The sequence below is a fragment of the Nothobranchius furzeri genome, chromosome 18 (assembly GCF_043380555.1).
Source record: "Nothobranchius furzeri strain GRZ-AD chromosome 18, NfurGRZ-RIMD1, whole genome shotgun sequence".
Lineage (NCBI taxonomy): Eukaryota > Metazoa > Chordata > Actinopteri > Cyprinodontiformes > Nothobranchiidae > Nothobranchius > Nothobranchius furzeri.
Window position 1 is genome coordinate 17,064,606 of NC_091758.1, and position 136,009 is coordinate 17,200,614.

The 136,009-nt window shown below is 43.0% G+C and overlaps 7 protein-coding genes across 19 annotated transcripts; 4 read left to right on the top strand and 3 right to left on the bottom strand.

Moving 5' to 3' along the window:
- The first annotated feature begins 2,319 nt into the window (after nucleotides 1–2,319).
- Nucleotides 2,320–24,184, top strand: capn3a (calpain 3a, (p94)). 2 transcript variants are annotated; one of them, XM_015969345.3, is made up of 21 exons: nucleotides 2,320–2,704; nucleotides 2,954–3,023; nucleotides 3,540–3,658; nucleotides 5,829–5,962; nucleotides 10,619–10,787; nucleotides 10,962–11,045; nucleotides 11,212–11,306; nucleotides 11,406–11,483; nucleotides 11,740–11,900; nucleotides 12,038–12,207; nucleotides 14,226–14,237; nucleotides 14,380–14,588; nucleotides 17,996–18,032; nucleotides 19,794–19,871; nucleotides 19,961–20,018; nucleotides 20,211–20,275; nucleotides 20,520–20,588; nucleotides 20,675–20,753; nucleotides 21,728–21,844; nucleotides 23,762–23,820; nucleotides 24,011–24,184. In XM_015969345.3, exons 1-21 carry the CDS (start codon nucleotides 2,453–2,455, stop codon nucleotides 24,035–24,037), a joined length of 2,142 nt encoding a protein of 713 aa, XP_015824831.1. In that variant the 5' UTR covers nucleotides 2,320–2,452; the 3' UTR covers nucleotides 24,038–24,184. The 2 variants fall into 2 exon arrangements, with proteins under 2 accessions (XP_015824831.1, XP_070403116.1); XM_070547015.1 differs by lacking the exons at nucleotides 2,320–2,704; nucleotides 2,954–3,023; nucleotides 3,540–3,658; ... (6 more) ...; nucleotides 12,038–12,207; nucleotides 14,226–14,237 and adding an exon at nucleotides 14,246–14,270.
- Nucleotides 24,185–25,313: 1,129 nt separating this feature from the next.
- znf106a (zinc finger protein 106a) lies at nucleotides 25,314–55,508 on the bottom strand. Of its 2 annotated transcripts, XM_015969342.3 has the most exons (22): nucleotides 55,413–55,507; nucleotides 53,800–53,882; nucleotides 53,453–53,514; nucleotides 49,474–49,668; nucleotides 46,967–48,694; nucleotides 46,230–46,656; nucleotides 46,065–46,134; nucleotides 45,826–45,980; nucleotides 45,655–45,715; nucleotides 35,175–35,456; nucleotides 33,080–33,824; nucleotides 32,626–32,666; nucleotides 32,341–32,486; nucleotides 32,126–32,260; nucleotides 31,940–32,056; nucleotides 30,539–30,730; nucleotides 30,125–30,187; nucleotides 29,896–30,015; nucleotides 29,699–29,770; nucleotides 29,527–29,598; nucleotides 29,145–29,285; nucleotides 25,314–26,191 (listed from the first exon to the last, which is right to left on the bottom strand). In XM_015969342.3, the coding sequence occupies exons 2-22, from the start codon at nucleotides 53,851–53,853 to the stop codon at nucleotides 26,141–26,143; spliced, it is 4,929 nt and encodes a 1,642-aa protein (XP_015824828.3). In that variant the 5' UTR covers nucleotides 53,854–53,882; nucleotides 55,413–55,507; the 3' UTR covers nucleotides 25,314–26,140. The 2 variants fall into 2 exon arrangements, 1 of the variants encoding a protein (XP_015824828.3); XR_008563483.2 differs by lacking the exons at nucleotides 25,314–26,191; nucleotides 29,145–29,285; nucleotides 29,527–29,598; ... (2 more) ...; nucleotides 30,125–30,187; nucleotides 30,539–30,730 and having other exon boundaries at nucleotides 32,126–32,277; nucleotides 55,413–55,508.
- A 2,020-nt stretch (nucleotides 55,509–57,528) lies between these two features.
- On the bottom strand, nucleotides 57,529–64,923 carry pacc1 (proton activated chloride channel 1). The gene is made up of 8 exons (XM_015969346.3): nucleotides 64,687–64,923; nucleotides 61,265–61,376; nucleotides 60,976–61,182; nucleotides 60,698–60,852; nucleotides 60,473–60,615; nucleotides 58,524–58,665; nucleotides 58,338–58,445; nucleotides 57,529–58,259 (listed from the first exon to the last, which is right to left on the bottom strand). Exons 1-8 carry the CDS (start codon nucleotides 64,720–64,722, stop codon nucleotides 58,098–58,100), a joined length of 1,065 nt encoding a protein of 354 aa, XP_015824832.3. The 5' UTR covers nucleotides 64,723–64,923; the 3' UTR covers nucleotides 57,529–58,097.
- Nucleotides 64,924–67,223: 2,300 nt separating this feature from the next.
- On the top strand, nucleotides 67,224–69,054 carry nenf (neudesin neurotrophic factor). The gene is made up of 4 exons (XM_015969348.3): nucleotides 67,224–67,404; nucleotides 67,480–67,540; nucleotides 67,615–67,718; nucleotides 68,700–69,054. Exons 1-4 carry the CDS (start codon nucleotides 67,225–67,227, stop codon nucleotides 68,874–68,876), a joined length of 522 nt encoding a protein of 173 aa, XP_015824834.3. The 5' UTR covers nucleotide 67,224; the 3' UTR covers nucleotides 68,877–69,054.
- Nucleotides 69,055–71,261: 2,207 nt separating this feature from the next.
- On the top strand, nucleotides 71,262–102,633 carry ezra (ezrin a). The gene is made up of 13 exons (XM_015969347.3): nucleotides 71,262–71,470; nucleotides 73,688–73,771; nucleotides 73,935–74,030; nucleotides 74,538–74,812; nucleotides 88,648–88,731; nucleotides 88,953–89,099; nucleotides 90,893–90,989; nucleotides 91,105–91,268; nucleotides 91,579–91,709; nucleotides 95,365–95,525; nucleotides 98,506–98,598; nucleotides 98,737–98,985; nucleotides 102,236–102,633. Exons 1-13 carry the CDS (start codon nucleotides 71,459–71,461, stop codon nucleotides 102,398–102,400), a joined length of 1,758 nt encoding a protein of 585 aa, XP_015824833.3. The 5' UTR covers nucleotides 71,262–71,458; the 3' UTR covers nucleotides 102,401–102,633.
- On the bottom strand, nucleotides 76,532–85,989 carry LOC129159196 (uncharacterized). 11 transcript variants are annotated; one of them, XR_011517239.1, is made up of 21 exons: nucleotides 85,851–85,989; nucleotides 84,373–84,541; nucleotides 82,200–84,113; nucleotides 81,880–82,019; nucleotides 81,601–81,805; nucleotides 81,424–81,528; nucleotides 80,961–81,154; nucleotides 80,729–80,870; nucleotides 79,841–80,485; nucleotides 79,704–79,745; nucleotides 79,397–79,506; nucleotides 79,167–79,286; nucleotides 79,042–79,089; nucleotides 78,788–78,871; nucleotides 78,637–78,702; nucleotides 77,678–77,738; nucleotides 77,526–77,576; nucleotides 77,388–77,432; nucleotides 77,236–77,300; nucleotides 77,030–77,132; nucleotides 76,532–76,909 (listed from the first exon to the last, which is right to left on the bottom strand). XR_011517239.1 is itself a non-coding variant. In XM_070547017.1 (20 exons), the coding sequence occupies exons 1-20, from the start codon at nucleotides 85,854–85,856 to the stop codon at nucleotides 76,613–76,615; spliced, it is 4,752 nt and encodes a 1,583-aa protein (XP_070403118.1). In that variant the 5' UTR covers nucleotides 85,857–85,989; the 3' UTR covers nucleotides 76,532–76,612. The 11 variants fall into 11 exon arrangements, 4 of the variants coding, with proteins under 4 accessions (XP_070403118.1, XP_070403117.1, XP_070403119.1 ...); XR_011517241.1 differs by lacking the exon at nucleotides 78,637–78,702; XR_011517237.1 differs by having other exon boundaries at nucleotides 78,616–78,871.
- Nucleotides 102,634–105,160: 2,527 nt separating the features above from the next.
- On the top strand, nucleotides 105,161–115,992 carry kcnk3b (potassium channel, subfamily K, member 3b). The gene is given in 3 exon segments (XM_015969349.3): nucleotides 105,161–105,389; nucleotides 105,391–105,677; nucleotides 114,878–115,992. Coding segments are annotated over 3 exon segments (1,275 nt in total). The 5' UTR covers nucleotides 105,161–105,294; the 3' UTR covers nucleotides 115,771–115,992.
- Nucleotides 115,993–136,009: the final 20,017 nt, after the last annotated feature.

Below are 136,009 nucleotides of genomic sequence, written 5' to 3' on the forward strand. Positions count from 1 at the left end.
TATAACCCCTTAAACCTGATGGAAATCGAGACTGTCACGTTGAGAGCAGGAGGATCGGACCCAAAATGCCGAACACCAGAGTAACTCAAGGCAGGAGCGGTTGAATAAATGAAAATTCCTTTTATTAAGATGATGAGTGAATATCCAAACGGCAGGAAGCTGACTGACAAAAACAAAAGCTCATTTATGAGCAAGAACCTAGAATTTCTCGAGGGGGACAGAACAACACTGACAAAGACAATGGACCAACACACACCGACAAGACAGGGTTTTACACACACAGGGAAGCAATCAGGGAAACTGGTAGCAGGTGTGTGGGGTGTGTGAGCTGAAGGGATCAGGAGAGACTCAGGCCCTGTCCACACGTACCCGGATTAATACGTTGTTAAGGACATGCCAGACCTGTAGGCGGCAGTACTTCCCCCGTTCTTAACCTCGTCTTTCGACTGTGGTCTTCCGCAAGGAGCAGTAATTCCGCTTGCAAAAACAAACAAGCAAAAAGCGCTTGGACAATTGATAAAGCGAGCGCAGCTCTGAGGGCATCCATGCTGTCGGCTAGTGTAAACACAGGTCGCACACGTGATGTCAGCATTTTTTTGTCGCGGAAAGTGACGTTGCGGACCTTAAAACTCCGGTTTTGTCCGTCCACACGCAGACACCCAAAACGGAGAAAACGCAGATCTTCACTTTGGCCGGAGTTTTTAAAAAGATCCGTTTTCGTGTGAAAAAACTCCGTTTTCATGTGGATGACAGGCCAAAACGTAGAAAAATATCTACGTTTTGGCAGATCCCCGGCTACGTGTGGACAGGGCCTAACTAGGTGGGGAAGGAACACATTGTATTAAAGGGAGAAACTGACTGGATAATATAACTATACAGAGAATTAACAAACCTGAAACTAGACACCAGAACAAACATTAAATCTTCAGCTTGGGGAACTAAAGAGACAGGAACCAAAGGAGGGGGAATCAATGGGGAGACTAAAACTACTGGGATGGGATAACTAAGTATGAAGTGACTAGGGGGGAACCTGGAGGGCGAACTGGAGGGGGCTGGGGACCAAAAGGACACAGAACATGACAAAGACAGAAAAAAAACAAGAAAAAGTAGATTTTAGATGTAAAAAAAGTCAGATGACCCACTCAGTTAAAACTAGGATGTTGTTAATGATGGAGCTTTAGATCAGTGGTTCCCAAACTTTCCAGCTTCAGACCCACAAAATAGCTATGAAGACATGTGACCCCAGATTCATCTGATTAGACAAGAGAAACATGCTTAAAAAGCTAAATAATTCAGGAAGTAAGCAAAACCACTCTAGCTCTTGTTCACTTATATCAATTTATGACACTTTAGTTGAGTTCTTGTAACAATTATGCCAGAAATATAGCTTCAGCGATTTCTGGACATCATCTCAAGACCTCCTGAGTTGATTTTGGTGACCTAAAATGGGGTCCCACCCCTAACTTTGGGAACCACTGCTCTTGATGTTTTGGTCAGATGTTGAAAAGCAGGTGATGTAGCGTCTCACCTGGCTGTGGAGGGAGGACTCACCCAGACTTTTATTCCTCTGTTAAACTGGATGGATTTTAATGAAACTCACACAGGCTCTTAACCAGATGGTCGTCTACAGCTGATTAATGTTTGGAACCAGTCAGAATCAAGATGGCCACCCCAGCTAAGCAACATTAGCAAACATAAAAAGCTGTTGCTTTTGTGGATCTGATGTGTGATTTTGAGTGAGATCGTGTTACCTCGACCACAACAACTGAACCTCCATTGTTTTTCTACCTGAGACATGAAAGGTAGTTCTCTGCGTGGACTGCTGGGAATTTATTTGTTGGTGCTTTTAACCGGTGTTGTTTTTTTAATGATGGAAAAAAGAACTGAAGTGTGTTTTATTCCAATAAAAATCATTCAAAGCTTTCATTTCTCTGGTAGTCCATTCTCAGACAGGTAGTGATCACCTGTCTTACACTTGCCCGGATTTGTAGTTAAAAGGAACGTTCCTCCTCCCGTAGCGTCAGCCTGCTCCCGTTATGCTGAGACTGCTCGACGCTGAGCTCCATTGAGAACAGGTTTAAAGGGCTTGAATGCCTTCTGCTGAGGCAGGACTTCCTCTGACCTCTCTTTACACGCCCTCTGGTGTAGCCCGCTGGCCTTTGTGTCACCCAACAATGATGGCACCAGAGCACAGGCAGGGACACACCTTTGTTCCATCAGCCAATGGGAATGCTCTAAACGCACACCGTGATCTGTGAGCTTTTATGCATCTGTACATGCGTTTGCGTGCGTGTGACATTTACTCTGTGACGAAGGGGAGGGGGATGTCACCTGAAGAAGGAACCAATCAGATATTAGCTGTTTGGATTTATGCCAGAGTCTTTTGGCTTGTAAGACTTTCACACAGGTGGTCAACGCCAGACTTTCCCCCCCAAAAAATCCTCGAGAAAAGATGCCATACACACCGTCTGGCTTTTTCTGTGACCGGCTGATCCGGGAACGAGAAAGGAGAGACGGGGAAGGTTCTGTGAGCAAACCCGTCCGCTTTAACGGTCAGGACTACAACGCGCTGAGGCAGGAGTGCCTGCAGAGGAAGGGTCTGTTTGAGGATGACTCCTTCCCAGCCACCGTGGAATCTCTGGGCTTCAAGGAGCTGGGACACAAGTCCAACAAGGTCAAGAACATCGTCTGGAAGAGACCCAAGGTAGGGGGGTAATGAAGGGATATGTTGATCACGGAGTTAACTAAAGAGAGAATGAATGACTAGTGTTGATGCACAGCTTCAAAACCGGCATTTGTGATAAAAGAAGCTGGAGCTGGAATACTTGTTCATCCTGCACTGGATGATTGGAAGGGAAAGCCAGGAATCGTTCTAGTTGACTATATTTTGACTAAAGTTTACCTTAAAGCCTCATGAGCAGTCTGGATTCATGCTTGTTTACGTCTCCTACAGGAAATCTGTGAGAATCCTCAGTTCATTGTAGGAGGAGCCAGTAGGACGGACATCTGTCAGGGAGATCTGGGTAAGTTTGTTTTAATCAGACATCAGATCTTCAGATTGATTTCTACAGAAAACCATTTTTTTTCATTAACTGTGACAATCAGGTAGGATTGTTTTAGGTGATAAAGGGAGGTGAAGTGAGGGATGAGGTGGCCAACTAAAGTAGGTTGGCACCGGCGTCCGTCCCCTGCACTCGGCCTCCTGATATTGTGCTAACTCTTTTAGACGGGATTCCAACCAGCAGCACTTCTCTTTGTTGTTTGGCTCAAAGGGACTGACAGGACAAAGGTCCTGGACAACACTGTTAACCGTACTCTGTTGAAAGACTTACATTGCTCAGAGCAGCCTGTCACACACCTGGACACATGCAGCGTCAGCAGCAGCTTTTATCTTCTACACCACTAAATAGTCCCAAGATTTCCCTCGTTATTAGAAAAGGACCAAGGAACACATCTGAGTCCTTACAGCCACATTAAGAGGACCAGTTGGAGATTTTCAGACTGAAAGCACTGAAATGGTTGAATTCTTTCCCGTTTAGGTGACTGTTGGCTGCTGGCTGCTATCGCCTGCCTGACGCTCAATGAGAAGCTTCTGTTTCGAGTTGTTCCTCAGGAGCAGAGCTTCTCAGAGAACTACGCTGGACTCTTCCACTTCCAGGTGCAAAGTGCTCATCTCTTACTGTTGTCCCTGATCATTTTCATAAATAGTTTCCTAAAACCCATGGAGGTAAAAAGCGTTCAGCTAAGGATCAGTGTAAATAAAGATGTCCTGGCCCCTGCTGCTCGGCGCTGCTCAAGATTTTCCTTTCTCAAAATATTTAAAGTCAACAAATGCACGTTCCTCTTGTAATGTGCCTGGTCCAGATGGCTATGGGAATAAATTGATCAAAATAGCTTTTGATGTTCTAGCTTCACCCCCTCTCAGTTATTTATAACGTATCCAATAATAACTGTAAAAATGAGACATTTACAATCTGGATTCAGAACGCTTTTTTCCACTACTGCTTTGGTAAATGGTAAATGGCCTGTATTTGTATAGCACCTTCTTTGGGTTCTACAACCCCCCAAGGTGCTTCACAACACAGTCAGGCATTCACCCATTCACACACACATTCACACGCTGGTGGGGACGAGCTACGATGTAGCTACAGTTGCTCTGGGGCGCACTGACAGAGGCAAGGCCGCCGAGCACAGGCGCCACCAGTCCCTCCGACCACCACCAGCAGGCTAAGCGGGTTAAATGTCTTGCCCAAGGACACAACAGCAGAATTATCTGGTCAGAGCTGGGGTTGAACCTGCAACCTTCCGATGACTGAACAACCCGCTCTACCTCCTGAGCTACTGCTGTGTGCTGCTTTGTTGAAACTCACAAATATTCTCTGGTTTTGAAAGCAGCCGGGCTACGGGTGCTATTTTTCTAGATCTTACCAAAGCATTTGCACTGGTTGATTACTACTTTCGCCTGGACAAACTCTCTTTTCCTGGGTTATCCAGGGCCTCTGTACTTTGCTATAAAATGGTTTAACTCAGTTTTTCCACAATCGCCATCAGTTTGTTTTCTCAGGGGTGTTCCGCAAGGATCAATTCTGGGGCCTTTTTTAAAATTGTTATTAATAATTTGCTTACATGTTGTACTATGTGCTCGGTTCAACAATATGCTGATGACACTAACTTATGTTGCTCAACGCCTAGTGTATTGGAAGTTCTAGTCTAACTTTAACAAAGTGCAGTATTGGTTGCGATATTATAAACCACCTTTAAACAAAGCGAGATCTTACTTTATGATCTTTCAGAGAATTAATTCCACCGCACCTGTGCATTGCGAGCTTAACTCATATTTCCTAGATTTGTCACAGTTGATCCATACGGACAAAGAAGTAGGCGTTTGATTTGAACCTGATCTGTCTCTTACGACCCACTAATAGGGTCGACTTCTGTTTTAAAACTATTTATCTGTCTCTTAACTGCTGGGACTTGAGGGTGAGGATGTGTATTGTTATTCAGATTTTATTTCTGGTAGATTGTGCAGATATATTTTACCAGAATTCAACCACTTCCTGTCTCCACTTTCTTGATGTCATATATAATAGCTCATGTCTTTTCATCTTGTGCTGTTCGTTCAGACCTCCAGTTTTACAAATGAACGTTTGTCCTGGCTCTCGCCACAAGCTAGGCAACAATTCCATTGGTTGTTGTTCATTTACCATCTTATTTACGAACATTTTTGTAAAGTTCAGGTCTCTTGTCAAAGCTCAGCTGGACTGGAACGATTCACCTGCTTATATAAGGGAAATTACATCTTTTCGTCCGTTGAAAATCTCTGTTCATCTTGTGCTTCCCATTTGCAACTCTCCTGACTGGCTGTTGTATGTATGGGATCACTAATTCTTAATATTTCATTGTGACATTTAAATTAATTGTGTGCAGTGAGTAAATTTATTTGTGCGCTGCAACTTTAGGTTATTTTATTGTCTATGTGCTGTCTGTGTTTCTGTTTGTTGACCTTGCTTTAGCACAGACCATGTTGTTATTATGAATATGACTGTACGCAATGTATTTGATTTTTAAAGGTGTGTTTTTGTTGTTCTGCGTAAATTAATTAATTAAATAAAAAATATGTATATAAATAAATGTATTATATTTCACATGTGGGGTATAGGCCAGTAGACCTTTGATACTTAAGGATTAGTTGAATTGTGAAGAGAGAAAGGATTCTGCAGTAAGTAATGTAACTGTCAGCTGCAGCCTTCTAAATTCCAACCTGAAACTTTTGATGTGTGAATGTTTTAACATCCTGTTGCCTGACTCTTCTTCCTGGCATCCTTCAGTTCTGGCGTTACGGCGATTGGGTGGATGTCGTCATCGACGACCGCATCCCAACCTTTAACAACCAGCTGGTCTTCACCAAGTCTGCTGAAAGGAACGAGTTCTGGAGTGCACTGCTGGAGAAGGCCTACGCCAAGTGAGTAGGATCTCTGTGGGGGTGGGGGTGTTCAGCATTCGATCATCAGATTAATTACTTAGATTTTTGATCATATTTCATAATATCTTCTACCATGTTAAGTCAGTGTTTTGGGCGCAAGACGGTCATTTGTTATAATCTGGAGTGCCTCATGGTTCAGTGTTTGGTCCTAGACACTTTGGTTTATATGACACAACAAATAAAACACAATTTTTAAGTGAGTAGAATCCCACTGTTTCTTTCTTATGATGATTTCACTTTTATGAACTTAGGACGTAGCCTGGCAAGCCAGACTAAATAAATGTAAGAATTTGGTCTAGTTCACTAGGCTACTTAGGACGTGGTATAAAATTAATTACTTATAAGCTGGAATAAAACTGAAGTTATGACCTTGATTCTCACTTGAAAGGGTTTGGGAATTTATTTTTAGATTTTGTTTTAGTCCTTATTCACATAAAAACTATCTTTCTGTCTATCTGTCATTTTTTGTTTAATTGTTTCTTTCTTCTCAGTTTTAGGACAACATCTATGAGACAATTCCATGCTGTCGTTCTTTTTTTAAAACACAGAAACAGTTTCGGTACCTGTTTTCCCGCGCTACGTTTCGTCTGCGGCTGCAGACTTCCTCAGGCTGACGGTGATGGTGGCGTCACTTCCTTCTCCGTTTATCTGCGGGCAGCAGAGGACGTTGTCGCCCTCTGCTGCCCGCTCTCCCCTCTCCGACGATGCAGTCCCATGCGTGGTCCAACGTGTAAACTCCGTCGTCCCTGTTCATGGTCCCACATCCACGTCTCCTTATCTCGATTGCTTCTTTTATCCATCTTTTGTATTTCTGTTGTTCGGTGTTTATGATCCTTGTGTTGTCCCAGTCCATTATATGGTTTTCTCTTGTGCAGTGATCTGTTACGGCTGACTTCTTTATTGTACTTTCTGCTTCTTGTTTTGCTGCTCTTGTGTGTCTTCGACTCGTTTCTTTCTCGCACTCCTTTCTATGTTCTATTGTTCGTGTGTTGAGATGGTGTCCGGTTTCTCCTATGTATGTTTTATTGCAAAGTTTGCATGGGATTTCGTAAATGACTCCACATTTACGTCCAGCTGGTATTTTGTCTTTTGAGTGTACTAGTCTGTTTCTAACTGTTGTGTATGGTTTTGTTGGTGTGTTTATGTTGTGTTTTTTCAATGCTGCTCTTATTTTTTCTGTTATGCCTTTAATGTATGGTAGGGTTATCACTGGTTTTGGTTCTTGTCTTTCTGGGTTTCTGGTTCTTTGCTTTGGTTGTTTTTTCTTTCTGTTGTTGTTTGCCATTTTCCTTTGTTTATTGCCCATGTCGGGTATCCGCAGGTCTTTAAAGCATGCTGTATGTGTTTGTCCTCTTGTTTTTGGTCTCTTTCTTCTGTTACCATGTTTGTTCAGTGATATAATGTTCTGATTACTGACATTTTGAGTATGGTGGGGTGTTCTGATGTCCATAATAGATATTGGTCTGTGTGTGTTGGTTTCCTGTATGTGTTTATGTTTAGGGTCCCATCGGTCTGCCTGCGTATTTTCATGTCCATAAATGCAATGCTGCCTTCTGTTTCTGTCTCATAAGTGAATTTTATGTTGCCTGTGTCGTCAATGTTATTCAAGTGTTGTGTTAGTGTTTCTGTTTGTCCTTTTGGTATGATTTCCAGTACGTCGTCTACGTAGCATTTCCATAGTTTTATTTTGCATGGGGGGGGGGGGGGCAGTGGCTATGGCTTTTTGCTCTAGGTCTTCCATGAAGAACTCGCACAGGGTGGCTGATAACGGGTTACCCATGGCGAAGCCTTCCAGTTGTTTGTATACTGTGTCATCATATGTGAAGTAAGTGGAGTTAGCTACCAGTCCTATCAGTTGTGCTATGTCATCTGCTGTGAGGTTTGTTCTTTTGTGTAAAGTCTTGTCCTGTCTGATTCTGTTAACTACTATGTCTATGGTTTTTTGGGTTGGTGTTTTTGTGAACAGGGATGTGACGTCATGTGAGATGAGTATGTCGTTGTCTTCTATTGTGATTTCCTTTAGTTCTTTTGCCAGTTCTATGCTGTTTTTGCGGTGTTGATCTGTGTTTCCTAATAACGGGCTGATGATTCTGCTGATATCTTTTGCCATTTTGTATGTTGGTGTACCTATGCTGTCAACTATTGGTCTAAGTGGTGTTTTGTTTATGTATTTTTGGCATTCCATATATTCTTGGTGTTGTGTTTGCCGTAGGAATCCAGTGTTTGTACATTTCGATAGGACTGGTAGCTAACTCCACTTACTTCACATATGACAACACAATATACAAACAACTGGAAGGCTTTGCCATGGGTAACCCGTTATCAGCCACCCTGTGCGAGTTTTTCATGGAAGACCTGGAACAAAAAGCCATAGCCACTGCCCCCCCCCCCCCCCCCCCATGCTAAATAAAACTATGGAAATGCTACGTAGACGACATACTGGAAATCATACCAAAAGGACAAACAGAAACACTAACACAACACTTAAATAACATTGACGACACAGGCAGCATAAAATTAACTTATGAGTCAGAAACAGAAGGCAGCATAGCATTTATGGATATGAAAATAACCAGGCAGACTGATGGGACCCTAAAAACACATACAGGAAACCAACACCCACAGACCAATATCTATTATGGACATCAGAACACCCCACCATCAGAACATTATATCACCGAACAAACATAATAACAGAAGAAAGGGACCGTAAACAAGAGGACAAACACATACAACATGCTTTAAAGACCTGCGGATACCCGACATGGGCAATAAACAAAGGAAAACAGCAAACAAAAACAGAAAGAAAAGAACAACCTAAGCAAAGAACCAGAAATCCAGAAAGACAAGAACCAAAACCAGTGATAACCCTACCATACATCAGAGGCATAACAGAAAAAATAAGAGCAACAATGAAAAAACAACATAAACACACCAACAAAACCATACACAACAGTTAGAAACAGACTAGTACACCCAAAAGACAAAATATCAGCTGGACTTAAATGTGGAGTCATTTACGAAATCCCATGCAAACTCTGCAATAAAACATAGATAGGAGAAACCGGACGCCAACTCAACACACGAACAATAGAACATAGAAAGGAGTGCGAGAAAGAAACAAATCGAAGACACACAAGAGCAGCAAAAGAAGAAGCAGAAAGCACAATAAAGAAGTCAGCCGTAACAGATCACTGCACAAGAGAAAACCATATAATGGACTGGGACAACACAAGGATCATAAACACCGAACAACAGAAATACAAAAGATGGATAAAAGAAGCAATCGAGATAAGGAGATGTGGATGTGGGACCATGAACAGAATCAACGGAGTTTACACGTTGGACCGTGCATGGGACTGCATCATCGGAGAGGGGAGAGCGGGCAGCAGAGGGCGACAATGTCCTCTGCTGCCCGCGGATAAACGAAGTAGGAAGTGATGCCACCGTCAGCCTGAGGAAGTCTGCAGCCGCAGACGAAACGTAGCGCGGGAAAACAGGTACCGAAACTTTTTCTGTGTTTTAAAAAAAGAACGACAGCATGGAATTAGAACCACAACACAGCAAGAACACCCCTAAGATGATCTATGAGACAAGCACAAGAGATTTGTTTGTATCACATAAAAACCATAGAGGTGAATGTTAGACAATAAACAGTTTTATTATTTGGGTCAAAATGAAAGATTTATTTATTTTAAATCCCCATTATGTAAATACAAAACTATAGAGAAATCAGAATGAAACGATGAGAAGAACCACAATAAAGACATTAACTGAAGTAGAAATACTAATGAATTTGAGAAAAAAAGTGTGATTTTTACAAATCCATCCATCCATTTTCTGAACCCGCTTGTCCACGTAGGGTCGCTGGTGCCTATCTCCAGTGGTCAATGAGCAATCAGGCGGGGTACACCCCGGACAGAGAGCCGGTCCATCGCAGGGCAACGCAGAGACACACAGGACAAACAATCATACACACACACACTCACACCTAAGGACAATCTAGACAGACCAGTTAACCTAACAGTCATGTTTTTGGACTGTGGGAGGAAGCCGGAGTACCCGGAGAGAACCCACGTACGCACAGGGAGAACATGCAAACTCCATGCAGAAAGATCCCAGGCCGGGAAGTGAACCCAGGACCTTCTCGCTGCAAGGCAACAGCTCTAACCACTGCTCCACTGTGAAGCCGATTTTTTACAAATTCATGGAATAATAATAGGATTTATATTATTTAAAAGTTGAGTTTAGTTACGGAGCTTAGGGACAGCTGGATATGTTTAGCTGTTTTATTATTGGTGAAGGGGCAGGTTTTATATTTCTGCTTTTTGTTTCCCTTTAAGTGTATTAATTTTGCTGCCCTTTAAAGATCGGATTTTATAAAACCAGTTGAGTGAAATGTTGTTTGTTTCAAAAAGGGGAAAAAATTAAATAAAAACAACAGAATGAATGAATGAAATCTGAAAAGAATAGCCACAGGAAACTTCCAAAATCCTGTTGCCCCCTTTGCTCCAGGTAAACATTGTAATGTAGTGTAATCGAAGGCTTTATCAGATGTTCCCTTTAGTGAGCTTTCCCTCCAGATTCGTGGTAAAGTCTATTCCTGGTTGAGAGTTAATCTGTGTCTGTGTGCAGGCTGCACGGCTCCTACGAGGCCCTGAAGGGAGGAAACACCACGGAGGCCATGGAGGATTTCACAGGTGGCGTCACTGAGTTTTACGAGATGAAGGAAGCTCCAAAAGAGCTCTACAAGATCATGAAGAAGGCTCTGGAGAGAGGCTCGCTCATGGGCTGCTCCATCGATGTGAGACTCTTTAACCTCTCTCAGATAAAACGCAGCCTCGTAGCGAGGAAGGAGGGGCTTCTGAAACATTTGGCTGGTGAAGGCAAAGATCAGCACACCTGAATCAGACAGAATTCTCACACAAACTCTACCTGACGGCTTTAGTTTTAGTTTCTGTTGTATGTTTGGTTTCAGTCTTTGGTCCCTGCTCGCTTTGAAACTCGGACAGTGACGGGACTGGTGAAGGGTCACGCCTACTCGGTGACGGCGGTGGACGAGGTGAATGAAAACGTTTCTGATCAAGAAACAAATTTAAACTCACACAAAGAAAACCCGAGTAGATATTTCATGTATCAGGAGAAGGAGCCTACCCAGTACGGTCTGACTTTTGCTGCGTTATATATGCAGAACAAGTTTAGATTTCTGGATCTGTGTTGTTTTACAGTGCAAGCCCTCTCAGCACAAGGACAGCAAGGTTCGACTGGTCCGGCTCAGGAACCCGTGGGGTCAGGTGGAGTGGAACGGCCCTTGGAGTGACAAGTCTGTGATTTTGTTTTTCTTCTTGGATGCTTTTTTTAAAACTGGCTAGAGAATTTACATAAATCTATTCTGACTTTTATATTTATTATCATTCTCCAGCTCTAAGGAGTGGACTACTCTGTCCAAGGATGAAAAAGACAAACTGCAACACCAGAGTGCTGAAGATGGAGAGTTCTGGTAAGTAGCTTTTTGGATCTTGTCCTGGACCTTAATTTACAAAGTACCAGATTGAAAGAATTCTCACAGACGCCTAACATCACTCAGAATAGTCAGAATCAATAAAAGAACCACCGAAACTCCATTCTAGAAGTCTAGACCTTCTGTTGCCGAAGCAAAACGATTCACACCTATTGGACGGCTTGCAGGCTACGGAAACTCTTGATTCTTCAGACATTTGTTTCACTGATAAATTATGATCTCTGGTCTGATGCAGGATGTCATTTGAAGACTTTAAGAAGAACTACACAAAGATCGAGATCTGTAACCTCACGCCTGATGCCCTGGAGGATGATAAGATCCACAAGTGGACGGTTTCTGTGAACGAGGGCCGCTGGGTGAGAGGCTGCTCGGCCGGAGGCTGCAGGAACTATCCAGGTACTGAACAAAGTAAAGCAACAAGAAAATGAGCCGATCACATCATGAACTGCACTGGAGGATTGACTGAATAAGGCTTCAAAAGCCTTAAAGCTTGATTACAGGTGAGTGTGTGAGCCACTGTAAATGTTCTGCAGACACTTTCTGGACCAACCCTCAGTACCGCCTTCGCCTGCTGGAGGAGGATGATGATCCAGACGATAATGAGGTGGGCTGCACCTTCGTGGTAGCGCTGATGCAGAAGAACAGAAGAAAGGAACGCAAGATGGGAGCCAACCTGTTCACCATCGGATTTGCTATTTATGAGGTGTCCAGTTAGGTTCTTACATCATGGTCAGACCCCTGCCAATTTCTCACTGTTTGTTATATTGCAGCCATTTGCTAAAATCAATTATTTTTTTTCCTCTTTAATGTACACACGGCACCCCATGTTGACAGAAAAACACAGAATTTTAGACATTTCTACAGGTTTATTAAAAAGGACAAACTAAAACATCACATGGTCCTAAGTATTCAGACCTTTTGTTCAGTATTTAGTAGAAACACCCTTTTGAGCTGATACAGCCATGAGACTTCTTGGTAAAGATGCAACAAGTTTCTTATGCCTGGATTTGGGGATCCTCCTCCATTCCTCCTTGCAGATCCTCTCCAGCTCTGTCAGGTTGGATGGTGAACGTTGGTGGACAGCCATCTTTAGGTCTCTCCAGAGATGCTCAACTGAGTTTAAGTCAGGGCTCTGGCTGGGTCATTCAAGAACAGTCACAGTTGTCGTGAAGCCTCCTCATTATTTCAGCTGTGTGCTTAGGGTCATTGTCATGTTGGAAGGTAAACCTTCAGCCCAGTCTGAGTTCCTGAACACTCTGGAGAAGGTTCTTGTCCAGGATATCCCTGTACTTGGCTGCATTCATCGTTCCCTGGAGTGCAAGCAGTCGTCCTGGCCCTGCAGCTGAAAAACACCCCCACGCCATGATGCTGCCATCGCCATGCTTCACTGTGGGACTGTACTGGACAAGTGATGACTAGTGCCTGGTTTTCTCCACACATACCGCTTAGAATTGAGGCCAAAAAGTTCTATCTTGGTCTCATCAGACCAGAGAATCTTATTTCTCACCATCTCAGGGTCCTTCAGGTGTCTTTTAGCAAACTCCACGCAGGCTTTTGTGTGTCTAGCACTGAGGAGAGGCTTCCAACGGGCCACTCTGCCATAAAGCCCTGACTGGTGGAGCGCTGCAGTGATGGCTGACCTTCTACAACTTTCTCCATCTCCTGACTGCATCTCTGGAGCTCAGCCACAGTGATCTTTGGGTTCTTCTTTACCTCTGTCTCTCACCAAGGCTCATTTCCCCTGGTAGCTCAGTTTGGCCAGACGGTCTGCTCTAGGAAGGGTTTTGGTCGTCCCAAACATCTTCCATTTAAGGATCATGGAGGCCACTGTGGTCTACCTTAAGTGCAGCAGAGATGTTTTTGTAACCTTGGCCAGATCTGTGCCTTGCCACAATTCTGTCTCTGAGCTCCACGGGGAGTTCATTTGACCTCATGGTTCTCCTTTGCTCTGACGTGCATTGTGAGCTGTAAGGTCTTATATAGACAGGTGTGTGGCTTTCCTGATCAAGTCCAGTCAGTAAGGACGCACCCACACCACTTTTTTCCAAACCGATACGATACTGATACTTCTACCACACAAAAAATGCATTGAATTGGAGCACAGCTTTTATCTTCTTCTCTGCTTTCAAAATTCAATTCAATTCAATACAAAAATACTTTATTAATCCCAGAGGGAAATTGATTGAACTGGAAATATATGAATATAAATGATCACAAAACTAAAATATTAGGTGAACAGAAATGAAGTTACAGTGAAGCCACTTTCAGGCAACTGTATTGGTAACGGTTCCTGGTATCGGTATCGGCCTGATACCAATACCAGTATCGGTATTGGTGCATCCCTAGCAATCAGTATAATCAAACACAGCTGGACTCCAATGAAGTTGTAGGACCATCTCAAGGATGATCAGAAGAAATGGAAAGCACCTGAGTTAAATATATGAGTGTGACGGCAAAGGGTCTGAATTCTTAGGACCATGTGATATTTCAGTTTGTCTTTTTTGATAAATCTGCAGACATTTCTAAAACTTTGTGTTTTTCTGTCTATTTTAGTTTATTTCTGTGTGTACATTAATGAGGAAAAATGAATTTATTTGATTTTAGCAAATTGCTGCAGTATAACGATCTGGATACTTTCCATTCTCCCACTTTATCAGATGTGATTTAAGCATCTTCACTGAACAAAAAACCCTGTTTGATGTACTTTTTGTTTCTGTGCAGGTGCCAAAGGAGGTGAGGAAGGCGTGACCTAACCACACCGAGGAAGTGATTTTGACCCTGTGTTGTGTTTTTTAAATCAACTCCATAAATGTTATTTTTGTGTCTGAGTGTCACAACTACTGTGTGTCCTCGCCACTGTGATTGTCTTCTCCAGATGCACGGAAACAAGCAGCACATGCAGAAGGATTTCTTCCTGTTCAACTCCTCCAAGGCCCGCTCCAAGTCCTACATCAACCTGAGAGAGGTGACGCAGCGTTTCCGCCTGAGCTCCGGCGAGTACGTTATCATTCCCTCCACCTACGAGCCACATCAGGAGGGAGACTTCATCCTGCGGGTCTTCTCTGAAAAGAGGAACACCTCAGAGTGAGTGGGTGGGGTTGGGGGTCAGGGTGGTGGGAGGAGCACAAGTCTTTAGATTTAATACTTCTTTTGCTGCAGAGGAGTTCTGTTTGCTACCAGTGGGGCTGGGTATTGGTGAAAATAATCATTCCATTCAATAATTATCAGGCTTACAAATCATACTACTCATAACATTACCTCCACTTCCTCCTCTGATGGGGATTACATGTAGATCCTTCTTTATGGAGAGGTAACTTAGCTAAAATGATCCTCCCAGGAAGACATGAATCTGGTGCATCCATACCAATCCCAGCCCTGCTGTGGTCAGCTCTGAGGAGAACATGATGATTTCTCTAGCTCTCTGTGTCTTTTCAGTGCTGCTTTGTGTGTTTGCTAATAGTGTGTGTGTGTGTGTGTGTGTGTGTGTGTGGGGGGGGGGGGGGGGGGGGGGGGCAAAAAGCACTAAGAACAAACCATTTTAATGGAAATTTGATTTGTAGAGCTGGAAGAAATCGGCCCCAGACCGAAGCTGTTATGGAATCTTTTTTAGGACAAGACACTTCCGATTTGGGAATATTCCGGTAAATTTGGCAATGTGCTGCAAACTCAAGCTTCAACAGAGCTCCACCCAGAGGACAGAAAGGCTCACAGGGCCATCAGGCTCTCTGATGGACGGGGACCCCACGTGAAACATCTGCGCAGAAACATCTGTGAACTCATCAACACAGCTTTAGGTCAAAGGTCGTGTGGGATCATATTCAGACAGATGTAGGTTTTATTAAAGGTGTCCTTCACTCATATTTTAAATACATTTGCAGTGGTCTCTAGTAGGAATGAATACCTTGTAAGTCGTACTCTGGGGAAAAAGAGCTCCACTGTAGCGTTGCTAATGCTAACAGTTAGTTTCTACTAGTCGAGACGTTAGCCTCTTTTAGAAAACAATGCTGCCAATTTTCCGCAACGCCGAGCCAGCATCTGAGAACCTTAGGTTGTTTAGAAGTGGTCAGAGCGTGGCGGTAATGTGGCTCAATCATGTCCTTTTTACAAAAGATATCGGGATGGCGGTACAAAGGGGGTGGTGGAGCGGTCTCTGCATTGCCACGGACTTCCTGTTAACTTGGACATGACTTGCTTTTTATTGTGATTGAAACCACGCTAGTTAAGTTTTTCCAACAAGCTGCTCTTAAAGGTGTCTGTCCTCCACAGTCCCCGTGAATGGTCAGGTGATCTGACCGGAGAGAAGCTCCTAGAGCTCTGAATCCCTCCACTTTATCATCTCAGCTGGTTCTGTTTACAAAAGTGAAACTTTCTGCCCGTGTTTACTTTCATTTTCAATATAGTTTCCTGCCAGAGCTCTGCAGTAACTCCCCGTGTGATCATGACACCTCCTTCTGTTGCGCCAAGCCATAATATGCGTTCTAATATGGAGTCTAATGTTGTGGTAATATTACTACCGAGTGTGGCAAAATGTCTGCAACGCCATGCGGCCACGGCGCGTTCATAAGACACACCGTGGTGTGGTGGCAGTATTACGCTAATTTGCCAGGATGGTGTGTATTCTAAAAAGGGCTGGGCTCATCTGTCCCCTTGACATAGATCTGTCAGGCTTTTCTAATCCTGGAGGTTCACCGTCTACTTTCCATCAGAAGCTCATGCATGAGATGGGTGTAGGAGACTATTTTCATGTTCAGCCTGCATGAAAAACTCAGAGAGTCCGATTCTAATCAGAAATAATCATTAAAAATGCTTTTTTTAGTGAAGGACGCCTTTAAACAGAAACCAAGAAGAGTTGTGAAGACAACAGGAAAGAAATGAGCCAACACTCATGTGGAGGAACCATCTGGTGGTTTTAGACTAACACTTGACTCACAGATTCAGGAGGTTTGTTAAATGTGAGAAACAAGAAGACAAAATGTACTAATCTAAGATTATTAGATTGTATAAATAATACCAGATTACAAACTTGTGGTCTCAGAAGATGAAAATGGAAAAGAAGAAGATGAAGGTGATAATGATGATGATGGTGATGCTGGTGATGAGGATGATGATGATGATGACGACGATGGGTGATGGATGATGATGATGAGAATGTAGATGATGATGATGATTCTGATGAAGATGCTGATGATGGGTGATGGATGAAGATGTTGGTGATGATGGTGGATGATTCTGATGATGATGATGAGTGATGGATGATGACGATGGGTGACAGATGATGAAAAGGATGATGATGATGAATGATGATGATGTATTATGATGATGGATTATAATGTGTCATGATGATGATGATGATTGGTGACAGATGATGAAGATGATGATGACTGATGATGATGAATGATGATGATGATGTATGATGATCGTAATGATGATGATGATGATGATGATGAATGATGGGTAATGGATGATGATGATGATGATGTTGGATAATGATGATGATGATGATGTTCCTGGTGATGACGATGATGATGGGTGATTGATGATGATAACGATGATGATGGGTGATTGATGATGATGACGATGATGATGGGTGATTGATGATGATGATGATGATAGGTGATGGATGATGATGATTCTGATAATGAAGACGGTGTTGATGGGTGATTGATGAAGATGATGATGATGACGATGAGAATGAAGATGATCTTGTTGATGATGATGGATGATGATGATGATGATGTTGGATAAAGATGATGATGATGATGTTCCTGGTGATGACGATGATGATGGGTGATTGATGATGACGATGATGATGGGTGATTGATGATGATGATGATGATGATAGGTGATGGATGATGAAGATGATGATGAATGATGATGATGATTTATGATGATGGTAATGATGAGGATGATGATGATGATGACGATGATGGGTAATGGATGATGATGATGATGATGTTGGATAATGATGATGATGATGATGTTGGATAATGATGATGATGATGATGTTCCTGGTGATGACGATGATGATGGGTGATTGATGATGACGATGATGATGGGTGATGGATGTAGATGATGATGATGATGACGATGAGAATGAAGATGATCTTGTTGATGATGATGGATGATGATGATGATGATGTTGGATAAAGATGATGATGATGATGTTCCTGGTGATGACGATGATGATGGGTGATTGATGATGATGACGATGATGATGGGTGATTGATGATGATGATGATGATGAATGATGATGATGATGAATGATGATGATGATGAATGATGATGATGTATTATGATGATGGATTATAATGTGTCATGATGATGATGATGATTGGTGACAGATGATGAAGATGATGATGAATGATGATGATGATGGGTAATGAATGATGAGGATGATGAATGATGAGGATGATGATGATGGGTAATGAATGATGATGATGAATGATGATGATGATGATGATGATGACTGCTATTTGTCCATATCCATCCAGGGAGATAGAGAACAGGATCGAGGCTGATCATCCTGTGGTGAGTCCTGAAGCCACGTCTAGAAGCATAAGTTGTTTTTGTCCAATGACAGCTGTAATCCAGTTTCATCCATTCATCATGAGCGTTAATCTCATGTTATGTAATTATTCACCCAAACTTTTCTGTTTCCAGGGTGGAATAATTAATTAACAGACAATTTCAGTGGTTTTAGAAAATATCTGGATGCAAAGGCTTTACTCTGGCTACTCCAGTCAGCCTGTTTTATCCAATCATAAACCCGTTTTGATGTGTGTTTGGGGTTATTGTCTTGTTAGACCACCCACCTGGGTCCAGCCATGATGCTGTCACCACCATGCTGGACAGTTGTCTTCTTAGGTCTTGACTCCTCCAAACAGACTTCTTGTCTTTGTGTCCAAACATCTCAATTGTTGTTTCACCTGATGGTATCTTTTGGAGCAGGAAGGTCTTTCATCATTCTCTTAGTCTATGTGGATGTAAAACTGTCTTCACTGTGGTCAGAGACCTTGGTGCTCCAGCAGGATCAGGATGGTAGACCTGAGTCTTTGTGGTTCCTGGGTTGTTTCACAACATCAGAACCAATTTCCTTCCATCTCAATCCATCGCCCCACCCATACACACTATGCAAAATGCATAGGCCACTAAGTGGCCAGGGGGTCACCAACTAAAAAACTTCTGTGAGGCGCTCCTTGCACTGAACACCATCAGCGACAGCCAGCCCGAGCAGGAGGGGAAATAAGTCATACATAGATATGTTTATTTATTTATATAGTACTTTGACCTGTTTTCTATTGTTAATTGTTCCTGGCTGCCCATATTTCCACACCTGCTGTTTATCGATGGTGGAAAAGGCTATTTTCATTTGAGGGAAGTCGTCATGGAGCTGAGATAAATCTCTTTAGATTTGAGAAGCCAGTTCTACCGGGGAAACAAGACCCAGATACTTTCCTCTAGCATGGGCAACCAGAACATCTGGTGGACCGTGTGTGGGGACTGCTGAGTAGAACCAGGGAAGGACACCACCCCAGCACATGCCTCGTTTGCCAAACCATCAGGCAGTAACTTTGAGTCTAAAGTTTGTCCCAAACTGCTGCTGAGCAGCCTCTTCACCCCGTCTGATGTAACTGGACCCAATTATCCAGATACTTGTAGTGGTAGGCTGATCAGGATGCAGCATTGGTGATGTGCATCTACTGCAAACCTACATCTATTGATCAGAAGATGCAGGACTGTTGAGTTTGGAGGCATGAATCCGTCCCTTTCTTTGACCTTTGAGTAGAATCACGATGGGACATTTCTGCTGAGGTGTGTCTTCAGACATCCTTGGCTTCTGACTAACAGTGATGTTCAGCGTGTTCTGCTTTTTCAGGCCTTTTAGCTTAGTCTTACGTTCACTTCAATTCTTAAGCATCTTCAGCATTCATCATTTTCACCAATCAGCATTCAAACAGCATTGCTCCCAAAAACAACAGCCAGTCAGTAAAAATCCTCATGATGAGTGAATGAAACCTTTTATTACAGCTGTGTTCACACGGGCTCCATTCATTTAGTTTTTTGATGACCTCTCACTCTCTGTTATAAAGAGAAGCTTCTCATCTCAGCAACTTTAATTTAAATATTGTTTTAAGAATATTGAGCTGAAATGGCATCAGAATAGTTGCAGCTGTGCTTGGTTGTTTCTGTTTAATCTTGTTGACAAGTGGAAGCAAAAGGGTCGACCTGAACTTTTTGCCTTCCTGTGTGATCACATCTCCCTGCTCTGCGGCTCCACTGCCAACACAGCCAGCTCCAGCCTTGGCGGGGGAAGAGAGCGAGGAAGATCAACAGTTTCGGACAATTTTTCAGGAGATAGCCGGCGAAGTGAGTTTGAATGGCCAATCCAAAGAGAACAGATGAGAATAAGGGTTTGGTACTTTGTCCTTTACAGAGTGTTCCTCTTTTATATGTAGGAGATGGAAATCACAGCCAACGAACTGAGAAACGTTCTCAACAGAGTCATCAGCACACGTGAGTCAGGCCAGAACAGTTGCACCAAATCTACATCATTTAAATTTAACAGCTAATGGCTTCATTTGCATCAAATTGAATGATTTGATTTATTTGTTTAGTTAAAAGTGCCTCTAAAGACTAGATTGTGCCTAACAGGAGTGATGGTGGTAGAGGCTGAAGGCTAGTTATCATCCCTTCTGATGTGTTTAGATAAGGACCTGAACACGGAGGGCTTCAGCCTGGAGAGCTGCAGAAGCATGATCGCTCTGATGGACGTATCCTTTGTATCAAGTGCATTGGGCTGGCTGTGCTGTCGGTTACAGGCCCAACCCGTCCAGACCTGTGGTCGGGTCTGTGATGGATGCTCATGGGGCCAAAGGGTCCAAGCAACATGGTCCCAGTCTGCTGAAGTCTTGATTAAACAAACATGGAAGTGTTCAGATTTTAAAGTAAATTCCCTGTTTTACCCGTTAAAAGTGAGACCGTGAGTGTGTTTGGAGATTGACTGTGTGTGTTCAGATGGACGGGACGGGTCGACTCAACCTACAGGAGTTTAGACATCTATGGAACAAGATCAAACAGTGGCAGGTGAATGCCTCTCTGCTGTGAAACCTTGTTCTGTTGTACCTGATGAGCAGCTGCTCTAACTCGATGATGATCTATTTTCTCTCCAGGGAATCTTTAAACATTATAACGCTGACCAGTCTGGCAGCATCAACAGTTACGAGATGAGGAATGCCGTCAATGATGCAGGTAGCAATAAGCAGACCAAACTGTACTCGCTTTGGTTCAAACATGACTTTTCTGCCATTTGTGGTATTTACTCTCTTATCCACCATGAATGGGAGTTTATTACAACATACAATGGTTTACTTATAGGGTTACAGGATAATCCAAGTTTCAATGTTAGTTCCTTTTCAGCTCAAGCACACACACACACACACAAACAGTTTGGGTCTCCTCAAAAGCAGTTTATTTTCTAAGTTTCTCAGATTCAGTTAAGTAAGTAAATAAAAAAAAACTAATATATTTGTTTTAATGTAACTGAAACTGTAAATCTTTACGGTTTGGATCAGAACTTTTCAAGCTCAACTTTCATGTTTGATGAATCCATTGTACAAGTGATCCCTCGTTTATCGCGGTAGATGCGTTCCAGACCTGGCCGCGACAGGTGAAAATCCGCGAAGTGGGGACACCATATTTACAGTACAGTACTATATTGAATTATCGTATGATCACATTCTCTTTTTGTGGGTAAAACTCAAGAAAAAAATTTTTTTACTTGGTTTTTTATAGTTTTATTACAAAAAGTGCATTTTATGATGAAATTGATGAAAAAAACAGGAATTCCTTGATATTTCGCATAGAAAAATACCGCGAATCGACGAATTTCCCTTGAATAAGGCTCCAAAGAAAAAATCCACGAAGTCGTGAATCCGCGATAAACGAACCGCGAAGTAGCGAGGGATCTCTGTAATAAGGATTTTTTAAGTGTGTGTATTTATAAATTTTAGTTTAAACATTCTACTTTTTGTATATTAGGCCTATCAGGATCTAAACTGAAGGTCATGACAGGATGAACAGGAAAATGTTAAGATTCACTCATATCATATTTTTACTGATGATGATGAATGAAAAACCGATGTGATGTTTAGTCATTTCAAATGTGAACTCATCTTCTGATTGTTTTTGTCACTGTACAGTCATGTGTCTTATGCCCTGCCCAGGCTTCCGTCTCAACAACCAGCTGTATGACATCATCACCATGCGCTATGCAAACGAGAACATGAACATAGACTTCGACAGCTTTGTCAGCTGTCTGGTTCGTCTCGAAGCCATGTTCAGTAAGTCCACGCACTAAACATCACAGCAGCATCAGAAACCATCATACTACCACCGCCGTGCTCTACTAGTAGATGTGTTGTATTTACTTCAAACATTACCATACCATGCCTTTTTTTCTAAAGCAAATTTTTAAATCCAACATGACAGTTGACCTAAGTGCTGTACAAGTACAAGGATTAAAACAGATAGCACAATCAGCAATAAAACAGAATAACAAAAGAGAGAGTTAATAATGAGAAAATGCCAGGTCCTAAAAGCAGGTCTTTAGTGATGGCTTAAAATGGGGGAGATAAGGTGCCTATCTAACAGAGAGGGGGTGCATTCCAGAGAGTGGGAGCAAACACGAAAGCCCGCTCCCCCCGTGATCTATATTTCATAGGCAGAACACAAAGCAACAGAGGATCAGCGGACCTAAGTGCCCGATTCGGCACGTAGGGGTAATCAATCAGCCAGATACACTGGGGCAAGGCCATTCAGAGCTTTAAAAACAAAGGTCAGAATCTTGAACTTGACTCAGAGATTTACAGGTAGCCAATGGAGACGCACCAGGACAGAAGTAACATATTGGTATTAGTCAGGAACCTGGCAGCAGCTTTCTGGACCCTTTGCAGCCTGTTTAAGGTTGAGGTAAGGATACCAAATAGGGTTTAATTAGCATAGTCCAAACAGGAGGTAATTAAAGCGTAAATGATGGAATTCAAGTTCAATCGCTTTAGACGAATTAGTCGGCACAGTTAGAAGAAGAGTGATTTGACCACTGCATTAATCTGGGGAACCATCAAGAAGCCTGCATCCAGTTTGATCCCAAGGCTGGTCACACACTGTTTAAGGTTGAAAGTGAGAGCATTAGGAACGGAAAGAGAGTGAGGGGATTTGTGAGGGTCCATGAGAATTGCTTCAGTCTTGGACTTGTTTAGGTTCAGGAAGTTGTCAGCAAACCAGTCCCTCACCTCTACGAGGCATTGGTCAAGGGGTGAGAGTATTTGAATTATTCATGGCCAGGTAGATCTGCCAATCATTTGCATAAAAATGGTAGCTTAGACCATATTTTTCCTGGATTTTGCCCAAGGGGAGGATGTAGATAAAAAAAAGAGGAGAGGCTCAATGACAGAACCCTGTGGCACTCCCCAAGGGACGGGGAGACAAGGAGATGAGCAATCATTAATCTGAACCTTGAAAATTCTGTCAGATAAGTAAGAGCAGAACAACTCAAGGGGGGGTCCCCTGAGCCCCACCCAAGTCTAGAGTCTGTCCAACAGGCTGTGGTGGTCAACTGTGTCAAAGGCAGTGGAAAAGTCTAGTAGAAGAAACAGAACAGAGGGCCCAGAATCAAAAGCCACCAAACTATCATTCATCATCGCATGTACTAGAGCAGATTCAGCGCTATGGAGTGGCCTAAAGCCAGATTGAAGCACATCAAGTAGAGAATTACTCTGAGCTGAGATTTGAGTGTGAGCAATCATCTAGAGAACCTTGGATAAGAAAGACACTTTAGAGATGGGACGAAAATTAACAAAATTCGAATTATCCAGACTTTTTAAAAATCAATTGCACAACATCTTTTTTGATGGACGTAGTAAACAGTAGTGGTTACGCTAAAGTAAAAAAGGTTCAAAGTGGCGAGGTACACAGATGATGTCACACAGCATCATCTGTGGGTCGGGGAGGCCTCGAGAGAACCTGCTGGTTTCATAGATCAGATTCTCCAGGTCCTTAGGTGACACAGGAGGAAAGATTAAAAAAAAGTCAGATAAATCAACAGGATGGGCCGATGTGACCTTTAATTTGTTAAATCAGGTATAATAATGATCATATTTTCATTACTCATTTGATCTGATTCAAACCAAAACAGATAGCAGAGATTTCTCATTTATACCATTATTGTTCTCTGTCTCACGTGATGTTTCTCCTCTCAGGGGCCTTCCAGGCCTTCGATCAGGATGGAGATGGAACCATTAGACTCAGTGTCCTGGAGGTATGAAGCAGCGAGGCCATCAAAACCAGACAAGCATGATTCTGAACTCCCTCCCCTCAAACACATACACACCATATTGCTTCGTCTTAGAACTTAAACCACCTTTCATTCTTAAATCAGGTATAATAATGTTCATATTTTCTGAATCTAATGAGACATTTTGTTGTTTTTGTTTTGTGTCCATCTGAAGTGGCTCCAGTTGACCATGTATGCCTAGAGAAGACCATCTTCATCCACAAGGACCAGATCTGCCAGCCTTTACCTCAATTGTCAGTGTGCCCGACAGCCGTTATCTTTCAGCCACCCCCCCTCCCCCAGCTGATTACTTCTCTGCACCAACATGTACTTCCTTTTCATCTTTTCCATCATCTGCAGATGGTCTCGGGCCTCTGGCACTTCCTTCTCTGCTTTTGTCCTCCCATCATCAAAATATCAGTCTCTCTTCAGTCAAAAGCTTTGTTTTTATTTCTAAGAGGTCTCAGCGTGGTAACAAACATTTCTCAGGCAGCAAACACACACAACCTCCTTCCTGGCACAATACCTCAAAAAGCATCAAACATACAGTAACTCCTCCTGTTCCGGTTTGCTAACGATTCATCATTTGTTTTTATCTAACTAAGCAACATTCATCCCAGACCAGCAGGCCTTCCTGTGGACAGCTGTCATCATAAACATAACAAATTCACTCAGTCTTTTATTCACTGGGTTTTGCTTTTAATTCATTCCTCCTGGACTAGACTCAGTCCAGTGACAGGGAACAGCGCCCCCGGTGGACCAGCTCATGCTCCCCCTGTTGACCTGAGCTCCAGCCAGGACACCGGTCTGGTCTGCTCCAGCTCCGACACACCAGGCTCAGATATGACGAATGGGTTGGGCTGCAGCTTCTTGTGATTTTCTCATGACGGCATTGGTCAAATGACTGTACAACATTTTTAAACATTTTATTAACACATGAATAAATAAATAGTCACATTTAGCTGTTGGTTTGCATGTGTTACCAGTAGTTATGACGTGAAACTGTGGGTTTTTTTCTTCAAATGTGCCAGTTTTATTTATCAGCATCAAAATAAATAACACACACTGTTTTCCTGCGTGGAACACAACTTTTATTTTTAATTTATTTTAACCCTTCCACTTTCCTATCAGGTGACCCCGCCAGGACAGGGGGTGGTTAAACAGGGTTCAAAGTTTACGCCTTGGCAGGGGTGAAGTGATGCATCCCTTAAAAAATATTCAAATAAAAAAATTAAAATACACCAGAGGTCCATCTGACCCCATTAACAATGCGGGAGGGTTAAAAAATATTCCTTCACAGCAGTGAAAACAAATGAAAGTGTTGAAGAAACTCAGGATGCCAGGTGAGCTGCTGAAATGTCTGCTTTATTTAGCGTGTCGACCCAGGGAGCTGCAATTTCCAAACCAGAGTTGCAGAACAGAACATCGGCTGGGTCGAGCAGGCGAGGTTTGGCACGAGAGATGACACCGATCTTCTATCAAACACCTTCAATTAACATCCTTTAACTCCACATGTCAAAAAACTCACCACAGCAGAACAAACCTCTTCTGCTCCAACTCTAGACTAAAACAAACCCTGAACACCACTTCACACCGAGTCAAAAAAACTGGTTTCCAATTAAAACTTTTCAATGCACACAGAAGAGAACGGCGTAGGAAACACCTGATGGCGCTGCACATGTATATAAAAAAACATCTGCACACCTGAGTCTGCATCTAGTGAATAAAACAGAATCTGAGTAAACAGAAAAATAGAGATCAAACAGAAACTAAATCTTCGGATTAGTTAATTCAAAACAAGTCACCACAGTTAAACTTCCAATAACTCCCCCCATCATAAACAGGACTTCACTTTGAGTAAATAAACGTCACTTTGTTAAAGACAAGGAAAACTACAGGTTACCTAACATGACATCACAGCTGCACACAACCCAAACCCCGCCATATCACCACCAGACTAAAAGGTTGGTTAAAGTGAAATGTGCAGCAGATCCCAGCAAACCTGGAATTTCTTCAACAAATGAGTCGTGTGTTTAGCTTTGGTCAGTAAAGAGGAAATGCTGCAGTCAGGCAGGAGGACAGGAAGTGAGTCCGAATGGTTTAAAAGCAGCACATCTCTCCTGTGACCATCTTACTGTTGGATTCCAACACCAAACATAAAAGATTCTGACATAAAACACAAGTTAGCAGGCTTGGTGGAGGGAGGGGGCTACAAGGCTCCCCAGAACATGCTCTGCCCAATATGGGAGGTCAGCAGGTGTGGGGAAGGTTGCAGGAAAAGGCGGAGGAGTCCCACCAATGGCCCCTACAGCTTGCTATGCTCTTCAGCATGTTTCTGGAGGTGTAACAGCATCACCTGCAAAAGAGGAGGCATCTCGTTAGCTTAGCTTCCCAACAGGAAGTAGGTTACTAGATGCAGGTGAGGGGTAGAAAGATGCAGTGACAATCATTCTGTAATCACAGCCCAACCCTCTGAGTCCTGATCAGATCAAACCAACAGGAGCCTAAAGATCCCCACCCCTACAGTTGCATGGACATGTTTTTATACATAGTGAATGTGTTTGGACAGAGTATAGATCCCTGAGGAACACCTATAGGTAGAGCCAAACTGGTGACCCACAGCTGATACTGACTCTGTTGCCACAAACCACAGCTCAGTACATTTATGACCCAGATCCTGAGAGAACTGAAGATTTTTTATAAGAGGGCTGAAACAAATCATCGAAAGATTCGATTCATTAAATTCCTTGATTCATTTTTTTCGAAGCTTCGTTAGATGTATGCTCCACAGTCTGAACATGTTACTGGTGCACTATGTGGTGATCTAGGTGCTGTGGAGGAAAATAGAGAAACTAGCAAACACACAAACCATTGTAACAGGCAGAAACGGAAAGTTTGGGATCAAGAGTTAAACTACGAGTAGAATTGCTAATGCCAAGTCAACGGGTAGCACTCTCACGAGCGAGTGTGGTTTCGAAAAACGTGATGATTGTGAACAACTAAACTCTAAAAGCTGATTGTGAACGACAAAACTCTACAAGCGGAAGAAAAATCCCCAGCATCCTGTTCATGTGTGGATGTCTGCAGTGATGTGGAGCAGAGCTGCTGCAGCTAGTCTGGTTGTTGCTATGAGTCTGCACCATACACTGCAGTAGGTCTACGGAAAGCCGTTGTGGCACATAATTCAAAAATGCTTTTATAAATGGAGCCCAAGTCACACCCATCTACTTCCGGACCATGGATCGTCAGAAGAACAAAAAAATGAATGAAAGTCAACGGGACTAAAAACAGTATTTTCTAATTCCGTTTGTTTTGTGCCTTGGAAATCACATATAACATCTGTGAATTTTAAAGAAGCTTTTTGATACCAAGAACTCGCTTATTTTCGAACAGGGGTGAAACGCTATTTTAGGTTTTGTGTGAAATTGAGTCCAGAACTACAAATGCGCTTCATGAAAGCGACATCGTCGAGCCAGACACAGAGAAAAACTGAGGGAAAAGTTCAGCAAACTTCAAATCCTTCCTTCCTTCAGGAGGAAAGAACCACCATAAATCTGGCCGTGTGGTAAGTAGCAGCTATGCTAGCGGAGAGGAGATTATGTCATGACGTCATACATGCGACGTGTCGATGTCCGATTTGTAGTCATGCTAATTATGAACTTTTAAAAGCTCCCTATTTGAATACAATTTAGACTAGATTATGTTGCCAACCTGTACATAATAAAACCTGCATACATCACACGTCACATGATCAGAAGGCAGAACATCCATGTGTTAGATCGTTTTGGGCCGTTCCTGTAAAAAAAAAAGTGAGGTGCGAACCGGAAAGCTTCTGCCGATCACAATTCGACAATGGATTATGAAAAAAAAGGATAACGCTCTGAGTCTTCATGATGTAAGAGGTGAGTCGCTTTGTTTTGGCGTCGACATCATCCTAGCGCGCAACGTTCTGTGACTCTTAAAAAAACAGTACAAACACTGAGAAACGCTGGCAGCGAAGGGCTTTACTGATCAGGAAACGGCTGGCAGTGAATGAGTTAAATATAAAATAATATGTATTAAATATAAAAATGTTTTTTCCTATTTTTAGCAGCAGATTCGTTTCACTTGAAATGTCGTCAAATTGAATACTCGATTAATCGATGGAAGATTCGATAGAATATTTGAATACTTAACACACCCACATCACCCCGCTTCTCCTCCAGCTTCACTGGCTGCCAGTCAACTTCAGGGTTCATTTCAAGATCCTGGTTCTGGTCTATAGGGCCTTACATGGACAAGCACCATCTTACATTAGTGATCTTCTCAGTCCCTATACCCCCAGCAGGTCCCTGAGGTCCAGTGATCAAAGCCTACCGTGGGCGACGGTGGCACAGGAGTTAAGTGCTCGCCCCGTAATCGGAAGGTTGCAGGTTCGAGCCCCGCTCAGTCTGTCGCTGTCGTTGTGTCCTTGGGCAAGACACTTAACCCACGTTGCCTGCTGGTGGTGGTCGGAGAGACCGGTGGCGCCAGTGCTCGGCAGCCTCGCCTCTGTCAGTGCGCCCCAGGGCAGCTGTGGCTACATCGTAGCTCATCACCATCAGTGTGAATGTGGGTGTGAATGGGTGAATGACTGATTGTGTTGTAAAGCGCCTTGGGGGGTTCCAGGACTCTAGAAGGCGCTATATCAAATACAGGCCATTTACCATTTTACTGGTTGTGCGGCAAAGACCAAAGGTGACAGATCATTTGCTGCTGTGGCCCCCAGACTCTGGAACTCTCTCCCCCTGAGCCTGAGATCAGTGGACTCAGTGGTCTCCTTCAAACAGCAGCTGAAAACTCACTTGTTCAAGCTGGTTTTGGTGTGACCTTCATCACCCTCTCCTTGTTCTGCTCTCCCTAGCTATTCCACCTTCCTCAGGATCCACTGATTTACCTCTTTCCTACTCACTCTCTCCATTTCTTTACACTTTTGAATCACAATTGTCTATTTTGACTCATTTTAAAAATATTTTTAATCATTTTCTAAATTATTTTTCTATTTTACATTTTTTGTTTTTGTGAAGCGCCTCGTGATTTTTATCTTGAGAGGCGCCATAGAAAAGATCTTTTCTTCTTCTTCCAAAATATTCAATAGGTGCAGCCCTGAGTGAAAACACTAAGATGATTTGTGGGCTTTAAAGGCAGCTGAACGGTAAAGAGAATCCACTCAGGTCACCTTACTCCCAGTAAAATGTTGTCCAGATTAAGGTGATGTTTATGACTGAAGCACCACAAACAAAATAAACCCCGTTCTTCAGTGGTGTAAGAGCTGCTAAAGGTTTGTCTACCTGCTTGTTGCGTCGACAGAAAAGCTCCTCACAGTTCTTCCAGCGACACTTCATCGTCTGGAAGTTGGCACCGATGTGGTCGCTGATCAGGTGCTGCAGCAGATGATCCCTCACTCCGAAGACCAGCCAGCAGCCGTGCCACTGCCAACACAACACTTTACTTATTAAAATACACACATGCACGCTCCTACACACACACACACACATGCACGCACGTGCAGTTGGGTCTCCCAGATAAATCAGGTGGCTCAAAATAAGCTATATATTTATATAAATAAAGTGTTTATATTTTCTTTTTTGTGCATTCAAAACTAAATCACATCACAGTGAAAGAGCCAGCGGGTGCATTTTAAACCCGAGTCAGCCCAGGTCCCGGTCTTACCCAGCAGCGGTGGTTCTGCATCAGGTTCAACTTGATGGCCTGAACGGTGCCATCGTAACAGCCAGAGTAGATCTGAAACAAACCACATTTGGTTCCTTTAATCTGACAAGCTGAGAGCCACAAGCTAATTCCACGGAGGTGCTACTAGAGGAGGGTCCAGGTGTTTCCTCACCATGTTTTTGTGGACGGCCATACACAGCACCATGTCTTCGTGTCCAGCATAGACCTGCAGCAGCTCCTGAGACTGTGGACAGAAGCAGCTGATTGGTTAATGAGCAATTCAACAGCCTCTGCTTTCAGCACCAGTAACTGAACTGGTGAGAGAAGTGGTTCATCTGCCACAAAGGAACGTTATACTGGAAAGCAGACCTGCAGGTCGTAGACCCGGACCAGTTTGTCTAGGCAGGCGGTGACCATCACTTTACCCAGGACAGTCACCACGGTAACAGCATGGCTGTGCCCCTTATAGACTCGGACAAGCTCCCCCGTCTGATACGGAGACAAGAAACAAAGTAAACAAAAGCCATAAAAAACAAACACACCAGTGTGTGTGTGTGTGTGTGTGTGTGTGTGTGTGTGTGTGTGTGTGTGAACTCACGTGGATGTTGTGAGCGTACACAGAATGATCGCTGGATCCACTAAAGACCAGATCGTTAACCACCTGAAAGGAAACAGAAACGAGAATTTTAAATAACAAATAAAAATATTTATCATAAATTGTTTATTTGCTAAAAGGGCAGCAGCTGTTCCTGCAGCAGCAGCAGAGCCTTAAGGGAACATCAAACACACGTCTGACCAGGGACAGACTTTACCTCCTAAACCATTTTGCATCAGCGGACAGATGTTCTTCTGTTCACCCCACCAGCGTCTGAGACGGTTCTGTTCTTTCACAGACTCTCCCTCCAGAAGCTGTGAACTATCTGATCTATTAAACCAGCTTCCACCTGCTTATTTAAATCTATTTGGTCATCTTTAAAGTATTTTCAATGACAAGGATTCAGCTGAGGCCCACCGTCATACAGAGGACACTCTTGGTGTGGCCCTTCAGCGTGCGCAGCAGCAGTCCGTGCTTGGCCGCTCTCACGCTGATGGTGCTGTCTGAGGAGCCAACCAGCAGGATCCTCTGGGCTCCCTCCTGAGACGAGGCCAGGCAGCTCACGCCACGCGGTCCGTGGCACTCGAACACATCCATCTGCTTGTTTGTCTAAACAATCAGAAACAACAAATAGATGTTAAAAAACACTAGCAGAGATCGGGAGGATTTTAGACGGACTTCTAAAAAACCTCTAACAGGTTAAACGCTGTTGCTCTTTTGTCAGCTGGTGTGTGTGGGTGTGTAGGGTGTAACTCCTGGTGAATGTGGTGTTAAACCATCACAGGTGAATAAAGAGCATTCACAACCAACGACTGTTGTTTAAAACGGAGCTTATAAATAAAGCTTGCTGCCCTGTGGTCTGCAGAGATAAACTGTCTCCCAGACTGTGATCTTCTACAGAAACTCACAGTAACAGGTTTTTAAATGGTTAATGTTCTGAAGGTCTGTGGTCTGCAGGTCTGGGCTGGACTGAGCCTTGGTTTAAGCCAGGGGTGGGGAACCCCGGTCCATCGAGGGCCGCTATCCAGCATATTTTAGTTTCAACCCTGCATCATCACACCTGATTTCAATCAGCAGGTGATAAATAATAATAATAATAATAATACATTTTATTTCAACAGCGCCTTTCTGAACACTCAAGGACACTTTACAGAGATAAAATACACAACAATAAAAGATAAAACAACATAAAACAAACAGATAGATTGGAGCAAAGAGAGTAACTATTGGAATGCTAGACGGAACAGGTGAGTTTTGAGTCTGGTTTTAAAGAGAGTGAGGGAATCAATGTTACGGAGGTCAGGAGGGAGTGAGTTCCAGAGCTGGGGAGCAGAGCGACTGAAGGCCCTGCTCCCCATAGTGACCAGACGGAAAGGTGGGACAGAGAGGTGGATGGAGGAGGAGGACCTGAGGGAACGGGTGGAGGTTGAAGGATGAAGGAGGTCTGAGAGGTACGGTGGAGCTAGGTTATGGATGGCTTTGAATGTATATAGCAGAATTTTGAATTGGATTCTGGAAGTGACTGGGAGCCAGATTAACAGGCGTCTGCAGATCTTGATGAGCTGCAGAACAGGTGAATCAACCACTGAATCAGAAGTGTTGGAGTAAAGACTTGCAGGACACCGGCCCTCGAGGACCAGGGTTCCCCACTCCTGGTTTAAGCCTTTATCGATCCTAAACAACTCAGATCAAACTACCCTGATCAAAAGATCTCTAGTGTTTATATCATGTGTTTCCCAATGGAGTTTGACACTACTAATGTGACTGTTTCAAGCCCTAAACACAATGAAAAGTTGCCTCTTCCCTGAGAATTCTCACCCTGAGATTGAACGTCACCACCGTGCCGTTTGCCAGGCCGGCGTATAACGTCTTCCATCGGCTGTGAAGGCAGAGGACTCGGTCCGGCAGAGAGAACTGCTGCTCCAATTCTTGTGTCTGCAGACAACCAGCAACATGAGATCCCACTGGCTGCTCATCCAAACAGGACTTATTTATTTATGATACCTTCAGACTGTAGCAGCGGATGGTCTGGTCACAGGAAGCAGAATAAAGCCGGCGGTAGAGGCTCGGAGCTGTTGATATCAGCAGGCAGGTCACTTTGGAGCTGTGGCCTTCAAACACACCCACACACTCGTGACTCTGCAACGGCACAAAAACTGTTCTTTCAATGAAAACTATGACCCGGAGCAGCAGGGGGGTCCCCTCACCACATCACTCACCACCAGGTCGAAGGCTCTGACGGTGCGATCTCCTGAACATGTGTACAGCAGCCCGTTTTGGATCTGGAGGGCGTTGACCACCTCCCGGTGGCCGTCAAAGACGCCTTCAGTCGGCAGCTCGTCGTCACACTGATCAGAGAACACATCTGGGACAAAAACACACAGGAAATAACCCAGAATGCATCTGCAAAGCAGGAAATCCAACTAACAAGGGACATTTCTAATCATAATAATTGATTAATAATTCTAATGAGACATCTTGAAAGAAACCATAGATAAACACACCTGAGGAGTTTTTGGGCAAAGTCACGGCAAACGGCAAATCACTGCAGGGAGAAAACAGTTTAACATTAGGCTCATTACAAAATCGCATCTGTTATTGTGTACAAGTACTACTATCACCATCTTTATTATTATTAATATTATAGTGTTGGAATATGGCATTTATCCTATTAAACACCTTTAGTTACGTTTTTGCAAAACTGTCATTAATAAATAAAAGTGTTGACTAAACTGTTTAGAGACACCTGCTGCTGACTGAAATTTACTTTATTTTAATACAAACACTGGTCCATCTGTAGAGGATGTCGTTGACTGATTGATTTTTCTTTGCATTAATAATAAAATATTCAGGGAAACACAAAAAAAGTGTAAAACGCTTGTTTCTACTGTGTTTTCTTTCCAGTTGCTTTCCAGCGGCAGAAGGCATTCTGGGAAGCTTTAGCTGTCGAGGACTCACCTCTCGGAGGATTTACACACATCCATGTCACTGGTGGAGGAGAGCTTATTGCAGGCCAGGCTCTGTGGCTCCATGGTTGAGGGGGGGGCTGGGGTTTGGTGCTGCTGACAGGCGGTGGTGACCTCCATACTCTCCTCTTCATCCAGATCCTCCACCGGACCAGCGGCAGCTGCTTGGGGAAGCTCCACCATTTGTTTGGGAGAATGTTGGTCCTTCTCAGGTTTTAGAGCAGGAAAAGGATTCTTCTTGTTTCCATCTTTGCCCGTGTGAACCTCTCGGTCATCGGTAGGCTGACTGGAGGTGCTGACCTGGGAACCTCCACTGGGTCTCCTGCGCTGTCTCCACCTGGGCCTCAGGGCCTCGTCGTCCATCTCAGTGTCACTGCTCTCAGGCCGCTCCATCCCCAGAGCCTTTTTCAACGCTTTCCTTTTCTTGAGCTTCCTCACCCGGTTTCCAGTCCCCAGCTCAGAGGGAGAAGCTGGAACATGGGGAAGTGAGGTGGACCGCCGAGACTGACGGTCTGCACAGTCAGCAGCGCTCCCGGGCTCAGAGCCTCCTCTGCAGGACGACAGGGGCTTCATGAAGGTTTGGTAGTCAGATGAGATGCTGTAGTTACTCGTGGTTGTCTCCAGCTGTCCAGGTGACCTTTCTTTGCCACCTGCTGGCTGTGCACAGATGGTGTGGTAAGACTCGGGCCGTCTTGCAGGAGAAGACTGGAAGTTACAGGCAGAACCTGCAATCTTCTCTATGAAAATGGACAGAAGTCAAATTTATGAAGTTTTAATCAACTTTTTATTTACCTAAAAACATAACAAAGATTATTAAAGTTCATTTAAATTAGAAATGTTAAAATGTTCAGTAGCAGGTGCAGAACATGGATTCTTGGCAGCAGCAGGAGAGGCTCAAAAGCATTAGTGGGATTTTCAGGTTTCTGTACCGTCTATAAATATTGAGGCACAATAACCGGGGAATGTCTAAACTCTCCATTCACAAGTGTTTCTAATTTCCTAATGAAGGTGCATGAAGGCAAAGCTCTCGATTTACCGGGTGCTCTACGTTCCTACCCTCACCTACGGTCACGAGCTTTGGGTAGTGACCGAAAGAACGAGATCGCAGATACAAGCGGCCAAAATGAATTTTGTCCACAGGGTGGCTGGGCTCTCCCTTAGAGTTAGGGTGAGAAGCTTGGTCATCCGGGAGGGGCTCTGAGAAGACCCGCCGCTCCTCCACATTGAGAGGAGCCAGTTGAAGTGGCTCGGGGTTCTGATTAGGATGCTTTCTGGACGCCTCCCAGGTGAGGTTTTCCGGGCACGCCCAACCGGGAGGAGACCTAAAGGAAGACCCAGGACACGCTGGAGGGACTACGATTCTCAGCTGGGATTCCCCGGAGGAGCAAGTCCAAGTGGCTGGGGAGAGGGAAGTCTGGGCCTCCCTGCCAAGGCAAGGCAGCTTTATTCATAAAGCACATTTCATACACAGAGAAAATTCAACCTGCTTTCCAATGAGCAAGAACAGCAAGAACATTGAAATCAATGTGACAGCACGATTAAAATACACACAAATTTTATTTAGATTTAAAAATTTTAAAGAGAAAGACAAAGGCTGATGCCCCCGTGACCCCACCCCAGATAAGTCAAGGAAAATGGATGGATGGATGAAACGTCAGGAAGAGCCAGCTGTAAATAAAATTAGGCCAAAATCGGAACAAACGGATATTTAAATAAGACGCTTTGTGACTAAATTGGGACAACAGAAGGTGTACGACAGTTACGTGTTGTGTGAGACGGCCAAATTAAAACTCATCTCTGACATGTTCTTCTGTGAGATCATCACCGCCAGGGTGTGAAAGGGTGAAAGACTGATTGTGTTGAAAAGTGTCTTGGGGGGTTTCAGGACTCTAGAAGGTGCTGTTTCAAATACAGACCATTTACCAAGTGAAGAATCTACACTTCCTCACTAGCCCATCCCAGAGCAAGACTTGGGTTTTGCTACACCTCCACCAGAGGGACTAACTGGAAACGTAACACACCAGTTTAACCACAGTGGGTGAGGTCTAGTACCAGCAGAACCACTATCCCTTGACTGATCCGGTTACCTGGGGGTGCCATTGGATGAGCGGCGGGCAGCTCTGGAGTTGGACTGTGCGCATCATGGGTTCTGACGCTCCGAGGGTCCGGCTCTGAGCTGATGTGGACCGGTGACTTGGGCTCCTCTTTGATAACCACCGACAGAGGTAGGCTGGAGGACGGAGGAGAAGGACGTCCCGCAGCAGGGCTGGTACAAGTGTTGTCCAGAACAGAGGAGGGCAGGACAGACGCTTCACACAGATCTACCCTCTCTAGTTTCAGCGTTACCTCGGGGGCTTCCTCTACAGCACCTGAAACAAAACCAGGTTCACTCCACACGTTTTCTAGAATCGTAGCAGTTATAATCAGAACGAAAAGCAAAATCTGTAGTTTATTATAGCAAAGACAGGGAAAAAAATTATAATCAGGAATATTTTGGCCAAGGCTGAAGTCACAATAATTAATTAGTCTTTGTGAGTTGGGGAACATGGATTTATTTCACGTGACTCGTCAAAATAAGAGCATTCGCTCAATCCTAGAGGTCTAGATTGTATAATTTGGCCTGGATTCACGTCACTAAAGAACAGCTGTAGATTTTAAATGATTATCTTCATAAATAAACATCTTTATAACTAATGGGGTTGGTCTTTCCGATGTTGCAAAGTCTGACCCCAAATTCACACCGGAGGCATCAGTGGCGCGTAACGCCACTGCTTTATTAAAGTCCACAGGGTTGATCCAAACCAGCGCATCTCAGAAGCAGCGCGCTGCGCTGTGCCGCTAAAGATAGGATTGGGTTCTAGTTTTGCCACAGGCCACTTCTGGGACGAGTCCATTTCCACAGTTAAGGCAGGGCTAGACAGGAAGTCACACATGGTTTCAGTGTAAACCGTCAAAAGATTTCCCAAATAAAAGACTATTGTGATTTCTTATCTGTGTAGATTACGTCAACGCATGTGCCCTAAGGGCTTATTTACCACCGGCATCTTTAAAGAAGTGCAACGGTGTGTTTTTAATGGCTTTAATCTTGGCAGTGGAGAACAACATCATACTGACCCTTTGCACAAGACGTCACACCACTCATGTGGCCGCCCCCTTTGCCATGATGGACGGCAAAAAGACCGTTTACATCCATAGAAACTCCAGTGAAGGTAGTCAAAACAAGCCAGTTTGTAGCCTTTTGTCGCTTTTATTTAGTTGATTTGACAGTAAAATGGTTTTCGCTTGCTGCGTGGTTGGCTGCACTAAGACACAAGGACGTAAACTCAACTCGTTTTTTCTTTTTAATAACTTTGATGGAGACTGAGGATGGAGATGAACTGCAGCGATCAATCAATCAAGCGTACCAGCAGGCCTCTGATTTGCAGCTCGACACACGGGAGGCGACATCGCCTCTCCTCCATTCATTTTCAACGAGACATGCGAGACAAAGCGATAACCGCGGGTCTCCCTCCTACTAAGCAAAACGAGAAAAACGTGTGTGTGAAATTTTGCGCTCGTGCACGTGTCGTGCACAGGCGACCCAGCAACGCGATCCCAGAAAGTTGAAACATTTTCAACTTTTCATCGCTGTCGCTCGGACGAGGACCAATCAACGGAGGTTTCATTCACTGACCAATGAGCGGACAGGATGCTCCATACACCTCCGAGCAAACATGGAGGAGAAGTTGATTATTATTATGTTTTATAGTAAAATCACAAGTAAGAGGTCACATAACTCTAGCAGCACCTTGTGAAACATCATATCTACCGCTTTATTAACTCTGAACTGCTAAAATAACCTTAATTCCCTCCAACCTGACACAGACAAACAAAACAACGGAAGTTTAGATTTGACGTACTGTGGCCAATTATTGAGCAGGCTTGCAAGGAGAACAAAAAGACCTACTACGTCGGATGTCGAGGTTTTGCGAACGGGACAGAAGTTTTTCCGTCCTCAGAATGAAAATGGAGAATAATGGGTAAATAAGAAAGAAGGTTAAAACTACCATGTAGTACAACTGCTTATGTTTGTTGTTTATTTTAATGCACTTTATTTTTTGGTTATTGAGAAGTTAATGTTATAACACTTTTACCAAATTATTTTCATAAATGCAATGCTCGGTCCCCTTTTGATACGTACTTTTCTATTAAACACTATCTACGTATTAGTTCTATTTAAATTTCTAATTGTTCAGTTTTTGTTTTCTATACTGTCATTCTCCATTGTTTCTCTTAATGCCAGGGGGTTAAAACAAACTTGTAAACATAAAGCTCCATTTTTGTTTGCTAAAAACATCATAGTGATTTCTGTTTTTTCCAAGAAAGCCATTCTGTTTCTATTGACGTGAACTTCTGGAAATCCCAGTGGGGTAACGATATCTGGTGTTCGCATGGCTCAGAGAGGTCAGCTGGGGTCACAACTCTCAAAGGTATTTTCGGTGGTACTGTTCTACAATCAGACTGTGATTCCTTAGGTCATTATATTTGTCTGGTAGTCGAATACAATCACTACATCTTCATAATTCTTAATGTATATGGTTATTGACTCATTAAATACGATAATTACTTTTTGGCTCTCTAGATATCCTAGCTCACTTTTGTTAATAGGCGGAGATTTTAATGTTTCGCTCAATGATACTATAGATAGATGGCCCCCAGCACAATGTTTTAAAAGTAACTTGAGGATGGAAGCATTTATTGATAAATTTAATGTAACTGATATTTGGAGAGAGAAATTTCCTGATGATATATCATTTACATGGAGTAACCACTCTGGTTCAAGGAAATCACGTATTGATTTTTGGTTAATTTCTAAAAATCTGTCCAAAGATAGCATAACGCTCAATATCCTTACAACGCCACTTACTGACCATAGAGCAATATACATCAATTCACAATTTCTTCCTACTGAAAATATTAATAGATCTTCATATTGGAAGTTGAATAGTTCACTTTTGAACCATACATTTGTAAAAGCTGAAGTTACACCATTGTTAAAACACTTTATCAACAAGGGTAATATTAAAAAGTCTTACAGTATAAACTGGGAACTATTTTAATTTGAAACAGGTAAATTTTTGAGACAGTATGGGGCAAAAATAGCTAAGGCAAGATCAGAAGAGGAAGAAAAATTAATTGTTCAAATTTCATCAATTTATCAACTACCACAGATGAAGTCTCAGAGGAGGATAAGTTGCAACTTAGGACCCTTCATTCTAAACTTGACGAGCTTTATCGCCAGAAAGCTGAAGGTGCTATTGTTCATTCAAGAAAAAAAATGGATAGAGGAAGGAGAACAGAACTCTGCTTATTTTTTCCATTTAGAAAAATATAGATCTAAATCCAATGCTATCCATCAGTTGAACATTAATGGTACAATCACTAATGATGCCAAAACCCTCTCTCAATTTTGCTGTAAATTTTACTCAAAGTTGTATGAATCAAAATATAAGGCAAATGTTGCTACTCAGTTCATCGACTCTGTAAATAATATAAGAGTAATAAAAACTGCAGATAGGCTTTATTGTGACTCCTCCTTGAACCGTCACCTTATCGTGGTGGAGGAGTTTGAGTGCCCTAATGATCCTAGGAGCTATGTTGTCTGGGGCACTTAGTGCCCCTGGTAGGGTCTCCCATGACAAATTGGTCTTAGGTGAAGGGTGAGACAAAGAACGGTTCGAAGGATCTTTCATGGCGGTTAAAACGAAGAGTCGGAGTACCCGGCCCGGAGGGTTACCGAGGTCCCACCCTGGAGCCAGGCCTGGGGTTGGGGCCCGTGAGCGAGCGCCTGGTGGCCGGGCTTTCGCCCATGGGGCCCGGCCGGGCCCAGCCCGAACCGGATACATGGGCTCGTCCAACTGTGGACCCACCACCCGCAGGAGGAACATGAAGGGTCCGGTGCAATGCGAATCGGGTGGCAGACCAAGGCGGGAGCCTTGGCGGTCCAATCCCCAGACAAGAAAACTAGTTTTTGGGACATGGAACGTCACCTCGCTGGCGGGGAAGGAGCCGGAGCTTGTGGCAGAGGTTGAGCGGTACCGGCTAGATATAGTCGGACTCACCTCGACACATTGCATTGGCTCTGGAACCCGAGACCTGGAGAGGGGTTGGACACTCTACTTTGCTGGAGTTGCTCCGGGTGAGAGGCGGGGGGCTGGGGTTGGCTTTTTGTTAGCCCCGAGACTCTCTGCCTGTGTGTTGGGGTTTACCCCGGGGGACAAGAGGGTAGCTTCCTTGCGCCTTCGGGTCGGGGAACGGGTCCTGACTGTTGTTTGTGCTTATGGGCCAAATATCAGTTCAGAGTACCCACCCTTTTTGGAGTCCCTGGGACGAGTGCTAGATAGTGCTCCATCAGGGGACTCCATTGTCCTGCTGGGGGACTTCAATGCTCACGTGGGCAATGACAGCTTGACCTGGAGGGGTGTGATTGGGAGGAACGGCCCACCTAATCTGAACTCGAGCGGTGTTTTGTTATTGGACTTCTGTGCAAGCCGCAGTTTGGCCATAACGAACACCATGTTCGAACATAAGGATGCCCACCGGTACACTTGGTACCAGGGCAGCCTAGGTCACAGGTCGATGATAGATTTTGTAGTCGTATCATCTGACCTGCGGCCGTATGTTTTGGACACCTGAGTGAAGAGAGGGGCGGAGCTGTCAACTGATCACCACCTGGTGGTGAGTTGGATCAGATGGCAAGGGAACATGCCGCGTAGACCTGGCAGACCCAAACGCATAGTGAGGGTCTGCTGGGAACGCCTGGCAGAAGAACCTGTCAAGACGGTCTTCAACTCCCACCTCCGGCAGAGCTTTGACCACGTCCCGAGAGCAGTGGGGGACATTGAGTCCGAGTGGGCCTTGTTCCACTCTGCGATTGTCGAGGCGGCTGTTGCTAGCTGTGGTCGTAAGGTGGCCGGTGCCAGTCGTGGTGGCAACCCCCGTACCCGCTGGTGGACACCAGAGGTTCGGGGAGCCGTCAGGCTGAAGAAGGAGGCCTACAGGGCGTGGCTGGTCTGTGGGTCTCCGGAGGCAGCAGACAGGTACCGGATAGCCAAGCGGGGTGCAGCAGTGGCAGTTGCCGAGGCAAAATCTCGGGCGTGGGAGGAGTTTGGTGAGGCCATGGAGAAAGACTATCGATCGGCTCCAAAGAGGTTCTGGCAAACTGTCCGGCGCCTCAGGAGAGGAAGGCAGCAACTCGCTCACACTGTTTACAGTGGGGATGGGGAGCTGCTGACGTCAACTGAGGCTATAGTCGGACGGTGGAAGGAATACTTTGAGGAGCTCCTCAATCCCACCAATGCGCATTCCAAGGAGGAACCAGAGCTGGGAGGCCTGGGGATGGACTGTCCGATCTCGGGGGCAGAAGTTGCTGAGGTAGTCAAACAACTACACAGCGGCGGAGCCCCGGGGGCGGATGAGGTTCGTCCTGGGTATCTAAAGGCTATGGATGTTGTAGGGCTGTCATGGTTGACACGTCTCTACAACATTGCGTGGTCATCGGGGGCAGTTCCTAGGGAGTGGCAGACCGGGGTGGTGGTCCCCATCTTTAAGAAGGGTGACCTGAGGGTGTGTTCCAACTATAGGGGGATCACACTCCTCAGCCTCCCTGGAAAGGTCTACTCCAAGGTACTGGAGAGGAGGGTCCGATCGATAGTTGAATCTCAGATAGAGGAGGAGCAATGTGGTTTTCGTCCTGGCCGTGGAACTGTGGACCAGCTCTATACCCTTGCAAGGGTGATGGAGGGGGCATGGGAGTTTGCCCAACCAATCCACATGTGCTTTGTGGATTTGGAGAAGGCTTATGACCGTGTCCCCAGGGGCACCCTGTGGGGGACGCTCCAGGAGTATGGGGTGGGTGGCTTTCTGTTAAGGGCCATTCAGTCCCTTTACCAGAGGAGCGTGAGTTTGGTCCGCATAGCCGGTAGTAAGTCGGACCTGTTCCCAGTGAGGGTTGGACTCCGCCAGGGCTGCCTTTTGTCACCGGTTCTGTTCATCACTTTTATGGATAGAATTTCTAGACGCAGCCGTGGTGTGGAGTGTGTCGAGTTTGGTGGCAGGAGAATCTCGTCTCTGCTTTTTGCGGATGATGTGGTCCTCCTAGCTTCATCCAGCTCTGACCTTCAGCTCTTGCTGGGTAGGTTCGCGGCCGAATGTGAAGCGGCTGGGATGAGGATCAGCACCTCCAAATCTGAGACCATGGTTCTCGACCGGAAAAGGGTGGCTTGCCACCTCCGGGTCGGGGGAGAGGTCCTACCTCAAGTGGAGGAGTTTAAGTATCTCGGGGTCTTGTTCACGAGTGAGGGTAGGAGGGATCGGGAGATCGACAGGCGGATTGGTTCGGCGTCTGCAGTGATGCGGACGCTGAGCCGATCTGTCGTGGGGAAGAGGGAGCTGAGCCAGAAAGCCAGGCTCTCGATTTACCGGTCGATCTACGTCCCAATCCTCACCTATGGTCATGAGCTTTGGGTAATGACCGAAAGAACGAGATTGCGGATACAAGCGGCCGAAATGAGTTTCCTCCGTAGGGTGGCCGGGCTCAGCCTTAGAGATAGGGTGAGGAGCTCGGACATTCGGGAGGGACTCGGAGTAGAACCGCTGCTCCTCCGGATCGAAAGGAGCCAGTTGAGGTGGTTTGGGCATCTGGTCAGGATGCCTCCTGGACGCCTCCCCGGGGAGGTGTTTCGGGCATGTCCTGCCGGCAGAAGGCCCCCGGGTCGACCCAGGACACGTTGGAGAGGTTACATCTCCAATCTGGTCCGGGAACGCCTTGGGGTCCTGCCGGAGGAGCTGGTGGAGGTGGCCGGGGAGAGGACGATCTGGAGCTCCCTAGTTGGGATGCTGCCCCCGCGACCCGGACCCGGATAAGCGGAGGAAGACGACGACGACGACGAGTTCGTTCACTGAAAAAGAGATACTGGACTCCAATAATCTTCTTAAGAACAATAAGTCTCCAGGCACAGATGGTTTGGTAGCTGAATTTTATAAAATGTTCTCTTCCCCGTTAGCACCATTTCTGTTACAGGTTTATAACGAAAGCATTGAAAAGGGCACTCTTCCACCCACCCTCACACAAGGACTCATTACCCTAATTCCTAAACCTAAGAAGGACTTACTTTCCACAGATAATTGGAGGCCAGTAAGCCTCCTAAATAATGATTATAAAATTCTAGCTCTATTGCTGGCCAGGAGAATTAAAGATGCTTTGGGTGATGTTATAGATGAGACACAATCAAGATTTATGACAAAAAGGCACATCTCCAATAATATTAGACTCGTCTTGGATATCCTGGACTACTCTGACCTAATCCTTGATAATTCATCTATCCTTTTCCTTGACTTCTACAAAGATTTTGACTCGATTTAGCATGAATTTATATTTCTCTCACTCAAGAAATTTGGCTTAGGTGATTTCTTCTGCAATGCCATCAAAACTTTATACTCTGGCACAAATAGCTCTATCAGAATGAAAAATGGCACCACATCTCGTTTTTGCCTGAATCGAGGTGTACGCCAAGGGTGCCCCGTCAGCCCTTATCTTTTTCTACTTTGTACCCAAATCCTCGCCTCTTAATATTGCTAATAGTCCTATGAAAGGTATAAACACAGCAGACAGAGAGGTTGTCATCAGCCAACTGGCAGATGACACCACATTTTTTCTTAAAAATGCTAGTCAGGTGTCAATTGCCCTAAAAATTCTAGATGACTTCTCAAAAGCTTCTGGATTAATTTTAAACTCAAACAAATGTCAGTTGTTACCTATCAAAAATTGTAATGATCAAGGTATTTGTAATATAGCTATTCAACATGAAGTAACATATTTAGGCTTGATTATCTGTAAAGATCAAAAAAACAGAATTACCTCCAATTTTTCTCCAATAATTAAAAAAACTCGATCTAAGTTAAATCAGTGGTTACAAAGAGATTTAAGTTTAAGAGGACGAGTGTTGCTCTCCAAAGCAGAAGGTTAGTCTCGCCTGACTTATGCTGCCATATCTCTGCATGTGGACAACAGAACTTGTGGGGAAATTGACCGAATGCTCTTCAACTTCTTCTCCATTTGGAATTTTATTCCTCACTATATCTTCTCTAAATTTGGTGGTCTAACTTTTATCCTGGGTTGTGACTACAATGTAGGAAAGCTTCCAGAAAAACTTTTAATGTTTCACAAACAAGTTCTGTTAGCCCGGTCACTGATTTATAAACATAATTTTACTCCCTATACATACTTGATCTGGAATAACAGGAACATAGTGTATAAAAATAAATCATTGTTTTTCTCTAATTGGGTTGAGAAACAGATCATTTTTGTGAATCAGTTGTTTAATACTAATGGACAGCTTATGTCTTACACAGAACTCCTAAACACATATAAATTTCCGGCAACTCCCAAAGAATAAGCTATACAGTTTGCTGCAATACCTATGGGTGTTAGAATGCTTTTTAAAGGTGGTCTACCAGTTGTACCGCCTATTTCTCCTCCCGACCCTGTGAACACATACGTAGGAAAAGTTTGTCTCACCGAGCGTGAATAGGAATATTCGTGCTTTATTTCAGAGAGAATCCTTATCTGTTCCATATGTGATGTTTTATTGGAATTCCTTTGTCACTGACATCAGTTGGAAAAGAGTATGGATCATTCCTAATAAGTATTTTGTGACAAATAAGGTCAAAGAAGTTTCATTCAAATTACTTCATAAGTGTTACCCAGCTAATCTCTATATGACAAAGTTTAAGAGGGACATTGATGTGAACTGCTGTTTTTGTGGAAGCCACCCTGAGACCATTCAGCACCTCTTCTGGATCTGTTCACATGCTACAACGTTTTGGAAGACTAGCAAATTTATTATCGGACAGCTCTACAAGGACTTTATTTTAAAATTGGAAAATATTGTATTTTTTTTTTTTTTGCAAGCACAGAAAGGAAGATGTATACTTTGTTATAAATGTGTTAATTATCCTAGCTAAATTCTATCTCCACAAATGCAAATATAGTAACCAAAAACCTAATTTCAAACACTTTTACAGTGACACTCTGTCTTACATAAAATTGATTAGTGGATCACTAAATTAAAAAGCTTTAAAAAACTATAATTATTTGCACTACCTAAATTTATTTGGATGTGTGTAACATTTCTGTAGTGCACCCCCTGGTATATGCTTCATGTTCTTTGTTCAATTTTGTATGCAATTTGTTTGTATACTTATCACCTTGTTCAATAAAGTTTTGGAAAAAAATAAAATAAAAATAAAAAGGTTTGCACGGCTCCGCACGGCAAAATTGCGTAATTTTAACAACCACGCCCCTCCACCTGACCTCCGCACAGCCCAAACATTCTGCACCGCACACCTAGGAAATTTTCTAACCACGCGGACGGTCGAACACGGAAAAACATGGTGGACTCGCAAGAACTAGTATGGCAGAGGTTCGTAAATACAGACATTTGTATGATTCAGCTCTCAAAGATCACTGTGATCAACATGTTGTTAATAATTCTTGGAGAGAAATAGCTCGCACTGTCGGAAAAGACGAGAACGCTGTTAAAAAAATGCTGGAAAAACATGAGGGACCGATATGTGAAGGCAAGGAAGGGGAACAAACGGAAAAGCGGTGATCCTGGTGGAAACAAGAACACTCCACCAATTCTAAAACTTTCATTGACAACTGTTATAAACAACAGTAATTTCTACTTCTACTATGGTGTAGTGTTGGATGCATGCCGTAGAGCTCCATGCTGCCCCCTACAGTTTGGGAGAATATTGGCTCACCGCAGAGAAAGGTCGCATGAACCATAAACGTTGCAAGTTGTGAAACGCGTTCCAAGTTCACAGAGAAACCGTTTATTAAATTTTTTTTTTCAACTCTGCCGTGGCTCAATTCTACCTCCTGAAACAGAAGCATGACAGCTTGTTTCTCTCAGAGATCCAATCAGAAGACATTATTTTATACTAGAGGCCAATCGCCTAGAAATCTAGACAGACCGAAGCAGAAGGACTTGACCCAGCAGGTTGGTCTAGCCATGCTCCACAGGAGTTTCAGCAGGCCTGGCAGCCAATCACAGCGCTCTATCTGTTTGGTGGGTAAGATGGCGTCGGCTCATTTGAAACTGCATCAGCAGTAACGTTGGACTATTTAGACTTGGGCTTTTCTGAGTCAAGAGCACATAATTCAATTTAAAAATACTTTATTAATCCTAGAGGGAAATTAAGGTTAAGATGTATTTGAATCTTCTTCGACGGTGTGACTGACTGCCCTGTTGACTGACATCCATTAGCAGAGAGTACGTCATGTTGTTCGTTATCCGATAGCCTGAGGAGACAGTTTGAAAGACAACCGTAGATTCTGATCTGTTTGTGGATTGTGGCCATCCTATATATCCACATATATAGGATGGCTTGCCAGGCTAAGAGGCCGCTGCAAATGTGTTGAAAGAAGAAGGGAACTTTAATCTTTAATCTTCTACTTAATCAAGCTTTTATGAATGACCTTGTTTTGTGGTCTTTAGGAGCTAAAAGCTACACCGATCTTACCTTGCATCCCCTTCAGTAACTCGATCCGTTTACTTCTCAGTGAGCTCATCTTCACGGAGATCTGAAATCAGACAAAGCTGCATGAATCCCAGATGGGTTAAACTACACAAATTACTCCAATGTGTTTGTGACATCACTTCCTTCAAATACAGATCGCGTCTGCAGACGTACCTGCTGTTTGGCCATCATGAGCCGCTGCACCTCTACGTAGGCAGCATCCAGCGCCGCCCGGGCCTGGATCAAGCTGGCGTCAACGTTCTGCAGAGACCGACTCAGCTCCTCCTCCCTCAGAGACACCGCCAGCAGCTGGTCGATCTGTAGACGCTCTGCACCAGAACGCCATGAACATGAACGACTGAAGCTGAGGGTGTGTGCGCGTGAATGTTTTCATCTTTTATCTGGACACAAACCTTTTTTGGATTTTACTTTTCTTCTTTTGCTGTTGTGCTCCACACAGGACGCCTCAGTGCTGGGAGCCTCCTACAAACGGGACAAAAGCTCATAAAAAATCTGCTCACTCTGCCAGAAAGTTTATAAACACTAGAATAAAACGTGAGCGTGTCTCCCTGACTCACCCCTGCTGCCCTTCGTCTCTTCCCTGTTCCCTGACCATCTAACTGCTCCGCCCCTGAGCTGCTGTCACCGAGCAACGAGTCAGAACGCTGCAGAACTTTCACCATTGCTGATATGGGTTTGTCTGGCTGCTTTGGGACTGTGGCCTGTGATCTTTCTGGAGCAGATATGGAACTGGGAGAACCCGTAGACCTTGGCTGCCCTGAGCTGAGACTGTCTCCATGCGTCGGCTCCTCTGAGGAGAGGGAGGCGAACGGCAGGTGAGCAGGTGCAGAAGCCAGGCTGCTCTCGGACAGGGAACGTTTTCTGGAGCTGGCCTGGAGAGACACATCCATCAGGGATTCCCACTGGAAACCCTCCAGGATGGGAATGTCATCATCCTCCTGACTCTGGGACTCCTGCTCATTGGCCACCATCTCTATCCCAAACCTGAAGGACAAAACACAAAACGTCAGCTGGAAGAAAAACACGCAAGAAAGCACAGGCACACGTTCAACACGGATGCTGTTAAGTACAAGTACTTACAGTTGAGTAATACGTCCCACACGGAGTACTGATATCAAACATTAACAACGGTCACTAAAGGTTTGGAGTTAGAGAGCTTTAATCAAATCTCCTGGCTGCTGATATCTCCTGCTGCAGTCATGCTACATAAAGTAGTATTGGAGTACTTTTACGAGTATGTACTGCAGTAGTCGATCCCTAACATTTAACGTTACATTTAGGATCCAAATCTCACCTTGGCATGCCTTTTCCCTGCTTCTTCCTAACTTCCTGGTACACCTGGTCCCAGTTCACGTTGCGGCGTGACCCCGAGGAGCTGATGAGCTGCATTACAGTTGATTTCAGACCAGAATCCTTTTCTGTGTCACTCCTGCGCGACTCACTCAGGTTACGCACCCGTCTGGCTATGTTCAGGTTCGGCTCGTGGGCTCCCGTTTTGCCCTTGGAGCTTATATGTTTGGTGAGGTCCCATTTTAGGCCCGGAGGGGGGTCGTGTTTGGACAAAGCTGATGCGTTTGGCCCAGAGGGGTCGCCCTCTGTGACCTGGTCCGGAAGCACCGAGCTGCTCTGGCACTCAGGTTTATCTCTGCTCTCTTTGGTGCTCCTGGCTGAGGCTGCAGGCTCCACGTTCTCCACCGCGGAGGTGCATACCTGCAGTGACTGAACATACTTGGTGGTGTCTGAAGATGGTGCGTGTCTTTCAGGTGGAGATGGTTTCACTGCAGCCGGACTACAGCTTTTTTCAGTCGCTTCAGTTCGGTTGCCTCCCTGATCTGTCTGCTGCTCCTCTGTGTGAGGAATCATCTTCACGCTATTGTCAGCTGATCTGCTCAAACACTCCCCCCTCTCAGGAACCATTGGTCTGGCTGACTCTGAGGGAAACTTTTCCCTCCTTGACGGATGGGACTTGATGGATTCCTTGAGTCCACTTTGTTTCCTGGGTGACTTGGACCGTGGCAGCTTTTGACCAGAGGCCTTGCTGTGCTGAGCTCCACCTCGGGCAGCAGGACCAGTGAGATTCTTCTGATCTACATGAAGCAGTGGCTTGTTTGTCGTCTGACTGGAGGAACCAGATCCAGTCCGAGAACTGGTTCCTTTAGCGGCGCTGCTCTGGTCTGCTAGACTGGGCTTTGGCTTTCCTCTCTGTTCCTCCCCATGATGAACGGGTTTAGGCTCAGGCTGGAGCTGCCTGTTACAGCCACTGGCTTCCTGCTTCTGGACTTTGGGAGTTTTGTGGTGATTCTCTGAAGTGTTGGGGTGAGTCTCACCAGGTGGTCCTGAGGTGACTGGATACGGTGACCAGCGACAGCCTTTGTCCAGCTTTGGATTGCTGCCTAATCCCTTAGCGTTCCGACTGCTGTTCTGGGCTGTTTCTGTTGGTGCTCCCTGGTTCTGAAGCCCACCACCTTGCACTGGACTCTGAGACTGGTGACAAGTCTGGCCGTGAACACTGGTGGACGTTTGACCCCGGGGAGGTCTCAGGAAGCTCTGATGCTGGGGCCTCGGAGAGAACGTGGAGACATTGTTATGGCCGTAGAGCCCATATCTACTCCCTTCACTGCTCAGCCAAGGCAGCCGATTTGTCTGGTAGTTAGAAGAGCAGCCATGGCCCCAGGTTTTACTGCTCCGCCCCTCCTGGCTCTCATTTCTTCTACCAGATAAATCTCCAGGAGCGACTCTCTGTAAGTTGGGAGGATACTGAGCGTGCCAGGTGGCGCTCCTCCTCTCCTGCATGCTGCTGTGGTCGCACGCTCCTGTATTCCCTGTGCCTGTGTTACAGTAGCTGCTCCTGTGCCAAGGCTGACTGGAGTCACTGAAGCCCTGCGATGGCGCCTGCCACACACACTCCAGGCGGTACCGCTCTTTAACTTCCTTCAGTCTCTTATCTAAATCCTCTTTTCTCTGCCGTTGCTCTTCTTCTTCTTTTGCCAGCTTTGCAGCTGCAGCTGCTTCCTTCTCTCTCCTACAAAAGAGAAAAGAAAACACTGAACTGTTCATCCACGTAAGCCTGGTGACACCCGAGTGAGCTCTGGCTAATTGTTCAAATCAAATATAAACGGCTGTGATCCTCGTCATCGACCCAGTGGGGTTCTGTCACCAGGGTGTGGCGGCGCTGTTGACAAGAACACATTCGTTAAAAAAAACAACTACGTTTCAACTTTGTGTCAAACCAGCTTTAAAAGCTCTTCTTTAAAAAGAGATTCGACCTGCAGGTCTAAAATAGAACAGATGATTTCAGACGCACGTCAGAAGCTATTTCCTGCCAGCTGACCTGACCTCCTGACTTGTCATTCCATCAACATTACAGAGAAAAACTCCGCTGAGCCCCAGCCTCCACTCCTACAGGCAGTCTGATGTTCACAAATAAACAAGTGGAAAGCCAAACTGGCCCGAGTACAATCTGAAGTCTGGTTTAAACAACAAAACACATGAAAAGGGAAAGTTTCTGTATGTATTTTATACTTCACACACCCTAAACTGATGTTTTCTGTGTTTCTGTTAGGAGACATCGGATCTGTGTGAACTCTGCATCTGCAGCCATGTTTTTTTTAGTCTGCAGGCTGACATCCGACTCCAGACACAGCTCAGCGTGGAGCGGAGTCTAAAAGAGGCCTGTGAGCAGAATGTGACTATACATGGCCCACGGGGACTCAGACTTGAGCGTAGAAACATGTTTACAGGTTAACGGGTTAACGACAGGTGTGTTATTAAGACAAACACTTCCATTAAACAACAACTAACCTTATCTGTTTGTTTCTTTTGTCTATCAGGTCCACCAACTCCTGGTCCAAGAAGTCTTCTTCCTGGTTGCCCACAGAAACCAGTTTGTCGGCAGCCTCCACGTTCTGCTTGTGTGTGGGACTGGAAATGTGGCTGGCGTAGTCAGTCAGGCTCACCATCTTCACCGTGCACACCCGGCACTCATGTCCACAGTCCCTGGGGAGAGATGGTGAGAGGGGACGTCCAATGGTTCCTTCTGGCATGGTTCTGGTCTTGTTTGCTTTCTCTGCCTGCAGAGTCAACACACCCCGGTTCTACTTTCTCTCAACGTAAAGCCTAGATCCGCTCAGGAAAGGAGAATACTCAACAATCCCTACAGCAAATAACAGATCAGGAGGTAGCTAGCTTAGAATTTTCTTTGTTAAAAAAAATAAAATCTCATCATCCTGATCTTGTCTAGTCTTTCTTCAGCAGGGTGAGGGCGGGAGGAGCAGCCCGGCTGGACCCTGGCAGCACGCTACTCCTGCTGTTTAGGTCCAGCGGCGCGGCACAGTGCAGGGAGGAGAGGCCTCGGCTCAGTTGGCCTTCATGATGGTGTCCTCTGCGCTCTGACTCCCTACAGAAAGCAGTTTCTGTATTTGGGCGTTTACTGCAGAGCCAGGGCCCCGCCCCCGACACAACATGTGTTATTAGAACAAGTCGGCCAGCTTTGTGACCCACCCGCCTGTGTAACAGAAACCGAGTGCAGCTGCTCCTCCTCAAACCTCTCTCAAGTATGTAGCCCTCTGGCTCCTTCTCAGTTTCTGTTTCAAACCTTAGCCATGAATGCTACCATTCTCTGACCTCTCGTGCAGCTGGCGGGCGTCATGACGATAGGGCTACAGGGCGGTAAAAACATTTACCGCAGTAGTCATCACAAGCACCAAGAGTGTTTAGGGCCCAGTCCGTTAGACTGGACCAGGGTGGTTCGGAAAACGTTGTTCCCTTAATAAATGAAATCATCTGATAACTACATTTTAACTACATCTGCTGCTTTTGGGTAAATAGCATTCCTTGGTGCAGTCTGCTTTATGGAAGTAAAGATGTAACACATCCAGTTTAGTGTTTTATGAAACACATTCCACCATGTTTGCACATCAGGACCCGAGCAACATTCTTCCATCTCAGCAGCGGATCACACGCCTTCATATCATCTAAGCCAGCCGTTTGCTTTCCAACGGTCATGCCTGCTGTTCCATAGAGATTGTGTCTAAATATATGAGCTGTAGTGGAGACAGCTGACCGCATACCCACTGGCCTGGATTCTGCAGGCACGTGCGCTCATGTGCTTCGGAAAAAACTAGAACCGGACAGTACTCTTCAGACAAACGAAAATGTGTTAAATGAGTTTGAACTTAATGGTATGATGACAAATATCAATGGATACAGTGTTCTGCACCTGGTCGCAGGTCACCAACCCCCCTCTGGAGACAGACCTGGAAGTGGGGCATGTTAGCGGGAGCTTGGTGGCCAGGCTTTCACTCACGGAGTACAGCCAGGCACAGCCCAAAAAGACCCCACCCCCCCCTTCCATGGGCTCATCACTCATGGGAGGGGCCAAAGGGGTCTGGTCCATTGTGTGATGGGCAGGGACCTTGGTGTTCTGATCCTCGGCAACAAAAGCTAGCTCTCGGTACGTGGAATGTCATCTCTTTGGTGGGGAGTTGGTGTGAGAGGTTGAGAGGGTCCGGCTAGATAGTCGGACTCACCTCAACACACAACTTTGGCTCCAGAGAAGGTTTCCTTGAGAGGGATTGGATTTTATACCACTCTGGAGCTTTCCCTATTGAGAGGTGCCAAGCAACGGTGGGCATACTTGTTGCCCCCATCTTGATGTCTGTGTGTTGGGGTTTACCCCGGTGAACGAGATGGGGGCCTCCCTCCGCCTACGTGTGGGGGGACGGGTCCAGACTGTTGTTGATGCTCATGCACTAAACTGCAGGTCAGGCTACCCGCTCTTCTTGGAGTCCTTAGAGGGGGGTGCTGGAGAGTACTCCTTCTGGTGACTCCATCGTTCTTCTGGGGACTTCAATGCTCACGTGGGCAACAACAGTAAGATCTGGAGAGGTGTGGTAGGGAGGAACAGCCCTCCTGATCTGAATCCAAGTGGTGCTTCATTATTGGTCATAAAGCTCCTTGGTGGCAAGGTTGCGGGGGTGGATGAGCTCTGCCCAGAGCTCCTTAAGGCTCTGGTTGTTGTGTGGCTGTGTTGGCTGACGCGGCCCTGCAATATCGCGTGGACATCGGGGGCTGTTCCACTGGACTGGCTGACAGAGGTGGTGATCCCCCTATTTAAAAAGAAGGACCGCAGGTTGTGTTCCAACTACAGAGGGATCACACTCCTGAGCCTCCTTGGTAAGGTCTATTCAGGGGTTCTGGAGAGGAGGGTCCGACGGGTAGTCGAACCTCAGATTCTGGACCAGCTCTATATCCTTAAGGGAGTCCTGGAGAGTGCGTGGGAGTTCGCACAACCAATATAAATATGTTTTGTGGATTCAACAGCATCCCTCAGGGGGCCCTTTGGGGGGGTTCTCCAGGAGTATGGGGTACCAGGCCCTCTGATACAGGCAGCTAGGTCCCCGTATGACCGGTGTCAGAGTTTGGGTCTGCATTACCGGCAGTAAGTCGAGCTCATTTCCTGTGAGAGTTGGACTCTGCCAAGGCTGCCCTTTGTCACAGAATCTGTTCATAACTTTTATGGACAGGATTTCTAGGCACAGCTATGGTGTTGAGGGGAGGCAATGTGGTGGCCTAAGGATTGCGTCTCTGCTTTTTGCAGATGATGTGGTCCTGTTAGCTTCATCAAAACATGAGCTCCAGCTTTTGCTGGAGCGGTTCGCAGTCGAGTGTGAGAGGCAGCTGGGATTAGAATCAGCTCCTCTAACTCCGAGACTATGGTCTTAAGAAAAGGAATGAGGAGCTGCCTCAAGTGGAGAAGTCAAAGTATCTCGGGGTCTTATGCATGTGTGAGGGAAAGATGGAGCGTGAGTTCAATAGGTGCTGTGTCTGCAGTGATGCTGGCGTTGTACTGGTCTGTCATGGTGGAGAGAGAGCTGAGCCAGATTATGAAGCTCTTGATTTACCGGTCGATGTACGTTCCTACCCTCACCTATGGTCACGAGCTTTGGGTAGTGACCAAAAGAACGAGATCACTGATACAAGTGGCCAAAATTCGTTTTCTCTGCAGGGTGTCTAGGCTCTCCCTTTGAGATAGGGTGAGAAGCTCAGCAACCTGGGAAAGGCTTAAGAGTAGATAAATGACCCGCACTATACAAGTGCGGGTCATTTATCATTTATCACTTGTATAGCGCCTCTCAGAGTAAAGACTCCAAAGTGCTTTACACTACAGTGTATCATTCATCCATTCACACACACACATTCACACACTCACACACTGATGGTGATGAGCTATGATGTAGCCACAGCTGCCCTGGGGCGCACTGACAGAGGTGAGGCTGCCGAGCACAAGCGCCACCGGTCCCTCCGACCACCACCAGCAGGCAAGGTGGGTTAACTGTCTTGCCCAAGGACACAACAGCAGAATTCTCTGTCCAGAGCCGGGATCGAATCTGCAACCTTCTGATTACTGGACAACCCGCTCAACCTGTTGAGCTACTGCTGCCCCAGATTTGGTTCAGGCATCTGGTGAGGATGCCTCCTGGACGCCTCCCTGGTAAAGTTTTCCAGGAACGTCCAACCAGAAGGAGAACCAAAGAAAGATCCAGAACATGCTGGAGGGACTATGTTTCTCGGCTGGCCAGGGAACACCTTAGGATTCCCTGGAAAAGCTGGAGAGAGGGAGGTCTGGGCCTCTCTGCTTAGGCTGCTGCTCCTGTGACCTGAACCCAGATAAGCGGACGATAATGGACGGGTGGATGGATGGTAATCTACAAGCATTTCCAGCAGAGCTCTGAGGTGTAGGTGTAATCAAACAATTCATCTCCCAGTTCCAACAACTCACCGGCCTTTGAGCTTCTCCAGCTCACGGTGGTGGAGCATACTTCTCATGTGTTCGTCCATTTCCTGCAAAATACAGAAATGATGTCTAACTTAAAGCAACAGCAGACGTTGTAGTTTAATGCAGCCTCATGCAGCAAAAGAGGTCTTTTGGTGCACACAAACAGGTATGATAAACATATCAAACCACAGGCAGAAGATGATGCAAAGAAATGTCAACACAGAACAAAACTGGCATTTATACTTGGATTTAAAAGCAGTTTAGTTATTTATATCTGGTTTGTCTGATAAGAGCTCCAAACTCTATATATACACTGTTGCTTGGATTTAAAAAACTTCAGGGTTGATTACCTGTTTGGAAATGCAGACAGTTTCACAGAGGAGGCACTTCCTGTTTCTGATCATTTTGAATGGGGGTGGATCTCAGCCCATCACTGGGGAGAGGGAGGGGGAGCGTAAGATCAATCAGGTCAAATTAAGCAACTTCTAAAGTACCACCATGTCTCTGTGGATGTTCCATATTTTAAACAACAACTCAGACTCTTCCAGCCAACACCAGCAAGCCCTGAGCAGCTATTCAGCCCGCACCTTGGTACCGCAGCTCAAATAGGGCCGTAGTTCCACCTGGACACTGATCTGATTACAGTCCGCGGCTCAGCAATTATCGGACCGAGCCGCGACAGTCACAGAGCTGTCTGGGCACGTTCAGGATAGTATACCAGCCCCAATTTAAAGGTTCTCTCATTTTTAAACTAACTTGTGTAACTCCTGCACGTAGATCTAAGGTGATGTAAAGAAAACAGCTTATCTGGCTTACAGAAAGTCGAGGTGATCGCTCCTTCCAGACTGTTGCACCCCGACTTTGGAATGATCTTCCCTTATCCTTATGTAGCACTGACAGTCTGGACACTTTTAAAAACAGCTAAAGATGACCCTTTTATTTAAAGCTGCTTTTACCTAAACATTTTATTTTCTTGTTTTTTACTCAAATTTGTAATCATCTTTCATCTTTTAATAAATTTTTTATTATTTTATGACTTTATTTTTTCTGATGTAAATCTATTTCTATTTTGACATCATTATGGTTTTCTGACTTAGTTTTATTTTGTTTTGATCTATGTGAAGCACTTTGTGATTCTATGTCTGTGATAGGTGCAGCATAAATAAAATTTACTTACATGATTACTTTTCCCTGAAAGGTGATTGCACCGCAAAATATATCACAATATCTGTGTGTGTGTGTGTGTGTGTGTGTGTGTGTGTGTGTGTGAGAGAGAGAGATATCAAGAAGTGTAAACATCTGCTCATGGATTGTTATATTCTCAGTTAGCTCTGTCTCTAATGTCCAGTTTAGACAACAGTTTGTCTGGAATCAAACCCCAACTTGAATGAAAATGGGGGGAAAAAGTCTTATGAGGCGAACTATTATGCAACTACAATTACTGAATAACAAAAACAGTTAAAATTACACTTCATTTAGCTTGCTAACATTCATCCCGGGGCAGAAGTTCCAACACAAGCGGCATTAACATTAAAAATGTAATGTTATAATAATCCCGTTAAGCATCTTTAACCTCTTTGCTGAATGGCAATGATAATAAGTATCGTTTGGCATCTCCCAGCAGCAGTGCAACTAGCATGATATTAGCTTAGCTAAAGCTAGGTTAAACAGGAATAACTGGGACCCTCTAGGAACAACTAGAGGACAGTGATTATACACATCATGACTTTCAACAGAATGTTTGTCCTCTGAAGCAGCTTGTTAAAGAACGTTGGTTAGGAGCAGTGATTGTAGAAAGAGAGGTATGGGTTACAGCTACAGTCAACACGCTAATAATAACTTGGACTTCAGCTGTCCCAGTTAAATGCGATAAATTCCCATATTCTAAAAACATGACAGGGATGTACATAAAATGTGCTATTTCATCCATTGCATATTTGTCAAAAAGACAACTTTCAAGTACCTTTACAACTTCCAAATATGTGCAGGACTGTTTACTGGTCCACTGGGATGCTAAAAAAACAGTAAATAACATGAACCTGTAGTCCCCGCCCCATCAGAAAACTACTTCCGGTGATGCGTTCACAGTCACTGGCAGCGTAGAAAAACTGGAAACCAGCGCCACATGTGCTCCGGTGCAAATGTGATGAACTGATGAAGTTTCTTCTCCTAAAACCTGTGTTTTCATCATGTGTTAATAAACGAACGAGAATTAAGGGCATTTGCATTAACCAGAATATTTTCTGAGGATGTTTTTCTACTGGTTGCACACGAATGAACCACCAGGTGATGCCACACCATGACCACCACTCCAGAGTGGACCAGGGGACAGAATGAGAAGGCAAGCGACATGATCAGGATGCACATTTTTCTGGCTTTTACAAGAAAACTATGGATTGTTTTATATATATTAGCCAAGCTGCAAAGCCAAATGTTATTATAAGATATGTAAATGTGCTATAGGTAGTTAGTTCATTACACCATATCAATAATTCAATAATAATCAGTAATATTTCTGATAATTAAATCTATGTTATTGTAATTCAAAATAAGTGTAAACAAGTCATCCTGACAAATCAAACCTATAATCTATTCTTCAAGGTAATGACCATATTAAGACTGTTCTCTAACATGTTATGTTCTAATCAAAGCTAATGATGAGTTTACTTTGTACTCAGATTCAATTGTTCTCATTCAATGCAAGTTGGAGATAAGGAAGAATAAATGTTGTGCCTCAGGACAGCATGAAGATATAAATAAAATATAATATAATAAATAAGACACGTACATTTGAATGAAAATGCTTTCTGAAACACAATTGTTAAAAGACTGGTAATATTTAATTTTAAAATGTCCATAAACACACGATTTATTTTAACATTCATTCCCTTACTTGGTATTATGAAAACAAGGCCATGTTTAAAACCTAGTTCCCTTTAAAGGCCACATTTTCACAGTTTTACATAAAAATAGTTGTAAAAGTGTTTTGTTTTTCATTATTTTACTTGTGTGCAACATTTTTCCCAGGAATGTTTTAGAAAGTAACTTGAAAGAACATTCTCTTTGTTAAAGGTGCAATATGTAAGAATTCTATAGTGAAATAATCAGAAAACAGTCTAATGTCTATCATGTTGAAAGGAAGGTAACATTGAAACAGATTTCCCTCTCAGCCAGTTGGAGAGGTTGTCAGTTTTTCTCCTTTAAAAAAACAAAAACAAAAGAGGGATGTAGTTGATGTTTACAATCTGTGAGCCCGCAGGGTCGCCAAGTCTGTGCCAACTAACGCTGCAGCGGTGGCATTTGTTATTCGACACCGGCAGGCAAAAGAACCGATGGCAGTAAAAAACAGCGACCCAGAAGTTATTTCTTGTACCCCTTAGAAGCTACGTCATCTTTTTGTTTTATTCTTAATATCTGGTGAAGAAGGCTAGAGGCTAACATTGAGCTAACAATGCTACCAGTGAATCTGAAGCAAGCAGTCTGCTCTAAAAATATCTCAAGCTCCTTTTTCAATTACCAACAACTCAACATTACAATGAAATGTATGTGTGAAGTGAATAATGAGTATATCACAGTGATTCCCTTCTCAGTCCCTACACCCCCAGCAGGTCCCTGAGGTCCAGTGACCAAAGCTGGTTGTGCAGCGCACCGGGCTACAGACCAAAGGTGACAGATCATTTGCTGCTGTAGACCCCAGACTCTGGAACTCCGTCCCCCTATCAGTGGGCTCAGTGGTCTCCTTTAAAAAGCTGCCGAAAACTCACCTGTTCAGGATGGCTTTTGCGTGACCTTCATCACCCTCTCCTTATTCTGTTTTTATTCCGTCTTTCCTGGGATCCATTGATTTCCCTCTTTCCCATTCGTTTTCTCTCTCCGTTTTCTTACATTTTTTTATTCACAATTTTTATTTTTTCTTATTTTAAAAATAGTTTTAATAATTTTAGAAATCTTTCTTATACTTAAATTATTTTTTGTGAAGCGCCTTTTGAGAGATGCTATATAAAAGATCATTTTCTTTCTTTCTTTCTTTCTTTCTTTCTTTCTTTCTTTCTTTCTTTCTTTCTTTCTTTCTTTCTTTCTTTCTTTCTTTCTTTCTTTCTTTCTTTCTTGTGTAAAGTGCTTTGGAGTCCTCTGACTCGGAAAAGCGCTATACAAGTGCGGGTCATTTATCATTCATAACTATAACAGTAATACAGCAAACAAGCGCATTTCGCTGATTCCAGAGGTATGTTACCATAATAAGTGTAGTAAGTGCTCCCCACCTTAAAACACCCAAGAGTTCTAGCAGTAACTGCCACTGCCAGGACTTCGTTTGTCATCAAGAATTTTGTGGCATTGATTTGTAACTGGCAACAGCCATGAAACTCATGGAACGGTGGTGAAAAAGTAACATATTGCTTACAAAAAATGGGCTGCAGTAACCAAATTTGAACACAAGATGTCATTCTTACCTCATTCTTACATATTGTACCTTTAACTGTACCAAACAAAAATGGCTGTTGTTTAAATGAACCAAATGTATTCTCATTACAAACTGTTTCAGTTAGAGTGAAATGTACATAAAAACAAGACGAAATGTATTTGTGTGAACAGAACCAGTCAGCTGGACCTGGTTGGGCTCGGATCCTGCTGCTCTCTGCTTTGTGTTTTAGGTTATTGGTCTCAGTTCTTTTACTTTATTCCTCAGATGTCTCTTACGCATCCTAATAATCCATGTGATGGTGAGCTTTGCAAAATTTGCAGCTTTGAAGAGAGCCATGAACACACCACAGAGTATAGCTAAGGAGCTCCAGGGATTGGCAGTCACCACCTGTTTGGAAAGAAATGGTGTTGTTTTGAACAAGTACAAACAAGTTCTCCTGGGCGCGAATCGTCTGGGACGACTTACCAGTCTGATTTCCTGTATGTAAGCATCCCGCCACTCAAACACAACAAAGAAGAGCTCGTTGGTTTGTTCTGACACGGGCCTTTTGTCATTGAATTTCACCACAGAGGACTAAAATTTAAAAGAATAAAGTTAAGGCATTAAACAACAACTTTATTTTGAAATCAGGAAGTGTTTCGTGGTAAATACCTCTTGGCGAAACTCAACAGCGTCATTGATTTTCCCTGATGTCCTCACTAGAGACATTTTGACCCAGGTTCTGAAACCCCCAGAGAAGGTCCAAATGGAGTAATTCCTCTCACAGGCCCTCATAAACTCTGTCTTATTTGCACTTGAGGGTCAGAAAACATAAATCACATGTGAGACTAGATTATCCAGCTTTGTTCATTAAAACGTGAATAAAGGTTTTCAAAGACTCTGTGGTTCACTTCCATCCAACCACCTATCCATCCATCCATCCATCCATCCATCCATCCATCCATCCATCCATCCACCCTACAAGTTCATCCACCCATCCATCCATCCATCCACCCTACAAGTTCATCCACCCATCCATCCATCCACCCTACAAGTTCATCCACCCATCCATCCATCCATCCTACAAGTTCATCCACCCATCCATCCACCCTACAAGTTCATCCACCCATCCATCCATCCATCCATCCATCCACCCTACAAGTTCATCCACCCATCCATCCATCCACCCTACAAGTTCATCCACCCATCCATCCATCCACCCTACAAGTTCATCCACCCATCCATCCATCCATCCTACAAGTTCATCCACCCATCCATCCACCCTACAAGTTCATCCACCCATCCATCCATCCATCCACCCTACAAGTTCATCCACCCATCCATCCATCCATCCACCCTACAAGTTCATCCACCCATCCATCCATCCATCCACCCTACAAGTTCATCCACCCATCCATCCATCCACCCTACAAGTTCATCCACCCATCCATCCATCCATCCTACAAGTTCATCCACCCTACAAGTTCATCCACCCATCCATCCATCCATCCATCCACCCTAAAAGTTCATCCATCCATCCATCCACCCTACAAGTTCATCCACCCATCCAATCCATCCACCCTACAAGTTCATCCACCCATCCAATCCATCCACCCTACAAGTTCATCCACCTACCCATCCATCCATCCATCTCCCTAGAGCTCTTCCTTCTCTTTTGGAAGAAGCTATGGTGTTCCCAAGTTAGAGAGGACACCAATCCCTCCAGAGGATCAGGATCTACCTTCCAGAAGGAGGTAACCAGGAGGCATCCTAACACCAGGCCTGAACCACTTCTGCAGACTCCTTTCAATGAGGAGCTCCTCACTCCTTCTCTAAGGTTTGTCATGCGACAGGGAAAGCTCATTTCAGCCACTTGGATGGTGAATCATTTTGGTCCCAATCCTAACCCCATGACCATGTAAGAGGGTTGGAACGTGGAAGGACCTGATGCCCTGATCCATCTATCCACCATTCCATCATCTCTCAGGAACAAGACACCAAGATCCTTGAACTCCTCTGCTTGATGAAGAAACTCACTCCCTATCTGGAGGAAAAATTCCACAGTTTAGTGGTTGAGAACCAGCATCTCAGTTTAGGAGGAACAGGACTACAATCCCTGATACTACACAGTCATTTGTGAACCACATCACTGCATGTCGAAGGTCATGTCTTCAAGAAAAACAGAACCACATCATGGACAAAAAGCAGAGATGAGATCCTGAAGTTCACAAACCAGACCCCTCCCCTCCACAATTACAACTTTGTGATCCACCTCATGAAGACCACAAACAGGATCAGAGACTAGAAGCAGCCCCGGTGGCTTCCAATCGTTGTTGGAAATGACTATCACTCAAGAATGTGGATGAAGTTCCTACTCTGGTCGTCCATAAAAGTGGCCTGGGCAGTAACGGCGCTGACGCCTACAAAGTGCCACAATGAACGTCACACAAACCTTCTCCAGACCCAAGTACTGGAGAACCAAACTCACAAATCAAGTTCAAAATGTAAATAAGTCCTCTGTTCCCAAGAGCTTTGAGAACTAGGATGGTAGACAATCTGGGCACATTCACCAGATCATATATCAAACCCGACACCTGATACGTACTGATGTTTGCACAAACCTGTCCGTCAAATCGCTGAACTTAGCAAAAAGCATGTAGGTAATAGCACTGAAGTCCTCCTCTGTTTCATTCTGACTGAACTGCATGAAGATCAGCTCCTTGTTTCTGACATCCCCGGGGCCACGGACCACCAAAGCGTGTTTCTACAGCGCAGAGGGAGAGAACAGATCATGTCAGCTGGTTGTCTACTAAACACATCACACACATCCTTTCATATGAGCTTACTTCTGTTTCATTTGTGAATGGACCAAAGTAAGTGACATGGATGATCTCACAGTCCCCCTCCTGAGGCTTGCCTGGCTGCACTAAAGGTGGGATGTAGTCGTGGTGGTGATGTTTGCAGCTCAGAAGCTGAGCCTTCCCCGGGAACAGAGCAATGCCTGCTCACAAAGACTCCAGCTCAGTCTTATTTTAGCACAACGCAAGGGTCATTTGAATCTAGTGGCTATTTTTATGTGTTTTTGTAGAATGAGACTCAAGGCTCATCCTGGGTCTTTACCAACCTGGGGGTGAAAAGGAGTCAAACTCCTTGTAGGTGACAGACATGACAGGCTGGCTGAGTTTCACCATGAAGTCAGAGATGGTCTGGTAGGCCAGGAAGGCGGCCACGGCGGTCAGCAGCAGGTAGATGAAGATGAGCAGCACAGTGAAGACATTTTTCACACACGTTTTACTGAATCTCCTCTGTGGAGTGCTCCCCCTGGCATCCTCTTCAACAGACAAATCAAATAGACCGACATGAATCGATGGGCCATTTTTCAGGAGAACCCCTGTGAGAAATGCTGCTGTTACCTGCTGAGATGCTGCCATTGTGCTTCCCATCAGGCTCCAGCTCTTCATCAATATCATCTAAAAAGTTCTTGGACTGAGGGTCATCTTCCTCCCCCTCCTCATCATCAAACAACTGTTCCGTTTGGAAAAGAGTATATTTTATGACAAATGATATCAAAGATGGTTAATATCAAACAGCAGCAGCTCCTCTACCCTAGCTGGAATCAGGTAGTTGTGTTTTTTACCCAGAGCAACGCCTCATCTCTCCCACGGACTGTTAACAAGTTATTCGTGTTTTTATTTCTTCTTTTTTACACTTCTGTATTCACCTGTCACATGCAGGAGGGGTAAAAAGCTGCAGATTCCCTTTTTAAAGTGGATGCACTGGCTCTAGTTTTTATTAAGGAATCTTAAAACTAGCATCATCCTGCACAACACCCAGGTCTAGATGGTATGGATATAAAATAAACATTTTATGCTTAAATTAAATATAAAAACTATTTACCTGTACTACAGTGTTATTGTTGACCTGTAGATTGGTCCAAAATGTGCATTCGGCTCAGGCGTTTCTAGCCTGACTCTGGGGGTGTTGAAGCACTCCTGAATTAAATCTCAGCACCCCTAAAGTTTGAGAATAATTTATTTATTTAATTATCTATTTTAAGTAACCAAATAAAATTGTGGTTCTTTTTTACTGTTTTTTTTTTGTCTAAATAGGCAAGTTTTACTTGTTAGAAACACGTATTATAATTTTTCAAACACTTTGTCTTGTTGCCTTGAAAGAATGGGGAATTTGCGCCCTCTGCTAGCAAGCAATAAAACAACACTTTTGACTTCCAACAGCATTTAGACAAAGGACAATATGGGAATTTCTGCCCTCCAGTGTCTGAAATCTGGTACTGCACCTTCAGTCTTTTTAGCCATTTAGAAAAAAATATTTAGAAAAAAGGAAAACGATCTTTTATAAAGCGCCTCTCAAGATAAAAATCACGAGGCGCTTCACAAAAACAAACAACAATAAGTTATAAAAAATGTTTTTTAATGATTAAAAATATGTTTAAAATGACAAAAAAATTAAACTGGGATTAAAAATGTGAGGAAAGGGAGAAAGAAAATAAATAGGAAAGGGAAATTAGTGGATCCCAGGAAATGCGGAATAGGTATAAAGAGCAGAATAAGGAGAGGGTGATGATGAAGGTTTTCAGCTGCTTTTTAAATGAGTCCACTGATCTCAGCCCCAGGGGGAGAGAGTTCCAGAGTCTGGGGGCCACAGCAGCAGATGATCTGTCACCTTTGGTCTTTAGCCTGGTGCTGCACAACCAGTAGGCTTTGATCACTGGACCTCAGGGGCCTGCTGGGGGTGTAGGGACTAAGAAAATCACCAATGTAAGATGGTGCTTGTCCATGTAAGGCCCTACAGACCAGAACCAGGATCTTGAAATGAACCCTGAAGTTGACTGGCAGCCAGTGAAGCTGGAGGAGAAGCGGGTTGATGTGGGTGTGTTTGGAGGATTTGGTCAGAAGCCGAGCACAGGCATTCTGAACCGCCTGTAGACGGTTCAGGGAGGTTCTGCTCAGACACGTGAAAAGAGAGTTACAGTAGTCTAAGCATGAGGAGATGAAGGTGTGGAGAACTGTCTCAAGTTCAGAGCGGGACAGAATGGGACTCAGCTTTGCAATGTTCCTGAGATGGAAGAAGGAAGAGCGAACAAGAGAACTGGCATGAGAATCCAGGGTGAGAGCTGGGTCAAAGGTCATGCCAAGATTCCTGACAGAAGGTTTGGTGTGGGAAGCAAGCTGACCAAGAGAATCTGACTTTGGGAACCAGCTTGTCTGGGGCACAGATGAGGATCTCAGTCTTATCTTCATTCAGCTGAAGAAAGCTCCCAGCCATCCAGGTTTTAATAGAGTCTAAGCAGGTGTGTAACAGCTGCAGCTTAGACATCTCATGGGGCTTAAAGGAGATGTACAGTTGGATGTCATCTGCATAAAGATGGTAGAAGATTCCTTTAAAGAAGTTCAGGATGTGCTGCAGAGGAAGCAGATAGAGGAGGAAGAGTAGAGGCCCCAGCACAGAACCTTGTGGGACACCATGGGCAAGGGAGGTGGTGGAGGACCGAAACTTGGGAGATGGAACGCTCAGACATATAAGAGAACCATTCCAGAGCAGATCCTGATAGGCCTACCCAGTCTCTCAGCCTCTCCAGTAGCAGGTGATGTCAACAGTGTCAAAGGCTGCAGTCAGGTCCAGCAGGACCAGAACAGAACATTCCCCTGCATCACTGTGAGTCAGAAGGTCATTAGAAACCCTAAGAAGAGCTGTTTCAGTGGAATGAGCTCTACGAAAACCTGACTGGAAGCTGTCATTAGTCTCTTATTATTAATAAAGTTTAAAAAATCTAATATATGTTTAGTTTCTAGCTGCTAATAGCTCCAGCTGTAGATCCTTGATTAGATTTTGTTGAACACAGAAAAATAAAATATATTTGTTGAGTTTTAATTAAGTGAAAACATTCTGGCGTTCATATTATTTAGACTAACTGTGCTGTTAACTCTATTTTAAAACCTGCAGCACTTGTAAGTGGTATAACCACATTGAATTGTGGTTCTTTTTTACTGTTTGTTTTATGTCTAAAGAGACATTTACAAGACGTACTATAGATACTACAGATTGATTTAAAAAAAACTTTACTGCTCTTTTTAGTCATCCTGTTGTGGAAATTCAGACCAAGCTGAAGTTACAATTTCTGGTTCCAGATAGGAAATTGCAAATCCAACCAAATTTTCCTCTCACTGGGCATCTTTAATCTGATGCTGTTATAAAACACCTGGTCCAGTGGTTACCACCCTGGGGTCCCTGACCCACCAAGGGGGTCCCCAAAATGAAAGTATTTAAGCAGACGCTTTTATCAAAAATATTATCTGTGCTGAGATTGTGAGGTCACCAACATTATATTTGTAAAAATTACATTTATAAAATCCCAATAACACACCCAATAGTTTAATCAAAACTCTGTATGATACAATGTCTGCAAAATAGTTGTAATTTAACTTGTGTGTGCAGTTAGGGGTTGGGGTGGGGGCTGGCTTGTCTCGGACACGGGCAAGGGGGTCCTCCTGATAAAAAGCTTGGGAACCACTATCCTAGACTCTTCAAACTTGGACCAGGTTAATCTACACTGATAACTGAATCTGCTACACATAGATTGTGACATCTAAAACCACAGTTTGTTTTGTGAAAAGTGTTTTTAATTTCTTTCACAAAAATGGGAATTAAATTGTGTAAAAATGTACAAAATGTTTCAAGTTGTCTTGCATGGCCAGGCAGCTAAACCTCTGATGCTAGCATCGCCCCTGTAGAATTTCTAATAGTTCCAGTTATTTTTTTCACCCTCTGTCACATGATGTGCTCCACTCTGGTGGACCGACTAAAGGAAAGGTACCTCCTGGTGGGACCGAGTCCGCTCTTTTCCAGGCATTCCTCAGCGCTTCCGTCAGCTCAAAAACGTTTTGTGACGTCAGGAAACAACTTTTAGACGCATTGTTAGGAAAAGCTCGTTCTGCCCGTCCTGTGATGAAATCTGACTGAAGGAGATCCTCAGCCCGGAAAACGGCTGCGATCCAATTTTAAAACTGCTGCCTCGACTAGTTTTCTTGTTGCAACGGTGCTGCTTTCAAGTGTTATAGGAATATTCAGAGTTACAGTTCCAAGATCTCAAAAGCGCGAGCATACTAAAAAAAACATTCTGATACAACCACAGCAGCTGTTACTCAACAAAACAACGAATAAATACATAAGTTTTATAAAGATCCAGAAAATAAATATTAACTGTATTTCTGTAATTGTTGTATCTTAAATTATTATTATTATTATTATTATTATTATTATTATTATTATTATTATTATTATTATTATTATTATTATGTGTGGTAGTGGCAGTAGTGTGAGTGATTTTGTTTATGTTTGGCATACTTATCCATACTCTTACCACACTATATGTAATTTTCAGTAAGCTAGTGTTGTAGACCTAGAGACCTTGAGGCCTTGAGACCATATTTTTATGTTCATGGTATCAAAGGCATTTTATTCGAACTGGGAGGACTCTGTTTTTTTAACTAGTTTTTTAACTAGAGCATTGCTGATGGGCTTTTTTCCATACTGATGAGAAAAGAACAACTTAAAATTATTGGTACAGTAATCATTTTCCCAGCTGACGCAGGTGCTGATTTATCGTGGGTGGGTGCAGGGGCATTGCCAGAGATTTTGGGCCCCATCACCAAAAGACACAAGCATGGGAGTCAGTTTGTTTTTAAAGTTGTCAGGGACAATAATATCAAACTTGAGTGTAGCTTGAAGAGTGACGTATTGACAAGTCTTCAGCTACAAGCTATTTATGCAGGTACAGTGTTTTGTTACCATGAGGTTCAGGATTGGAATTACACATGTTTTAGTTCAACTGTTCCTCACTAATTAATGATGTGATTTCATGATGGGAAGACCGGTTTTCAAAAATATAACAAATAGTAATAATAATAATAATAATAATAACAACAATAATAATAATAATAATAATAATGTTAACTATAATAAAAATAACAAATACATTTTTGTTTTATTACAATATTCCTTTGACACATATTACATGGTCTTGGCCTTGTTTCAGTCTTGATCTCTAAATCCTGTCTGGGTCTTGGATAGTTTGGTATTGACTACAACAGTACTCTCTCTGTGTGTGTGTGTGTGTGTGTGTGTGTGTGTGTGTGTGTGTGTGTGTGTGTGTGTGTGTGTGTGTGTGTGTGTGTGTGTGTGTGTGTGTGTGTGTGTGTGTGTGTGTGTGTGTGTGTACCAGAGTTGCACCATTCTAACTGCTACTGTACCGTTCTGACCGGTCTGTTTTAATTCAGCAGAAAAACTAGAAATTAACTTGAAGTTTCTGATCGACGTGAGATTTCTGATGTTGGAAATGCAACTGCCTATGGAGGTTCTGATACCACTAGCCTCATATAGAAGTTTATTTCCATTTTTGGTTCTTTTTTAAAACACAGAAAAGGTTTCTCTTTACCATGCTGACAGTTTCGTTTGCCGACTGCAAAACATCCTCAGAGCTCTGAGGATGTTAATGAAACTGATAAAGAGAAACCTTTCCTGTGTTTTAAAAAGAACCAAAAATGGAATTAGAAACTAGACACAGGAAGAATGTATCAAAGATGTTTAAAGAAGTTTATTTATTGACTTATATTTTACGAGGATAAAACCACTTAAGATGAGACCTCTCGTCTTCAAGAAGGTCCTCTGACTTTACAAGCATTGAAAATAATTAACAATGGTGAGTTCGTGGACAAGGAAAAATGTCAGTTTTTGATTTAAACTATTCCTTTGCTGCTTATGAAAGATGTGTTGAATGACCCAAGAGAAACAAATTTCTGAGATTCAAATGAACTGATCAGAAATTAAGTCAATGGTAATGAATAATGAATGACTTTGACCATGAGATATTTTAAGTCTATAAAAATACATGTACAACTTACAACAGACATGTGCAACTATAGGTGTAACAGAGCAGCTAAACCATTCTGTAGGCATTATTAGACACTATGTTCTCTGACTACCTTTGCATGACTCATCGTCAAGCTTTCTGTTTAGTTTGTCTGATCTATTTTGCAACAAAATCCTTTAAGATATCCTGATGTTTTTGTTGCTGCAGCAGCTTATTATCATTGCTTTATTACTTTATTCTGCAGCTGTATGGATTTTTATGACTATTATTCTATGTCTCAAACTCGTGTATATAGAGAAGTCCCTGACCTATGAAGGTGACTTGAATAAACTAATTTTATATATTTTTTCTTTGAACTAAATGTTAATAAGAACTAAATTATATTGATGTAACAAATGAAAAGATTTAAGATGAGCAGTGAATCAATATTCATGTGCTGGTTTGACGTTAGGATTTCCGAGGGCATTTAAACGCAGCACCAGGATGAGGGCGCGTCAGAATAGAAAGTTTCCGCGTCCAGCCCGTCCGAGCAGCATGTCAACAGCGCGAGTCTGTGTCCTGTTGGTTGTGTTTTCTGTGACTTTAGCAGAAGATGTGAACGTGAAATCCAAACCAGTCCGGTTGTTTACCGAGGAGGAGCTGGAGAGGTTTGACGGCACGCAGGTAAGGCGTCTACAGGTGTGTCTGTGTAGGAGGTGTGTCCGTTCATGCTGTGTGCGGTCTCTCTTCCTGCTGTAGGAGGGACAGCCCATCTACATGGCAGTCAAAGGTGTGGTGTTTGACGTCACCAGAGGAAAAGGTACAGAAACCAGCATCCAGCCGGGCCTAGTCGGTTTCAGGTCAAACTGATGTCTGTAACTTCTGTGTCTGCAGAGTTTTATGGTAAAGGTGCACCATACAACGCTCTGGTTGGGAAGGACTCCACTCGAGCTGTGGCTAAGATGTCCCTGGACCCCTCAGACCTGACCTCTGATACTGTGAGTTATCAGAGACCCCTGTTCTCCTGGAGCTTCTCCTTGTTCCTTTTTTACACGAAGCAGCATCAGCTGATTAAATGGAGCCCATTTAAAGGAACACATCAAAGCATTAGTTGGAGCTCACCAGAGCGATAAAAATGCACATTTTCACCACTTTTATTAAAGACATTCCAGGATTATGTCTAATTCTTTAAAGAATAATGATGCAATGAAACGTTAATAATCAAATATATCTAAATATTTGGAATTAAATCTAATTGCGTATAAAATAATCCTCATGTCAGTTTAGTTCACAGGGAACGCCAAATAAATAACAAAATTATCCTGAAAGAGCGCGTTTCTTCTGCTGTCCTTGGGCACTTTAAATTAAAATACAGTTTATTATGTCATTTCAAATACAATACAAACCCTAAAGGTATAATTATTCAAAGACCGTTGTTTATAAATATATGAGCTAAAAGTATAGAATACAGAATAAAAGGTGATAGAAATAAGAATAACCCTTTGAAATAATTGGAGACCTGAGCATTGATGATCCAGCTGTTTACCTGCACCACCTATAGGTGTCCAGCTGTGTTTTGGCTTCAGGGGTGGAGGTCCAGTCTAATGCAGGGAAAACTCGTTGACCCAGAAGACATTTCGTGAGTCGGACAGAACAGTTTGCTCTCTCTGCACTCCTAGTTCTGCGGGGTTCACCAACTGGCCTGAGACCAGCTGGTTAACATTTATGTAATGATATAAGTGCTCATCTTGGCTGCTTCTGTTGACCTCAGATCCCTTATAAACCTAAAGTGTGAGAGGTTACATCTGATCTTGTCACAAACCATTCTACCTGAGAGTTTAGAGCAAGGGTTGGCAGATCCCTTCCATGAGGGCCACCATCCAGCATGTTTTGTTGGACTGGCCTGTCCTGATCCAGCCCAGCAGACCCTGGCCTCTAGTGTCCAGATAAGTGAGGAGCTTCTGTTGTCTCACCCGCAGGCCGACCTCACCGACGAGCAGCTGAAGTCTTTGGATCAAATATTTGAGAGCACCTACAAAGCCAAATACCCCATCGTAGGTTACACAGCAGCACGCATCCTCAACCAAGATGGAAGCCCCAACAAAGACTTCAAACCAGAAAACCAGCCGCATTTTCAAATCAAAGATGAGTTTTGAATGTATTTTATCAGTTATTGAGTGTAGTTGTGATGGAAACCTTACATTCATCTCATCTGTTTTATTGTTGGAACCAAAGAGCGACTCCTGTGGTCGAGTCCTCTGCTGCAGCTGGATGTTTGGAGCTGAATGGGTCTTTTACAGTTTTGTTGTAAAATAAAATGCTTTAAAAACCTAATTAGCTCTGATTTAGTCGTCGGCATGAAGATGGTAACACGTTGCTGTAATCCAACCACTTTTCCAGTCACAAATAATCTTAAAGCTACAACTTCCAGTCCAGTAATCAGATTAAAGTTACTGTTCCTCACTATTTCTGTTATTTTCATCAGAGATATTGTCACAGGTTATGGGTTGAAATCTTGAATGAAACCAGAGTTCAACAACAGGATGCACCTTTCACTGACGCCCGTGCGGTCAGTCAGTAACACACTTCTGTCTCACAGCTCAACGCAGAATTCAGAAAGCTGCAGCTAAGCATCCTGGGAAATAAGGTAGGACGTCCACCCCCGCACACCCCCCCAGCAGCCCTTATGTTGCTTTCTTGCGTGTCAGTGAGTAGTGTCATGTATGCCATCAGTCCAATATTTAGAAGGAAAACTCGCATAATACATAGTGTGTATTACGCACGTTTTCAGGTTGCCAGCTTGGCAAGCAGCCAGCAACACAAACGTAAACAACAATGGCGGGAGGAGCAATAACTGAGGCCTAGTCCCAATACTCACACTTCCATCCTTCAATTGCGCATTCTAGTCCAAGGGTGTGAGTGCTTTGAGTGTCCCAGTCCTCAAGGGAGGAAGTTGGCCACGCCCTTGGGCAAAGGGTATTACCCACAATCCATTGCTGCGCGAGAATATTGAGAAGAAGGCTGAACAATTGCTCAAGTGCCTTTTCTGAAAACACGTATTTTCAAACAAAATTAGTTTAAGATGATTGATGATATTTATTCATGCTCTGAATGTTTTAGACTACTATTTTATGTGAACAGTACTGAATGTTACAATTGCTGTCCCAATTTGGTAATTATTTGCACACTTGTGTACTGCACACTTGATCCCTACTCAGACTTTCCCCAAGTGCACTTCACTGAAGACCATAAGGAACAGTGGAAGTATTGGGACTGGGTCCGTGTTTCCTACCTGAAACACCAGCGAGGTGCGGTAAGGTTAGTGACTTGGGAGCTACTGACTCCTAAAGTGGGACGTACTAACCCTAACCCTGATTGAATCATTTCCACCCTGTTCAACAATACTAAAGCAAGAAAAACAAGAATGTTTAATTAGGTCAAACTATTATTTTTTTCATTTAAAATAGAGAATTGTGTGTGATTTATGAAGGCCATGCACCGATTCTCCACCAATATTTGCAGCTTTGACTGAAAATCCTCTCCGTTACTGACTTCTTAGTGCCACCTGGTGGATTTTGATCACCAGCTGTTATCTTAGTTTTTAGACTTTCTTTGCAGCCCATTTACAACACGCTCTAAGGACTAATGCTGGTCCCAGGACCAGTGATTGGGGAGCCCATAGAGACAAGTAGGACATGATAAAGGTCACCTGTTGCAGAAAAGAGTTCCTATCATTTATTTTATGTCACTTTAATCACTTCATCACTCTTTATCACTTGTAAGTCGCTTTGGACAAAAGCGTCTGCTAAATACATAAACATAAACTTTATTTTTCTATATTCTTTCTTTGTCCAGAGAAAGCCACTTGACCCAGAGTTTGCATCTATAATCACAAACTTTCTAAAACTTCAACTCCCAAAAATGTGTGTCCATAATTTACATGACCATCTCCCAAGATAGACTCCACCAGTCCCTAAATGGGAGCGATTTATTTATGAACTCTGATTACATCAGTATAAAGAAACGGCACCCATGCTCAGCAGGCCTCACCTCTGTCAGTGCACCCCAGGGCAGCTGTGACTTCATCGTATCCCCAAAGTGTGTGAATGGGCGCTTTGGGGGGGCTGTAGAACCCTAAGAATGCGCTTTAAACATACAAGCCATTTATCATAAAGGATTTTGGTTTAGTGAGAAATGCTGTTGCTAAACTTTCTGCATTACCAAATGAAAAACAGATTATTTTTATTGTGACTTTGAGAAATCCTGAGTAAAAGAAAGTAAATTTTCACTTTTTTTTAAGCAACAAGCCCTTAGAACAAGCCCTCTCTGTTACACAAAACTGTTTCTTATTCCAACATCCTATGAGTCATTTCACTTCCACTCAGGCAGCATAAATAGCACACCCAGGCCCTCACAGCCTCGTGTTCTCCGATCAAAGGTCGCAGGCGTTCAGGTGCTGAGACAGGTGATTGTCTTTGGGTGGAGCTGTGAGTCTTGCCCCGCCATACTAGCCAGAGGTAAATCTGTTACTTGGCTGTGATAGTGACCAAGCCCCACGTCAGGCTGAGCTATCTGCCACTGAGTTCAAAGGACACCAGCCCTGCCCTTGAGCCTGCCAGGCAGAGTGGAGCAGCAGTCCTTATCAGGTGGAGGTCCTGCTGGGAGTCAGCCACTGCAGCCTCGCTCAGCCTGGGAAACACTCCGTTTTCAGCCATCCCTTCAACAAACCACAGCCAAGATGCCCAAAACGGTATGATTCTGCTTTTCTATTGTAATGACTGAATCTATCACTGAAGGCCTTCTTCCTGGTTCAGAGACCGTTTATGAACTCACCTGTACGGTTTCCTGTTTGCTGATGATGATCTGGAACTGTTTGATGCACTGTTACATAAACATGGTTCTGATCTTGTATTAAACATGTGTTTCAAAGAACTGTGATCTTTTCTAAAAGGCAGTGATCCTTCTTGATATTTACTCATTAACCAAAAGTAGAGTTTGACCCATGCAGCTCACATTCCTGACAGTGAGTCACTATAAAAGCGCTTCTTCATGTCTGCAGCGTCGTGCTAATAATGTAATTATCATAGCGATTACCTCTGGGGAAACTGGAGTGAGGACACGTTCTAGAAGAAACTCCTGACTGCGGTTCAATTCTTCATTTTCTGTCAGTAGTTTTCCATATAATCAAAACAAAGGAATCTCTTGTGTTAATCCTAAAAACCTGTCAATGTTCATCAGTCCCAATTGAACCCGATAAGATCTGCTTGTGCTTGATATATCAGTTCTGTGCTCAAACACTATGGAGTTAAAGGGAGAGTTCATATCTGTGCTGTTTGTTCCAGCCGGCTTCTGACAGGCCTCAGTTTGGAGAAACAGAGACTAACTCTGATAAGACTGATGAGCTAATGGCTAGTCACAAAGGAGTCAACTTCCTGTCATCTTAAATCTGGAAAATATGTATTAATATGAGTTCATGCAAACCTCATTTGGTAAGACCATCATGAATGTCATATTAGTGGTTATTCTTGTAGAATTCTGCTTCCTTTGCTGCCAATGTTAGCTGTGGAGCTGTAGCTGCTGTAGCCCACATACTAAGATATGAACCATTCCTTGAAAAGGTTATGCTTTTTTACATTAAAACAACAATAAATAAGTTTTTCACTTCTCCATCCTACTGGTTGAAAGCAGAATCACGATTGTCATAAGCAACCCTGCTGCTGTAGCTAGTGCTAACAACAAGCTAACGTTAACACAAGACAACTGACATTAAACAAGCCACAAAGTAAAAAAATTCCACACTGTTGGATAAAAAAATATTACAAGTCCAGTAGCAACAAAGCTAGGTCACCATCAGTCCATGATTTCATATCCTCCTTTAGTTCCCTTAAATGAGTGTAGGCCGCACCGATGTTCACTCTGGTTTTAGCTCTTTGCTCACCTCCAAAGACATGAATCTCTTACCGTTACTTCTAGATGTTGTCATGATGCCAACAAAAAAGCTAAATTCTTCTTCTTGTGCATATTATTGACGGTCGGCGAACTGAAAAAGCTGCTAGCCTTTAAATTGGCTATCTGCACGGTGAACAGCCATTGCTGTAATACAGATAGAGACCTCCCACTAGTGTTCTTACCCAACCACAAAATTAAGAACAGTTTCTGGTCAGCAGAGGGCTACGGAGGCCCGTCCAATGTGAAGTTCTGAATTTCAAGTTTATGGCTCAAGAACCACTGAAACCAGTTTGAAGGCAATAGCTTACTTAAAGTGTTAAAAACTATTTAAAGTAACGCGAGGCACAATAGACTCTGGTGTTATTTTGTTCTTGGGTGGGCTTTAAGTTCCACAATGAACAAAACCCTAAAAGGACCAGCTTGCAGAAGAGAAGACTTCCAGATGTTCCCTCACACAGGAGGACATGGGAGGTGGAACCTTGTGGTGATTTCATGAAGGGGCGTTCTGCTGCTTGTTGCTGACCCAGTTTCAGTAGGTTTATCTTTATGGCAGCGGGCGTGCTCATGAATAAGTTCATAAAACAGCTGAGTTCTGTAACTGTCCTCAGACTGGGGTCACACTTCAGGTTTGTAAAGTCACACTTAGTAAAACCTTTTCTTTTTCTGGAGATCAACTCTAAAAACACCTTCAGCTATGTTCCTGTGGGTTGATTCGTCTCGCCATGAAAGGTTTGACTTAAAGTGTCAGTTTGCAAGCATCAAGTATTTTTATCTGCAGATGTGCAACCTTGTTCTCTTCTGGCTGGTCTAAAGTCTAATGAGATAATGAGCAATTACAGTTTATGGATAGTCTACTTCACAGCTCTTCATGATAGGCCTTCTGCCAACGATTCGCTTCAGTATTTTGGTTTTTCTAAGACAGAATTTGACAAAAAAGATCATTCAGACCTGCAACGTTTGTGAAATGAATGAAACGGTGGGTCAGCCTGGCGTCATGTAACAGCTGTTTCTGCTGCAGGTCAACGTCCGCGTCACATCGATGGACGCAGAGCTGGAGTTCTCCTTCCACCCCAGCACCAAAGGGAATCAGCTCTTTGAGCAGGTCTGCATCTCTCAGAGCTGCTGTTGTTCAACCAGAACCAGAAGTGTTGAATAACAGCAGCTAAACCCAAACAGCTAACGTTCATTATGACATGAAAGTCTTCAGGTCATCTAGTTTTTTTGTGATTATATTGGATTTAATCTAATCCTTAATCTCCTCTCAGGTGGCTAAAACCATCGGTCTGAGGGAGATTTGGTACTTTGGGCTCCAGTTTGTCGACACCAGAGGATTCATCACATGGCTGCAGCCTGACAAGAAGGTTTGGGGTTTTAACTCATTTATTTACCTTCTGTCACGTTGTCTCGAAGGGGGGTTTCTACTAAACACACCTCTATGGAGATGCGTGTCAAAACTAGCATGCGCATTTGTTAACAGCTGCAGTTATTGTTCATGATTAAAGTATATTAACTGGGTTATTTGCAATTGTTCATATTAAAATTTTTATTTCTTCAAATCATTGTTTTGCATGAATGTGACATTCCTGGTTTCCACACAGTGTATTTATCTGTCTGCATTCTGCAAATTCACTGAGAAAATAAAACTATTCTTAATGTTCTGACGCATTATTGGTTGACCTTTATTATTTTATTATTAATATTATTATTAGTAGTACTCTGCATTGTTGGTCTTATTTAAATAACTTAATTTTTATTTCACAAAAATGTCAGTCTGCTTTGTTTTTGCATTGATGTTGTATTTGTTTTAACAGTTGGAGGACATAAAGTTCTGTTTGAGCTTTAATCTACATTCTGACGCTTTCCTGTAGGTGTTGGCTCAGGATGTAAAAAAAGAGACGCCCCTGCAGTTCAAACTCAGGGCCAAGTATTACCCTGAAGATGTGGACGAGGAGCTGATCCAGGACATCACCAGGAGGCTCTTCTTCCTGCAGGTGAAGGAGGACATCCTGTCTGATGAGGTCTACTGTCCTCCAGAGACCGCTGTGCTGCTGGCCTCCTACGCCGTCCAGGCTAAGTTTGGAGAGTACAACAGGTTGGTCCACAGACCGGGGTACCTGACCTCTGAGCGCCTGCTTCCTAAAAGGTGAGCTGATCTCTAGCAGCTGCTGCAGTCTGCTTACTTTCACTGAGAAACCATTTGTTACTCATTATTTTTAAAAATGATCAGTCACTGAACATGAAAATAGTCTCCTTCACCTATCTCCTACATTAGCTTCTGACAGAAAATAGATGAAAAAACACTCAGTTCAGAGAAGCCTGGCAGATCTACGTCACACTATCACTTAACATTCATGGATTCACACGTTTTGACCAAGCCCCCACAATGCGGCTCTAAAATTGAGGCCAACCCGGAAGTACCAGAAATTGCAGTTCCACCCTCATCCGCTGGGGGCTGGTGTCAGAAGCGAGCAAATCCTCATTGACTCCCATGTTAAAAATACCAATTTCACAGCAGAAATAAACATGTTTACAGCCTGGTACCAAAACATGTTTTTTGTTTAAATGATCTAGTTTACACTCATGACAACTCTGAGGGGGGTGAATTTTTTCTCTCACTCTTCTGTTTAAGTGTATTAAAAGCCTAAAATTCCAAGTGGTGCTCGCTGCAGAACCACAAAGGCGGAGCTGCACCAGAGGGTGGAGCTGCACCAGAGTCATCCCCGCCCATTCATGCAGAGTCTTCCCCGCCCGTTCATGTAATTTTAAGGTGGAGCTGCTATTTCACTAGTCCCACAGCCTGTTTCACCTTCTGTTTTCATGCTTAAACATAATTCCTCAATTTACCCTTGACTTTTTTTTAATATAAATGAAAGGATCAGTTGATTCATTCATTTGTTTCATATTTTATTGCTTTGTTTTACTAACTACATAGAAGTATATATATGTATATATATATATATATATATATATATATATATATATATATAATTTATAGCAGCTTAAATTTGGTATATCTCTGCCTATCTAGCTTCTAAAAAGCAGAACTGTTGTTGCTTTCTTTTGACCTGGAAAACATCAGTTTGAAGACACAAGTTAGAACATTCCTGTGGTGTTAAAAAACCCTCATTCCACTCTTCACATCTACCATAAAAATGCCATTTCTGCTGGTTTATTCAGCATATTTTAATCTGAAACGCTGATTAAAACAGCAAACAAAAAATTCTAAAATAATTTTTTTATTTAGTGAAGAATTGAAACACTTGCATCCCATTATTACACTTAAAATAATTTTGTATTTAGTGTATATGAACCTGACCCATGTTAGCCAGAATGATAACCAAGTTACGGTCGGGCTCTACTTACGCAGGTTTGGATCCCGGCCAGGGCACTTATCTTTTATATCTTTGCAAAGTGTTTTTCCCTGTTTTTATCTCAATTTAAATATGTTTTCTCACTTTTTATTCTAACAGTTTAGGTCCATGTGTACTGACTGAAAATTATGCTAGTCAGCCAGTTACAGCAGGGGCCCCCACAATTTTGTCTTTGCTGAGGTTGTGAGGTTAGCAAGATTTTATTTGTAAAAATTACAATTTAAATTGTTTTGCATCTTTGCAACTGGACTTCATCAGAATTTTAATGTTACATGGCAGCAATTGAAATAAAAAACAGCTTCTAAAAGGGCACGCAGCAGTTATATATATATTAAGACATAATCCAGTAGCTATATATATATAATGTGTGTATATATATGTGTTTATATATATATATGCATATGTGCGTGTAGCCTGCCTTTCTAAATCTGAGACATAATCCAGCTCCCCCATAGCCCTAGTGACGATAACAGACATTGAAGATGAATTAATGACTGAGATGTTGATGATTTTATTTTACATGTTATTGATGACAGATTGGTAAACTAAACCAAACAGCAAAACACCAAGTACTAATCTGTGTTGCACATGCAAGACACACGGATATCTCGTTTGTCTCTTATTTCATGCATGAAAAACTCCATATCATCTTTGTTTGAGAAGGTGAAAATGAAGGGAGACCGAATTTCATCCTCATCCCTATCCATGTCATGTGTAGTCATGAACAGTTCCTGCATTGTGATGGCCATTGCTGCGTCGTCTTCATCCATACTGATGATGTCTGGTGGGATAACCTTTCCAGCAAAGTGTTTTTGGTTTTCCTTCACCCAGTTCCAGGCCACCATAATGCCTCTCATCACAGGCACGTCCTATATGCAAAATGATAATGAATTCCAATAACAATGAAATTAGTCATGTTCTCTTCATTCAATACAAATACATAAAACAACCAATTTAAAAACAATAAACATTCACTAGATGCTACACACTTGTATTTCTTTTCTTTGGGTGACCTCCATAGTGTCTGGCTCTGTTGGGGTGGGCTCTCCTTGGGTGACCTCCATCATTTCCGGCTCTGGTGGGCTGAATTGACTTTAAAGAAAAGATTGCAAAAAAGATTTTTCCCATGATATATTACAAACTCCCCATGTACTGGGGACTCACATCTTGGAAATTTCCTGCAAAGGATTCATACCCAGCCAGAGGAAATGTCTTCAGTAATTGTTGGCACCACCAACTCCTGATTACGGGCATATCTGACTGATAATATATATAAAGTGAAAAGTTCTTAATATAATTGAAATAGGTCTTGCAGTGCATTTTTTAAAAATAACTATACAAACTCACTTGAGCAAAATCAAAAGGCATGTCCAGGGTCACATAGAGGGCATACTGAAAAACAAAATTCAAACCAAAATGGTACATCCACAAATCTGCATTTAGAACACACAAAGACCATGGCATTTAAATTGTAAGACCACTGACCATCATCATGTATGCCCCACAGTCATTCCCTCCCCACTGCAGTGGTGCACCCTGTCAATAATAAGACCACATATATTATCTATAGTTATTCTTTCATCACACTCCACAGCAGATAATAAAGGTTTGTGTGCAAAGATGTTAAAAACCCGTACCTTCAACTGACTCAATGTTACAGTGTTCCAATGGCCTGGTGAAATGTGATTAGCCAAGACTCTGTCATAAAACAACAATACAATATAAATGCATACAGTACGGCCCTAAAGCCAAAAACTAAGTAAACATACAAGTCAAAAAAATAAAGAGTTGGGGTTTAAAACAGAACTACCCCACCTCATGTTGTGTTTCAGCCAGTGGTTTTAAAATGAATTGGTCTAATAAGATGACCATTATTTATAAATAACCATACCCAACTGGCTGAAAGAGGAACATATGGCCTTGAATGGAACTGCCATACCCGTCATCATGAGTGACAGACTCCAGGAGTTTTATATTCCTTAGCGGTGACTTTATCAATAACTGGCACTTCAAAGAGTGTCCACCAAGGCAAACCCATTTATTTATATGGATCCAAATCAGAACCTAAGTTATACCAAAACAGTTCTCAAATAGAGGATGTGTAGACTGTAGCTTCATCATATTGACATATGAGAAGCAAAACATACTGATATATCCAACGCCTGGAGTTTGTTTTTCATGTTCAAACTGGAACAAACCATGCAGAAGTAGAAAACTTCTTGAAGAATTTGACTGGAAACTCCGGAACGCTTTGTAATGAGAACAAAACCTGAATATGTCTCTGTAGCTCCCAAGTCCAAAGTCTACAGAGTTCATGGAGTCTAGAAATAAAATCTCTTTTGACTTTGGCTTGAGTACCTGGAAATGCAGATGATATTAAGACATGCAACAACTGAGAGACCACAACGCAAAAAAACCAAAAAACTACAAGTTTACAAAAGAAAATGAATGTGTGTATGGCATGCTAAAAGAGACAAATATAGTGATGGGTTGAAAAATGCAAATGTAACAGAAAAACAAATACACATCACATCAACAGCTACACATCCACATACATGTTAATAAAGTATCTCACTTGGAAAATTTGCTAACTCACACACAAAATCCAGTGCCCGGACTCCCACGAAGGGAGTAAAATGATGTCCTTTGTTCCAATATTGTCCTGTGTATTGGAATAATGACATATACACACAGAAGTACTGTATATATATATGTACACACAAACAATAATTTAAAAAGAAACTTACAGGTAAAGCTGCAAGGGGATCATTGTGAAATGGTGGTAACCAGGTAACCACCAAATAGATGCTGAAAGTGTGGACGTCTTTGCCCTGAAGAGACAGAAACTAGTAGTGCTACAGTTTTTTTTTGAAAATGTAGGAAAAATGTATTGTGTAAAGCCTGTGACAAACTCCATGAGAAGTGAGAAATTTCTTCTTAAGGCCACAAGGCCTCCCTGCCAAAGGCTTAATAATACCACACAGAACAAAAACAAGCTGACCTGTGAAGCTCCAAGAGCAGTTATGACTTGAAAGCACTGATCAGCAATCTGTTAAAAGAAAAGTAAGGTCATTACTAAAAGCTGATGTAATCATGTACACCACATGCATGGAAGTGTACAATTACCTGTGCTTCAACCTCTTCAAAGGCCAAAGACCAGAAATCACATCTTGTTAATGTCCGTCCTGGGCTATAAGAAAGTATGTCCTCATACGGATCTTTGTTTTTATCCAACACATACGCCAACTGGAAAAAAAGCATTTACACACACAAATAGCACAACAGAAAAAATAATAATAAAAATTTACAAAAGTAGACTACATATTTATGTATATTACTACAAAATTATACATCACCAATTTCTGTTGTGCTGGGAGAGGGTTAACAGCCCATATCCTCCTGTTCAGTTGGTCAGATGTCTGGTTAGGTGTTAGACCTGGAAGCAGGTCAGACATGCTTGGACAGTCTGAAGAGTACATTTATGCCAGTGTGGCAATAAAACATTTGAACAGTCATCATATAACCTTCTCTGTGAAAAGCTTATTATGATGCTTATGAGACAAACACGTAATTCCATGAATTTATCATGCTATCCTTTCAAACATAAAGTTGTTACATACTGTTGGCATGATTTTTGAAATTTCTTCTCAGTATTGTACTTACAGGGTTGTGTTGTTACATCTGCTTCTGTGGGTGGCTGTGCAGCTGTGGGTTTAGTAAAAGAAAATATTAGAATGATAAAGATAGTTATTTGTTTTAATTAGTGAAAAATATGAATTAATGAATGTAAATAATATTACCCATTACTATCTGCCCATTGTGATCCAACTGCAGGACATCCTCGCTCACCACTTTCTTGATGCTTTCTTCAGTCTTGTTGTTGCATTGTGTGTTGTAGTGGTGCAATATGTTGCGCATCATGAAGATGTGTTCAGACGGTGTGAGTGTATTCAGAAAGTAATTGTTCTTCCTCATGTCTGCAAATAATTGCTCAGCACACTGGCTGTTGACCCAGCCAGCCAGTTCAGGAACAAGTGCTATTCTTCGAAGGATGTCTCTAGGATCCTTTGTGTTTTTCTCATGGAAAACATCATACAAGGTATAATGTTCCGATGATCCTGTGAGTGGGTGGCAGTTTGTGTCTGCATCCTTTTTTTTACTTTTTAGCCATGGTAAATGGACCTTCAGCTTTCCTTCAGCAGCTGACTTTACATTATCATTGGATGCCTCAGCCAGCCGTCCCTCATGTGGGCTGAAAGGCAAGTTTTCAGGTTCCCTCAAGTTGGTGTGTGTGGCCAGTCCCCTCGCAAAATCATAAATGGCAATGTTGGGAAAGTGCTTCCAGCTGAGCAAAATATCTGCATAGTCTCTGGGGCTTTCTGCTCTTAAATTAAATTTTATTGAATAGACAACAGCACAGGGGCACATAACAACTGCCCAGCCACCTATGGAAATGAAAAAGTTGAGTTAATGAGATTGCAAAACTTTGCTACACAAAATAACTGCCATGGATAAGTCTGTATTGTGTTACTCAGTGTGGTCCATGATGTAAGTCCCGTGACAACTGTTGAGCTACTATGTACATATGTTTACTTTTTGAAAACCTCTCACAATAAAGATTGTATGAAGCATGATTTTATCACTGCACACTAATAACATGCTGCTCTTCAGTGAAAGATGTAGCCTACCTGATGCTCCCCAGACCTTCTCAAAAATCTTATCATATGACGACCTGTTCTTCATCTCCTCCCGGAGTCTGAGAATAAGGTCCATCTTAGAACCTTTAGAATCTATGCCACATTGTTTGCATAGCTTACGCACCATGTCCACCTATTATTTCAACATAGGAAAAACAAACAAAATAAATAACATTGTCATTGAGTCCCAATGATGAATTAACAGTTACAAAATAGCAATTACCCGGAGGTTAATAAGGGCATCTTGGAGTCTCTCCTCTGTCATTTGGAGATCTGACATCTCAGCAGCCTGCCTTGGTGCATGCAACTTCTCATGCTCAGTGTTGAAAACAATGTCCCCATCTCTGCATTTTGGTCCAATCCAAGGTGCCCAGTTGTGATATGATGGCAAAACAAGAAAGGGGTTCTTACGACCACCTGGTGTTTAACAGAGTAACTTAATCACACAAAAATTGTCTGGATAAATCATTCCAGAAGATTAATTTCTGACCACTATGTAGAATGAAGAGAAAACATGTCACGGAGTAAGGGTAAACACACATCAATAAATATAAGTAGTAAAATGTACATTATGTAATCAGAGAGCTAGGGTGCTATAATGATGGAAAGTCATTCTTTAACAGAATGTCTTAAACTGTATTCAAGAATTGATATTATTCTTCTTACTGGAAATGTTATCAACTCACTTGTCAATAAGCCAGTACAAATGATCTGAGACGTCACAGAGTCATAAAAATCTTTGATGTTGACTCTGCCATCAAAGTCTGCTGGTGGAGTCTCCATCTCACTTGCTGTAAAGCCAAGCATTCTATTAATCAAGCATTAAAATAGTTTCTTTACATGCAGTTTGTTCTGACACTCACTAGGCATATTGAAGACACCCTTCCTGTGCAGGTCCATGATAACCACAGGTGGATAGTATCCACACTTATAACAGGAGTATGAGTAGCTGTGAGCTGTCAGGGCTTCAAAATGCATGTATGCATGGAGCATTGTGGCCTTACTGGGGAAGGTCTGATTTTCAGTTTTCTCCAAGACCTCAATTGCTCGGCTTACAGCATGGTGTGTCTAGAACGGTAAAATATAGAGTTAGGTACACGTTCTAATCAATAACAAGGGCATTCCTTGCATGTTTTGCTTACCTGAATTGAGTTACGGAGATAAATACATAGATGAAGAGTGAGGAGTATATGGTCATTGAAATTATGAATCCCATCACTCCACTCCTGGTATCGATAAATCAGCCCACAGTCGGGACATTCCCTGCGGTATGTAGAAAAGCCTGAAGAAGAAATCAGAAAGAATTGTGGTAGACACAAAGTAGGTGTTAGAGACTGACTTATTTTATATTGTCTTATATGTTATCTACAAGTAATTCATTGCGCATGTGTACAACACAGACTTTAGGTTTACTTTGTATTAAACCTTGTAGTTTAGTTAATATAGATTAAGTTAGTCTCACCATGTACAACACCAGTGTATGCCACCAGCTTGGCACGTGCTGTAATGAGCACTGGCTCATTAAGTTGGCCTCCACATTCTGCACATATGGTTTCTTTGGGAATCAAGTCCTTTGAAATGTCCTCTAATGTTTGGGAGCCAGTGACCAAATCCTGGGGGAGATTTTCCGGTAGAGCTTTGTTTTTCATTATGTATTTTACCATTCTCATGAGATCATTGTCACCAGGAGGATATTGTTGTCCTCCGACTGGTATTGCATCATCCTGCAGTTCTTCATTTGTCTCAGCAGCATCACCACTGTCAGTGGCACTCTCTTTGGTCTTGAACATTTCTCTGTCTGTCTGAAAGAGATGCCATTTAGCCACACTTTTGTGCAAGCACAACAGTCTGGGTTTGGCACATGGGCAATGCCATGACCTCTTTTTCATGTCGAAGGCCACCATTACCCTTCCCAGTCTGCTGTAGCATGACACTTTGGGTTCAAAAACTGATATGAACTTTTTTGAGGACGGCCCTCCAACTGTGACATCAACTGAGAGAGGCACCCCTGCAGCAGCAGATTTGCTCTGGAGGTTCAAGCAGCTCTGTTTTCTCACATCCCCAAATATTTTGGCAGACACTATGTCTGACAGCACCTCTTCTTCCAGAATTGTGGGGGGGGTGTCTGATCTGGGAGAAAATGTCAATGATTTTAAGTGGATGCATTCATATGGCAGAATTCCACTCCTCACTGCAAAGTCCAAATTAGTATTGCAATCATCCAATTCACAAATTTGTTTTTGGCTTGTACCCCAGGTTTTTTTCTGTACATGTATTGGTGAGCATGGTTTGAAGAATGATTTGTTGACTGCAAAGATGCCATTTGTAGCATCAATACACTGACATGACAGGTGTCGTGTCTCTGATATCTGTTGTCCCTTTGGCCTGTGCTTTCTATTAATATGCACCTGCAAGTTCTTTTTATTTAATGTGATGCCGCAATGGCTGCATGTCACTTTCACCGGCTGGCGGACCTTTAATCGTCGTGAGGATGATGAGGATGACGACGGTCCTGCCTGTGGTGAAGGAGGAGGTGCTGTCTGTGCCGATGGAGGAGGAGGTCCTGTCTGTGGAGGAGGAGGTCTTGTCTGTGCTGATGGAGGAGGTGCTGTCTGTGCCGATGGAGGAGGAGGTCCTGTCTGTGCCGATGGAGGAGGTCTTGTCTGTGCCGATGGAGGAGGTGCTGTCTGTGCCGATGGAGGAGGAGGTGCTGTCTGTGGAGGAGGAGGTCCTGTCTGTGGAGGAGGAGGTCCTGTCTGTGGAGGTCTTGTCTGTGCCGATGGAGGAGGAGGTCCTGTCTGTGGAGGTCTTGTCTGTGCCGATGGAGGAGGAGGTCCTGTCTGTGGAGGTCTTGTCTGTGCTGATGGAGAAGGTGCTGTCTGTGCCGATGGAGGAGGAGGTCCTGTCTGTGGAGGAGGAGGTCCTGTCTGTGGAGGAGGAGGTCCTGTCTGTGGAGGTCTTGTCTGTGCTGATGGAGAAGGTGCTGTCTGTGCCGATGGAGAAGGTGCTGTCTGTGCCGATGGAGGAGGAGGTCCTGTCTGTGGAGGAGGAGGTCCTGTCTGTGGAGGAGGAGGTCCTGTCTGTGGAGGAGGAGGTCCTGTCTGTGGAGGTCTTGTCTGTGCCGATGGAGGAGGAGGTCCTGTCTGTGGAGGTCTTGTCTGTGCCGATGGAGGAGGAGGTCCTGTCTGTGGAGGTCTTGTCTGTGCTGATGGAGGAGGTGCTGTCTGTGCCGGTGGTGGAGGACGTGATAATTTCTCCTTACATATAGCAAGATGTTTCACAAATGCCATTCTCCGCAGAATCGTTGACGGACAGTAACAACAATGATAATGTGCCATTTCCCTACAGCCCAGGCTGCATTTTAAGATGACATAATCTAAAGTGAAAAGAGAGCAGATTGATTAACTGTCTTGTGTACGGTGATGCTTCATGCAAAGTAGCACAACAGACTTCACCCGATACCAGATCAAGTACTTATATAAAACTACTAGCCTTGCCTTATGTTATTTATTGATAATAAAAAAGAAGAAACTGACATAAAATAAATGACTAAACATTCATATTGGAAACTCACTCATACAAAGTAGGGAATAGTAAATAAATTACTGGAGAAATTTAAAACACTGCATACATACCTTCATGTTTTACAGCAATGCTCACATGATTCTGTACATGGTATTTAACCTTGTAAAAATCAGCATATGTCATTTTACAGAAAGTGCAGTGAATGTTGCTGCAACAATCGCTGCATCGCTTGATAGACTGAAGAGGATCCTGCCCTCTCCTCAGTATTGTTTGATGCATCTGTGAAAGTCATACACACACAAGAACATTCTAAAATATGAAGAAAAAAATTAAATATCAGAATACACACACTGAGCACATTTAATTTGGTTTTAATTTATTTTGTGTTAAACAAGTGCACTGGGAAAGTCTACCAGGGTTATAAAATACTTTTAAAATTGTCATTAGATTAAAATTTTATTTAGTTTTGAATAAAAATTTTAAATTCAATTTTAGTTTTAATTACTTTATACCATTCGATAGGTAGTTTAGTTTTGATTGTTTCTGTCTTCTTTAAACAAGATGTGTACAGGGAAAAGACTAAAAAATAGTATAAAAACTCAGAAAATGATTATGCTTTTTAAGAACTGTAATCAGGCAAGTACAAACGATGTATGGCAGAGTAACGTTCAAATTCAGTAAACACAATAACAGCACCTGTGCGTTAAAACGCCAAACAATTAATGCAGGTGCTACAATTCTATTAAAAAAAACACTGACTGGCAACACAATAAAACTAAAGCCAAGCTACCATGACTACCACAATGCTTTAGGTTATTTTGCACATACTCTTAGTCATAAATAATCCCAAATAATCCTGTGACGCTTTCTCTCAACCTTTGCTTACATGATGTGTAACCGCAGCTACACAATCAGCACACTGACTTCTCTGACGTGTTGGAATAATGCAGTACTACCGAGTGAAAACCACCCAACAACCAGAAAAAATAGAGGGATTATTTTTCATCAATTTAGCATATACACACACACAACCTAAACCAGCGTACACCGCTTCGGCTGGCTCCCATTGCTATGATTTGCAGTTTACAGTTGTAATGTTAGCTTGTTTGTTAGCCATAACTCACCGGTTATAAAGTTGTTTCTGAAGACTAGTGCGTGTTTAATCATCGTTCCAATAGCTAAGACGTCTTTTCTTTGCCTTGAAAGGGAGTGAGTCGATGGACTTTTATCAAACTTTTCCGTTCTGTTGATTTTATCAAAGCGTGCTAACCAAAAAGGCACAACAGATGATCGCATCTGTTTCTGGTGACAACGCGCCGTAGGCAGGGAGTGACATAGAAATAATTCTTAGACTTTATGACATACTTTATGAAACAAAAACTAAGCCCATTATTTCAATAAATACAGTTAGTTAGTTTTGTGTACGCGCGTTACAGTTTAAATTCGTTTTCGATAACCTTGAAGTCTACCCTACTAGCTATGTTAGCATAAGTACCGAGTGCAATTTGAGCCAAATTTACCGCACATTGCAAAATAAACGTTTAAATAAATAACTTTAATTGTGTTTATTTTAAGTTAGGTTACTTACAGCCATTAAGCCGAAGTTGGAGTCACTTGGAACGGCCGGGAGCGGCAGCTCCACCTTTGTGCTTTTGCTGCAACAAGGACCGTCTCAGCAGAGGCGAGTCTGCCTGCACCAATTAGGAGCAGGAATGGGCGGAGCTGACTCTAGTGCAGCTCCACCCTCTGGTGCAGCTCCGCCTTTGTGGTTCCGCAGCGAGCACCCTCTCTAAAATTCTGTATAATTAATGAGCATCAGACCCACGTGACCGCAGAGCTAGCTCCGTGGAAAGGCCTCAGTAGAGCCTCGGTCTGGCTTGGAAACTGTTCCGGGATTTTGAGTCTCCGTGTTTGTGTATTTTGTTTTGGATATTTTTTGTGCAATTGTTGGACAAAATGACTTGCTGTGGCATTAATTGCTTAGGAGTCTCCACTTCATTTTTTTTGGTAAGTAAAATTATATTTATGTATTTTAGGTCACTGCCGAGCTGAGCTTAGATTTTAACATGTACTGTTTAACCATGAAATTTAAATGTAATAGGGTAAAACCCAGTGCCTTTAACATAATGCTGCACTTTAGAAAATGGGTTGAAATATAACATGTTGGTGGAGCTGGGTTCCGACTATCGGCTTGTGGAGCTCTCGGGAGACCGATGTTTTCCATCCGGTTCTCCCCTCCCGCAGCTCGGCGCATCTCTGTCTGATCGCGGCTTCGGCCTGCTGTGCGGGCTGCCGGCCTCTCAGCAGCTTTTGGGAGACCTCTGTGTTCCACCCGGTTTTACCCAGCGGTCAGCCCGGCGTATCACTGACTCAGAAGCTCTGGTGTGCACAGTTAACTCCGGTTGTAGCTAGGTTGCTACCTCCGTTAGCTTAGCTCCCACCTCTGCATTAGCTTTGGGTTAGCTTCAGGTTAGCTTGTAGCTAGTTCGACCGGGTGTCGTCAGTTGATCCCAGCCTTACAGCCCAACCCTCAGCTCCACCTCTCTTCCCTTTTGTGGAATTGTCTGGGCTTGACGGAACCTGTGACACGGTCAAAATGGCGGTGGTGGCCACTTCCCATTTGGCCTCAAAATGTGTTATTGGAGTCTATGGAAATTAATTGTCCAGTATTTATAAGTTGATAGTTTTGACTCATGACAGGGAAGGCTGTTGTTGGTTTAGCGGCCTGGAGGCAGCAAAGAACGTCTTGACTAGCAGAAGCTAACTGTTAGCATTTCCAACTCCAATCAGAGGCGAGATGTCCAAATGTAGGGAAATGAAAGTCCAAATCCTGCCGTCTGAAGCGACTTTCTCCTCCAGCTGATTCCTCCAATCTCAAACAGGCACATTAGAGCTTCTTTCCCCAGAGAACGACTTGCAAGGCATTCATTCCTACTAGACAGCACTGCAAATGTATAAATAAAGTTGACTTTAAAGAGACAATGTGCAGTTTTCACCATTAATTTCTGGAAATATCCATCAAAATGTTGTTGAAAATGAATTAAATAATGCCCAGTTGTTGAAAAATATTGGTGGGTACGTAACATATAACCATAAAAATCAGGTCTAAAATACATAGGAGCGGGTCCAAGGGTGTTTCTCAATGCCAAGGAACCTCGCCTTGATGTCTTGCCCCCCCCCGGTTATCTAGGAGATACGTCATCAGGAGCCGCCAAGATGTGTTCCAATGTTCATGTTCTACCGAGGCGTGTGTTCTCCATTTGTTAGCCGTTTAGCTAGCAAGGATACACAAGAGGTGTCTTGTAGCCTAGCCTTGGTCAAAAATTATCCTGAATACACCGCAGTATTTTCAAAAGGATGACTGATCAGAAGCCGGCAGCTACTTCAGGGGCAAATTTCAAGTTTAAAAATGAGTCAACTCATTTGAAATGTTTTTTTTTAGATCCAAAGAAGTTATCTATGGTCGGTTAGTTGCTTATTAGTTGAAGCTTCTGTGGCTAGCGGGTAGTAACTCACTTACATATTTAATTTAACAAACATATACACAATTTAAAAAGTAAAAGGCTCGTTATACATTTAAATTGAAACTACTACGTGAAAAATATAACTTTATCTCTCGTGTCACATGACGTTACGGGACTGCCGTGGAAGCCGCGGTCACAAGATGCAAGTCTGTTCCATTTACGGTAACCGTTTTCTTTGACTAAGGAAGGACAGTGTCCTCACAAGCAAGGAGCCTGGCCTCGCAAGACATCGCCTCGTAAGGCCAGGTGCCTTGACATTGAGAAACACCCCTAAGTCTCTGGGTGATGCCATATTAGATGCCATGTTTCTTTCTACGGGAGCCCACGAGGACAAAATGCATTTACTGATTTGTAACAAACGGTTACAAAACTTTCGTCATTCTTAAATGTTGTTCTACATATTTACCTCTTCACTTGTTCCCTGTGATGAAAGGGAGTCTGATACGCTTGTTATTTTGCTAAAGTTAGCACTCCCCAGGGCTTTTTGACCTTAATGGGCATCTGTTGTTAATGTCTTACTCCAACACAAAAATACTGCTTGCTTTCAGCGATTTAGATATCTACTGCCCCCCATTGCCAGGAAAAATACACACTTTCACTTTAAGTCCACTTACTCATAAATAAAATATAAAAGTAGAGGTACTTTAAGAAGTAGAATCTGTTTGTTTTTCTTTACACAAACAGAAAAATCTAACTTTTAATCCATTCAGCCAAATCTCCATAAATCAGCCAACAAAAAAGTTTCTGAGCTAAATTCTGCTAGAAACGAAGTCGTTGGTGTTTGACTGAAGTCCGTGTGTAGACACAGACTGGTCACATTTTCAGAAGAGTGGCTTCCTGACAGCCTGTCTCTCCTCTCAGAGTGCTGGATCAACACAAGCTGTCCAAGGATCAGTGGGAAGACAGGATCCAGGTTTGGCACGAGGAGCACAGATCCATGCTCAAGTAAGAGAAAATTCAGAAAACTGGGATTTCTTCACAAGTTTTGTCGTTTCTAAAAGGTTACCTGAAACACATTTCTACACAAACCAGCTTCTGTCTGCCTTTATGTCTCAAGATCAAGTCTCTACAGGACTGTTGATCAGCTGTTTGTGGTATTAATCTGAATATGTGCTCACTGAGGTCAAACACAAACAGGAGCCCATTGTGATCCTTTGTCTGAACAGGGAAGAGGCCATAGTCGAGTACCTAAAGATCGCCCAGGACCTGGAGATGTTTGGGATCAACTACTTTGAGATTAAGAACAAGAAGGGCACTGATCTGTGGCTGGGTGTGGACGCTCTGGGGCTCAACATCTACGCCAAGGAGGACAGGTGAAACACTCAGCTCACCTCCATCAATACTAGACTATGTTATGGCTGAGGTAACAGAAATGGAATGCTCCCAGACCTGACCATCTACAGCTGTGGACACGAGGGCACTCAAACCTCAGTCATCGACCCCAGCTGTCCTCCCTGTCCCCCCAGTCCAGCTTTAAATCACACAACTGATCACATGGATCATGTTTATAGGGGGCCATTGACCCATGCCACTACAGCATGTGTTTACCCCTGACACACACACACACACACACACACACACACGCGCACACACACACACACACACACACACACACACACGCACGCACGCACGCACGCACGCACGCACACACACACACACACACACACACACACACACACACACACACACGCACGCACGCACGCACGCACGCACGCACGCACGCACACACACACACACACACACACACACACACACACACACAGACTGGGGGATTGAACTAATTGTTCCAGTTTGACATAGTTTTGGAGAGTTTGGGATTTGGATGAGTCCCAGAGTGAGTAACAACCATCCTGACATGTATTAGTCAGCCAGCAGATTTTCACTACATCAGTGGACGTTTTGACTCTGAGCTGAGAGCCGATAACAAGCCAGAAGATTAAGCATCATCATTTTTAGTTTGTGTCTAAATCTCAGCCTGAGTAAATCCTCACCAACATCATGAAGTCAAAAAGACAAAGGATCTAATAAATAACTGCGTGCTTTGTTGTGTGGAGGGAAACTAAACAATTAAAAACAACTAGACCCCACTCTTCCTTCTCTCCTCTTCAGTGTGAATGTGATAGAGGAATTAAGTGCTCACTCCTTCACCATAGGGTTGCAGGTTTAAGCCCCACTCAGTCTGTTGCAGTTTTTATGTCCTTGGGCAAGACACTTCCCCCTCCTTGCCTGCTGGTCGGAAGGACAGGCTGTCAGTGAGCCCAGGGAAGCTCTGGCTACAATGGAGCCCATCACCATCAGTGTGTGAAGGGGTGAATGACTGACTATGGTGCAAGGTTCCTTGTGGTGGTGGGGGGGTCATAGGACTGTGGAAGGCGCTTTATAAATACAGGCACTTATCATTTTCAATATGAGGCTCAATGGGGGTCTACCAAGCAAGTGGTTCACCTATAGCAAAGCAGAAATCTGGAGTTTTTTTTTATTTGGCGGCCTCATCTAGAAGCAGACACATGTATTGCACCTTAAGTCATTCTCAGCACTTCCAGATTTATGGATTAAAGACACATTCCTGAACCTTGTGGCTATATGCTCTCTGTCGCCCTCTTTAGGCTTGCTGCGTAACGTCACTCATGAAATCAAATCTCTTTGACCTTGATTTTAAGGTGTAAAAGTTGCGGACTGTGCCTTTAAATCAACGCCTCTCGTTCGTGAACACACGGCTCTAGCCGGCACACAGAGATATGTTCACGTTGTGCTGTTTATTCCTTCATTTTAAAGAGTTACTTGTCCATGAGAAATGTCTCCAAATCTGCATGTGTCTAGGGACGTCCTCAAATGCTCCCACATGCTCTGTGATTGACGTCTGAATGTCAGCGGATGTCGAACACTATTAGTTAATGCTGAGTGGTCCTCAGTTCAAATTGCATGGGGCTCTATGGGACGAGGGACAGGCTTAGAAAATAAGATGTATTGCCTTCATAATATCACAATACTTTTACGGATTTCTAAAATGTTACACGAAATTCCCAAAAGAGGGAAAACTCTGTAGCTTTAAAGGGTTAAACTGGTGCGTTCGTGCTCTTTTCATTGCCTCCTTTCTGTTTTTCAGGCTCACTCCAAAGATCGGGTTTCCATGGAGTGAAATCAGGAACATTTCTTTCAATGACAAGAAATTTGTTATCAAGCCCATAGATAAGAAAGCTCCTGTAGGTATTTACCATGAATGTAAAAACAAATCCTGTTATGCATGAATGTATGAATTTGGCATGTTATAAATCACAGACCCACCATAGCAAAGCTATTTTCCATTTGTTATTGAAGGACTTTGTATTCTACGCTCCTCGACTCCGGGTCAACAAGGGCATCCTGCAGCTCTGCATGGGCAACCACGCCCAGTACATTCGCCGTCGCAAGGCCGACACCATCGAGGTTCAACAGATGAAGGCTCAGGCCAAACAGGAGAGGCTCCAGAAAAAGATGGAGAGGTGGGTCAAGATGAAGAATGCCCATAATTTAGGTCAGGGACGTGGACTGACAAGGGTGAAATGGAGTTATTGTGTGTGTGTGTGTGTGTGTGTGTGTGTGTGTGTGTGTGTGTGTGTGTGTGTGTGCGTGTGTGTGCGTGTGTGCGTGTGTGTGTGTGCGTGTGTGTGCGTGTGTGCGTGTGTGTGCGTGTGTGTGTGTGTGTGTGTGTGTGTGTGTGTGTGTGTGTGTGTGTGTGTGTGTGTGTGTGTGTGTGTGTGTGTGTGTGTGTGTGTGTGTGTGTGTGCGTGTGTGCGTGTGTGTGTCCTGTAGAGATCAGCTGGACAGTGAGAAGAAGAGGAGGGAGGCCATTGAGAAGGAGAAAGAGCAGATGGAAAGAGAAAAGCAGGAGCTGATGATGAAGCTCAACCAGTTTGAAGAGACGACCAAGAGAGCAGAGAGAGGTGAGAAGAACCACATCTCACATTAAGTCTGAATCAGAGGCGGGGCCACAGGGGAATTGGCCCCTGCTGAAATCTGATCCTCTGAAGTGCCCCTGTCCTGAGATTACATGTGGGTGCAATTCCAAGTGCAGACACTAGTGGCACTAATGAGACAAATACTTGGCCCTCCTCCCCTTCCGGTTCTCTCCGGCGTTCCCCAGAGGGAAAAAGTGGTATTGTTGCATCCCTACCATCCCTACTCACAGACATTTTTCTTCTCTGTGCCTCGTTCGATGACGTTAGTTTGGTGAGACAAGCATTTGGAGTCCTACACGTGTTTTCACACAAAACCTAAAACTACTTTTTAAAATCTTTTTTTTATTGATTTTTTTTTTGCTTTAGAACACATAAATGACAGTTTACATTTGTTGCACATATTATTCACATTGCTCCAATGATGCATCGTGCAGTCCAAATTGCAGTAAGTTAACTAATAACTTTCCTTTCCCTAGATACTTAAACAAAACAAAACAAAGCATAAAAAAAATTAAAATAATAAAAAATAAAAGGAGGGGGGTGGGGGAGACGCCCATATCAATCTTTCTTTCCTGGTTCTTTTTCTTTATTTTTCCTTTTTTTTCCCCTTTTTGGCCCATCCTGGTCATCTTGGTTCATTCTCTTTTTGCATGATCGCAGATCTGTCCAAATGATCAAGAAATGGTTGACAGATTTTCTTAAACAATCCTACTCGACCTGATAGGGAATATCTGATCTTTTCCAGTTGTATGTGTATTAGTACATCTTTAAGCCATTGGCTATGAGTGGACGGGTGGGGTTGCTTCCAGTTGAGCAGAATGAGACGTCTGGCTACAAGGGTTGTGAACGCCATCACCCGCCACCTCCCCAGAGGGGCATATTCTGGGCTGTCCAGGGCAGTCCAAAATAGGGCTATGCATATCTCTGGGACCATAGACAATTGAAAAACCATAGAAAATGTGTTGAACACTTGCTTCCAAAAGTTGGTTAATTTTGAACAAGACCAGAACATTTGCATATGGTTAGCAGGCGCGAGGTTACATCTATTGCAGCAATCCTTCACCTCGGGGTAAATTTTTGCCAATCATGAATTTGTGTAATGGACTCTGAAGAGAATCTTACATAGTAAAAGAATATGTCTAGCGCATATAGATGAGGAATGGACTGCGGTTAGTATCGATTCCCAGTGCTAAAACTAATTTTGCTGCCTGTTGAAAATGAGCTATTTCTTGGCATCAAATGTGTTTGCAGATATCATGTGTTAAATCCATGGTGCATATCAAACTGGATCAAAACATTTTCCCTCTATAGACTCCCGTTAATTTTTTGGCAGTAAGGGACCTGTGATTCCTATGTATAGACTCCCTATTCAAGTCTCTTTCTGGAGTATTTCTCTTATTTGATGACACCATCTAGTGGCAGACAAGCATATCACACAAAAAGTATGTCGCTCTATTTTTTTAAGATGGCGACTTCACGTTTCTTGTTTATAAATGTGCTTCTTAGCCGACAAACGGAGCTAAAAAACGCAGTTTTACAAGTATTATTCTCATGTCTGTTGTGTTGTCATATATTTATATTTTAAAGACTTTCTTGTCCATGAAAAATTCGTCAACTCTGCATCAGCCAAGGTATTCCTTAAATTTGAAGCAAGTAAGTGGTAGTCTAACGCTATTGGTTAGTTCTGGTCGACGCTCAGTTTCCTATTGCATAGAGCTCTGCAGGGCAGGGGACGTGCTTAGCAAAAATAAAATAAAATAAAGACGTATTGCTTACATTTTATCACAGTACATGAAAAGATAATCACTTTTACGGATTTCTGAAAAATCATGCATCATTTCTGAAGAAAACTCTGGAAAGCAGCTTTAATGTTGTGGCCCCTTGATGGCCTGTACTTGATCCTCCTCTGTCACAAATACACCAGGTTCTTCTTTATTTTTCTGATATGGGATAATTTTATGTTTGCTCTATTTATGCCAAAGGTTCATTTTTATTGTTCCTGTAAACCAGGGTTTCTCAACGGGGGCTGTAGCGCCCCCCCAGTGGGCATTCAGACTATATAAGGGGGCGGTGAAAGTTTTTTGCAACTGAAGGGGGCGCTGAGATGCTAATGGTGGGCGCTAGCGATACAGGACATTCATAACAGACAATGGCTCAAAAAAAAAAAGAAGTGTTGACAGTACAATGTGGACTACCTTCGGTATGGATTTATTCCTTCACCCACGAATCCACAACTCCTCATGTGCCTGCTTTGTGAACAAGTTTTACAAAACGAAGCGATGAAACCCTCCCGGCTTAAGGAGCACTTGTCCAAAATGCATCCAGACAAAGCTTCAAAGAAACTGAACTATTTTCAGGTAATTAAAGAGAGACCCTCTAAGAGAGGTAGCATTAGCAGTATGTTTGCTTGAAGCTCGAATTTACTGGACCGAGGATTATTAGCTTGCTACTATATCTTGTTGCTAATAGCAAAAAAAAATTTTTATGATACTTTTTTTTATGACATATTTGTATGAAGCTGTTTCAAACTCAAGGCTGAATTTTTTTATTTTTAATTATGGTTTTTGTATCAAAAAACTTTCCGTTTCTCTGCATGGGACATTGGTGGGCAGTAATAGCCTGGCCTGCCAGACTCGTCCTCTGTTTAATTCTGAACAGAGGATAAGTCTGGTAACTCACAGGCAGAAAGGCACTTGAGGGGCGGGACTAGGCAGCTAAAAAAATGACCAATCAGAAAAAAGACGGAAATCCCGACTGTACCGCACGATGCGGTAGATTTCTAGTTGTAGTAAAGAACATCTGAGTCATTTAGAACAGAGGAAAAAGCCGCAGCGAACTCCGCTGTTGTCTTTGTTGTTTATGAGAAGCTGAGCATCGCTGTGTGTGACGTCCGCGACGCTGTAGTTTTTTTTAGCTGTAGTAAAAATGGGAGTTTGGCGACAGCGCAAACATCTTTGTTTAGAAGAAATGCTTTTAGCGCTTCTACTTGTACTTTTAAAGACATGTTCAAATAATTTAGAACAAAGGAACGAGCCGCAGCAAACACGGCGTTGTGGTGTGTGATAGACTCAGCACTGATTGGCTTGGTTAGAATTCTCAAGGGGTGGTGTTATTTGAATTGGAGAGTTCCCAGACTCTTCCTCTGTGCAGAATTGAACAGAGGAGGTGCCTAGCAGGCCAGGCTAGGGCAGTAAGGGATTTCAGCATGACTTGGGGGGGTGTTTAGCTGAAAAAGGTTGAGAAACCCTGCTGTAAACGGTTGAAAGTAAACAACTCTACTGCCCTCTGCTGCTCACTCATCATCTAAAACACTGAACATTAAAATGTTTCTAGCTGTTAGTGAAGGTCATTTCCATCACATAGTTCCAACTAAAAATGTCTAAAGAAACTTATTTGTTAATGAATGAGAAATGTTCTGTGATATGAAATCATGGCAGCATGCATTTTTGTTTGTACAGATAAAACTAAAACACCCGTTAAAGTTTCAGACAGTTGCTTTTAAAGTTTTCCAAAGTGGCTGAAAGAAGAAACAAGACTTGAAATGAAAAGTCATCAAAACCGAAGCAGATCAGAGGTTCCCGTCCTGAATGCACCACATAGAGCATAACAGATTCTCCTGTGTGCCGACTCGGTCCTGCAGAGCTTCAGGAGCAGCTGGAGCGGGCCATGAGGCTGGAGGAGGAGAGGAGGAGGGTGGAGCAGGAGGCTGCTCGGCTGGAGGCTGAGAGGATGGAGGCCATAATTGCCAAGGAGGAGCTGGCCAGGCAAGCCGAGGAGCAGATGAAGAGCCAGGAGCAGCTGGTGAGTGTACGGCGCACAAGTGAACAAGTCCTGATTAATTGTAAACACACATTAGCTGCTTTAGCTGCAGCTTCAACATTCTTCAGCATGAGTCAGGATCTCCAATGCGTGATGAAAAAGTCGTTGCTGCTCTCAGCAAGACACAAACAACTGCTTTATAGCTATTTCATATTACCGTGCCAACTATTCAAAATCAAAAGTTGTAGTGGTGGTTCCTTTGTTTGTCAACTCACCTCATTTTTCCAACTTTAAAAGCCACTGCTGCACTGTGGTAACGTTTCGGGCAGAATAAGTTCAAAGTCCAAACTTGAAAGCTGTGTTTTCTTCAAGGTTTATTTTCCAGATTGGCAAGCAATAAAACAGATCCTGTTTTCCATTGTTTCCTGCTGCTTTTCCTGCTCTGGTAAAAAAACGTACGCCCACCCCAGTGCATGCTGGTCCTATACCAGTGCCTACTTATACAAAATGACCCGGTGAATTTTCCTGACTGACTTACAAAGGTAAACAACAAAACGAACTACAAACCAAACAACTATTAATCTACAAATAAACTTTATAAATGCTTCAAAAAATACAAAGTCAACTAATCACAAATTTAAAGAATTACACAAAAATAACACAAATAAAGTATAAATAGCTCCAACAAAAGTTTTATTGGACTGTAACGATTAAATTTACATATTATTTAATGAACCATAAAATGTGAGATTCCATAGTAAATATGAAATCAATCTTATGGATCTTTGGATAACTTAAACCAGAAGATTGGAACTTTATATTGCAGGGATTATGTAACCACTTCGTATTAACTCAGAGACAAAAGAAAGAGAGTCAAGTTTTAAAAGTTTAAAGATTTATTACTAAACTAATTAAAACTGGACTAACTTTAAACACTAAATGTATGGTGTAACTAAGGTGAAGTGAGACGGAGAATGGTGTAGTGTGGAATGTTGTTCAGAACCAGCAAATCCGGAGAAACGATTAGTTCTGATGGGAGTGAAGATGATGTTTTCGTGCTAATCTTTGGTTAGGAGATTTATAAACACATGAGACGCCATTTTGTCGCTCCACACATACCCTTAGGATGAGACCTCCGTACAGATCCAGAATGCCAGGTCCTCGGACCCCCCCTTCGGTACCGGAGCCGATGAAACAGCGTCAGCAGTACGACAGACTAGTCTTTGGATTGTCTCCAGGTAAAAAGCGACAGTTGGTTGACAGTGTCAGATGGACCCTGAGGGTCAGTGAGTTCAGCTTTTATTCTGAAAGGAACCGTTGCTTGGTGGAACAGCAACAGATTTATCCAGCTTGTCGTTGGTTCTTTCAGCTGAAGAGGAAGTTACGGATTGGCCGCTCCAACAACTTCTCTAGAAAGCTTTGAACTGTAGTTTAAGATGATGTGGGCATAGTTTTATAATTTGGATGTTTTGATTTACGGTCGAATCAAAAAGGGACAGCTTTACCAAGCACCACCAAAACCACGCCTCCATCAGATCTGGAAGATTCTGATTGGATCAGTAAAAGCAATGTGTCATGTGGCTTAACCTTACGTGTAACTGAACTACTTGTCATCCCAGCAAAACCATCCATACAGCACAATATCTCAATCCAGAATGACTTCCTATCTCTGGCTCCTTCAAAGGCAGTTCGAAATCTGGGTGTTGTGATTGATGAACACCTGACCTTTAAAGATCATGTTGCCTCTGTTGCCCGTTCATGCCGCTTTGCGCTGTATAACATACGAAAGATCAGACCATACCTAACACAACATGCCACCCAGCTCCTGGTGCAATCTACTGTCATCTCCCGCCTCGATTACTGCAATGCCCTTCTAACTGGTCTTCCAGCCTGTACTGTGAGACCTCTTCAAATGGTCCAGATTGCAGCGGCGCGTCTGGTCTTCAATCAGCCTAAAAGAGCACCCTCTGTTTATTGAGCTCCACTGGCTACCGCTAGCAGCACGCATCAAATTCTAATTGCTAACACTAGCATACAAAGTCCGAGATGGTACGGCTCCCATCTACCTGAATCCTTTTGCAAAGGCTTACGTCTCAGCCTGGCCGCTCCGGTCACATCAGGATCGTCGGCTAGCAGTGCCTACACCACGCTCAGGACAATCCAGACTCTTCTCATGCATCGTTCCACAAATGTGGAATGACCTATCAATCACTACCAGAACAGTGGCTTCCTATTCAATTTTCAAGAATCTCCTGAAGACCCTGCTCTTCAGAGAGCATCTTCTTAACTAGCACCCTCCCTGCACCCGTCCCCCCTCTCTACTGTCCACTCCTTGTTCCCTCCTCTCCATGATTGATGTCAAGTTGTTGTTATTGTTGTTGTTAGCCTCAAGGGCAACATGCCGATTATCACTTGTAAGTCGCTTTGGACAAAAGCGTCTGCTAAATACATAAACATAAACATAGTGGAAGTCTCTAGTGGAAACATTTAAAGTTATATTACTTATGATATTCTATAAGATTATAATATCAAGTAATTAATATTTTCATTTCATGAATTGGTTCACATTTTTTATTGACTAACACTTTGTTTGATTAGCTTATTAAAATAGAGTTCTTTGATTTATTAAAAAGAAAGAGTCCTTTGTCTTCATTCTACTCTTGGGCTGGAAAGGAAACAGTTAAGAAGCAGAGCATGAGACCTTGAGCAATATCTCATGCAGATTAGTTCTTGCTGAGGAGAGGGGGGAAATGACTTTTAGGTGGAAAACAGTCATTTCATTCTGTTACAGGACCGTTCTTAGCTTAAAAAGTTAAAAAATAATATTTTGAACATTTAAATGTAACAAATGGGAGTAACCTGGGAAAATTGTTGTTTTTTTGTTGCGTAAACTTGGATATCAGGTTTTCTCTTCCTTCTTTACTCATAAGATGATGAGATCACTTCCTGTAAACGGGTCTGAGGGGTGAAAAGGTAAATATGCTCTGGGCTCAGAGTTTTGATCTGTGTTGTTCTCCTACAGGCTGCAGAGCTGGCCGAGTACACCGCCAAGATCTCCGTCCTGGAGGAGGCCAAGAAGGCAAAGGAAGAGGAGGCTGAGACGTGGCACATCAAGGTGAGTGTCCCACCCATGCTAGAGCTGTAAAGCTCGAGTCATAACTCATAATTTAATAAAAAGGTAACTCATGAGCTATGCATGTAAGCATGCTGCAAGAAGTTGCCCTCCACCCTGACATCTCCTCATTTGTTCCAGGCTATTGAGGTGGAGGAGAATCTCCTAAAGACGAAGGAGGAGCTGCAAAGTGTGATGAGTCCCCCTAACTCAGCTCCTGCCGCTGCCTCTTCCTCCTCCTCCTCAGACAGCGAGAGCGACCATGAGCACAGCGAAGATAACAGCACCTACAGTGCTGAGCTGCTGACACAGGGCATCTACGACCACCGCCAGGAGGAGGAGCGACTCACAGAGGCCGAGAAGAACGAGCGCCTGAAAAGACAGCTGATGGTGAGCTCAGAGGGCTTCGGTATCCATCTCAGAGCTTTAGCTTAAAAACTGTCCAATGTTTTATTTGGAGCATTGGCGGTTCTAGGGACAGGTCACAGGGGCATTGGCCCCTGCTGAAATCTGACTGGCCCTCTGAAGTGCCCCTGTCCTGTAGGTCAGGGGTCCTCAATTATAATGGTCCGAGGGCCACTCACAAAAAAAAGACCCAGAAGCAAGAGGGATAACACACAAGCTTGCAATATAAAGCAGGACAACACCTGTCCCCCTCCAGCTCGGCTGTGTGACTGCACTAACCTGTCCTGTGGGACCCTCACCATGTGACCCTCATGTCCATGCTGTCTCTGGAGGAGCAGATATAAAACAAGATCCCCTGCAACTTAAAATGAACCAAAGTTACCTCCCAGTTTCTCTTTAAGCCGAATTTAAAATCAGTTCATCATCATGAAACAAAAGAATAAAGTGGAACAAGAACTTCTATTTCTCTCTCCTTTTAACTTCTCCGTGTCCCTAAATAAGAGACAGATGATTACGCTGAAGCCACCGTCACTCTCCCCGCTCCTTCCCCAACACCGGACCTCCCGACATCACAGCACTCAATTGTAAAAATAATGTGTGTTTGGAGGAGCCCCCCCCCCCCCCCCCCCCCCCGATCGAGCGAGCGGAGCGCGCCGCGCAACAACCCGCTCAGTTAACATAATTCATGGCCCAAATCCAACAGAACCGATCGGGCTGATTCGCTTCAGGTTCGGTCTCAGGTTATAACTCCAGCGCTCAGCCCTGCAGTACCACGTAAAGGCGGACCAAAGTTTCCTACCCGGTAAATGTGGAGAACACCGCTCTGACAGATGTGGATGCTGCGCTGGTGCCGTCGTTAAAATAACAAAACTACATTCCACTATAATTGATTATGGTACTCTTCTATGATGCAGAATTGTTTATGCCCGCATCTCATGCATTGATTATTTGATTATTTTCCTCAGCTCTATCTATCCTACACCTCCTGGTCGGCCATCGGGGGTGGGGGTGGGGGGTGCACGCAGGGTTTGGGGGCCACAAAGGGAGGGCTCGCGGGCCGGATGTGGCCCATGGGCCGCCATTTGCGGACCATTTCTGTAGGTGAATGAAATTCCAATTCCAAACACTAGCAGTGCTAATAAATAGCATGTTTGACTGATATATGCCCCCCCCCCCCCCCTGTAAATATTGTGGCCCCTTGATGGCCCCGTACTCAGAAAAATCCTAGATCTGCCATTGGATTAGAGAGTGCAGCTAGAGAACACGGTCATATTTAGCTCTAAATATTCTTCTCAAAACAGGAAGTGAAGTGTTTCTAACTCACCAGATCCTCCTCAGAACCACTTCCTGTTGGTCTCTTGCTAGGTTTGCTTCCGGGCACAGGCATGTGGTCACCACGGTGACCCTAATGAGCCACCAGCAACTGCTTTGCTGTTATTCAGTTTCTCATTTCAGCTGATGTTGCTGGTTCAAACATTTTCTAGTTTATTGTAAAGAAACAAAACCCCTTTCTGACAATAAAGTACCTGATTGCGGGGGGTGGATTGTAGCGTCACACGTTTGAATCCCAGCCGGGGCGTTTCTCAGAGCAGTTTGCATATTCTCATAGTGTCTGCGTGGGATTTGTTTGTTTTTTTCCCCCTGCTACTCTGACTTCCTCCCACAGTCCAGAAATATGCCTGTTAGGTTAAACGGTGCTTCTAAACTGGCTGTAGGTGTGAGTGTGTTTCAGTTGTGCTCGGAACGCTACAAACACCCTTCTGCTGCTTTAGTTACACGTCTCTAACAGTATATAACAGATAAATGATCAGGTTTATCTCCTTTTCCCACTAAGATTGCAGAGGAAGTTAAAGAAAATGTTTTATTAAAGCAAAGCCAGACTTTTTTAATTCTTAGTTAACATATTTGCTGCTCTAAATCTAAACAAACTCTCCCATTTCTTAACCCTCTGGAGGCAGGCGTTGGGAGATTTGCAACAGTTAAAACCTATCTACCTGGTTACTCCACATATGTATTTCATGAGCATTTTTTTCAGCAGTAGCTCAACAGGTTGAGTGGGTTGTCCAGTAATCAGAAGGTTGCAGGTTCGATCCCGGCTCCGGACAGAGAATTCTGCTTTTGTGTCCTTGGGCAAGACACTTAACCCACCTTGCCTGCTGGTGGTGGTCAGAGGGACCGGTGGCGCCTGTGCTCGGCAGCCTCGCCTCTTTGGCGTTTAAAGCGTGCCACAACACGTGCACGCGCATTGGGTCCACAGCGCGAGTGTGAACGGGACTCGCGAGCGAACATATACATGGCGAGAGGTCATTTGTGCACTAGCTTATGTGCACTTTTTAAAACACTGCCCAGCAAACATTCGGACGTTTAATGACAGTTGAACGGTCACAACTGTAAAATAATATCACAGGAATTAGGAAAGAATATCATGACATCAACTCTATGTTCCTTGGCCGGACTCAAACCTGGATCCTCCAGAGTGAGAGTCACCCGCTCTCCCAGCTGAGCTATGACAGCAACTGCTGAATCTCAGATTTTTTTATATAGATAGCTAGAGAGTAAAATGCGGGGTAAACTAACCAATCAGAGGACAGGGAAGATCTGCCACAGGCCACGCCTCCAGAGTGCCAAAACTCCTCACAGCCGAGCGAGCGGAATTAGAAACCGAGCGCGCAGAGGCTGCCGAGCGCGCAGAGGCTGCCGCGCGCGCACGTTTTCCTCTGCCGTGTGCTCATTGGCAACGCGCGCACGCAGGTTTGTCACTTGTGCACATCCTTGTGCGCTCACAGACACAGTTTGCTCCCTCTCAGTGCACAAATGACCTCTCGCCATGTATATTTTCGCTCGCGAGTCCCGTTCACGCGCGCGCTGTGGACCCAATGCGCGTGCACGGGTTGTGGCACGGGTCTGACGCGATACGCCTCTGTCAGTGCGCCCCAGGGCAGTTGTGGCTACACCGTAGCTCATCACCATCAGTGTGTGAATGTGTGTGTGTGTGAATGGATGAATGATACACTGTAGTGTAAAGCGCTTTGGAGTCCTTACTCTGAGAGGCGCTATACAAGTGCGGGTCATTTATCATTTTTTAACTCAGAAGTACCCCCTGAAGGACTTAGTTGTTCGTCCTTTTATCAAAACTTACTTTGAGCCTGAGAGGGTTAAGGGTTCTTTTAGGGAAAGACCCAACCAGAGTCATGCAAAACCATGGCTGATGATTTTATGGCTGAATCCTTCACAGGACCTGAGCTCAGACCTGGCACACGCCCGAGACGACACCAGGAAGACCCAGTACGACATGCTGCATGCTGAGAACGTCCGGGCCGGAAGAGACAAGTACAAGACCCTCCGTCAGATCCGTCTGGGGAACACCAAGCAGAGGATTGATGAGTTTGAGGCCTTGTAGCGACCCAACACCTGAAGATCTCCAAATACCTCATGAAGGATGAGCTCAGCACATTTTATTTGAAGAGAAACATAACGATGACAGCCATGTGTGATGTTAAAGAGCCTGAAACAGCTGGTCTGGGTCTGCATGACAGAACCGCCATGCTGGGGGAAACACTGGTTATTCTTATTTTTGTTGTAAAACATTTCACATGTGCTGTTTATTCTCATTAATCTAGATGGCGGCATAGGTGCGTGTGTGCCACTGGCTGTAATATTTAAGCAGAGCTGGTAGGGAAACGCGTCAAACAACTTAAATTATCGAAACGTAAATTATCAAAGTTTATCTTGTTTGTTTTTCACTAAAACACTAAATGTTTCAGACGTGTCATGGGCTGTCGAGAATCACAGGAAGCAGCCGACGTTTTCTTTTCTCAAAGTTGAATTTACGATCTTTGGTATCTGTTGATGATGTCGTCACAGAACGAAACTACAAGTAGGAAATAAAACTACAGTAAGAAATGGTTCTTTGTTTTATTCTTCACAGCAGGTTCCTCCTGACTGAGCCATGTCCACTGAAATTAAAATGATCTAAAGATGCTTTGTCTGATTTATGATCTTTGATCTTTACCTTTAGGTACACGCTGCTTCTTTACACAGATATCTAATCAGCCAATCTGATAGCATCATTTACTCCTCTAGATGACTTGTTGAAGTTAAAACTGAGAATCAGAGAGAAGAAGAAAGAAGATTCGAGGTTCAGGCAGCTGCTGTGGTGGTGGAGGTGTTCTGGTCACACTGTGTACCCCCCCAGTCCCCCCGAACCTGGTTTAAACACCACAGCATATCTGAGTGTTGTTGCTGACCATGTCCATCCCTTTATGACCACATGGACCCATCTTCTGATGGCTACTTCCAGCAGGATCATGTCACAAAGCTCAGATCATCTCTAACTGGTTTCTAGAACATGACCATGAGTTCACTGGGCATCAACAACCTCCATAGTCACCAGAACCTTTGGGATGTGGTGAAACGGGAGGCTCTCCTCATTGATGGAGCTGTTGTGTCAGTATGGACCAGAACCTCAGAGGAACATGTGCTGATCTATTTCATGAAGAATTAAGGAGGTGACTGGTGAGGTGAGGTGTACCTAATGAAGCATCGAGTGAATTAACCTGAAATATTTAGTTTTTATGTTCTCAACATAAACAACAACAAATAAGATTCCATATTTCCTATCTTGATCCTGGGAAGCTGGTTCCTGTCTCCATGGGACCACAAGTCAGGTCCCACCTGGACAAGTCACCATCTTTCACAGGGACAAACTCATTCATACATACAGGAGCCCTTCAGACACATACATAATAATAATAATGCATTGAACTTATATAGCGCTTTTCTAGAAACCCAAAGATGCTTTCGCACACTCTCACATTCACACACTGCTAGTGATGGTAAGCTACTTGTAGCCACAGCCGCCCTGGGGAGGTCTGACAGAGGCGAGGCTGCCATTTGGCACCGTCGGCCCCTCTGACCACCACTAAAACAGGCAAGTTGGGTGAAGTGTCTTGCCCAAGGACACAACAGCAGGATACCCCTGGCAGGAGCTGGAATCAACCCGCTCTACCACCTGAGCTACTGCTGCCTCATACATGTTGTTGTAGGAGGAGAGCCCAGGAACCTGTATTTCAATATTTCACCTTTTAAAGTTGCACCATGTGTAAAATAATACAGCTTTCTGTTTTTCAAATGTTTTAAATATACTTATAGAAATAATAATCTGGTTAAATAAAAGCCCAAAGTCTGCAGAACAAGACACAAAGTGTTAATAATTAATACTTTGGTTAATTCATTGATCAGATTCGCTCTTTCCTTTAACTTTGTGGTTTTCAGGCTCTCCTTCAACAGATCCTCCAACCAGACATGAACCCACAGCTGATCCAGAATCAGTAACTGAACCGAACATTCAATTCATATGTTTCAATTCAAATTCAGCTGCTGCACTTCTTTTAACATCAGATGTAAACAAATATCAGAGGATGCAGAAGGACATAATTCAGTTAGGATGAAACAAAACGCAAGTTCTGCTTCAGTTCTGAGCATATAGAGCTAATCCACCACAACAAAAGCCACACACATACACACATGCGCGCAGGTTTTTGGAATTTCCTTACTGGGCGGAGCTAAAATAGTGACAGGCTGACCTCACAGGGGCTCAGCTTGACTGACAGCTATCACACCTTCTAGAATAAGAGCCTCAAGGGACCAATCATCAGTAAACCTGGTTGTTGGTCACCAATCAAGATGCAGGACTCACCTGAGGGACAGAGGATAAAAGATAGAGATGCACACCTGACATTTGGACCAAGGAGCCCTGAATGTGTTCAGGGCTCAATCTCATGACCTTCTGGAGACAAACGTGCTCCCCAGAGTCCGAGACCTTGGTCTCCATCTCAAATGGGTCCTCAGAACACCAAGAATGGATCAGAACCAAACACTGGGCTGCTCTGAAGTGGCCTGATCTTGAACATCTGTGACAGGAGCAGAAACATCTGGAGAATGAACCCTTCAGACAACTGAAGCACCAAACCCGGCATCTTCGCTGACAGAGGTTAGTCTAGCTCATTGCTTCAAGGATTTCCTCCTAAGTTTGCAAAGTGAAAGGATGACAGGGTGGAAGCTGCTGAACAAGTTATCTGTGGTGGACTTTTGCAGCAAGCTGATTTTCTCCCCCAGGCAAGCACCTCAGAGAGGATGGGGTGAGAGAACCAACCCCTCGGAAAGAGGAGCCCCATATTCCGACGAGCTGCCTCTTATAAGTCTGTGGGATTGCCCTGCGTGTCTTTTCTGCAGCATCTAAATATAACCCGGTGACAAATAGTCCAAATAGCCTACAGAAGCAACCCAACTGTGATGTGGGGGTGGTGCAGCTCCATCTCCAAAAGTCTCCTCTGTTGGATCCGGAGTGCGTCAGGAGAAGGTCGCAGAGTGCCGCGGCTCCCTCCGAGACACCATGAAGAGACAGAACGCCAGGACGCTGGCCCTCATCATCAGCATCCTCACCTACCTGGTGGTCGGAGCGGCCGTCTTCCAGACCCTGGAGTCCAGGCAAGAGAAGAGCCACAAGAGGAAGCTGGACGTCAGGAAGTACGAACTCATGCGCAAATTTAACTTGACCAAAGCGAACTTCGAGGAGCTGGAGCACGTCATCCTGCAGCTCAAACCGCACAAAGCCGGGGTCCAGTGGAGGTTCTCCGGCTCCTTCTACTTCGCCATCACTGTGATCACGACCATCGGTGAGCAGCTTTAATCAACTACCTGTTTAACGAGCGGGCTTATCCCAATCTGCGCTTTCAGCGCGCGCCGGGGAGCGACTTCAGCGACATGACTGTTTCACTAGTTTAGGCGGCTTTTGATGTTTGTTCATTGGAATAAAAATTTTGTTTCAAACAATTGTAGAAATGTGAAAAAGCCCGTTTCCTTTTACTTTCAGTTACTGTTTGAAAAATAATAAATAAGAGTTTTTTGGCTGCATTTCAGAGATAAATCTAAACTCTCCCATCTGCTAAAAATGATGCTCTCAATACAGAGAGAAGAGCTACAGTATAAAGCACATCAGCCGTCACATTAAGCACTCTGGAAATTACCAACCACCCCCAAAACATGGCATCCATTCAAAAACAACATAAACACACACAATCTAAACAGATTTCTACTGCATTTAGCCTTTTCTGTGTGCAGACAAACCTAACAGCAGATTGATTCTGGATCTCTGCATCCTCGCCTTTTGTGATGGAACATGTTTGTTTTAGTTTAGAAGACAGAGTCCACCATAAGGCCAAAATATTCATGTGTTAACGGGGGCAGACAGATTTAGACAGCGTACTAAAACTGAAAATGTTGTCACCAGGTGGGTGTGAGCTGTAATAAGTTAAAGTCCCATTAGTCATCACACACTGGTGAAATTCATCTCCGCATTTGTCCCATCCCCGTGGGGAGCGGTGAGCTGTGGCTGTGCTCGGGAACTATTTGTTGGTTTTACCATCTCAATCCAACCCCTTAAAGCTGAGTGTAATAGCAAGGAGGCATTAGGTCCAATTTTTAAAGTCTTTGGCATGACCCGACGGGGATTTGAACCCCAATCTCAGGGTGGACACTACCACTAGGCCACTGAGCTGGTTATGATAAATGACCCACACTTGTAGCACCTTTCAGAGTCTGAGGACTCCAAAGCGCTTTACACTGCAGTGTATCATTCATCCAATCACACACACATTCACCCACAGCTACCCTGGGGAACACTGACAGAGGCGAGGCTCACTTCAACCACCGCCAGCATGCAGGGAGGGTTACGTGTCTTGCCCAAGGACACTACAGCAGAATTCTCTGTCGGGACCCAGCATCGAACCTGCAACCTTCCAATTACTGGACAACCTGCTCCACCTCCTGAGCTACTGCTGCCCTGTTAATTTTTTCAAACAATAGTTATTTAGCATTTGTGTAAAGTTACATTGGATGCAAAGAGACCGGGGGTATCTTCTCTAGTTTCACATCCAGATCAAACTCAGTTTGAGTTTGTTTCTGCTGCAGTCCAGATGTGAGCTCTGCTGCATCAAGCACCTAAGTGGTCAAACTCAGATCTGGGAATGATGCCACCCTCGGCTTAGACGTGCTCCAGTTGCAAATCAGAATCCCAGCAAGACTTTAAAGAGCAAGTCACCCCCTACCAGAGTCTTACTCCTCTTCCACTTCCTGTTTGAAAAATGCAGCAAATGCTGTTGCCTAGCAGACTGAGAGGGTGGAGCCACTAACAAATACACACACATGCAGGCTCACAACGACATTGTGACATCATAATGTCCCAGCTAACGTCATAGTGTATCTCTTAGCCAATAGCGATAGCAGATTTAAATTCAAATGTAGTGCAGGTTTTTACCTGACAACTACACAACACTGATAGTTTTAAGCAGAATATTTAAATTTTAACTAAGATGCACTAAAGTGCCAAATTATTGACTGCACATGTCTACAGCACAATTAGACACTCGTTTATATAGATTATCAGGAAGAAAAAAGTTGATTTGGGGGTGACTTGCTCTTTAATAATTGTATTCACACAATCATGTCTTTCTCTGTAGCAATACTATGTTTTCATGTGACCCTTATTGTTGTTTTTTATGATAGCCTGTCTCCAGTCAGCCCAGTTCCTACATCAGATCCTGTCTGTCTGTGTCACATGACATCTCACTTTTACATGACTCAGGTGTGACAGGCGGAGCCAGGAGGCAGGAAGTGGTCAGATCAAATGTAAACAATCTTTCCTTGATCACCTGATCACCTGTTTGTTGGCTCTAGATTGATCAACTTCAGAACTGATAGACACTGACATAGCATCCAGATCTATATTAACACAGCGACCTGCAAGGACATGACACGAAGCACTTCAGGGCTGCAGCCTGGGTGTTCTGGAGTCTGATGGAGGTGAAGAACCACATCAGATGTTCCTACCAGATAATCAGCATGAAGGTAGTCCAGTGGAGGATGTGCAGATATGTGTACTGTCTGTGTGGGACTTTATTCATGAGTTATAAAACAAAGACAGGGAAAATAAAAACATTACTGTTGCTTGAGGCAGCCGTAGATTTTGAGGTTGAGACTTGGATCTCCAACTTTCGAAGTTCAAGTGGATTCTTCTAAAAAGAAACTCTGAAAGTTTGACTTCTGATTTGAAATATAATGCACCAACAGAGCAGATCAAGCACAAACCACTGAGCAACAAAAAACATGGATTCTTTGGGGAAAAATCTAATATTTTGGTATTTGGTTAACAGTGTGAGTAAAACAAAATGTGTTGTTAAAGAACATTCAACTAACATCGCTTTTAGTGTGATTTATTTAACATCCATTAACTCATTCACTGCCAGCAGTTTCCTGATCAGTAAAACCCCTGGCTCCCAGCTTTTTTGAGCATTTTTACTGTTTTTGGAGAGTCACAGAACATTGTGCTTTACAACGATGTAAACACCAAAACTACCAAAAGAAAGAGTAGACTCACTTCTTACATCAGGAAGAATCCGCACGTTTCGAGCATTTTTCATCATTTGTTCTTGAATTGTGATCGGTAGAAGCTTTTCTGGTTCGCGCCTCACTTTTTTCACAGCAGCGGCCCAAAGCGATCTCCTAGCACATGGATTTTCTGCTTCCTGATCACGTGAAGTGTGACGTACGTGGATGAAGATCAGCTTTAAAGACGTGATGTTAAATCTCACAGTGCGGTGGCTCGTACCGACATTTGCTCCGTAAAAAAATACAATTTACGACTTTAGTCATCAATGGCAGTAAATGAGTTAAACTGTGGTAAATCATGAATAAATAAGTGGAAAAAAGCATTTTTAACCAGCCCGGTCATTCTCCTATCTGGCAGTAATGTGTTAGCTTTAGCTTAGCATAAACAGTGTAAATGAATGGTAACAGCTAGCATTTCGTGTGACGAAGGCAAAAAAAATGACTCAACAGTGATCCTATTTTTTTAGTGACCTTAATAATCACATCGACTGCAAAGGAAAACTAGATAAATTGCATTTCTTGCAGAAATGCTGTTTGAGTGCTGGATAGCTTTAACTGTTCGCTGAATCAGCTTAATAGCTGAACTGAAGCGGAAACTAAGCAAAACTGTCAAAATGAGCTGAATGTATTGAAAGATGTAGAAGCAAAAAGCACCAACCAAGTAAAGCACAGAAAGTAAGTGAATAACAGAGAAAAATAATCCTAGAAAACTGAAATCTATGAACATTGTATAAAAATCTGGACAGCTAAAATGTCTAAACACTTGTTATTTCAGTAGAACAAGTTTGACAGTTTAATATTTACATTTAGCTGAACTGTGAAATTAGCAGCATATGCTAAATTTGGAAACCGATAGCTGAAGCTGCTGAATAGTAGCCTGGCAAGCCAGACTAAATAAATGTATTATTTAGTCTGGCCACGCTCCATTGACGGCTCTCGGTTGTGGGGCGGGTTCTACCGTTGTCTTTCAAATGATCTCTGCATTCCACTGGACAATGAATGTGACTTACTCTTGTTTCACTCTGCTGCATCATCCCACCCACCAGGCATATAGAGTGCCCTGATTGGCCCACAAAGCGGATAAAGCTCTGTGATTTGTTCACTAAGCAGATAGAGCACTATGATTGGCCCACCATTATGGACCAATCACAGCTCTTTATGTGTTTGGAACCCCTCTAGAGAGCTGTGATTGGCTAGCCAGAGTCCTGGTAGGAGCTGCAGACGTTCCAATGGAGCATGCCTAGACCAAACTTTGCAAAGCAAGAATTTGGTCTAGTTCACTAGGCTAGCTGAATAGCTGAAGTGAAGCTGAAACTAAGCTAAACTGTCAAAATGAGCTGAATGTATTTACAGATTTAGAAGCAAAAATTACCAACAAGTGTAATAAAGCTCAGAATATAGGTGGAGAATGGACAAAAAAATACTAAACAGCAGAAAACTTAAATCTTTGAACATTGATTAAAAACTCAAAAGTTGAAATGTTTAAACAGCTGGCATTTGAATGAGAATAGTTTTAATAGGTAAATTTTTACAATTGGCTGAACTGTGAATTTAGAAACATTTACTGATATCTGAAACTGATAGATTAACATATGTTCAGACTTCGTATGGAATTGATGAATTGTTGGATGAATGAAATGATAAATGGACTGTTGGATGGATGTTAGATGGTTTATTGGATGGATGGATGGATGGATGGATGAATGGATGGATGGATGGATGAATGGATAGAAGCATGGATGGATTTATTTGTGGATGGATGGATTCCTTAGGCCAAGCTAATCGATTTGATGTATCACATGTGTGGGTGTGTAAGTCCATTTAGCCAGAAGATGATTGACCTCTCTCAACCAATCAGGGAGCTGGAAGGGAGCGGGGCACTTTCCCACCTTCTGACGGTCAATCATATTTAACTTGTTTCTAGTTTTAAGTACAGATAGTTCAAAAAGATCAAAAACAGAAGTCTGTTAGTGGCTCAATATTCAGCTTTTTATATTCATTCCTATGAGACTTGGTTAAAGTGATTTGTAGTTCCTTGTGTTGCCATAGTAACAGATGACAGGAGTCTGCATTAATAAAGCAATGTACAATATCACATGACTTAAACTTTAAATAACATTTCTATATTAAAGTATGTTGATACAGTTGTGCCTAAAATGTCTCAGCCAGTGAGAGAGCAGCGAAGGAGGAGGGGGCAGTTCCTGCCTTCTGACTAGTGTTAAAATGTCAGCTATGCTGCTAGTTTTAAGTGTATAGAGCTCAGAAAGATAAGAAACAGCAGTATGTTATAGGTTTAGTATTAGGCTTTTCACATTCATTTCAGTGAGACTTGTTTGGGGATGTCCTTATGCACTTGATTTACCATGGTAACGGATAACGCATTTAAAATTGAATACAAGATACCTGAGACCAAGCTGGTCGATTTGATGTATAATATGTGTGGGTGCTCGATCCTGCTTGGACAGAAAATGGTTGAACACTCAACCAATCAGAGAGCAACACTGTTTTCCCACCTTTTCCCCCGGCTGTAGGAGGCCTGCAGCTGTACCCCTGTTAATGAGAAGCCTTTAAATCTGTCCTTCAGAAGTGAAATTGGACCTGTCAAACTTCTCATCACCATTAGAAAAGTACTTCACCAATTTGAAAAACTCAAAAAGTGTGAGTGGCAGAAGGCTTTGATGGTCATCTGTGTGAATTTTTATGTGCCTAACATGAATTATCTAGAAGCTATGACGAGAACATTTCAGCTGTCTGAAGCCGATCGGAGGACAAAATCTCTGTTCCTTTAACATGGGTTTCAATGAGGGAAAAGTTGGGTCTCTCCTCTTTCTGAGCCTTGTAGCGAAAGAACCATAACACTTACAAATAAAATGAAACCCATTCTGAAAAGCTGACAAAAATTCCTACTTTTTGAGATATAATCTGTTTCGGTACTCCAAACGGTCTGGGTGTTGGAAAGAGTTGTTTCCAGAAAATGTGAAGGTCAAAAGTTAGAGTGCGGAATTTTCAGTTTAGAGTGGTGAGAGACATTTTTTTAAATTAAATATTCTCAAACAAATGAACCGTACGACCACAATGTTTGGAGTACATTCATGATTTATAGCTCAAAACGAAGGTATACCCGTTAGCTGCAAGCCCGTGTGCGTCTCATTTCAACTGGACTTATGGTTTTCTCAGGACAATGCCAGAAATGGAGCAAAGGAGGGTCATTGCTCCTATCTCTGCCCATTATAATTTTTGTGATTTTTTTCTGAAAATCTCAAGCCGTACCTCAACTTCTACCTGTGATTTTAGAAAAACTGTAATAGATATGTAAAAGATTTTTTAACCAGTAATGACTGAAAGTCTTGTGAGTTTGTTGAAACTTGAATGAAGTCTCTAGGTTAAAGCTAACCTATTAGAGTAAGAGTTCAAAAAAGTGATAGGATTTAGCTGAAAATTGAGCAATCCCATTCATTTCAATGGGACCAAAAATTGCAGAAAAAGCTGAATATCTCAAAACGTATAAAACACTTTAATACCAAAATTTATTGCCGGCATAAGCTGAACAAGCTGAACGTTTTGATACCAAAATTGTGTAAATAGTTGAAGAATTGTGGAAGTAGTTAAATGCCAAAAAACGTACGGAAGCAGAATAATAAACTACTAACTATAAAGAGAAACAGGATCACTATAGTTTGAATGCTTTACAGTATTCAAACAATAATAAGTAACACAACGGAACTACAGGAGCCGATTTAGCCTTGGGACTACATCACGACAAAGCTCAGCTGCTGTAAGGCACAAAGACATGACACAACACCCCCCAAAGTCCTCTACTTTTGTAAACACAAATGTGTGAGCTGCACTGAGTTTTCACTGCCATAGTATGAGTGTGTCACATTTCTAATGCAAGAAAAATGGTTCTCGTTTGTGTGGCTGGAACAAAAGTCATGCAGAAAACAAGACTTTTTCACTCTCCCTCTGAATAAAGTTCATCTTCCTTGAATCATAAACGACTTATTAAAACGTGATAATTGCATAAGTGTCATATAATAATCTCTTGTTAAATCCCAAAGTGTTTGAATAATGTGTGCATTAATCAATGATGTGTTAAAATGAACATTTTTCCTGTAATGATTCATTTCAGATCTTCAACTACACCAGATCAGTATTTGTTGATTTAACAAGTTAATCTATCAGTATACTCATATATCATAAAATTAATATTAAGGTTCAACATTCATTTCACATAAATGTGTAAAAACATTCTCGCTTCACACTAAGGTTGACCTCTCTGAGTATCTGAGTTAAGGTGTGATTTCTTTGTTAACGCCCTCTTAAACATGTAAAACTCTGGTTTGTCCAAGTTTATAAACAAAGTTAATAAAAACAGGAATCACTTCCTGATCTAGTCAGTCTTCGCCTGTCCCTTGATAAGGTCAGTTGGGTGAACAAGCATTTTGAGACCATCCTATCTTTTGTCCTTAAGGTCAAAGCCTCCCTGCAACACTTGCGAGTGATTTCAGACACAACGGCTCTTTGAAGAGCCACCAAACAGATGCAAAATAGACACTCCAGCTTCTATATACGTCACCTGAAGATAACCCAGACTAGAAGGGTCATATTCTGAGCTGCCTTCAGGCTGCCATACCAGAAGTCCACGCCATCAGCAGTGTCCATCTCGACCTCCTGACCCCCTGGATCGCTTGGGGATATTCACACAAGGGTGTGTAGAGCGGCACAAATTGCGCCGAATGGTTTTATAAACAAATCTTTAGCTTATCAAACCATACAGCCAAATTGATTTTACAACCCAGACTCCACAAGCTCTCTCAGATACTTGAGAAAGGTTTTATTAAAACATCTAGCTTCCATTCCATCATTTCATTCATCACCTGTTATCTATGCAACCATCATTTAATTCATACTTTGTCATGTACAATCATTTAGTTTAGGAAAATAGTATTAAAATAATTTTTATAACTATATTTCTTGACTATTCCAAAGGGTTCAAATGAAGGCAACTGGACTTCTTTGGTTTCTTGAAGACGTTTTGCTTCTCCTCCGAAACATCTTCAATAAACCAAAGAAGTCTAATTGACTTCATTTGAACCCTTTGGATTACCATGACCTGGATGACTGGGAACCTTCACCAGCATGTATTCTTGACTCTGCCTGAATTAATATGAAGTGTGTGTGTCCCTTGAAGAAGTCAAAGAACCTAAAGGAATATTAAATAAAAGATTCAAAGACCAATCAGATTGATATTTCATATTTATATGGAACATCACATCTTATTGATCATTTAATAAATAAATAGCCAATCCTTAAGGCCACAAGTGTTTCACAGAATTCTGTATGTGGAATGAGGAAGACAACATCTTTATGCAATGGGAATTCCTCCAAAATGAGAGAGGTGCAGGCCACACCTGACCAGAGGACTACAATGGAAAAATTAGGATCATTATTGGGTCATTATCGTGACTTTCATGAGAATTTCTAGCAGTAACCATTCACTTACATTGTTTTTGTTAAGCTAAAGCTAACAGAATACTGCCAGATTAGGAGAATGACTGGGCTGGTAACAAACTTCTTTTGTCCCACTTATCTAACTCTGTGGAGTATGGCCAGAGACTAAATTTCACCTATGGGTGGAATATCCCTTTAAGAGTTCACCGGTTCAAACCCAGACCCCGTCCGGATCTGTGGTTAGGAAAGACACTTAACCCTTTTCGCCTGCTTGTGGTGGTCATAGGAATGGCTGGTGCCTGTGTTCAGCAGCCTCGCTCCTAGTGTGTTCCAGAGCAGCTGTGGCCACAATGTAGCTCATGACCACCATCTGTGAAATGTGTCTGTGAATGATTGTTCTGCACATGGAATTGCCTTTGTGTATGAATTGTTCTATGTGTAATGTACCATACAGCTGCTTTGCCTTGGCTACTGTAAAGCATGTTGAGTACCTGACTTAGAAAAACACCATAAAAATGTGCAATTTATTTAATCAATCAATCAATCAATCAATCAATCAATCAAAGCTTTTATTTATATATAAATATATTAAATATATATATTTATTTATATATAAATATATTAAAATATATTCATATATATTATATATATTTATATAAATATATTAAAAATATGAGATTCATTCATCTAATTAGTAAAATTAATTAACTCGCATTTCATTATATATTAAAAATATGAGATTCATTCATCTAATTAGTAAAATTAATTAACTCGCATTTCATTATTAGATCTGTGTAATTTTGGTGGAAATCAGTATTTCGGGAGGCTGAAGCACGTATGTGATTGAGTATTTATTAGATGTGGATAATAATCATTGAATCACCATCAAACATCTCAGCTCTGCCACCTGCTGGTGTAAATCTGCCTCTAAAAGTGAACTCTGGATACAGTTTCCTGACTGTTGTGTACCTTCTCTCAGGTTACGGCCATGCTGCACCCAGCACTGACTCAGGGAAAGTGTTCTGCATGTTCTATGCCCTGCTCGGGATCCCGCTCACCCTGGTCATGTTCCAGAGCCTGGGTGAGAGGATCAACACGTTTGTCAGATACCTGCTGCACCAAGCCAAGAAGTGCCTGGGAATACGTCAGCCGGAAGTCTCCATGGCGAACATGGTGACAGTGGGCTTCTTCTCCTGCTTGAGCACCCTGTGTGTGGGGGCAGCTGCGTTCTCCCACAGCGAGGGATGGAGCTTCCTCCATGCCTTCTACTACTGCTTCATCACTCTCACCACTATTGGCTTTGGAGATTATGTGGCTCTGCAGAGGGATGACGCACTGCAGAACGACCCCCGGTACGTGGCTTTTTGCTTTGTTTACATCCTCACGGGGCTGACTGTGATTGGAGCGTTCCTAAACCTGGTCGTGCTTCGTTTCCTGACTATGAACACTGAGGATGAGCGACGAGATGCCAAACAGAAGGCCCTGTTGTCTGTCAGTAAGCCCAGAGGAAAGGTGACATGCCTATTACCACTCTCAACCTCGACTTCCTCCACACCTGTAGCAGATGGCACCATCAAGACTAAAGGTTTAAAAGGTGCCTACACTGAAGTGCTGCATTTCCAAACTATATGCTCCTGTTTGTGGTACAGGAGCAAAGAGAAGCTGCAGGGCTCCACACCCACCATGATCCCTCAGGAGCTGCCATTTTCTGATGCCTACTTGCAGCAGAACAGTGACTGTCCTCACTACATGGAGCCTGGATCAACAGGCTGCGTATGCAGTCCACGTCAATGCACGAGCATAAGCTCCATAACAACAGGCCTACACATTTTCTCTCCATTCAGGGTGTTCAAGAGGCGAAGCTCCGTCTAGCCTTTCACAGCTTTTACTTCTGGAACTGCCAAGAGGAAAGCAGATACTTGGAAGTCTTCATAACAAAGGCTTAACTCCAAGTAAATGTTTGTGGTGCTATTATCCCAGAATTCCAACAGTATAATGCGCAAAAGGAAAAGGCACATAGAGCAGTGTAAACAGCTCAGTCTCACTCAAATATGCAGAGAAAGAACCCTGGAGGGTTCCTGCATGCTCAGAGGAGCCAGGTAGGCCTGCTGGAGGTCACGTGGCTGACTACACTCGAGCAGGCTTTAGTGCATGAGGTGCAGAGTGTCTAAAGGAAAAGCAGAGTGGACGCTGAGCAGGTGGAGTCTGTTGAAACAGCAACAACTCGCACGTCAAATTCTGCAGCAAGGTTCTGGTTTTTTTTTTCCATTTGTTTCTGTATCACTCCTTTACCTTTACGGTTTATTTCTGATCACACTTAAAGCTGCAGCAGTAACTTTATACGCCTCGCACGTGTAGCTGCCCCATTACGGTGCTCTCTGCTCAAACAACTGGAGCCATTTCAACACATCATGATGGAAAATCATACAAACACAGAGAAACATCACAAGTAGATGCTCACCAGCACTGATGGAAACGTTCAAAACGGGATCTGTTCTGCAACACTGAAAAATGAAAGAATAAATAAAAAAATTTATAAATCAAATGAAGCAAAAAAATTAAACGTGATGAAAATCAGCTGTGTGTTATCTTTTTTACATTTATGTTTATCACATTTATCTTGAAATAGTAGTCTTAAAAATAAATATTATCACTAAACTCTAATTGAAGAAAAACGTTTTTGTCAAATAACTAAATGTATATGAATAAATCGAAATATTTGGGTTAAATTTTGTAAATGAAGTTTAATCTAAATCTAGATAGGATGATTTTAAACTAAGCATTTAGCTAACATGGAAACTATGAAGCTATGGATGAAAAGTATCCTACCAAATTAAAAGCAGAGTAAAGATATCTCTCATCTAACATTTCAGAGTCCCTTTCAAAGTAAATGTCGTGTAGCTTCCGTAAAGCGTAGCAATAGCAGCTAGCTAGATGGGTCCATTTTCTCTAGCATCAAGAGACAACTTTTATGTTTACATGTCAAAATTATGATGTAATTATTACGTAATTTTCCATATTTAGACTTGGCTCTGAATGATTAATTTACAATAAAATGTATAGATTTTATTGAAAAGATTTGTTTCTGATTCTGTTTATAACCTTTATGGACAGGATTTCTAGGCGCAGCCAAGGTGTTGGGGGCAACCGTTTTGGTGGCCTGAGGATCAGGTCTCTGCTTTTTGCAGATGATGTGGTCCTGTTGGCTTCATCAGAACGTGATCTTCTTTGCTGGAGCGGTTCGCAGACGAGTGTGAAGCAGCTGGGATGAGAATCAGCTCCTCTAAATCTGAGACCATGGTCTGGAGTCGGAAAAGGGTAGAATGTCTTCTCCGGGTCAGGGATGAGGTCCTGCCTCAAGTGGAGGAGTTTAAGTATCTCGGGGTCTTGTTCACGAGTGAGGGAAAGCTGGAACATTAGATCGATAGGCGGACTGATCATCTGCAGTGATGCGGGCGTTGTACCGGTCTGTCATGGAGAAGAGAGCTGAGTCAGAAGGCGAAGCTCTCAATTTATCGGTCGAACTACGTTCCTACCCTCACCTATGGTCATGAGCTTTGGGTAGTGACCGAAAGAACGAGATTGCGGATACAAGCGGCCAAAATGAGTTTTCTCCGCAGAGTGGCTGGGCTCTCCCTTTGAGATAGGGTGAGAAGCTCGGTCATCCCGGAGGGGCTCGGAGTAGATTCGCTGCTTCCCCACATCGAGAGGAGCCAGTTGAGGCGGCTAGGGCATCTGGTCGGGATGCGTCCTGGACGCCTCTCTGGTGAGGTTTTCCTGGCACGTCCAACCGGGAGGAGACCTAAAGGTAGACCCAGGACAGGTTGGAGGGACTGTATCTCTCACCTGGCCAGGGAATGCCTTGGGATTTCCCCCAGGAGAGCTGGCCCTAGTGGCTGGGGAGATGGAAGTCTGGGCCTCTTGACTTAGATCACTGTCCCCGCGACCAGACTCTGGATAAGCAGATGAAAATGGATGGATGGATGGATGGATCCTTATTATTTGGGTTGATGGTTAAACATTTTCCTAACATTGTTATTTCCTAAATAAATATAGCTTAAGAGTACTTCAAAATCTTGCACCAAAATGTTTTGTTGTACCTAAGAGCTAAATGTGACTGAATCTAGCTTTAAAATTGGATCTCCGTTTTTTACTTCTGAATAATTCCAGGGGACTTTTTGCTTTTTGATACTGCTGGAAGGTTTCAAAGGGTGTTCCTGATGTGTCCACAAGGCAGCAGCATTCTTCTTCAGCAGCAGCACTTCCTCAATGAGACATGGAAATGTTTCCCCATCCTTTAATTTTAGGTCTACATTTGACCTTCACCAGACTCCAACAAGCACATTTAGATTAAACTTGCCATGAACCACAGTCAATAATCATGATCTTATTTAGAAGAATCAGACATAAGATTTCAGGAGGGATTCAAGGTAGCAGCAACAGAAGAGGCCAATCAAAAATGATTTTTCTAAAATTACCTTAGAGGCTTAGACCTTTGGTCTTCAGCCTGGTGCGCTGCACAACCAGCAGGCTTTGGTCACTGGACCTCAGGGACCTGCTGGGGGTGTGGGGACTGAAAAGAGGCCCTAAATACCAGAACCAGGATCTTGAAATGAACCCTGAAGTTGACTGTTAGCCAGTGAATTTGAAGGAGAAGCGGGGTGATGTGGGTGTATTTGGAGGACTTGGTCAGAAGCCGAGCACAGGCATTCTGAACCACCTGTAGACGGTTCAGGGAGGTTCTGCTCAGACACGTGAAAAGAGAGTTACAGTAGTCTAAGCGTGAGGAGATGAAGGTGTGGAGAACTGTCTCAAGTTCAAAGCGGGACAGAATGGGACTCAGCTTAGCAACGTTCCTGAGATGGAAGATGGAAGAAGGAAGAGCGAACAAGAGAACTGACATGAGAATCCAGGGTGAGAACTGGGTCAAAGGTCACGCCAAGATTCCTGACAGAGGGTTTGGTGTGAGAAGCAAGCTGACCAAGAGAGTCTCTGACTTTGGGAGCCAGCTTGTCTGGGGCACAGATGAGGATCTCAGTCTTATCTTCATTCAGCTGAAGAAAGCTCCCAGCCATCCAGGTTTTAATAGAGACTAAGATAAAGATGGTAGGAGATTCCTTTCAAGGAGCTCAGGATGTGCTGAAGAGGAAGCAGATAGAGGAGGAAGAACAGAGACCCCATCACAGAACCTTGTGGGATAGCATGAGTAAGGGAGGTGGTGGAGGACCAAAACTTGTAGATGGTCACTGAGAAGGAACACTTAGACAGATAAGAGGAAAACCTCTCCATCCAGAGTAGTTCCTGATAGCCTAGCCAATCACTCAGCCTCTCCAGTAGCAGGTGATGGTCAACAGTGTCAATGGCTGCAGTCAGGTCCAGCAGGACCAGAACAGAACAGTCCCCTGCATCACTGTGAGTCAGAAGGTCATTAGAGACCCCAAGAAGAGCTGTTTCAGTAGAATGAGCTCTACGAAAACCTGACTGGAAGCTATCATAGATGTTATGTTCAGCAAGAGCAGCTGTGAGTTGTTTAGCCACAACCTTTTCCAAGATCTTGGAGATGAACGGAAGTTTAGAGATGGGTCTGAAGCTGCTATGGAGAGAGGGGTCAAGACTCGGTTTTTTAAGAAGTGGGTGGATTACAGGGTTCTTAAAGTAAGCAGGGGCCTGACCAGAAACCAGAGCAGCATTAATTATAGAGAGCACGCTGGGACCGATGGACTGAAAAGCACTTTTAAACAAAGATGAGGGTAAGATGTCGAGGGGGCATGCAGAGGTCTTCATAGAGTTAACTAGTTTGGTTAGCTCAGGCAAAGCAAGCTATTTATTTATAAAGCACTTTAAAACAATGCAAAGATTGACCAAATGAACACTAAACATAAACATAACAGATACCACAACAACAATAAAAACAAACACAGGTAAAAAACAGGTTAAAAATATTTTATAAGATAGAAAAAAAATAATAATAAAAAACAGACCCAAAAAGCAAACAAGTGTCCCTACTCAATCCTGACTGAATGCTAGCGAATAAATGTGTGTCTGTAAACGAGTCTTAAACACCACAAGTGATGGAGTCAGCCTAACATGAAGTATTAGGTTGTTCCGGTGTTTTGGTGCAAGTACTGAAAAAGCTCGATAACCTCTGAATTTAATTTTTGACCTTGGAATTACCAACAACAGCTGATCTGTGGAAACAGGAGCAAAGATACATAGGATGGCGGGTTGGGTTGGAGTTGGAAGAGGCAGAGATACGGCTGAAGGAGAGATGCTAGATCTAACCTTATTGACTTTGTCCACAAAGAAAGAGAAAGTTTTCACAGTCTGCATCAGAGTGGATGGAGGCTATAGGAGAAGCAGAAGAGACGATACTGCTGAAGGTGTTAAACAGAACCATGGGATTCCCTTTGCTCTGGGATTGGAGGTTGGAGAAATAGGCAACCCTTGTATATCTGACTGTAGAGTTAAAGGATGGTCAGAAGAACCTTTAGATGCAGCAAATGGACATGGAGAAGGGTTTTCTTTCACAAGTGCTCAAATTTTCTGCATTGGCTCTTCGGGCTGTGAATGCAATTGTTAAACCAGGGAGTAGGTTCATTGCTGGAACTGATCTGGTTCTTACAGGATATATGTTGTCCAGAATGGAGAGGCAGTGCTTGTTAAACTGAGAAGTTAAGGAATCTGGGTCATTATCAGAAGAACAGGGAAGCAGAAAATTTGCTAGTTGGGCTCTCATTAAAAAACGAGAACTAACCATGTAGTGAGCAGGAGGTGGGGACAGAAACCGACAAGTTAAAGAAAATGCAATGGTGATTTGAAATATAAGCATCCTCGAGACAAACACTGTCAACCTTTAAACCCAGGATAAAAACAAGGTTCAGAGTGTGTACCCTGGAGTGTGTGGGGCCAGAAACATGCTGAGAAAAGCTGAAGGAGTCCATGAAGCTGGAAAACCTCATGGCAAAGTGGTCTGAGGCATCAATGTGAATGTTAAAATCACCAACAATCACCAGTCTGGACAGCTACATAGTGGAGGATTTAAAAACAGCATGACAGCTGACCTTAATGCTCCACAAAGCTGTCAACATGCATAGAGGAAGAGCACATAAAATACAGAACAGAGATAAAAATCAAACTGTAAAAGGCTGTCAAACAAACTAAACAGATTAGTAAAATAGAAATAAGAGATGTACAAACACACAGAATAAAAGAATAAACTCAATCACAGATGTCCAACAAAGAGATCAAAAGAAAGCAGTGCTAAGATGCCCAAGCTAGCAATTAACAACCTCCAAAAGCTAGATTATAAAAATGTCTTATGATGGGATTTTAAAAGTTGAAGTGGCATGGACTGTCTCACCACTAGCGGAAGGTCATTCCAAAGCTTTGGACCGGCATAACCAAAAGCTTGTTCACCACACGTCTTGTAACAAGATTTTTGGGACATTCAGAAGTAGGTGGTCAGCTGATCTGAGTGAACAAGACGGTTTGTAGGTTGTGATAAACTCTGTGAGATATGAGGGTGCCAGGTTATGGATGGACGTAAAGACAAACAGGAGGATTTTGAACCTTACCTGAGGGAGCGCTGGTTGCCAATGTAGGTCAGTTAAAGTGAGTGTGATTGAGAACTTGCTTGAGCACAATTGCAAGTGAGGACAGGTCTGAGTGTTGATTAGGATTTGATTTCAGTGTGAAGACAATAGCATCGGTTTTGTCTTCGTGTAGATAAGGAACTTGGAGGAAAACCTATTTTAAATCGCTGAGAAACAATCCTGAACACAGACCATTGAGGAGTTTGAACTGACAGAAGGAAATTTGACAGTCATCTGCATATATGCGATAGTTTACTGCATATTTTTTAGAATGATGCCTAGAGGTAGTATGTAAATTGAAAAAAGCAGGGGTCCAAAAACGGAACCCTGGAGGACCCCTGAAGAGAGAGAAGTCGGTTTAGAAGAACTGTTGTCAATGCAAACACAAAGGTCTTTTATTCTCGTACGAACAAATCCAATCAAGGGCCTTCTGTTTCAAGCCAATCCAAGCGTCAATGTGATCAATTAGAATATCATGGTCAACAGTGTTGAATACGGCAGAAAGATCAAGTAGTAAGAGTAGTACATGTACAACGTAGCCAGTCTAAGTATCTACTGTTTAACGAGTATTAGATCAGAGCAACACCTGGGTCTTTAGCTCCTGTGCAGAGTCTCGCCTCCTTTCAGGTGAAAACAACCAATTTGACTGGTGGTAAAGTAAAATCTTTAGGTCAGGGTTAGGGTTGCCAAGACAACTGTATTAAATATAAGACCACAGTTATGCTTCAAAGTGCCCAACTGTTATAGCCTATCAGCTAAATAATTATTCCATAACAATAAACACCAGAAAATTGTTTGACGTTTAAATAAGAAGAATGGATGGAGGTTCGTCAGACTGACCATGGCCGGATGTGACACATAGTCAGTCCCTGGAAGAATGCCTTCCTCATCATTTTTTATTCGTTTAACATGTTCCACCTTGCTAATTGGGTTGTCCTGTGATTAATGTGCAGTTGTTTCATGTGCAACAAATTTATTCTTGTTGGAACTGCTAAAACACAGAAATAACAATTAACTTTTTTACTGAAAATACTTCTTACCTAAACACCAGACTCATATACTGCAGGAGTAAACAATAATGTCTTACTAAAGCCTAAAAACTGGATTAGCACCGATGTAGGACCACACCTACCTTTATAAGCCTAGTCCTATCCTCTTGCCTTGCATAGTATTTCAGTCCACATGAGTGAACTTTACTCCTTTCTATAGAAGCTTATGTGATTTGAAATGGAAGAAATTATTTTCTGAACAGCTTTGGTCCTCCATGAAAATTCCTCCCTGAATCTTTCTGCTGACATCAGTCTGACTATTATCAACAGCAGGCCAGATAACCCACAAACCCCTAGAACTACCCCTTTAACGCTCACTTATTACTGTAAAATCATGTGTCTGTTTATTTTCACACAAGAAAGGTGCAAAAACATCAGACTGTGAAAATTTATAAAATATTTTTGCAAAAGGCCAAAACATTCATCTGGCACATAACAACTGAACAGATGAGCTTAAGAACTGGTGGGTGGAAGATTTTCTTCTCCACTTTCATTATTCGGCAAACTTCATTCTGACTCCTGCTTTGTATTTTTTGTTTATATCTACATCTCAGTGTGACAGCTAACTGCCTCTCAAGCTATTTTGGTAATGACAGCAGAAAATAGAAAATAAAAGACCAAAATAAACAAAATCCTTAAGCTTTTGTAAAATGAGTGCTGAGCAGATCACATCTGCGCCAAACAGTAGATGCAGTCTGGTTTAGTTACAGTCTGTAAAAGCAGATGGCAGGAGGTTATTGGATAATCACTCGCTTGTCAGTCAAAGGCAGCAGATTCTAATGACTGATGGAAAATGATGTCGGCTCTCCATTACAGTTTCATCAAAGGGTGTTTACCCTACTGGTAGCAGCATTTAACCACTAATTATACACCACTCCTGCATTTTACCTGCAAATAAGCAGTACTACAAAAACACAGACTAGCAGCTTTAGCTTCCTTATGCTAACAGGTGCTACCAATGCTTACGTACATAATTGCAGCAATGAACATAAATGTTGTGTAAATCACCAACTAGTCATAAAGAATACGATGGTAATCATCACATATTTGGCTGTGTCCTAATTAAGGGGCTGCATCCTTCCAAAGCTGCATTTGAAGGCCAATTAAATCACAAAGATGCAAGGAAGAGTGTCCATAATCAAAGGCTCAGTTTTAGCCCTCGTTGTCCCGAGATTGATTGCAGGCTGAATGGGAGATTTTATTCTTGTAATAATGGCGGTCAAAGCAGGAGAGGACATGTAACTATATTTAAATGTGAAAAACTGATGAGCTTATTGTGGTTGTCTTGTTTTTTGTTATTTACAAAGTTTTTAAAATATAATTTGTGTCAAACATCATATCTAAATCATTTTTTACCTATTGTGATGAGTCCCATAGTTCCAAGTTTTCATGAAATGTCAAGTTAATTTCGTTTTTCGCTAATTAAGCCATTAATGTTTATCATATAATCTATCCTGGTTGCTAAGCTGACGTAACATAGGTTGAGGTATGGGTAGGAATAAACCTGAAGGCCGTCCAATGTTATTCCTCTCTTCTACCTTCGAGGTAGGCCGTATTCTTCATCGACCAGTATGACTGGCTCCTTTAAAGGGTGCAACCTCTGAATTTGGCCACATTTCATCATCAGGTTCAGAGTGTGTCACATCTAAAACGGTCCTTATTTTTCTGTTTGCCTGAAAGAATGTCCTCGCGATCATTTTTATCCCTTTACTTCCGCAGATTGTCGCTCATGCTTTCTAGTCCAATCATCCACTACTATGGGGAGCCTAAGTCACTTCCGCATCATGGGTCCCTGGAAGAACGAAAAAATGAATGCAAGTCAACAGGGCTAAAAACGCTAGTTTCGAATCCGCTTTGCCTTAGGCCCTGGATTGCACATATGTTGTACTGCAATTTAAATGAAAACTATTGATGGGTGTTTCGACCACGCCAGTCATGTACTTTGAGATTTAGTAGCTTGTAAAAGTTTGTAATTAGCATGACTACAAACTAGAAATCGGCACGTTGCATATCATAATCTCCTCTCCCCTAACGTACCAAATGACCAGATTTATGGTGGTTCTTTGCTCCTGTGGGAAGTTTGCTGAACTTACAGCCATTTTCCCTCAATCTTCTCCATGTCTGGTTCGATGACGTCACTTTCGTGAAGCGCATTTGTAGTCCTGGACTTATTTTCACACAAAACCTAAAATATTATTCCCTCCGTTCGAAAATAAGCATGTTGTTGGTACCAAAATGTGTCTTTAAAATCCACGGACATCATATGTGAAATCCTTGTCACAAATGTGCAAACAGTAATTTGTCCATCTGGAGACTTGATCTCATGTAGCGAAACTGATGGAAGGGATTACACTTTTACACATGATGACTAAAGGTAAATTTATCATTTATTTTTGCATATTTATTAGTTATGATGCTATCAGGTAAAGTTGGGATCAGTAATGTACCTGGTGATAATGACTCCACACATAATGTCTGTCAACAGTACTGTACTGTTCTAGCCTGTATAGAGAAAATGTTCTCTGAAATGATTAAAAATTTTAATATTTTGTCAGGTAATTGACTGTTTTGGATTTATTTCATATTGTTTGCTCTGATCACAGAATTTCTTCATGACAACATTTCTAAATATAAATTCAATAAACTTCCTGTACAAGATGAAAGTCTTATGGGTTAATAAAAAATAAAATGTTTCTGAAATGCTGCTCCAGCCCAACAATCAACCTCCTTCTCCATTCCCTCCCTCATGATCAAAACCTTATTTCCAACCTGGAGTCGACAGTCAATTCCTTTCTGGTCTAGGACCATGGCCTCAGACTCAGATGTTCTAGTCAGCTGAAGGTCCAGTGAGGCCAACAGGTCCACATCATAAGATAAGACCAAATTGTAGATGTTTACTCATAAAGGCACAGCAGCACATCTGTTGAAAACCCAACACAGCATTTCAGCACAAACAACTGTTCCAAGCTTTCAGCACAGTGGTGGAGGGATGATGGTTTGGGCTGGTTCCATAGTCACAGAACTCACTGAGTTCACCAGAAACCCCTCTGGACACCTTTCTCATAGCCGCAGTATGGACCAAACAGGGTCATAAACAGGACCAGAATCCAAACACAGCAGCAGATCTACAAAATAACAGATGAATGGTCCAGTCAAAGTCCAGACTGATATGTTGGTGAGACCTTCAGAGAGTTTCATCTGACTGAAGCTGATGACTCACAAGGTGAGTATTCTGTTAGGTTTGATTGAGTTCAGGCATCTGAGCTTGTCATGTTTAACCAAACCTGCAGGTTATAATTTTAGTATTTCCATGCTGTTAATCAACATTTGCTGTTGGAGGAAATCCTGCTGAATGTATAGAAACAACCTTTAGGTCCAGATGGTTCCCCCTGGGAATTCTGACAGAACTCCAGTCCTGGACAACCTACAGCAGGTTAGTCACGAGCTGAAGTGAGCTGATCTCAGGGCCGCATGTGTATGTGTGACACAAACACCTCACAGCAGGCTGTGGGGGAAGATAATAACTGCAACACTTACAGCAGCACATAGTACTAGTGAGTAGATGCTGTTACTGTCACGATGTAAACCAGGAGGAGGTTAGGGCCCAAGATGCAGAACCGGGATGACACAAGGCAGGAGTTGTAGAAAACGTAAAATCCTTTATTGGGAATAATAGTCCAAAAGTAAAATACAAAGGGGCAGGTAGCCAAAAACCCCAGAGTCCAAGAGACAAAAGCTCCTTCAAAGAGCATAACCTAGAGACATCCAAATGACTTAGCGCCCTAGAGACCAAGAGAGGGAAACGGGACAATGCTGACACAAAAACAATGGACCAACAACACATTGACACACAGACAGGGTTATATACACAGAGGGAAACAATCAGGGAAACAGGTGACAGGTGTGTAGGGAGTAATCAGAAGGGATCAGGGGAGACTAATTAACTAAGTGGGGAAAACTGACTAGGTAAAATTAATCTACAGAAAACTAAAGACAAGTGAACTCCTAAACCTGAAAACTAGACACCAGAAGAAAAACACTAACAGGGATGGGATAAAATCTGAAATCACTAAGGGGGAACCTGAGGGAAACCTGGATGGAGCTGGAGACCTAAAGGGGCACATAAACCTAAGGAGAACACCTAAGGGGAAAACCTGGAGTGGGCTGGGGAACACAAGGAGGCACATGAGGAGACACATAAGGGGAACCTAGAGAGGGCTGGAGAACACAAGGAGACACATGAGGGGGATGCAGGACAGAACATGACAGTTACTAGAACACCACTAAAGCCAGTAGATCACCATTATGGGAAAAACACAAGCTGTATTTGATTTTCTAAAGAGGTTCAAAAATCATCATCTCTCTAAAGACAACAAACTTTCACAAAATCAACTTCCACAATACATAAGTTAAAAAAAATCAAGAGATTTTTATTATCAGGCAAACCTTCTCCAGGAGTTATTTTACCCAAATGGAGAAGATTCTGATAGCTATTTGTTGTCTGCTCTGGCTCTGGGTTGGGGCGTTGTCCCAGTATTTACAGATCAAGGTCATTCCTTTTGTTCACTACATTTGTAGTGGTCTGTAGTATAAATTAATGTCTTGTGAGTCAGTCTCTGTGAGGAAAAAAAAAAAGCTCTGGTGCTCCTGTTTCAGGAACTAGAAATTAGCCGGAGGAGTCTCCTCCATCTTCTGATGGCAAGTTTTGGAGCCGCTTCCCTGAAATTCTGATATATATATATATATATATATATATATATATATATATATATATATATATATATATATATATATATATATATATATATATATATATATATATAGATAGATAGATAGATAGATAGATAGATAGATAGATAGATAGATAGATAGATAGATAGATACTATGCCTAAATAGGTATATGTACAAGATTTAAGTTTTTTTAATACACATTTAAATAATCTTTGTATGATGGTCCTCAATCATTGTCTTTGGTTTTCTGAGTTCATTTACATATTCTGTTTTATTGTTTGTATTTCTGCAGCATCAAATGTTCAAACATCACTTCCCTGAGTAACTTTCCATAAAAACATCATCTACATGAGTAGAAAATTTAAAAACCCATAAAAAGAATATTCTTCTAATAAATAAAACACAAAGATGAGAATTATCCCATCAAAGTGTCAGGTGCCCAGAGCCAACAGTAAAAGAATCTTGTTATCAAATGTTACTTGCTGCAGCAAGGTGGGAGCAGATTGTGAGAACTGGTGGTGTGTCTGTGAATCTGCCTAGAGCTATTAGACGTGGTGCACAGAGGAGCAACAGAAGGAGGATCCACTGGACAAATCCTTGTATTGACCCCCTATAGCCATAGCATCTGCTGTTTTCTACTTTGGCTATGGACCTGAGTATCTATGTCAAAGACAAAAATAGGTCTACTGAGAAGGTCAGCTATGGCGTTACGTCACTCAGGATGAGTTTCTGGAAAAACTCTGGATGGGTCAAATGTTTTTCTCGTGTATTAACAGAGGGCCTCCTGTTCTGCTCTGTTTTATATAGAGTTATAAAAGTGAGTGAGTGTTTCATCATCACTGACTTTGTCACTTCTGAGCACAAACGTTCCAAAAGGTTGGTGGCCTTTTTTCTAACAAAGTTTAAAAAAGAGTCCTTCCACAAGAACTTCATCTGGTTTCAACACTAGATCAAAGTCTTAGTTAGATCATGTTACACGTCTGCAGCTCGGGGAGAACTTATTTAATCTTATAGGGGGACATGCCCTGAACACAGGGGCGTCTTCAGAGAATTTTGATTGGGGTGGCCAGACGGGGCCGGAGAAATTTGGGGGTGCCACACCAAAATGGTCCTTGTGGTAACTCTGGGATAGTTTAGCCTGTGGCGATGTATTGCATTGCTCCTTTATTTGTTTAAAAAAATGTTAAAACAGTACGTATCAAAAACATTTAACTCAAATTTTACAAACACAAATATTTCAGAAAAATAATTCCAGTTATTTAAACTGTTATTTCAATTTTTATTTTAAAATGTATTTTTTTAGTTTAATTCACATGTTGCTGTGTTCACAAAAGCTACGGAGATAAAAACTTTTTTAAATGGTGAGCAGCCAAAACGTGTATATTTTATTCTGATTATTTCTTTACTTATTAATTGTATTATTTTTATTTAGTTTTACAATTATGTCTTGAATAAATAAGATCAATTTATGGTTTGAGAGAACATTAATATTCATATGATTTATTAATACTGGCTTTTGCTGGGGGGTGGGGGTGGGGGTGGGGGCAGCAAAAGCCAGTACTAATAAAGGGGACCAGCGCCCCCTTGGGGGCGCCATTGCCTGAACAGAGACTAAGCTCTACCGCACCAGACAAGACCCAAGGTGTAGACCAGCGGTTCCCAAACTTATTTAGCCATGCACCCCCTTCTATGTCCCGACCATGTCAACACACCCCCCAGTCCCCCACATCTGGGCATGGCTATATATATATATATATATATATATATATATATATATATATATATATATATATTTATCTATTTATATCAGACGTCAAGCTAAACAGTCACTCGACAGACAGGGTTAAAAAAATATGATCGACCTTTTTCCACATCACTTTCATTTTTTAAATAGTAAGTAAGTAAGTAAAGTTTATTTATATAGCGCCTTTCACAGATATAAATCACAAAGCGCTGTACAACATGAGTACAATCAGGGCAAATACCTCAAACCAATAAAAACATCATAAAAACAATAGTAGTGGCAACAATAGTAACCAAAATCAGGAGTAAAAACAAAGTCAAGGTGTGAACTAGAACAAAGCCATCTTTTAGAATATTTAGCGGGGGAAAGCCTGGATGAAAAGGTGAGTTTTAAGATGTTTTTTGAAGACCTCTACAGATTTCAAGAGACAGAGATTTGAAGGCAGACTGTTCCAAAGTCTGGGGGCAATAGACTGAAAGGCCCTGTCCCCTTTGGTTTTTAGTCTGGTTCGAGGAACAGCCAGGAGGTTTTCAGATGTGGATCAGAGGTTCCGTGAAGTGGTGTGTGGGGATAAAAGCTCAGATAAATAGCTTGGAGCCTGGCTGTTAAGAGCTCTATAGGTCAGCACTAAAACTTTAAACTGTATTCTAAATTCTACCGTGAGCCAGTGGAGGGATTGTAAAACTGGAGTGATGTGAGCTCGTCTGCTGGATTTGGTTAGGAGTCTGGCTGCTGCATTTTGGATGGCTTGAAGGCGTGAGAGGGAGGTTTTGCTGAGACCAGTAAAAAGAGCGTTGCAATAGTCTAGTCTAGTAATTAATAAACATTCAATACCATTACAATTTCCTTTGATTTAATTTTAAATAAATATTTAGAGTGCCCAGGTAGCACATAAACAATGCAATTTAACGGTTTTCTTAAAGTGGGAACGTTTAACCTGTGGCCAGAGCTCTCTCCTTCCTTCTGCTCTGCGTAAACCTGAACTGGCCACCTACTTGTGCGTAATCAAATGTCAATAGGGATAAGATGGAAAAGCTATAGCCATGAGGTTCACTTTTGCCTCAGACCGACTTATTGCTGTTTTATGGTGTGGCTGAATCTGCGATCCGCTGCCACGTGGACTGGAATAACAAATGCTGCAGTAACATGAGTTGTGGTCAGGTTCATGAGGAGTCACTGGCTGGAGCGGACTCGAATTTCATAGGTCATCCCAAAATAGAAGCTAATATCTTAATTTGACCTTGAATGAAAAATGTTCTTATAAAACCTCTTAAACGTATTTTACCACGGAGGGGGCAGCGCTCATTTCTGCCTTCAGTCTGACGGCGCAGCGCTGCGCAGCGCAATGCCGGAGTTTACACAGCGTGCGCTTATTGAATCTGTTTGTGTATGTGTGTGTATGTGTGTGTGTGAGCGGCACAGCTCCGTGAGCCGCTCCATGAGCCGCTCCAGTCACCGTGTCTCGTTATTGGCGCTATTTAAACCAATGTTGTAAAATTACTTAAAGGGACTTCACAGAGTTTTGAATTGTTATGCTCGCGATTGCCCCCTCAGGCCAAAAGCGTAACGGCAGCTTCAATAGTAGGCTCGTGCACGAGGTGCGCATGCTGTACGTGCACGCTCCTTAACGAAAATAACAGCTGAGACAGTCCCTTGTGTGTGTGTGTGTGTGTGTGTGTGTGTGTGTGTGTGTGTGTGTGTGTGTGTGTGTGTGTGTGTGTGTGTGTGTGTGTGTGTGTGTGTGTGGCCCGGAGGACAGAGGACAGGAGAACGTGCAGCTAATTAATTAAATAATTTGGTTCTGTACCTTTCTCTTCAGCACAGCTGACAAAGGTTTAAGATGGGTCAGTCCTCCTGCATGCTCAGATCATTCCCTTCCCTTGCTTGAAAAATTGTTCCAACATTAAATTTGAACCCACATCTTTTTTATCTGTGAATTCAATGCCGTTCGGCGAGTCTCAAATAAAAATTTGGGCATCTTACTGTAAAAAAATATACCATTAATGTAAAAAAGAAACTCTAAATTAACTATGTTCTCATCCAGAATCAAACCCGGGCCGCAGGGACTCCCAAAGTGTGGTGCGCGCACCCCCGGGGGTGCGCGAGCTGCCGCTAGGGGTTGCGCAAGGTGAAAAGTGTAATGGCTGCGGAGCTCAGAGAAGTCTGTCATATGTCACCATTAGCGTAGCCAGAAACTCATTTGTGGGTGGGCCAAAGAAAAAGTAAGTGGGCACAATAAATGTAATTGAAAACAAGTATATTTTTGCGCGCGCGTGTGTGTGTCTCCTCCGCATGTGCCCTAGCTTCATAATAACAATGCGCCGAGCTTCAGCACTCTGGCCTGCGCACGCCGACATGTTCCGTTTTTGATCATTTTTAACGATGTTGGAGAAATCTGAAGGTGGTGAGTCATTCTGGCAGATTGTAATTAACACCCTGTCTCATGCAGGTGTTCTGACATCGTAAACACCGCGGTCAAGTGAGCCGCCATTATTGTAAACCTCACACACAGAACATAGTGGATATAACTAAATAAATCAAAAAATTATTCCCATTCAGGCTATTAACAGCGCGCTGAAGATCTGAAGTTCAGAGTGCGTCTGTCAGGGGTCAGACGCGTTCCAGCGGAACCACGGCTCACGGGTACACAAGTGAGCACATCTGGGCTGGGCAGAAGTTGTTTTACAACGTTGGTTTAAATAGCACCAATAACGAGACGCAGTGACTGGAGCGGTTCATGGAGCTGTGCTGCGTGCGCACACACACACACACACACACACACACACACACACACACACACACACAGACACACACACACACACAGATTCAATAAGCGCGCACGCTGCGCGAACTCCGGCGCGCCGTCAGACTGAAAGCAGAAATGAGTGCTGCCTCCTCTGTGATAAAAACTTTTAAGAGGTTTTATAACAATATTTTTCATTCAAGGTCAAATTAAGATATTAGCTTCTATTTTGGGATGACGTATTAAAGTCGGGTCCGCTCCAGCCAGTGCCTCAGAACCTGACAGCAACGCCCGTTACTGCAGCATTTGTTGTTCCAGTCCGCGTGGCAGTGGATCGCAGATTCAGCCACACCATAAAACAGCAATATGTCGGTCTGAGGCAAAAGTGAACCTCATGGCTGCATCGTTTTCCCTATAGACATTTGATTACGCACACGTAGGTGATCAGCTCAGGTTTACACAGTGCAGAAAGGAGAGCGCTCAGGCCGCACAGGTTAAACGTTCCTACTTTAAGAAAACCGTTAAATTGCATTGTTTATGTGCTACCTGGGCACTCTAAATATTTATTTAAAATTAAGTCAAAGGAAATTGTAATGGTATCGAATGTTTATTAATTACTATTTAAAAAATGAAAGTGATGGGGTAAAAGGTCGATCATATTTTTTTTTACCCTGGCTGTTTAGCTTGACGTCTGATATATATATATATATATATATATATATATATAATACATATATATATACATATATATATATATAGCCATGCCCTGATGTGGGGGCTGGGGGGTGCGTCGACATGGTCGGGACATAGAAGGGGGTGCGCGGCTAAATATGTTTGGGAACCACTGTTCTACAGGATAGTCTGACATCTTACTGGGCGAGCTAAAGCACCAGCAATGTCATTTGTATCTGTAACATTTATATCCTTAATGACAGCTGAAATGGGGAGGGCTATGCCTGAGCGTGAACGCGCATGAAGCAGCCTGCTCGACCGGAGCAGCTCTCTTTTTCTGTGATTTTACAGAAAAATAGGCAATCACAGTAAAAATGCCAGGGCTCATTCTACAGGACCAGGGCATTGCAGGAGAATGTATGAAGAAGAAAGTTTTTATTTCTATACATGTTTTGGCTGTCAAACTTCCATAATGCCCCTTTAAGACCGGCCCAGATGTGCTCACATGTGCACCCGTGAGACGTGGTTCCGCTGGAAAGCGTCTGACCTCTGACAGACGCACTCTGGACTTCAGATCTTCAGCGTGCCAATAGGCTGACATGTTTAGAATGCTGTCCCACAGTCAGTGTGCTAATATAATAATATAATAATGCTAAAATGCTCAGATGGAAATAATTTCTTGATTTCTTTTGTTACATCCATAATGTTCTGTGTGTGAGGTTTACAATGTCAGAACACCTGCATGAGACAGGATGTTAATTACAATCTGCCAGAATGACTCACCACCTTCAGATTTCTCCAACATCGTTAAAAATGATCAAATACGGAACATATCTTGCTATTGACAGCGTGCGCAGGCCTGAGCGCTGAAGCTCGGTGCATTATTATTATGAAGCTAGGACACATGCACACACACATGCAAAATATACTTGTTTTCAATTACATTTATTGGGCCCACTTACTTTTTCTTAGGCCCATCCAAAAAATGAGTTTCTGGCTACGCTAATGGTGACTTATGACAAACTTCTCTGAGCTCCTCAGCCATTACACTATTCACCTTGCGCACCCCCTAGCGGCAGCTCTCGCACCCCCAGGGGTGTGCGCACCACACTTACGGAATCCCTGTAGACTATGCATTCATGGAACTTCACAACCAAGTGGCTGGCAGAGTATACAGGAACATCTGTGCAGAGTATGGACTGGAAGCCCCAAGGTCAACGTGGATAACACCCCCTAAGGTGGGGAAAGAGCTGTGGCACTTTCAAATTCCAAAATGATGATGGCGAACCAACCAGACATTGTGGTGTTGGACAAACAGCAGAGAAAAGCAGCATATGTGGCAACATCAGGAAAAAGGAACACAACAAACTAGAGAAATACAAGGGCCTCGTAGAAGAACTTGAGAAAGCATAGAGTGAAGGCATCGGTGGTGCTAGGAACAGTTAAGATACTGCATAGAGGACCCGAGCTTGGAAGGGTGAGACCACACACACACACACACACACACACACACACACACACACACACACACACACACACACACACACACACACACACACAATTAGTTTAATTTTTTCCTGTGTGTGCTGTAGGGCCGGTAGGTGTGTTTCGGGCACCGCCACGTCTAATTTGGATTCATTCCGGTAATTTATTTGTCGCAGTCTCAGAGAAAAATATCTGCCTCGAACACCAGCCATCCAGTAGGCTGCTCTGCAGCGCATCCACTCCTGGAACGCCGGACTCGCGCTCCTCAAGGGACCGCGTTTTGCGCAAAAGGCGCACCACTACTGGGAGGCGCTCCACGCGTGCTGCACTTTCATCTGGCATGTGGAGAGAAATACAGAGCCGACTTATCCGCCTCCGTGCACCTTCGCGCAGGGATCGACACCAGCAGCCTCTGCGCTGAGGTGCATGGAGCTGGCTGAAAGAACACAGCTTCACTTGAAAGTGCATGTTGAAAAAACAACAATACCCTGTGGTCGTAAACATAAAACATCTCAGTTGCTAATCAAGAGAATATCAGAATATTCTGACTGGATGTGGACCAGGCGTGGTGCGTCATAAACTCATAAATGAGTCAGATTATTCAGAGCTCGCGCTAGACATGTTTGGTTAAAAAAAAAGTCATGACTGTTTTCCTTGTCATGTTCATAATAGATACAAATTATTTTCATTAATATTAAGCCCAAAACCAATGTTTTAAGTGGGCTGGTACGCACCCATAAGCAGACAGGACTGTTTTTCAAGGGTATGCGAACCGGAAGTTTCTCCGGTTATTTATTTCCTGGTCAAATTCTCCGACATTTAAAAAAAAATTAAAAACTTAGAATTAAAACAAGGCATCCAGCGCCTCTCCCTCTGCAGCGATCCACGAACGGACTCATTTTGCACTAAAGGACGCATTCTCTCCAAATGCGCAAAAGGCGCATCACTGCCGCAAGACTCGCCGCGCATGCAGCACCGTCAGCCCAGACATGTTCCGACACCGTGCACGTTGCAGTAATTGACAACATTTCTGCAGGAGAGATGGCATCCAAACGGAGATCGGGAGTTAGCAAATAAGTTAAAACAAGAGGAGGAGTGTTTCAGTCGAAGGTGTGTGTGTGTGTGTGTGTGTGTAAGGTTATGAAAGAGTAATTGGATGACACAGAGATCTGGCTTATTTTAGATTTATCTGTGTAAATGTTTGCCTAAAACGTGTTTATTTCCACGATTATGGAATTAAAATGTTTCATTGATCTGGTTTTAAAATCATCTTTCCTGGAAAATGGATCATAAGTATAGGAAAATAGTGGGAAATTAGAGTTTCAGTACACACAATTCTGAGATCAGACATACATAGACACATGACAAGAATTGGTGACTGGTCATTCGCAACCCGAGTCGCGCTACCGTGATTGATCAAGAGGGTTTACATGAGGATAGAGTCAGGGGGAGGGGAAAAAAGGCACTTCAGAGTTACCCCATAGAGAGGACAGCTTTGCTGTGCAAAAAAACACCTCAGATGGAGATGCACACAGACGTCAGACATAAAAATTGTTTTGGGGACAGACAGAGATACTTTCCTCTCTGCCTTAGCGTTCTGTTGGTCTACCACCCCTCTAGATCCAATAATGGCCTAATTAATCTATCCCAATCCGTGCTGATCCATCCACTTGCTCCTTGATGGTATCCACCTTTTGTGCCAGAGCCTGAATCTCAGCCAAAGTTCCAGCTTACGACTCATCTTGACAGCATAATGCATCCCATCCCTGAGCTCCGGGATTGAGCCAATATTCCTCGAAAGCTCATTAATTTTCCGGTAAGCCAGGTAACCGCTCAGGCCAAACAGCAGGAATCCCGACACCAAAATGACGACTATCCAAGCATCTTCAGAGTCCTCTACAGAAAGTTGAGAGAGGCAGATCAGGTTCCACTTTTTCCAGGAGTCCATGAAATACCCAGCTGGCTCTGTCCCAGAGAGGCATCCAGGAGCCCCTTCTCCCATTCTCATTGTTGAAAAAATTTTGTCAATCACGTTGAGAGACCAAATGACCAGATCCAATTTTAATAATTTCCAGTTTCCAGAAAAAATGCAGA

Coding starts and splice junctions, on each gene's coding strand:
- capn3a (XM_015969345.3), top strand. CDS start 2,453: ATGCCATACACACCGTCTGGCTTTTTCTGTGACCGGCTGATCCGGGAA. Junction 20,019..20,210: donor CAACAGAGTCATCAGCACAC/GTGAGTCAGGCC, acceptor TGATGTGTTTAG/ATAAGGACCTGAACACGGAG. Junction 21,845..23,761: donor TCGTCTCGAAGCCATGTTCA/GTAAGTCCACGC, acceptor TTCTCCTCTCAG/GGGCCTTCCAGGCCTTCGAT.
- znf106a (XM_015969342.3), bottom strand. CDS start 53,853: ATGATCAGAAACAGGAAGTGCCTCCTCTGTGAAACTGTCTGCATTTCC. Junction 32,667..33,079: donor GTGTGTAAATCCTCCGAGAG/GTGAGTCCTCGA, acceptor TTCTCCCTGCAG/TGATTTGCCGTTTGCCGTGA. Junction 30,731..31,939: donor TGGTGACGTTCAATCTCAGG/GTGAGAATTCTC, acceptor CTGATTGTTTAG/ACAAACAAGCAGATGGATGT.
- pacc1 (XM_015969346.3), bottom strand. CDS start 64,722: ATGCCTGGAAAAGAGCGGACTCGGTCCCACCAGGAG. Junction 61,183..61,264: donor CAATGGCAGCATCTCAGCAG/GTAACAGCAGCA, acceptor TGTCTGTTGAAG/AGGATGCCAGGGGGAGCACT. Junction 60,853..60,975: donor TGACTCCTTTTCACCCCCAG/GTTGGTAAAGAC, acceptor CTTTGTGAGCAG/GCATTGCTCTGTTCCCGGGG.
- nenf (XM_015969348.3), top strand. CDS start 67,225: ATGAGGGCGCGTCAGAATAGAAAGTTTCCGCGTCCAGCCCGTCCGAGC. Junction 67,405..67,479: donor AGAGGTTTGACGGCACGCAG/GTAAGGCGTCTA, acceptor TTCCTGCTGTAG/GAGGGACAGCCCATCTACAT. Junction 67,719..68,699: donor CAGACCTGACCTCTGATACT/GTGAGTTATCAG, acceptor TCTCACCCGCAG/GCCGACCTCACCGACGAGCA.
- ezra (XM_015969347.3), top strand. Junction 74,813..88,647: donor GAGCGCCTGCTTCCTAAAAG/GTGAGCTGATCT, acceptor CTCTCCTCTCAG/AGTGCTGGATCAACACAAGC. Junction 91,710..95,364: donor GACCAAGAGAGCAGAGAGAG/GTGAGAAGAACC, acceptor TCGGTCCTGCAG/AGCTTCAGGAGCAGCTGGAG.
- LOC129159196 (XM_070547016.1), bottom strand. Junction 79,746..79,840: donor CAATGGGCAGATAGTAATGG/GTAATATTATTT, acceptor CTAAACCCACAG/CTGCACAGCCACCCACAGAA. Junction 77,577..77,677: donor TAACATTGAGTCAGTTGAAG/GTACGGGTTTTT, acceptor TATTATTGACAG/GGTGCACCACTGCAGTGGGG.